The following is a 144,179-nucleotide window of genomic DNA, read 5'->3' on the forward strand; positions in this document are numbered from 1 at the left end:
GACATACGATGCTTCCCAAATACTGAGACATACCAATGAACATGTGTGTGTGCAAAACAAGAACCCGCAGGACCAAGTGGTCCCAAAGTTTAACCATTCCTGTACCCCTATCCACCCCCCTCCCTGCCCCCCTGCTACACGGACTCCAAATTGCCCGCCCCCCAACTGAGCAGAGTGCATACCCCATCCCCAAAACAGTGTACTTGCGCGTTGGGGTGAGGGACTCTCCGCTGACGGCGGTCTCTCATTCACACCCCCGGAGGTCCATCACCCAGTGTCCAATGGCGGGAAGTGCGTGTACAGCACTATAAGTTTAATGAAACATAGAAGTCTGGGGATTACTGTTCCTCATTGTCTTCTTGGCCGCCATCTGCTCCCAAGGACGCACTGCTATCTGGGCCCTCTCCCAAAGCCTGGGAGTACGGATGTTTTCGGCCCTTTGGGGGTCGGTTGGTTTGTCGCGGGTGGTGTCCCGGTCTCCACCCCTCAAGCCAGTCCTGCACCGCCTCTGGGTTGTCAAAGAACCAAGTTTTGTTTTCTGCTACTACCCTAAGCCTCGCAGGGAAGAGCATGGAGTATGGCAGTTCTCGTGTCCTCAGTTCCTTTTTTACCTCAAAGAAGGTTCTTCGCCTGCGTGCGACGTCCGCCGTATAGTCGGGAAAGAAGGCAATGGTGGAGTTCTGAAGCGTAATAGGAGGGGATGTCCTGGCCGCCTGTAAGATGGCGTCCCGGTCGCGGAAATTGAACAGGCGGGCTACTATGGGCCACGGAGCCGCCCCTGGCTTTGGCTGGCCTCCCGGCACGCGGTGGGCCCTTTCCACGGAGAAAAAAGTGGACAAGCCCTTCGGTTTAAGTTCGTCCGTGATTAAGCTCTCTACAAACAAGTCCATTGCTCTTATGCCTTCCGACTCCGGCACCCCAATAATACGGATGTTGTTCCGCCTAGAACGCCCTTCCTGCTCATCAAGCTTCTCACGCAGCAGTTTATTGTCCTGTGCCATCTTCCCCATTGCCTGTTGAAGTTCGGAGACATCCTCCACTAGGGATTTTGTAACCACCTCCATGTCTTTAACCTTCTCCGACATTTTGTGGAGGTCGGCTCTAAGCAAAGTGACATCCGTGGAGATCGAACCCACCGTCGTCTGTAACTGAGCCAAAGCATGCATCACATCTTCCAACGTCGCCTTCTTGCCTCCCGGGGTATCTGCAGTTTTGCCCACCGCATCTTTCCCCGTCACTGGGGAGGCCGCCGGTTTGTCGGACGTGTATCGTTCAATGCGGGTCTGTGTGGCGCCGCCCTTGGGACCTTTCCCCACCATGGTTTTTGGTTTCGTGCTTTTCGAACCTCTCCGCTCCAGGTTGTCCGGAGTGGCGCACCAACTTCAGCCACAGAATGTTAGTGGTTTCGTCCACGCGTGAGCCTGACCAGGGCGCCTCTCAAGTGCCCGCCGATAGCAACTGGCTGTCTCTCCCCGGGCTTCCGGGGGGTCGTTTTAGGCTCCGGAACTGGGTATAGTCGTTTGTTGTGCTCAGGCCCAGCAATCGGGCACTGGTAGGGCGTTCCGCAGGGCGAGGAGTGCCAACAGTAATAAGTGCGCAGTGACTTCCTCGGCCTAGAAAATGGCGGCTGCCCTCCGCCTTCCTAGGCTTCCTCGCGCTTGTGGCCGCCAATCCGACTTCAAGCAGGGCTGGGGGTACCAGTTATAGCGTTATATTGCAGTCACACTTCTTTGGACCATATGCGGCGCCCAGTCTGACTCAGTGACTTTCGAGTTGTTGGCCGCCCTATGCGGCTCGCGAGCACTTCCGGTCCTTGTCCCCCGGATCAACTGCACTTCCTGCCGGGCCACTCGATCAGGGAAGATCCCGGTTTAGGCGAGTGAAGTAGGCCAAACCGCAGCCGCGATGTAACTCGGTCCCCAGACGTCAGATTTGAACGCCGCTTCCGCTACTTGCTCCGCCCGGTCCTGGGCTCCGGTACCTTCCTGTAGGGCTTGAAAATTGTGGTGGATTATGAGTCGGATAGTCGAAGAGGCCGCTTCAGCTGCGGAGCTCGTCCCTTATGCTGCCGCCATGATCGGCTGCTAGCCACGCCCCCCAATTTCGCCGCAATTAAAACATGGGAGCTTCTGTTTTAGCTCTTCAACATTTACATTAAATTTTGGTTTGTTATTAAAATTATTCTTAAATTTGCCTTGATTCTGTTGCACATTTTTATTATCAAAAGTCATTTGCTGTTGTTCAGCTACTTTCACCTGTGCCCACATTGCTTTCTCTTTAAGATTTTTCTGCTTGGCATCTATCTCATCACTGCAATATTTTGCCTTTCTCAGGATGTCATCAACCGAAAGTGATTGCCAGCACACAATTCCATTTTTAATCATCTCCCCAATTTCAGGTCTCAGGCCGTAGACAAATCTGTAAATAAAGTGACTCATGTCCTTTTCACTTAATTTTTCATAGCCACTGTACTGTTTAAATACTAACAGCAATCTTTCATAAAAAGATTGTACTGATTCTTTTGGCTCTTGATTTGTCCTGTCAATTTTAACCCAGTCTACCTCTTTCGGGGGAATTTTTCCTTTCAGCCAATAAATTATTTTATTATACATATCCATAACATCTTTGGATGGAGCACCTGTAATTGTGTCTCGAGCAGGTTCTTCTTTTGGCCAACTCACAGAAATCTTGCATTCTGTCCAAAGATCTGATAGGACAACAATGTCAAAAAATCCATCCAGATCGATCCACAGAACTTTTGACACTTTAATAAATCTGTCTACCTGTCGATACCATTCAACAGGCTTTTCTCTCAGCCGAGGAAAATCATTGGTAAATAACAGAATATCCTGTCTGGACCAAGGGACATGCACATATCCTCCACCTGCTATTTCCATCATTAGAAATTCTGAAACAGTTTCACTTCTGGCTCTTTTGTCTTGTTCTTTATTCTTTGACCATTTCATTCTCCATTTTCCTAATTCACCTAATCTTTTGAGAAAAGCTATAAATTCTCTAATATGGGTCATTCTTCCAGCAGTATTGAGATTATCAATATCCTTTTCAGAAAAATCCACTCTGTAGTGTTTCTGCAAATGTTTCTGTTTGCTCAAATCAATTTCTAATTCAGCAGCCATTTCTTCCAATTGCTCATACCTGTTTTTCGTTTTCCACTGAATACTTTTACAAATAAAAAGAAGTTCATCATCTTGATACAATCTTAAATTGTCAGTACCAATTGTGCCAATTATTAATTCCTCCAAATCAGCTTTTAATTTAGCAACATCAAGCTTTTTAAATTCAGGAGCTTCTGGAGACAATGCATTTCGTGTTAAATCTATTCTATTTAGGCCTCTTTCTGAAGGACCTGGATCTGATTCTGCAACAGATGGTGTCTGAGAACCTGTTAAACTTCGATTTAAAGTTAAATTTGGCATCATAGATTTTTCTCTTTGAATTTCTGAAAGTTCCGAATAAAATTTCTCAGCCACTTTTTGAATTTCTGCGTTTAACGGAACTGTCAAAGCAGAATGTCTATTTTCTCCTTGATCAAAAACTGGTACAACAGGACTAATTGTTACTGGTACTGTCACTGCTTCCATGCTTTTTGTTAATTGCTGAATTAAATCTTCCTTTGCTTTATTATAACTTGAAATGTCTGGCATATCAGCAAGAGTTTTTTCCTGATTATTTTGAAAAATATTTCTCTGCTCTGGAAATCTGTTTTCTCTAGGTGTACTAGAAATATTTATTGACTCTACTCTTTCAGGTAATTTTAAAAATCTGGGTGAACCTTCATTAGCTTCCCTAGGAGGAGGTGCACTTGGAGAAGTTCCTGTAGAAACTCTCGGGGTGGATTGAGAAGCTATTTGATAAGGTGGTGTTTTGTTTTTGCGTTTAGTAGAATAAATGTCTTCTAAAATTGCATCATCTAATTCCTCATCCAGTCTACTCTTCTGTTGTGCTTCCTTTTGGCCTGGATCTTTAGTAATCATTATTCTCACCGGGTACAGACCATCATACATGTCTGCTTTTCTCCAGCGTCTCACCTTGTCTTCATGTGTTTCTCTATTCAGAATCTGTTTTGAATTTCTAGGTATTGAACATTTGCTTTCATGTTCAAGTTCCATCATCTCAACCTCCCATTCAACTAAAGCCTCACAAATTGTGTAGGTCTAGGCTTCGGCACAAGATCCATCATTTTTTCTCTCAGTGTCCTTAAAACCTTCATATTAAATGACCCATCTTCCGGCCATGCTAATACACCATCCTTTTGTGTATAATGCATCCAATTTTCAAACCAAATTACAGTATGATAGAAATATTCACCTTCCATATAGGCTGCGGGTGTTTTGTACTTATGAAGTAATTTACCACCACGCGTTTCAATTTTCTTGTCAGGTTTAAATACATTTTTCATTTTCTGAAACCATGAAGGCTTCTTTTTCTCATTATCATACCAATAACTCATGTTTTAAATCAAAATCACTTATTCCAAAACGATCGAAATGTTTTCTTGGTGTTCCGCTATTTCAGCCAATCCCTGCGCGAATGACACCAACAAGCCAATCAGGTTAAGCTACCTCACCACCTTGGTCAACCAATAGAAATACAGTATTCAGAACTGACCAATCTGGTATCAGCTCGTCACTGTCACGTGAACCAATCAGTGCGCTTGCTGTGACGTATGTTAGCCAATCACAGCATGGACCAAAATGACGTACACTGCCGCTGCAGCCTCACTGTGTGTTACTCCGTAAACTCACCCCTCCTTCACAAAAAAATTTTCACAGCGCCATTTTAAACAATACTTTCCAATGAATTTCAATTAGAAACTACAAATAAACAAACCACTTGTCTGTTTCGCTAAATAAAGTGATAGTTTTACAAACATTCAGAATTCTCTTCGCAAAAAATAGACAACGCTATTTCTATACGATCATTCACGCATTCAAACAGAAAACCCTGATCATACACACAGGATATCGTTGGCAGGACTTGAACCAACCACAGAAATCATCAAACGTTAATAAGAATAGACAACGCCATCTTACCCTTCACTCAAGCTTGGATAAATCCTATTACTCTTTTCACAAAAAGTTTTAAAACGGACTCACCAGGTCCCTATGCTTAATGCTACAATTTCATAGACAATCCTCACTATTACATTCAACCAGTCACATCTAAGGTCCCTAAACTTGTGCTGTACGTCCACAACACTTTGCGATATATTCTATACCACAATTTTGAAACAGAACAAATGCACTGTGTAACTCTTCTAATCACACTACTCTTTTGCTGGCAAACAACCAGGACATTTTCACACTGCAGGAAAAATCCTTTTGACTACATTCAACGACTGAACAAACTTAACAACATGTTTTAGACATATATCCTATGTAATGAACATGTAACATGTCAGTTACCATAGCAACCGAACTCTGCTACCAGAGATTTGATCCAGCGTCACTATAGAAATTCTGTCTCTCTATAAACATCCATCTCTACCTAATACTCACCATACCAATCAAAACCAAGGCCCATGCAACTGAGACAGAAAAGTGTGCAGCTGAATCATATGGCCTAATTAATCACTCTATCTTAACAAACTATATACATAATTTACAACTGCAGTATAACATTTTATTCATTGACTCTAGTTAAACATTTTAATTAGACCATTTTGGCCAATGGACATAGCTAATGGTAACGACTAAAATAATCAAGACCAGCTCGACGTTTAAGTCTTTTATTTTTAAAGTTTCAAAGTTTTAGTTTCAAAATCTTTATTAGCTCCTTATTTATTATTTTCAAACATTTTTTATTAAATCAGAATTATTCATTAGTCAATTGGCACAAAAGGTCTGGCACTTCAAATTTGCACAAAATTAATGAATTAAAATAAACATGAACCCTAATTCCCTATGTTAAGCTTTCTGACCTGAAAAAGAAAACATTTAATATGCAATCAGTATTCTTACGTGTCCTAAGAAAATCGGACAGCACTTCCCCCTCAGGAACAGTCAGCCCCGCTCCCCTCAATGGGCCAAGTTCTTATATTTTTTCTAACTCACTAATCTAACTAAACGATATATTTTTAATAATTTCCAGCACCCTGGTTGGTTGCTGCCTGTCAGACCACCAAGAGGCCACCGCTTCCAAATATCAAAACGTCACTCGTCATTGTCCATTGACATGAAGCGACACCGGCTTCCGAAGGATTGATACAGTATCCAAAGTTATTTCACTGTTTCCTCCATAGCTCGGCCAAACCATCTCTTGTCACTTCCTTGGCCTTGTAGAAATAACATCCAGAGCACATTACGCACAAGTCTCTTTGTTTAGGCTTCAGTTTATTTCAAAGAATAGTTTTTGTGGAAAAGCTTCAACATGGCTGTGCTTGGCTCTGCTCACATTCAGGCTAACCATCATTTTCCAGAACTAGGCCTCAAGCCTTTCTCTCGGGCTAGTATTCAAACAAACACAAAAGGAATAATTAATACAAGAAAAGAAAGTCGTTCTGTTACCCAACCTCTATCACTAATGTTATCCCATTAGTACAAGACACCTAGCAGAAGCACATAAAAAGCAGCACATTTATAATCTACCTTTCTTCATAAAATCCAGCAGGTTTCTTCATAAATCTGAAATGATAAAAAGAAATACAAACACAACATAGATAACAACATAACGTAGACAATAGCACATATAAATTAAGCACATGCCATCAATAAATCAGCTGCATTAATGTTGACAAAGACAATGGGACAAACAAAACAACATTAGTTATATATTATTAAACGCACTAGCAAATGCAACAAGAGCACATTTATCATTAAACCCGCGTGTAATGCAATGATGATCTTTTAATCTAAATTGATTTAATACAACAAACATGTAATAACACATTAATACTGTGGTTCCCAAACTGTGCGCCGCGGCTCCCTGGTGCGCCGTTATGAGTTGCCAGGGGCGCCGCGGCACGTAGTGGGCAACATGCAGAGTGGAGCTGCAGGGCACTCTTAGAAGGGGTGAAACAACAGCGAGGCCTCATTAACATGCAAAAGGTCTTTTAAAGTCCTTTTAAGTGCTCGGGTGAGGCTGTGTGTGCACCCGGGATGCTGTCTCATCCTGGGCTGCCACACACGATGGGGAGGTGGGGGAGGGGGGGCGGGAGTCGGGGTCGGTGTCTGAAGCCCTTTGCGTCCAATGGGTGTTGCGCGTCCGAGTCTGAGGGCACAAAGAGAAGACATGGAATGCTTTATTTTTTGCGTGAAGTTGTCCCCCGCAAAATTTGTAGAAATTATAATTGTTAATGCCTTATCCCCTACTTTCTTTATCTTTATTTACAAGGACCATAGCCCTTGGAACTCTCACTTGTCACTTATCCTTGTGGAAAAATTTAGCGGAACGTCTGCTCTGGCATGTGACAGCCCTGCTCAACAATATGCACATCCTAACTTTGCGAGTATGGAATGTATTTTCCTTGTGGGGAACTCCACTTTCCCACAATTTAAGCATGGGAAAGGTTTTTGCTAATCGGGCCCTAGGATTGTGAGGCTAGTCCTGGAGTCCGAACAAGACTCTGTGGGCTCCTGGCCTTCCTTATATCGTTTATTGCTAGCTCCATCCTTTAGCAAGCAATACTTTTCTGCTGACTCTCGAGTCACCGACTTCTGCTGAAAACTGACCCCCTGCTTCATCAGCAATAAGAAAGCAATTTGTAGCATCTAATCAACTGCAGCCTTCCGTCGTGACGTCATAATCCTACCGCTGCTATTTAAGGGTATTTTAATAGTTGAATGGATGATAAACTCTTAAACCCTACTCCGAGCTAAAGTGCTATTTTAACGCAGGTGGCTGTTTATATCAATTGGTAAGATTAGAGAGGGAGTATTGTTTGACCCAGTACAAAGATCGGATGGGTTTATTTACACATGTTATGTTTGGGGTGAGTAGTATTGCTAGTCATGTGAAATAAATACTTCTTGATGATGCCAGAGTTCCACAGTAGATGTGAGGGCAGGCCTGGGTCTCTGCTGAAGCAATTACTTTATCATACATCAGGGGTAACAAGGGGCAGTCTCAGGGCACGAAGGGAGCAGGCATGGAGGAAAGGGGCAGTCTTCGGGCACGAAGGGAGCAGGCATGGAGGAAAGGGGCAGTCTCAGGGTGCGAAGGGAGAAGGCATGGAGGAAAGGCATGGACAGACGAGGTAGTCTGAGAGCACGAAGGGGGCTGGGATGGACAGAAGGGGAAGTCTGAAAGCACAGTGGGAGCAGGCATTGCCAGATGGGTCAATCAGGGGGCACAAATGGAGCAGTCATGGACACAAGGAGCAGACCGAGTGCACGGAGAAAGGAGGCATGCACAGAAGGGGCAGTATGAGGGTGCGGGGCAGGCATGGACAGAGGGGGCAGTCAGAGTGCACAGGGGCAGGCATGGACAGAGGGGGCAGTCAAAGTGCACAGGGGCAGGTATGGACAGAAGGGATAGTCAGGGGTATGGGGGCAGGCACGGGCAGCAGGGTAGTCTAAGGGCACAACGGAAGCAGGCATGGACACTAGGATCAGACTAAGTGTGTGAAGGGAGCAGGCATGGAGAAGGGTAGTCTGAGGACACAAAGGGAGCAGCATGGATAGAAGACACAGTCAGAGGACACGAAGGGAGCAGGCATGCAAAGAAGTGACAGTCTCAAGACACAAAGGGGACAGACATGGGTAGAGGGGGCAGGAGAAGTCACAAAGGGAGCAAGCATGGGCAGAACGGGCACTCTTAGCGCAGGGCCAGCCACAAGGCATAAAACAGAAAAGGGGGAGACATCCGGGACAGGGGAAGAGGGTTGGCAGGGGTGAGAGGGTTGGCAGGGTTCTGGCAGACAGGGGGAGGGGTGTATTAAATGAATTTCGGCATGCGTGTTTACCTGTTGGGTGCATTTTTCCTCCAGTATGCAATGATAACACCGTCTTAACTTGGTGGAATTTAACTCCAGATTAACCGAGAGTTCTACTGGGTTTGGTCTAGAAAAGATACGAAAGATGCTGATGGCCCTGTCTGTAAACGCACATTTGAAGATGTTTTTGTAAACAAAATACACTTTTTTTAAATTTCATTGTAAATGCATATTCCATATATTCAATAAGGAATATGCATTTACAATTACATAAAAAGAAAGTGTATTTTGTTTAAAAAACATCTTCAAATTGGCGATAACAGACAGGCACATTGTCATTTTTCTAAACTATATTAGACCAAACCCAGTAGAACTCTCGAATGGTCCTTGAAAGGGGAAGGCATTTAAATATTACTGAAACATCAGTATGGTCACTGACTTCAATACATCCTCCCACGCCTGAGTTCACAACGCATTTACATTCTCGATTAGAGAAAACGTATCAGCACATAAAGCAAAAGTTTGTTTTTCCCCTTTTACAACTGTTATCTTTTTTATTTTGTTACAAATAAGATAAAATACCTTCATTGCATCCCAATTAATTTAGGGAAAACAACAGGAAGTACTCCCGAGGTCGGGCTTACATCCCCACCCACCCGTCCACCGGTAAAAAAACATGGGGGGAGCCACGGCCTACTGCCAATTAGATCAAGGGAGCCACGGGTCAAAACTGTTTGGGAACCACTGCATTATTATATTAGTTCATGTTACAAGGAATTAATTTCACGAGTCAGAATAAAATTATTTCTGAAACTCGCTCCATCAACTTCCAATCTAGTTCCCCATCACAAATCAGAACAGCCTGTGTAGGGGTTATGACTAGGCCAGAATCTCCCTCAGTTCCTAAGGTGATACCCACTACCCCCTTAGTTTGTGGACCAACACTGCTAAGTGTACTAGTGGGTGCAGGTGCCTTAGGGGCTGCAGTGTTGGGGGCTCCACCCTTTTTACACTCACTGGTCCAGTGAGAGGTGTTTTTACATGTACTACACCAGGGTTTTCTTTGACCTTCTTTCTTCTTCTTCTTGGAAGTTTGGGACCCACCCTCAATATTAGTTTGGGGCCCGGTTGAAGACTTCTGGTTTTTAGCTTTCTGCTCCCCACCCTTCTGGTCTGTTTTCTTTTGGTCACCACCCTGGTTCTGGTTCTGGTTCTGGTTCTGGTTCTTTTGCTTAACTCTGGTTCTAACCCATTTGTCTGCCCTCTTTCCCAATTCTTGGGGAGAGGTCAGATCTGAGTCAACCAAATGTTGATGCAACTGCTGGTTCTGACAATTATTTAAAATGTGTTCTCTCATAAGCAAATTGTACAATCCTTCATAGTCTGTAACCTTACTTCCCAGCAACCATCCCTCCAGAGCCTTAGTGGCACATTCAACAAATTCAGACCAGTCCTGAGTCTGTGTCTTCTGGGTATCTCTGAACATTAACCTGTACTGTTCAGTGGTTAAGCCTAACCCATCAATCAGAGCACTCTTCAGGACCAGATAGTTTCTAGAATCCCCATCACTAACTGTGAGGAGTCTGTCTCGGCCTCTACCTTTAAAGGAGAGCCACAAGATTGCTGCCCACTGCTCCTGAGGGATCTGCTGTACCTTGCAGGCTCTCTCAAGTGCAGTCATCCATTTGTGGATATCATCCCCAGCTTTGTAGGGGGGCACAATCTTACTTAGGTTTCTGTTATCAAAAGACCTGTCTTTATCCTTAGGGATAATGCTGCCACCAGTGGGTACTAACCCACTCTCTCTAGACTGCCTTGCTCTAGCAAGTTTCTCTTGGGCCAGGGCAACCTCTAATTCTTGCTTCTGGATCCTAAGTTCAGCCTCTCTCATCTTGGCCTCATGTTCCCTTCTCTGAGGGCTAGTCATCCCCCTTCTGGAGTGACCATGAGACCTCTAGAAGCCTGGGAGGTATTGGATTCACCAGAGTGATTCCTCCTCCTCCTAGGCTCCTGGTTAAGTCCACTTGGGTGTCTGGGTAAGGTCATCCTTACTTCAGTCCCAAATACACTTAAGTTAGCCTGGGTAAGCCCGCTGGCTGGCACCTGACTATTTCTACCATCATCAGAGTCACTGCTCCCCCCTTTTGTCTCCTCTTCATCTTCCTCCTCATTAGGCTGAATATCTCCAGTGACTTGGTCATCCTCATCTACCTGGACTATAGGGACAGGGGTATCAGTATTGTCATCTTCAGTGGAAGAACCTCCTTCAGCATTTCCTGTGGGGTCTGCTTTAGAGGTCTTTAGAGCTTCAGACTGGTCTAAAAGCTCTCGAGGGTGGTCTGTAGTAGGGGTTGGCCATGTCTTGAGACCTCTTGAGGCACAAAGCTGCCTCAATTCCTTAAAATTAAGCATAGCAAATTTGGATTGTGCCCTTGGAGGGTCACTCTCAACAGAGACATTCCCAGTGGATCCCTCTGCTCCAGACATTGCTCTAGTGTGGGTGGATATGTTGCAATCAACCTACACTGGTTTTTACCTACTAAACCTATCTAGTAGTTGTAGTCAGGGTGTGCTACTCCCTATCCTCTACAACAACTAAGTTCAGTAGAACTTAAGTTTACTAGTCTTGTTTTATATGTACCTAGCAGGTACCTGTATGATCTTTCAAATTATACTCTCAAAGATTGTAATGGTAAAACAACAGCAAGCTCAGATCCCAACCGCTACAAAATCCCCGATACTCTTTATGAGCACAGAAGCAAATGCGTTAAAACAAAACACAGTTTAATTATACAAAAGTTGCACAATATGGATGAGCCCTAGGGGCCACCTAAACCATATATTAAAATAGTGGTATAACAACCACCTAGCTGAAAGGAAGTAGGCCTAGGGCCTGGGGAATCGCTGGAGCTGTTCGGGACAAAAAGTGAAGAAGTCGGGAAAGGCCTGCGGAAAGTGCACCCATATACCAATGTAAAGTCAATGGTGCGTAAAAGTTACAAAGTTAGTTATTAAGAAACCTTCTGGATGACCTAGAAGGACAAAACTTTAGAGCTAGGCACTAGAGGTGTGTACCAGTGTAGGAACACCGGCGTTGCTGAGTTACCTCACCCACAGGAAGCGGGTGCACATGTGCGAAGTAGTGTCGGGTTTCGTCATGCAGGTCGATGGTGCTTGGAGCTGAAGATGCTGCAGGCGTCGAGACGAGAAGAGTTCCGGTGGATCTGAAGTGGTGAAGACCTGAAAGCAGAGAGGATAATGTTCAAAGTCACTAGCCAGTGACTACCGTGGAACCAGGATGGAACCAGGCGATGTCGGGTGCAAACAGGCGATGAAGTGCAGCTTGTCTCCTCAGCCATGTGAGCACGAAGAGGTCGAGGACGTCCAGGAGTCAATCAGGAGCTGTCCTACAACGGCTCTAGCTGATGGCGGTGTCGGCATCTTGATTGGAGCAAACAGGCCTTGGCTAATGCAAGCCACGCATTAAGTGGAAAAAGCTTATCACTCGGACCAGCAAGGTTAGAGCGGGTGCTCCTTTTTACAGGAGTGAGGGCAAGTCTAGAGCAACCAGACCCGCAGTGTAAATTGTAGGTTTTGTCGCCAAGATGGCCGCTGACCACGTGGCAAGTGGCCAGGATGGCGCGTCGAGTCGACATCACCCCTTCACAAACGACATCACCCCTTCGCAAGACCTCTGCAATTCGCTCGCCTCCTACTTCCACAACAAGATCGCGGACATACACAACAGCTTCAGCACTCAACCGACGCACGCCACGACCGAACCACCGCCCCCCACCACCACCCTCCACGCCTGGACCCCGATCAGCACCGAAGACACCGTCTGCACGATGAACTCCATCCACTCCGGATCTGCGACCGACCCCTGCCCTCACCACGTCTTCAACAAGGCTGACGCTGTCATCGCACCCCACCTGCGGGACATCATCAACACCTCCTTCGACACCGCTACCTTTCCGGAGAGCTGGAAGCACGCCAAACTCAGCGCTCTACTAAAGAAGCCATCAGCCGACCTCAAGAACTACCGCCCCATCTCGCTGCTCCCGTTCCCTGCAAAAGTCATCGAGAAGACCGTCAACAAACAGCTGGCCGCCTTCCTCGAGACGAACGGATCCCTCGACCTCTCGCAGTCTGGCTTCCGGGCCAACCACAGCACCGAGACCGCCATGATCGCAGCAACCGATGACATCCGAGCCCTGCTCGACAACGGAGAAACAGCGGCCCTCATCCACCTGGAGGTCTCCGCGGCCTTCGACACTGTCTGCCACCGTACCCTAGTGCAGCGCCTCAGCGACGTCGAAATCCAGGAGAAGGCACTGGAGTGGATCATCTCCTTCCTCGCCGGAAGGACACAGAGAGTCCGCCTCCCCCCGTTCAGATCAGAAGCCACCGAAGTCATCTGCGGCGTTCCTCAAGGCTCCTCGCTCAGCCCAACCCTCTTCAACGTCTACATGAGCCCCCTCGCAGCCATCGCACGCCAGCACAACCTCAACATCATGTCCTACGCCGACGACACCCAGCTGATCCTCTCCCTCACCAACGACCCCGCCACCGCCAGAGCCAACCTACACGAAGGGATGAAAGAGGTAGCCGAATGGATGAAGAACAGCCGCCTGAAACTGAACTCGGACAAGACGGAAGTCCTCATCCTGGGATCTTCACCATCCGCCTGGGACGACTCCTGGTGGCCCCCCGCCTTAGGCAGCGCACCCAAACCATCAGACAATGCACGCAACCTGGGCTTCATCTTGGACTCCTCCCTCTCCATGACCAGACAAGTCAACGCAGTCTCCTCGTCGTGCTTCAACATCCTGCGCATGCTACGGAAGATCTTCCGGTGGATCCCCACCGAGACCAGGAAGACGGTCACCCAGGCCCTCGTCACCAGCCGTCTGGACTACGGCAACTCCCTCTACGCCGGAACCCCCGCCAAACTCCAGAAGAGACTCCAGCGGATCCAGAATGCCTCAGCATGACTCATCCTGTACATCCCCCGCCGCAACCACATCTCCGGACACCTGAGAGACCTGCACTGGCTCCCGGTCAACAAGAGAATCACCTTCCGTCTCCTCACCCACGCACACAAAGCCCTACACAACCAAGGCCCAGGATACCTCAATTGCCGCCTCAACTTCTACGCTCCCAAACGCCAGCTTAAATCGACCGGGCATGCCCTCGCCGCCATCCCCCGCATCCGAAGAGCCACCTCAGGGGGAAGGTCCTTCTCCTACCTCGCCTGCCAAGACTTGGAACTCCCTCCCGACCCACCTCCGCCTGACCCAGGACCACCTCGTCTTCAGGAAGCAGCTCAAGACCTGGCTGTTCGAGCAGTTGAGGACCCCCCTCCCCTAGCGCCTTGAGACCCTCCAGGTGAGTAGCGCGCTATATAAATGCTCTGATTGATTGATTGATTGATTGAGTGGCACGATGCAAAAGGGCCCCACGCAAATCGTGGAGATGCTGGGGGGCTGATCTTCGGTGCAAGGGCTGCTCGGTTGTGGGGCTTCTCAAACCCCAAAGCACAGTGTCAAGGGTGCCTCGGGTGCTGCGCAGTCAGCTTCTCGGGGGTCTGTCGAGATGTCCGGTCCCACGTCTCTCGGTGCCTCCACGGGTCCCTTATTTGCATTGACTGTGGATCGGGCTGTGAGAAGTCTGGGAGTCTGGGTCTCGTCAGGCTCTGGGCTCGGGCTCTGGCAGGAGGCGGCAGCAAAGCAGATGTCGAGTTGCTGGATGGTGCCTGTGTTCACAGGGTGGCCACTCCTAGGCCACAAGGGAGATGCTCTTCAGTCTTCTGTGCAGCAGAATGTCGAAGTCCAGTCGTCTTCTTAGTTTCAAGTTGATTCAGGATGATCTGAGGTGCAATGGCACTGCTCCCACTCTTATTCCCAATCTGAGGGGTGGATCCCCTGCTAGGTCCCTCCTCTAGGTGGGACCAGGAAGGGGGGCGGTTACACCCCCTTTCCTCTGTCCAGCTCCTTGCCAGGCCTGGGTCTGGAAAGTCCCAGGACCGGTTTGGACTGGCTTATGCACGAGGACACCTTGTGTGCCCCGGGCATGTCTGATTCTATTCAGCCCTGTCCTACCCAATACAAAAAATCCTGTCTGGGGTGGTGCTCACACCTCCCAAGGCAGGAAACCCTTTGTCCAAGCCTCCCTCGCTGGAAGGACTCCCAGCAGCAGGAGGTCAGACTTGTGTCTGTGGTGGCAGCATCCATTTTGTGATGCTGAGGCTCTAGTTAACTTTAACCAGGGTTAAGGCTATGCGCATGTCGTGTCCCTCTAGAAAGGTGGAATGCTATCCCCGTCGACAGAACTGTCAAGGGGATAGTATTCCAAATCGTATGACACCTTACTCGACATGTTTTGATAAAGCCAAACCAAAGTTAGCATATAACCGCGAGGATTATAATGCACTTAAGAGTATATGGTATGGCAATATCCCGGAACAGCTAAGGGAGTTGTTCCCGACAGCTGCAGACAGGCTCAGCTCATGTAAGAGCACCATCTCACATGAAACCACGCACTCTGCCCCCAGGATTGCAGGGGCCTTCCATAGGAATGGCTTAAAGGTTACCATGTGCCCAGTTAAGGTTAGATATAGGGATACTATATCTAAGCAAGAGGTGATTACACCAACTTACCCCAGCTGAGTGATCAACCAGTTATGTCAAAATGTGGAGGCCAGGCCAGGGGTGGCACAATACATGCTGCAGCCCCTGGTAGGCCTTGGCTACACCTATGCCCTGGGTACCTATGGTACACTGTTACAGGGGCCTATAAGGTGAACCAGTTCCAATTCGTAATGCACTTAGAGTGCATTGGCAGTAATTTAGAGAGAGAATAGCAGGCTGTGGGTCTGATTAGCAGGTCCACAGCCACATTAAGTCATAAACCAGTGAAGCAAAAAGCAAAAATTTGGGGTGACCATAGGATAGCAGACCCTACTCTCCTAAACCTCCCACAAACCTATGGTGACACAAGGTATACATACTAGACCTTCGAAGCCACTGGTCAGTGAGCTCCTGGACCTGTGGATATTACAAAAGAAGAACTGTTCTGCCACCAGAGGACCGCCTTACTGCCACAAGAGGACCTCCATGCTTCTTGAGGACTCCCTTGCTCTCTGAGAAGGAAGACTGGACTGGCTCTCTTCATCCCAGGCTAACCTGAGTGACTCCAAGGGCCATTTGGCTGACCTCCAAACTGAACTACAGAGACACAAAGAGCTCCGGAGGCCACCCTGCAACTGCCCAGCTAGCCACCAGCACTGAACCTGCCTGGACTTGCCAGAGACCTGCTGGCTTCTGTTGGAGTGAATCCATGATCCAAGAGGTGCTTCCCCAGGTTCTACACCCTTGGCTAGCATTGAAGAGCACTCTTACTTACATCAAATTCATCATGAAGCAACACAAAGTCTCACAAAGCCTAGCTGAACAGAAGAAAGCTTCATCAGAACTGACATCAAGCGAGGCAAAGCCTCTCAGCACAGCTGAAATCCACATCGGATCCGACGCTGTTCGATGCAAAGCCTCTCAAATCCTTGCTGCACAGCTGCAAGCTTCATCAGAACCAATGCCTAGCAACACAAAGCCCCACAAAGACTCAACGCACAGCTAAAAGTTTCATTAGAACTGAAGCTTAGCAAAGCCTCCCTGCAGAATTGAAAGTATTATCGGAACCAATGCAGAGTGACAGCATAGCAAATCAAAGCAATGCAGCCCTTGCACCAAGGATATACAGCACGACACTCAGCGGGCTAAACTTGGTCCTCTTCCCGGTCTGTGCTCCATCGTGGTCAGCCTCAACTTGTGACTTTTTCTTGAGAGAGCATGGCCAGATACCCATAATTAGCACTTCATGTTTTTCAGCACTATTTTTACTTAATTATTATTGTTTACATTTTTGTTATTCTAGTAACATTTCATTTATATTTTTGTTTCTATTTCTCTAAATTGGTTTGGGATTTTTCTTATGTTATGTTTTCAATTAATTATTGTCTGTATTCTGCATAAATGATATACACAGTACCTCTATGTTAACCTTGATTGGTGTGTGTCAAGCCATCAGAGAGTTGAGCACAAATTATTTTGGTGACTTTTGAGGTTCACCCTGACAAGGTATGTGGTTGTTGCCTGGGTAGGGCTTGCAGCCTCCTAAACCAATAGCCCAATTTCTTACATGGTGGAAGTTGCACACCCCAGTCTTGGCCTTTTTTCACATTATAGATGGGAGTGGTTCCATACCCAGTGGCAGTGGCTAGTGCGTACTCACAGTAGGGGGTTTATTGTAGAGACACCTGGACCACCTGATTATATTATCACAGAACTCCATTTTTTTCCAACACTTTGAAAGGTAAGGGCACAAAAGTGTGACAAATGCCTTTCTAATGAAAAGGAAGCCACTGTGGCCGAGCCACATATGCTATGTCACTCATGACTTGAAAAAGGCATCTAATATTAAAACGCGTGTTATGACTAGGTAAAAATCCACATAGATCATGGTGCACATGTTCTTTAATCAATGGTCTCGGTCTATTAACCAATATTTTTCACAGCATCCTATCGAATTGAGGAGATACTGTGGTGTAGGAAAGTAGGATCTGCTTTCATGGTCACCCCCACTTTTTGCTGGTGTCATTATGTTTTGTTGACTAGTCTGACTGAGATCCAGCTAATCAGGACCCCAGTCTCTGCGCTTTTTCCCTAAATGCGACATGGTGAGTACTTAGGTACACTCCAGTTTGGCTACTGGTGTACCCTTGTCAGTCCCTAGTATATGGTAGTAAGGTAACCAGGGCATAGGTACACCAGGAATCTCCCATGGGCTGAAGCATGTATTATGCCATCCATGAAAGACCACTACAATTGTGACTACAGGCATCCCATTGCAGCCTGTGTAAGCTGGTGCTAGCACTACTTACAACAGATATTAGTTTCCTTATATCTGAGGTCACTGCACTTAACACCTACAGGTCACCCCTAAGGCAGGCCTTTCAATCCTGAAGGCAGGGTGCTCAGCTCTAAGTGTGAGGGTGCCCCTGCATGAGCAGGACACCCATACGACCCTTGGAATTCATTCTTCCCGGTTGTAAGTGCATCAGCCATTACGATATATAGAACAGCCATGAGTCATTACACAATGGCTATCTCTAAACTGGCTGTAACAAACCCTATAGTTTTTGGTATCAAACATGTTGGAATCATAAAACGGTGCTGGGGTATGATTCAACACACTGTAAAGCTCCTCCGGGAGGGCCTCAGTGCTCCCGGTACCAGTCTTCTAGACCCAGACAGCAAACTTTGGCTGCTGCCAACCAGAGACACGATTCTGCCCTCCTGCTGCTGAGCCAAGCTTGAGCAGGAGAAGGCAGGATGATAGGTTTCTTGTCACATGGAGATGTGACCACCTCCCAGACATGACTTTGTGTATTGGGACAGGGTGTGGGCACTTGTCAGAGCCACTGGACTGCTTTGAAGGGCACATTTGGTGCCCTTCTTGCATACTCCAGTTGAAACCAATTCAGGGATCCATTGGCTCCCGCTCTGGTGCGAAACTGGACAAAGGACATGGGTTTATCCTCCCCACTTCCCAGCCCCGCCTGTGGAAATGCCCCCTGAATCATCCCTACCCTTTCCTTACGGTACTTAAGGTCTTACCTGTGGTGGGGGTAGGGTCCCTACATTCGGTGTGGGACAAGATTCAGATCTGTAACCACTTCAACCTCAACCTTCTGGGCACTCTGGAATTTGCTGCCATCGCTTTGGGATCAAAGAGTGCAACTGGGAAGACTCCTGCTGCACCAGGTCTCGTCGTCTTGCCAGTCTTCTGCAACGTCTGTGTCTGTGCTCCATACAGGTTCTTCACACAGTGAGTGGACATCCAAGACACCAAAGGAATCTCCCTTGGAGTGAATGAGTCACTCTCTGCATCTGCAGGCACCGCAACAAAGCTGATTGGTCTGCTGCTCGTGAGCACCTACGTCCATGGTCAGAATAGATAACGCTTCCTGATCGATCCCTTTGAGCGGGACTGCAGAGCAGATGTCTAGCTTCAAAAGATCGAATTCTGTTTGCTCCGCTTCCCACCACTTGAATGTGTTCTTCTTTTTCAGAAGCTGTCGCAGGTGGTGTGTCTTTGACGCAAAGTTAGGTACAACTTTACTGTAAAATTCTGCCATCCCTAAGAAGGAACGGACGTCTTCTTTCAGCTTTGGCGTGGGCGCTTCTTTGATGGCCCCTACGTTAGCTCGTTTTGGTTCTATACCCTTTTCGCTAATCTAGTGGCCCAAGTATGTCTCCAAATTTAAATTTCTCCCACTCTGCCGTGAGTCCATTTTGTGTTAATATGCTAAGGACTGCCTTTAGTTTTGCATCATGATCGGGTTTGGATTTCCCCATGATGAGGATTTCGTCCTGAAAGTTTTGTACTCCTTCTATATTCTGGAGCAACCGGTGCATGAGTTTCTGAAATACTGCTGCGGCAGACGCCAAACCGAATGGCATTCTCAGGAATTTGTAGCACCCGAACGGTGTGATGAAGGATGTTAGGTGGTTGCACGAAGGGTGTAGAGCAATTTGGTGGTATGCCGAAGTAAGGTCCACCGTGGAGAACCACTTAACCCCTTTTGTTCTCGCTAACATTTTGTTTATCCTGGGTAGTGAGAACTTATCCACCACTATATTTTTGTTGAGCTCCCTTAGGTCCACACACAGGCGCACCTTGCCATTTGGTTTCTGTGCTACTACCAATGGGGCCAGCCATTCCGCACTTTCGATTGCCTCGATTACTCTGTTTCTTCCCAGGCGATGTAGCTCTTCTTGTACCTCCGCCCTGCTCCTGAAAGGGATATTGCGCACTTTGTGACACACCGGTTTAGGTCCAGCCTTGAGGCAGATTTTGTGGGTGAATTTCGTCAGTCTGCCTATCGTCCCTTTGAAGACTTCCAGGAATTCTTCCTTCCATGCATTTGTCTCGTAAGCCTGTGCGGTGTCTGTCATGAGCACTTGGGTCGTGCCCCCTGGGTTGAGTTGGATGCCGAGGGCCCCTTGGTCCATCCACCCTAGTACTGAAGGTCCTTTTTCCATGACATACAATTTCCCTTCCGCTGTACGCCCCTTGAACTCTAACAGTAGTGGGCGATAACCTACCATGGGGATAGGTTCACCTGTGAATGTAACCAGATGTATCAATCAATCAATCAATCAATCAATCAATCAGAACACTTGTAAAGCGCGCTACTTACCTGTGAGGGTTTCAAGGCCCTGCTCGAAGAACCAGGTCTTGAGGAGTCTCCTGAAGGCGAGTAGGTCTTGGGTCTGACATAGGTGGGTAGGGAGGGTGTTCCATGTCTTGGCGGCGAGGTAGGAGAAGGATCTGCGGCCAGAGGTTGTTCGTTGGATGCAGGGGACATCGGCGAGGTTGGCAGAGCAGAGCTGTCAGTTTAGGGGTGTAGAAGTTGAGTCTGCTGTTCAGGTAGGTTGGTCCGGCGTTGTGGAGCGCTTTGTGTGCGTGGGTGATGAACTTGAAGGTGATCCTCTTGTCGATGGAGAGCCAGTGTAAGTCTCTCAGGTGGGGGGTGATGTGGCTGTGGCGGGGGATGCTGTTGATCAGTCGGGCGGAGCCGTTTTGGATGCGCTGTAGGCGTCGTAGGCATTTGGCTGGGATTCCTGCATAGAGTGCATTGCCGTAGTCCAGTCTGCAGCTGACGAGGGCCTGTGTCACCGTTCTTTTTGTTTCGGTCGGGATCCACTTGTAGATCCTGCGGAGCATGCAGAGGGTATTGTAGCAGGAGGAGGAGACGGCGTTGACTTGTTTAGACATGGAGAGGGAGGAGTCGAGGACGAATCCTAGGTTGCGTGCATGGCCGGAGGGTGTCGGTGCTGTTCCCAGTGTGGTCGGCCACCAGGAGCCGTCCCAGGCTGAAGGGTGGGTCTGAGGATGAGTACCTCCGTCTTGTCCGAGTTTAGCTTCAGATGGCTGTTCTACATCCAGTCGGTGACAGCCTTCGCTCCCTCGTGGAGGTTGGTTTTGGCCGTGTGCAGGTCTTTGGTGAGGGAGAGGATGAGCTGGGTGTTGTCAGCGTAGGAGATGATGTTGAGGTCGTGTTGGCGGGTCACTTGTGCGAGGGGGGCCATGTAGACGTTGAACAGTGTCGGGCTGAGGGATGAGCCCTGGGGGACGCTGCAGATGATGTCAGTGGCTTCGGATCGGAAGGGCGGGAGGCGGGCGCTCTGGTTGCTGCCGGAGAAGGAAGGACGTATTCCAGTCAAGGGCCTTCTCTTGGATTCCGACTTCTAGGAGTCGTGTCTTTAGAGTGCGATGTAAGACCGTGTTGAAGGCGGCTGACAGGTACAGGATGTATGTCTGTGGGAAGCAGGTGAGCACCTAGTTTGGGTTCAAAGTCTTGCTCCCATATGTTGCACTGGATGATTGTATATGGGGAGCCGGAATCAGATACCATGGTCACCGGTACACCGCCAATCGACATTGTGCATGCGGGCCTCCTGTATCTTGTACAGTCAATTCCCAGTACCTGATCATCAATGCACAAAACTTCATCATCTCCTTCCTCTTTGGCGACTTCATTGTCCTTGTCCGATTCCTGTGTAACATACTTTCCCTCTGTCTTCCTGGGTTTACATCGACTTTTTCATAGTGTCCAATAATTCCACAGTATGAGCATTTGGCTCTGAAGGCTGGGCATCCTTTGATGTTGCCCACGTGTGTCTTGCTACCGCATCTGTGGCAGGTATTTTTATTGCCTACTTGCGGCCTTTGAGGTCTTGAGAACTTGGACGTGTATTTCTTTTGGCACCTCGCTCCCTGCTGTGTTTGTTGCTGCTTTGTCTCTTGTGCGTTCCTGTCTGAAATTTTACATACTGGGGTTCTGTTGATGCTTTCTTTTTTAGCAGGTTCTGCACACCGCTTAGACAGTTCCGCTTTCTTCACGAGTGCTACCACTTCTGTTAAGGGAGCATCTCCATTTACCCATAACTTTTCTTGGATCGTTGTGTTTACCATGTGCATTATGATCTGGTCCCTGATGAGTTTGTCGTGTAGTGCGCCGAACTTGCACGTCACTGCCAGTTTCTGTAGCGCAGCCACATACTCGTCTATAGATTCACTGCTGGTTTGCTTCCGTTGGAAGAAGTTGAACCTGTCGATTGCGAAGCACACTATTGGGCGGTAGTGGGAGTCTAGGTCCTCTAATGCGTGTCGGAACACATTGGTGTCTTCTGGAGGTCGAGCCTTCTTTACGCGGTTGAAGTGCACTCTGAGACCTTCTGGGCCTAGGTTGTGTAGGAGGATTTTCTTCCTTCTTGAGCTGGAGAAAGCTTCTTCTCCTTCTTCCAATGGCGATAAGTAATTTAGGAAATAGCGCTTCCAATCTTTCCATGGCATTGCTGGATCGCCCAATTTGGGTAAGAAGGGGACTGGATTGGTGAGGGAGGATGTCTGTGTGCACATGTTGGAGGCGTTGCGCAATGGTGGTGGTGGTTGTTCTGCAGTTCCTGGGGGGCTCCCCGGGGCTTGTCTCTCTCTGGGCACTAGTGCCTGTGTGGGGGTAGGGTTGTTATCCCCATATGGGCTGAGCTTTGGAGCGCCAGCGTTCTGCGCCCTCCATTGGGTGTGGCGTCCGTTGCTGGCTGGTCGGGATCCACGTGTCCAGGCTGGGATCAGTTTCCCCCACTGTGCTGTGTTTTGTGCATGCAAGCGTGCACTGCAGTGTTCAGTTTAGCACTCACGGTTGTGTAGGTGCTGCATTCTCAGCTTCCCCTTGCTCCACGCGGATCTGGTATGACCTACGGGCATGCCTGCCCCACCTCTGGTGGGGGCACTACTGACCGCTGGACAGTGCGTGTCCTGCACTACCCTCTCCGGTCAGGGATGCTGTGTGCCTCTCCCCAATGAGCCACTGGCCGCCGGAGTAGATAGGGGGGGCCTCTGTGCCAGTACGTGCAGTTTTCAGGCCACTCACCGTGCCTCAGAGGTTTTGCTGACTCCTCTGCCGAGCTCGTGTTTTGGATGCTGGAGCACAATGGGCCTTGAGGTGCGCGCCGCCATGCGTGGCTCTGCAGCGGCACACCACCGAGCCTCGTTACCAATTTGTAGGAAGGAGCGGCACCGTAAATAAGCCACGGAGCCGGTGTAGGGTTTAAAAATATCTTTGTTTAAACCGAGCGCCGGGGAGTGCAGCGTTCATATTTGCTATCATGTGCGGCATCTAAAAAGGCCGACCGTAAACTCCCGGCATACACTGGTGCGCGCCGCTCAGACACTAGAGCGCGACACCACACAGCAACGCGGTGATGTAATATAATGTAGTAAAGTGAAACACAAACGCTCAAGGAATAATAAGTGTTCGTCTGAAAGAGTCCTTACGATCTTATTACGTGTTGTTTGCTGCACCATTTTTATGTCGAATCTTGCCAGGCAGGGCCGGACAGGCCTTTTATTCCACTGGGGATTTCCCCGGTAGGTCGGAGCCCGTGCAGGCCGGCTTTAAAAGTCCAGTGCTGCTCCTGGTGCCACTGTTCTTTTGCCCAGCTCCCCGAGATTAAGAGAAGCAGGCAGGGGGGAGGCTCACTACAGAGAGAGAGGAAATGTAGAGAGAAAACGGTCATGGAGGGAAAGGAAGAGGCGAGAGATCGGATTGATGCAAAGAGAGATATTGTTTGAGGAGACCAATGAAGGCACACTGGTTAGAACACTTTACCAGGGATGCTTTTGGTTGCCAGTCAGGCCCTGTTTTAATGGCTCAGCTGCTGCTTCGGCTCTAAGAGCCAGATCCTCGTGGCGCAGGTCTAGCTTTCCTAGGGCCTCATTTATGAGGCTGTGTGTCACTTTTACGCCGCCCCTTGAATCACTTTTTGTGACGCACCAGTGGCGTAAAAAATGCGCCTTGTTGCGCCATATTTACAAAGTGACGCATCTAGGTAGATGCGTCACTTTGTAAACCCCTGCACCACATTATACCTGCGTCAGGTATAATTTAAGCAAGAGGGGGCGTATTGACGCAAGGAAGGGTCGTAGAAGTGACGCAGTGAAATCTATGAGATTTCACTGTGTCACTTTTAGGACGCCATTGCGTCAACATCTTGCGCCTGCCTCACAGCAGGCGTAAGACTGACGCAGGCCCTTTCACATGGGACTAACCCCATGTGAAAGGACGCATTGCTGGAGTTGCGTCACTTTTGTGACACACTCCAGCAATGCGTCCCTTTTGCGCTTACCGATACGTCAGAAATACTGGCGTATCTATAACTCCTTGCGACATGATGCGTCATACATTAAATATGACGCATCAGGAATGTCGCAAGGAGTGCTCACTGAGAAGTGACGCATTGCTGCTTTCACATAAATGAGGCCCTAGTTTACAGCGTTGTTGAACCGATGAGACACTTCACTCTATGACCACTAGAGGGCAGTATTGGATAGTACTTAACAGTACGCCAATCTGAGTAGTTGCAGCAGTTTTACAACTGCGGGGACAATAAAAATGTAAGTCACACTTAATTCACACCAGGATAGTCATGATTTATAACTGCTGGATAAAAGCAATCAAAGCAGTTGAAAAGTTATTGTTATGATAATGTGGACAACGGCACTGTGTATACCATCCCTACCGGGCCGTGCTTACTGTATGGATAAACTAGCCCCTGCGTTGATCTTTCACTCTCACTCCCAGGGCCCTCCTTACACAATGGAGACGGATAGAACATCCAACACAAACACAGGTGCCATTTTCATTTCTCTATAGACTCTTACCACGTCACTCTTCCTAAGGACAAGAGACTGGTCCACTACGCAGAACGTTTATTTTCCTCGCCTGCGTTCTTTACATTTGTACCCATGGTCAGGGACATATTAAGAATTATGGGGGCCCTGGGCAAGCGTATTTTGGGGGCCCCTATAAGGAACAGTTTTGAAATGATGATCTTATTTCAGCTCTTACATACCCTGTTATGCAATCAATCAATCAATCAAAACATTTGTAGAGTGCGCTACTCACCCGTGAGGGTCTCAAGACGCTGAGGGTGTGGGGGGGGATTTGGGTAGGCAGCTACTGGTCGAACAGCCAAGTCTTGAGGCATCTTCTGAAGGTCAGTAGGTCCTAGGTCTTACGTAGATGGCGGGGAGAGTATTCCATGTCCTTGCGGCGAGGTGGGAGAAGGCTCTGCCGCCGGTGGTCGTTCGGCGGATGCGTGTGACGGTGGTAAGGTCGGGGGAACGCAGCTGGCGGTTGGGGATGTAAAAGGACAGTCGTTTGTTGAGGTATGCTGGTACGGCGTTGTGGAGTGCTTTGTGTGCGTGGGTTAGGAGTTTTTACAGAGATCCTCTTGTTGACCGGGAGCCAATGTAGGTCTCGTAGGTGGGTGGTGATGTGGCGGGGGGGTCCGAGGATGAGGCGTGCGGAGGGTCACTGACCGTGCACAGACACACTTGTCAAAATTCCAAATGTGTTTACATGTAATATTCAGGGACAGTGATGTGTGTTTTCAATAGTGTAACAGCAGCTGCTCGGTAATATTATGGCAAATAATCTCTGTGACACTCTCCCATTTCTCACATGTGAGGTCCTGATCTGATCTAAAAGAAACTATTTGATGGATATTGCATGAAACATAAACACAACATTATAATAGACACACATATCACCACCAATGAAATAAAGTGAAGGAAAGTGGTCCCGCGCCAGGATACCCCGTGGTAATAGAGCGCGTTATAAAAGTTTTAAAAGTAAAGTAAGTAAAGTATTTTAAACAATGTTTAAGAATCATCCTATGCCATCAGGTCAAGACTTTGCAGAACAGAGCTGGTTCTATCAGGGGCCCCTGAAAGGCTGGGGTCCTGGGCCAGAGCCCACTTTGCCCCTGCTTTAAAACGTCTCTGCCCATGGTCTCTTATTACGTCACAAGCCCGTCTTCTTTACTCACCTGCCCTGCTACTGTCACTGACCCGTCTGTTTCATGCGCTTCCCGTATTTCATCTGCCCCTCACCTCTGCATGTCTCATCTCTGCTGCTTCTCCAGGTCCCTCTCTTATCTGTTCGTGTATACCGGCTCTATCCCTTTGTTTCAATATCTCTTTTTATCCGAAATGCCCTTGTCTCTCATCTTGACCACTCTAGCTTCTCTGTCTCTGTTACTTTCATTTCATCGCCTGTCCGTTTCTCTTCTCTGAGGGTCTCTCGACTGCCGTTTTGCCGTTTGCTCTATGTACCTCCCTTCCTCTCTTTCTTTTGACCCTCTCTCTGTCTTCCTCTTTACCCTCTCTCTTTCCTATTCCCGTCTTTCTCTCCTACCTTTCGGCTGTAATTTCTCTTTTGTATTTCTCTTGTTTGATCTCACTTTACCCTCCGCTCACCTCTTTAGATCTATGGAGTCCTATCTTTGACTTCTGATTCTCTTTACTGTGTTTTCTGTGCCCTCTCTTTCTCTATGGTGTGTGCTGCACACATTCCTTCACTTCTGTTGCCTTTCATTTGATCTTTTTATCTTTGTACAAATTACACTTGCGCCAAATTTGGCTTCGAAGCAAGAAGTCCGATTTTGGTTTGAGTTATCTTGGCCAAAGGGATCAACTGCTCATTAGAGACCTATGTGTATCAAAAACAAAAACAAAAATACTCTTTTGTGTTGTGATGTTTTCTGGGTCTGGTGGAAGTCCTATAACAACATTTTTTCAAAGTGGCTTAAACAGGTGGCAACATTGTATTGTAACAAAATAACCGGTTTTATATATTGCCCTTCGAATGTACCCTTGCCAGAATATCAACTACTACTTTACAATGAAGGTGAGTACCTATAGGTAAGTATAGATTTTCGATTACTAACGCTACATAGCTGTACCTTAACTTTGGTGATGTAGCTATTCTCAGGATTCACAAAGGTAAGTTACACTTTTAAATAATTTACACTTTTTAGTAAGTTTACATGTGTTCACCAAATCAAAGGTCACTGGGAATCAACGCTTTTGAGTAATTAGCAAATTTGAGAACATGTACTACTTTTTTTTATTAACAAACTTCAACTATAATTTTACTTAAAAAGTGCACCTCACGCTGAAATTTTATGAACTGCCAAAAAGATATATCCTTACAAAAAGCAGGGCCGGCCTTAGGCATGTGCAAGCTGTGCACCTGCACAGGGCCATCAAATCCCAGGGGCCACCACATCAATATATATCCTTAACCCCTTCGCTGCGGCGGCTATTCCGCCGCAGCGCTAAAGGGGCGGGGCGGCCGCGCGGCGGCCGCATGCTGGTGACAGAACCGCTCCGTCACCAGCCGCGGTTGAGCTATGCTGGTGACGGAGCGGTTCCGTCATGACCCGCCCCGCTCTTTAGAACGCCCGCGCAGGCGCGAAATCAGCGCCGCGCAGGCGCGGCGGCTGGGCCATGACGGAACCGCTCCGTCATCAGCACAGCGCACCCGCAGCTGATGACGGAGCGGTTCCGTCATCAGCATGCAAAGGGTTAATATAATAATCCTCTGAGGATGGATACATATTTGTCTGGGGGCCCCTGGCAGGGATTTGGTGGCCTCTGGCTCTATACAACTTCCAAACACCATGAACCCCCCTTTTCACTGCCTCCGCGCTCTGCCCCACCCGGACCCCCTCTTCCGGGGCCCCCTACCTATGCTCCCTGCCCAGGGCCACCATGAACCTAGAGCCGCCCCTGCAAAAAGTGTAAATTACTCAAAAGTGTAAGTTACCTTTGTGAATCTGGTCCTAAATTTTAAGATGTGCCGATGTGGAGGTCAGAATAGTAAATGTGTACTTACCTCTATGGGGCAGATTTATGAGTTCTGGCGCATCTCTGCAAATCAGCAGGGATGCGCCAGAACTGATGCGTCACGCAATTCCCTCCTTGCGGCACCACAGATGCGCCACATTTACAATGCGGCGCACCATGGTGCAAGGAAGGGCAGATGCGTGACGCATCTTGTGGTGTACGGGCGGCGCATTGCTGGAGTATCATCGCAAGTGCGACGCAACTCCTGCAATGTACAGAGGCCACCCATACATAACGTGGTGCGTCACAGCTTACGCTGCTTCAAGCAGGTATAAGGATTTGACGCAGCAGCCTCGTAAAACTGACTCAGTGAAATCTTGTAGATTTCACTGCGTCAGTTTTACGGGGCTTTCCTACGAGGGAACGCCCACCCTGCGACAGAACGCCCACATAAAACCTGACGCAGGTTTCATGTGGAGCAGGGCTTTACAACGTGACGCATCTGCCTAGATGCGTCACGTTGTAAATAGGTCGCAGGGATGCGCCACGTTTCCGTGCCGTTGCGTCACGCAACGGCGGCGTAAACGTGGCGCAAGTCCGTCATAAATCTGCCCCTATGTACTTACTTTCATGATACAATAGCTGTTAATAGCCTGGCTTCTATATTTTCATCAGGCATTATTTTTGCTCAATATTCTGACATAGAGCAGGTAACATTAGCCGCAGTTCATTTCACCACTCCTAGTAGGACCCCATCGGTGCTGCTGATGCCCACCACAGCTTTAGCACTTAGGACACAAAGTCATCTCCTCTGCCGCCCCAAATCTTATCCCTGGTACAGATATTAGACCTGTCCACAGTTCCCACCACATTGGGCTATCTGCAGGCTTGCTTCTGTTTGTTTATTTTTAGGCAACTTGTATAGCACGCAAATACCCTGAGGTGTCTCGCGCTTCTGGAGTAAATCAGAAAGATAATCCCTGAGAGTGGGGACTGCTGGTTGAAGAGCCAGGTTTTTAATTGTTTCCTGAATGTCTTGAGTGTAGGACTGGTTTTAATGAAGAGTGGGAGGGTGTTCCAATGTCTGGCTGTGGCAACTAGGAAACGTCGGTCTCCCCGGGAAGCTTTCTTAGTGCGTGGGACAGGAAGTAGATACACTGTGGAGGAGCGTAGTGGTCTGTTTGGTGCATATAGGCATAGTGATTGTTTTAGAAACTGTGGTCCGGTGTAGTTGATTGCCTTGCACGCGATGCATAATGATTTAAATTTGGCCCGGCTTTTAATAGGCAACCAGTGCAGTTGGCGAATGGTAGGTGAGATGGGTTTGAACTTGGGGATGCCGGTTAGAATTCTGTCTGCCGAATTTTTAACCAACTGTAGCTTGTTAAAGACTTTCTCTTGGGCATTCAACAGGAGTGCGTTACAATAGTCGTTTTAGAAAGGATTAGAGTGGTCATCAAGGTTTTGTCGGCAGAGGTGGGGAGATGTGGCAACAGAAGTAGCCTAGTTTTACTGATTGGGTGCGATTGGCAAGGAATGAGGCTAGAAGGGCCCTGACAGTGTGGTTGATGCCTAAGGAGGAGACACGGTCGATGGGGGTAGCGTGATCGACCGTGTCAAAGGAGGCGGACAGGTCCAATAGTATCAGGACTGCCGCCCCGCCTTGATCTAAGATCATCCTGATCTTGTCAATTGCCTTGATAAGGTTCGTTTCAGTGCCATGGCCCTTCCTGAACCCAAATTGAGTGTCATCCAGGAGGTGATTGTGATCGATGCAATCAGGGTACCCGGCTATATTACTGCAATATCAATAATGACTCTTCTGTATCTGCAGGAGCAGAGGGAGAGGGAAAGTTTTCTCCCACAGCTCGTCTCCACCCACTCAAAGAGTAAGATGGGAAGCTGGGGTTGGAATACATGGGATAGCCGAGACCCACTGGGAGCCGTCCAGGTTTGCAGCATCATCCTGTTTCTCATTGATGCTGAAATTCCCTTTTTGGTGAACCTGGGATAGATGGCTTTAACACCTTGGCTGCTCAGGATATTCCTCTGCTGTGCTGGGCCATAAAGATAATGGGTGTGGTCATGACGAGCTCAGCTCGTCATGAGCACACGAGCACCATGCCTCATGACGAGCTGAGCTCGTCATGAGCACCGAAGGGGTTAACCTGGCACAGATTGGGTTCACCTGTGCCTGTTATAGCAACACCTGGGTCTTTGAGACGGTCGTAGGACAGGTGACGTAATAAATGGTCTTATGAATCTGTACTGGGGCATATGATGGATGAGCACGGACATGTGTTGCTGTATGTGCTGAACAACAACTGCACCTGAGAGTAGGTTGAGTGTACGTGGAAATATGGTAACTGTCCCTTGGGCTTTAATTCAGCTCCAGCCCAGCCAAGCCCAGCTCAGCCCAGCTCAACCCAGCCTACCTCAGTCCAGCTCAGCCATGCCCACCCACGCCTTGTCTACAATTCATATTTATTTTGCATCAACGCTGTCCACTTCACTGGAGGCTACAGTGACAGCGAGGGACCGGATATAGTAGAAGTAGAATGTCTTTAGCCTTTTCCTTGTCTCTAAGGGGTATTTAACCCATGATCCGAGCCCCACAATCTGGAGCAGATTCCGACCAAATAGGTTTTCTATGAAATGTTACTATATTTGTTATTAGTGGCATTAAGAAATCAAATAAGTAACACAAATGGGCAGCAGGATGCTGCACATAGCAACAAGAAGCATAGCTAACTTGGGGATAAAGAGACAGGCAGGTATGTTTACAATGAGAACTCAATATAGGGAATATGAAAAAGACATCACAAAATCTAAGCAAGTCAGTGGGGGAAAATCAGGAAGAGGAAAAATCAGCAATTCTATAGGAAGACGTTAAGAGAGAAGGGATACTGCCTAGGCGGGTACAACGATTGTGAAGAAATAAGTTATGAGACATTACCTGAAGTGAACCGGTGACACAGAGATACAAGGGGGTCATTTCAGAGTCACGGATGATAAGGTGAACAAGGCCGTTGGTATGTGCTCAAATACTAAATGATTGGAGGTAATTTAGACCACTGAAGAAATAGCTGATTTGATTGTAACAATGAAGACCCTGGTAGCCCAGTGCGTAGAGATTAGCCTCCATTTTTGTGTGATAGCCGAGGACCTGGAAAATAGGTGGGAAGTTTGGAGCAGGGCAGGGGTGATTTACTGTACACTGTAATGAAAGCTAAATCGAGCTGTTGTGTCCTTTTCCTCAGTATGGGCCTAGAAGGACAAAGACGGGTCGATGAGAACAACTGAGGGATTTAGCCGCGGTTCACAGGAATGATTGCTCCTAAGTCTATATTGAGGAGCCGTTCGTAGACAAGGGGCCCGCAGAAACTTTCGTTCATGAGGATATACTTAGTCTTGTGTTGTTTTTCATACATACTAGGGTGTAACTCACAGAATTCTGTGTAGCGTAATATGAGGAGTTACGCAACAATTCTGATACATTACATGGACTTATGCAAGAAGAGTAATTCTGCATTTAGCTCTGTTTTCTTAATGAAAAATGCTCCTTCACTTCCAAAATGCCAGCACAGAAGCATTGTGTGCTAAAAATATTGCTACATGCAACAGGACATGGACAGCAGTGTGAGCATCCTCTTGCACTCGCTAAATTTGCTGCTGGGGTGGGATTTTCTCCCCACTTACTCCTTCAATTTAGCACTAGTTTCTTAGTGCAAGCTGCACCCTCATGTCCAGAATGGCCGCAAGGATGCATTTTGTGCTAATAAAATATTGCTAAATTCAAAATAGCACGACCGGCAGCACAAGTTGCCACTCACACATGCTAAATTTGTTGTTTCTGTGCTAATGTCTCCCACCAAATTACTCTTAATTATGCAAGTAGGCGTAATCAAGTTATGTTTGGTAATTCTGAATGAAAGAATAGCGCAAAAATCACTCCAGTGTAATTAGAATTGCCTCCAGGCCTAATCTACAGTGCAGTCATCCAAAGGACAAAGAGAAGGCATCTAGCTTTGGACCTCTGACCTGTTTAGAGAGTAGTCCTTGAAGCCTAGACTTCGATACGCTAGGCACGCTTCCTTGAAGCCAAGACTTAGGTGCGCTGGGCATGCTTCTTTGTAACCAAGACTTTGGTGTGCTGGGCACGTTTCCTTGAAGCCAAGACTTTGGTGATCTGGACTCGCGTCCCTGAAGCCAAGACTCCGGTGGGCTGGGCATGCTTCCTTGAAGCCAAGACTTTGGTGTGCTGGGCAAGCTTCCTTGAAACCAAGACTTCGGTGTGCTGGGCAAGCTTCCTTGAAACCAAGACTTCGGAGCGCTGGGCCCTGACCTCAGGAGACAGGCTGATACACTGAGCCTAAATGGAAAGTGCTGACAATCCCAGACCTAGTCAGTGGTGCATACTCGAGCTAACATCATGAACTCAATGTCATCCGCTCTTACAATAAACCAACGACCTCACTCCCACCGCCGAGAGGTAGAGGTTTACTCTGGTCAGTGAAGATGTGCACACCCTCCCCTTCTGCTTATGGAGAGGTTCGAAGTATACATTAAATAAAGCAGGGGACAAAGGTGAGACATGTGGGAGGCCAGATCCAGCCCCCACCTGGAGGACTGTGTCCTGAGTTTGCACCTCGGAGTAGCATTGTTCACAGTTTTTAGTCTGCATTAGGGGAGGGGATGCACGGGACACCTCTGTTAATGCTGCATGAACTGCATCCATCCAGGGACGAGCTGCAAGTGGGAATACCCAGAGTCCTCCTGGAAAAGGGGTCCACTATATAATGTACACCTGATTCTGCACACTGTTGAAGCAGCGCATCGTGTTTAAAGTATGGCAAACACGGTGGATCTGAATCCTTAGCTCTCAACCCCCACACACCGTCCAGATCATAGAAAGTCGGACTTGCAGAGTTGTTTCTGTGAGAAGGTGTTACTTGCTCCTGACTTAAGGATCCTTACTATAGAGGAGTATGTTGCAGAGAGCAAACAGGAAGTGACGTATTATGAATATCGCTCGACCAGTGGCAGGTCAGGGGTTGGTGCTCCTTTGCATGCCCCGATGCTCTCTGCTCGTGCTTGTGATATTTAAAGTCAGCTGCCTGGATAAAGGCGAGTGCAGAGGCTGTAAGAGGGCGTTCACTGCACACGAGGTCTTCTGCATCCTCCTGCACCCAACAGCTGTACGATGACCCCCACCGTGCTGACCTTTGGACTCCTGGTCCTCGTGGCAGGTAACTCAACAGAGGCGACCACCCAATAACCACCGAAGGCTCAACCACTCTTCGTGGCGAGAGCTGTAGACTGTCCACAACTTTCTATGCTTGTGGGTGTAGGTGTGGTGTTTGTATAGATGTATATGTGTGTGTGCGTAGGTGTGGTGTTTGTATAGACTTGAATGTGTGTGTATGTGTGGTGCTTGTATGGACTTGTATGTGTGTGTGTGTGTGTGGTGTTTGTATTGACTTGTATGCATGTGTGTGTACGTGTGGTGTTTGTAAAGACTCATACATATGTGTGTGCACTTGTATGTTTGTAAAGACTTGTGCGTATGTGTGTTTACGTGTGGAATGTGTATAGAACAACCCTAGCCAAGGGGAGAGGAGTGCACTTTGACCTCCAACCCCCCAATCTTACTTTACCATTTGTTATGCTAGACACAGACACCTCTTTCTTTACTCACAATTAAAAATCTCAACAAAAACATATTTACATGTTGCATCCTCTGCTCCATTGCCATTCCAAAGGGCTGTGGGGTGAACCAATGACAGAGACAATGATATTGAAGTAATTCTCTCTTTATTCATCCAGGTTCCCGGGCCCAGCATTCGGTCACTCAGGAGCCCTCAGTGACTGTGACCCCGGGACAGACAGCAACAATCCCCTGCACCCTGGGAGGGGGACTCACTGTCAGTGGCAATCGGGTTGTTTTTTTCCAGCAGAAACTGGGGAAGGTTCCCCGGTACCTGCTCTATTACTTCACGGAGTCCAAAAAAGGCAAAGGTGAAGGGGTCGAGGACCGCTTTGTGGGTTCTGGTTCCGGCTCCGTGGGGTATTTGACCATCAGTGGGGTCCAAGAAAAGGACGACGCTCATTATTACTGCCTGACATGGACCGGCAGCCAGTGCACAGTGACCCAAGGCATGGGGAAGTGAGACTGAAACCTCCCAGGCTGCCGGGGCGGGGGAGGGGGTTGGGGGGAGGGGGCGGGGCGGTCACAGGCTCCGGGGCTCAGGTCCAGTCGTGCACAGCCAGAGAGATCTGGCCCAGACTGGCTGGCTGCCGCCTTATTAGTGAATCGGTGAAGTTAATAGTGACACTTCAGAAGTGCATAATTAAGATGCAAACCCAGGTATCAGGTGGGACAGCAAAAGTATCCGCAGGTTTTGGGGCTCGATATTGCAGCAACGGACCCCAAATGTGCGTCATGGGAGAAAAGAGAGGTTGTGAAATCAGTGAAAGGCAATTCTTAGTTAAAACAAATATCTATTCTTGATTGCATTTCATTTTCAACAATATAAATGCAAAATCCAATGTCCATGTGAGTTACACTGGTTTCACCAACATATTGGTGAGTAATCAGTTCCATGTCAAGTATATCTACATGGATTATAAGGGGACAGCGTCATTATCGTCTCCACCCTACTTTGGTGCACATTAGCAGAATAAGAACAATCAAGCATTGTCTACATTTCAAGCTGGTGACACACTACACCAATGTGAGTAAAGGTTCTAGTACAGATGCATCACGTCTCACCTGTAGTATGGTGCTAGGAGAGTGCTTGTTGATTGTGACTGTGTGGGGGAAGGGTCAGATTGTAGTGCACTTGTGGACACACATAAAAAGGAGGACCACTGGTGGGGGTGGGGCGTCTACACAAGAGGTGGGCTCCAAGCCAAGGCCTCCAAGTGTAGGTTGGGAATTCTTCGTGGCCCTAGGAAGTTGATGGTCTGCTCACGATATGGGGTATCTTTAATTTTAATTTGAACTTCCGAGCCATAGCCATAGCCAGTCTCCGTTTGGCTTTGCATAACGCTAAGTCCAAACATTTGTTGAGAGTTTGTGTCGTGCAGCGCACTTTGTGACCCTCAGTAGGAAATGTGGACCATGTGCTGGTATTCCAATGCTTGTGGCCTCAGTGAGCTTGGTGGCCACTGAATCCCAATATGATGACAGTAGGGGGCAGTCCCAACCCATATGTATGAATGTGCATTGGGGTTGCGGCAACGTGGGCAGATTACAAGAGAGTTTGGGTACATTCGCGCGAGCCTGCATGGGGTAAGAGATGTATGATGAAGGTCGTTGAATTGTGTGTATTTTAGCCGAACATTTGATGAGATGATCTTCGGGACCCCAGGCTCTGTTCCCATTGTGTGTCCATCAGCGACATTGAGGGAGCTTCATCCCAATATCGTCTCATTGCTAATAAGCCATATAGCGTTGTATATCATAGTGATGGCCCGTTTGCCCCGTGCCGTGTGTAAGGAAGGTTTGAAGTGTTCTGGATACTGCAGGTTCTTTGTGTCTTGTGCCCCATAGTTTAAAGAAAAAATGAGTGAGAGAGGCATACAACAGAGAAGAACCTGGTGGTATCCCATAATCATCCATCAGGGCATCAAATGTGGATAGGGTTGAATCAACAAATAGGTCTCCACATGTAGTTATGCCCACACCAGACCTCTCCATCAACTCTGGATAGGGGCCAGTGAAGAGCCGTCAGGTAGCACCCCAAGATGTCATTCAGGGGCATAAGGTGGAAGGGGGGGCGTCTTCCGTAGACATTGGTGCCAGCAGGCATGGGCAACGGACATCAGAACATTAAACATTATCCAGCCTTTTCGAGAACACCATCTCTGAGCCCAGCAGCTAGTTCAATACCAAGTGCTGACGTCTTTCCGAAACCCGGCTCCCTAATTCGGTCATAATATGACCAACCAGCCAACGCATCGGCCATTGCAGCTGTGCAGCTGCGTAATATAATTCATAATTAAGGGCTGCTAAGCCTCCTTCAGAGAGTGGGGCATAAAGTTTGGAGAGGGGTACTCTTGCTCTGTGTTTGCCCCAAATGAGATCTCTGCAGTGAGTTGAGCTCGCTGTACATTTTGCATGGCAGCTGTCCTGTCCAGGACAAGGGCACTAGGACCCTGGGACAGCGCAGGGGCGAGGGGACACCGGACACCACATCCGGTTAAGGGGCGGGGAGAGGAAACATTCTGAAGCTGGACCTCGAGTAAGGAGGTCGTGATACAGGCATAATGTAAGCCAACTAATAAAGAGAATACCTATAATATCCACATCGTGTCCCGTGTGAGTTCCTGGGCGGTAGGACATGACATCTGGCGACGAAGGTGGGATGGACTGCATGCTGTGCCCATCGGAACATCGCGATTGAAACCAGGAGCCCACCCTGGATTGCGTCATGGTCAAAAGGAAGAGGGAAGAGTGAAGCGCCATCCAGAAGAAAGCAGCGACGTGGGAGCCCACCCCGACCGCCGCGAACGAAGAAGAAACGAATCCAGTAAGCGCCAGCCAAAGAGCGCGAGTTTCAAGGAATAAAAGAAAAGCCAGCGCGAGCTCTCGCGAGAGTCTCGGCGGCCATATTGGGGCCAGGCGCGAGGGCCAATATGGACGAAGAACAAGCGCGGCGGCCATTTTGAGGTCAGGCTGCATCGCGATTGGCCGCGAAGTCCCGCGAGAAGACGGCGGCCATCTTAGAATCAGGCTGTACAAGCCAATAGAAACAGAGAACCAGCGCGGCGGCCATCTTAAAGTCAGGCAAAGGGCGAAAAACATCAGAAAGTGCCGATCAAAGAGGAGAAAAGGCACAAAGGACAAATAACGACAACAAGTGGGCATAAATACATAAATACATGTACATAAGAGAAAGACCAGAAGAAAAAGGGCAAATAAAAGGACAAAAGAAAGAAAAGAAAGGAAATTAAGAAAAAAGCACAAACAAGCACAAGCAAAGGCAAAAAGAGGAAAAAAATAAGAAAATAAGGGTCGAACAAAAAGCAAAAGAGCAAAGAACAGAAAAGAAGGTGACAGCACAACGAACAGGTGCAAATAAAGAAGATACAAGAGAACAAAGCACAGACAAAGAAGAAAATAAAGAAAGAACAAAGGGTGACAAGGACGAATAAGAGAATAGAACTAAGGGAATTGAGCGCTAATAAAGAACAAGCAAAGACAAAAACAGTAAATAAGAGAAAGACAACAAATCAAAAGAAAGAAAGGAAAATAAAGACACATAAGAGAAAATAAAGAAGAGTGCCGAGTTGAGCACCAGGAAAAGAAACAAGCACAGGAGATAAAGAAAAGAGGACAAAAGAAAGAAGATAACAGAAGAAATAACAAAAGAGTGCCAGGAAGAGCACAGAGAATAGAAGAGTGCCGGAAGAGCACGGAGAATAGAAGAGTAGAAAAGAGGACAAAAGAAAAAGATAACAGAAGAAATAACAAAAGAGTGCCAGGAAGAGCACAGAGAATAAAAGAGTGCCGGAAGAGCACGGAGAATAGAAGAGTGCCAAGAAGAACACAGAAAACAGAAGAGTGCCAGAAAGAGCACCTAGAAAAGAGAAATAAAGAAAAGGAGAAGACAAAGAAATAAAACAAAGAGACAAAGAAATAATACAAGTGCATACCAAAAAAAAAAAAGGAGAATATAAGGAAAAAGGACTAAGAAACCCCAGAAGAGGCCAAATAAAGTAAAACAAAGGAAGAAAAAGGGACAAAAGATCACAAAGAGAAAAGAAGAATATAATAAAAAAGGACTAAGAAAGCCCAGAAGAGGCGAAATAAAGTAAAACAAAGGAAGAAATAAGTGCCAAAAAGAGCAAAAGGACAAAATAAATGACAGAAAGCACGAAGAGTCAGTGAACAAGTGCTAGAAATAGAAAAGAAGAACAGGTGGGGCCCCACAAAGCGAGGCTCGTGCTCGACAGCGGCGCCACGAACATCTCAATAGAATATCAGAAACAAATAAGAGGACTAGGAAAGCTGAAAGGGAGAAAATCACTAATGAGTCAAGAAATCATCGAGCCGACAGCTTCGCAGTGGTGCATTAACATGGATAGGGCAATGGTTACCGAAAGGGCGGTATACTTGAACCGAGCTTGTCCGGGCAAGTGGAACAAGGTGTGGTCCCCGTGGAACACCTACCGGGGTGACATCTGCGACCCACTGCCAGAAGATGACCCTCTAGACTCGGATGAGGATGACGGGTTGGAATGAGGGGGGTTGATCAGGGGGTGGGGTCTTTCAGGAGGGGATGGGGGGGGAGATGTTTCATTTACACCCTAACTTAATTTGTGGTCGCGCATGAGGTTGGTTCAATTCAGGTATACTCTCAGGTCTGTCTGGCAATATGCATAGTTAATGATCGTACTGTGACTTCCCGAAGTTCGATTGTTCTTTTCTTTAGGTTTAAAAAACAGAAAATGAAAACCTCATTCACCAAGCATGGAACATTTGCATTTCACCTTCGCCACTCTCTTTGACGATCTTTACTTCAATGACTTTAGTAATAACCTGCATTGTGTGTATTTTTACAGATCGTTCTCATATGACACTTCAATTAGCGGCCGGCCCATTCGGGTTGTAGGCGACAAGCTGTGTAAAACTGTGAAGGTACAATAAAGGTTTAAAAAAAAAAAAAAAAAAAAGAAATCATCGAGCCGGCAGACGGACCGACAGCCTGGGTAACACCAATGGTAGATCACCTGGAGTACAAAGCAGAAAAAGAATCACCAAGATCACCAGTAGTGACGGACCACCAATCGCTAAGAAAGATTTATGGCAACCGAAAAGCAAATATACCACCAAGGACAGAAAGGTGGGGAAGAAGGTTGATGGACTACGAAGTGAAAATAATTAACAAGCATGAAAGAGAACAAAATATAGCAGACTACATGTCCAGACATCCACGGCCATACAAAAAAAGACGCAAGAATAAGGGCAGAAGATCACCTAAACTACATCCTAGAGAACAACGCACCGATATCAGCAACAACGTCAGAGCTAGAACAAGAGACAAAGAAAGACACCACCATGGAAGAGGCATGGATAGTAACACCGGACAGCTGAACAAGACGAGACGGCCACCAGTGGAAGACAAAATAAGTGCAGACCGAAGAGACTAACCAATAAAAGAAAGGAGAAATCGCGATGGTCAAAGAAGGACAAGCGAGGAAATGTGGCAACGAGATCCCGGAGGCAAATTGAAGATGACAAAAGCAAAAGAACGGATGGCAAAGGCGGCAGCTTGGCCAGTGTCACGTAACAGGGCACCTGTCGTATGTCAGCAAGGCAGAAGCAAGAGAAGCGGAAAGATCAAAGCAAGAACTGTAGAAAGACACACAAAATGAAGAAGCTCAAGCGGACATCAGAAAACAGCGATCAAGAAGGAAATAAATGGAACAAAAGAGACTAATTGAGGAGGTGTAAATGAAGAGGCCTATGGGCCATCGAGCAACATCTCTCTCTCTCTCTCTCTCTCTCTCTCTCTCTCTCTCTCTCTTTCTTCTTTCAAAAAGAAAAATGTTTGTTTTGCAACAAGGGGGGAGATGTCCTATCCAGGACAAGGGCACTAGGACCCTGGGACAGCGCAGGGGCGAGGGGACACCGGACACCACATCCGGTCAAGGGGCGGGGAGAGGAAACATTCTGAAGCTGGACCTCGAGTAAGGAGGTCGTGATACAGGCATGATGTAAGCCAACCAATAAAGAGAATACCTATAATATCCACATCGTGTCCCGTGTGAGTTCCTGGGCGGTAGGACATGACAGCAGCAGAAAAGGAAGGGCGGCAAAAAAGTGACTACAAAAATGGGAGTCTAGAGGGAAAGACAAACAGAACTAGGACGCCCTCCACTCTGAAAGCTAATCAACAACACCAGTCCTAGTTCCTATGGCAATATTCATTTACTAGACTGTAAACATCCATGGTCGAAATTCGTTATCCAAGGGATCTCTTTAGTCTCAAGATAATCCTAAGATGTTTCAATCTATTGCCTCTTTAAAACAACAACCTCTCTGATCTATACAGACAGGACAGCACAAACAAAAAATGTGTGAAAAGCGAGATGGCACCTCACGGGCGCACCACCAATGGGACCCCTGGTTGGTACTCACCAGGATGGCCCTGTTCTCATCATCGGTGCCATCAAGCTAAAACCAAAAACGTGTCTCGAACCTCAAAAATAAAAAGACAGTGGATGGTGCAGTGGACACAACTTATATGTGACACAACTAACAACATGTAACATTTAACATATAAGTCACTGCGCAACTGGGACAATAAACTTTACTTTCATTCCCTTCTTTGTTGCAAAACAGTGAACACACATATACTAAAAAAGGAGAGAGTAAATACTACCTATCGATTCACTCTCTACTTACAGCCGACATGTTTCATTGCCTTGGTTTCTATCAGGCAATTTCTTCAGGGCAATACACTTTAAATGCCACTGCAAGAGACACTGAAGCTTTGGGTGCCTGCATGCAGTTTTGCCTCTCATACCAGTCATGAAGTTATGATAAAATCGGATTCCAGCTCCCTTAGGTGAGCATGGTCCTTACTCCCCGTTCGAGAAAGTTACGGTGTCAGAGTAGCGGTCGGCGTCCTCTCAACCCTCGGCAAAAAAGTGAAGCAGTCTGGGCAACAACAGCATCTTAAAGATTGCTATATGTCCCATTGGAGAGAGTGGCAGTTCCATCCAAAATGGCAGGGAGGATCTGGCATTGGTTGTCACCCTGCTCAGGTTTTTATGTATGGTATCCAGTTCTGAGTGATAGATCTGAACTCTTAAATACTTAAAGGTATCACAGGACCAAGGGAGTGGTGTTGATGGTAGAGAGCCTCTCTGTTCCAAAGTCAGCAGTTCCATGGGGAATAAGAGGGATTATTACCAATTCACCTGCAGCCCAAAAAGGCACCCAAAACGATCCAATAATTCTATCAGCCCGGACAGTACTGACATGTCACCACATAGATAAATCAGTACATCATCTGCATAAAGGGAGATCACGTGCCACTGGTTATGCACCAGTACACCCCAGTCCACAGCTCTTTGCTATAGTGCAGAAGCTAGGGGCTCCATAGCCAGAAAAAAATGATGGGTGACGTTGGCAACCCTGCCTGGTGCTCCGTTCAATGGTAAACTAATCTGATATTGTGTGGGCAGTCCTGACACGCGCCATTGGTGTATTATATTGCAGAGTAATCCACTGTAAAAACCTCGGACCTATCCTGCATCTCTCTAGCGCCGCATGTAGGTATCCCACCTCAAGGTGTTAAACGCTTTTCAATGTATAAAGAGGTTATCCAGGTGGGATTGCCCGTAGTGCGTGCCCATTCTAGTAGCAGGAAAAGCCTACGCAGGTTGAGGCAAGTATTTCTACCGGGTATGAACCCGTTTTGATCTGGGTGTACTAAAAGTTGGGTTAGTTCTATCAGTCTGTTGTCCAGTACCCTGCCTAGGATTTTGTAATCTGAATTTAGAAGCCACAGCGGATGGTATGACTATAGTCGTAACCTGTCTCTGTCTGGCTTGGGAAGCACCACAAGGACAGCCTCTCACAGCGTTTGGGGCAGTATGCTTCTGTCATAGGCATCTGTGTATACGCGATGACCGCTTGATACCAACTGTGTACAGAATGTTGCATTGAATGATATTGGCCAGCCATCCACTACTGTTGTCTTTCCTCTTGCCATTTACTGGATGGCTACATTTATCTCAGCTATTGTAATGGGGGATTTGAGTGCTTCAAAGTGAGATCGCGGAAGTCGAGGAAGATGTACTTGCACTAAAAATAGCAGCATTGGTGTTGGGTCCTTGGCCGGGGGGCATTATACACAGAGGTGTAATATGAGAAAAAAGCAGTGTTAATATCATCTTGTGTATGGACTAGATGCCCCTCTGTTGTATAAATAGATGTAATGGATGTTTGGGGTGATTCAGATACAAGGAGCCAATAACCTACCCGCCTTGTCTCCCTCTACATGTTTTTGCGTGAGATATTCCCTGCTGTCAGTGGCACTCAATTTGTCTTGTGTAGTTTTGTATTGGAGCCTGGATTGAGCCAGTGCGAGAGCAAGACTCGGCGTGGGGGGGATTAGTCGTTCGAGTTGTATGATCTCAGACTCCAAGGCACTTTGGGGCATATTATCAAGAACAGGCGATTAAATTATCGCCGCTTTATTGGCAGGAAACTGCCGCTAAAGCGGCGATAATGGGCTTCATAATATGCCCTTGTGAATTCCCATAGCAGCCCAGGTTCTGATGTTAACCTGGGCTGCTATGGGAATTCCTATTATCAAGCCCATTATCGCCGCTTTAGCTGCAGTTTCCTGTCGGTAAAGCAGCGATAATATTATCGCCTGTTCTTGATAATATGCCCCTTAGTTTCTTGGTGAGGGTCATACGGGTACCATAAACTTCTTTTATCACATGTTTGAGTGCATCCCCTTCTATTCTAGTATTGGACGCAGTACCATCATTGTCTTGGAAATACGAAGAGCTGTATTACTTGAGTGAGGATTGTAATGGAGCCCCCCCGAAGCGCTTCTAAAGGTAGACGCTACATGGGAATTTCGGCTCCCCCCCCAAGACCGTTGGATCTGCAGGGGGCAGTGATCGGACAGTGTACATCTGAGGTACTCCACCCTCGTCACTTTAGTAATGGCATCGCTGGAGCAGTATAGTAAATTATTCCTGGTGTGTAGGTCATGTTATCCAAATAGTATGAATATTCCCTATCAGTGGGGTATATACTCCGCCAGGCCTCTTAGAGGTTAAGGTTGTTAGCATAGGTTTGCAAATGGTGTGTAAGTGAATTTGCATGAGCACCAGACAGCAGGGGGTGTGAACGATTCATGGTCAGGTCAGGAATGCACACTTCGAAGGATAGGTAGTGAGGTATTGTCAGCGCATAGCCTATGCAGCAATAAATCTACAGCTTACTATCTCAAAATGGGGCATCAAGGGAACCACAGACAGCTACCACCCACTGCTGTCAAGAGACAGTAAATTACAAACGTAATTATTGTCACAATAACAAATTTTGCAGAGTTCCCCGTGGTGCAACACGCCGTCCAAATGATAAAGATCGTATACGGGAACCCGAGACATACTTGATGGTTTCAAGATTTACAGGCTTATCTTGCCTATCGTTTCCATAATGAGATTGTTATACTGTTGAAGACACTAGTGAGGAATAAAATTACGATACCATTTAAAGGTGGATTGCTCTATAGAATTTCCTGATACTCAGCCGCTCTTACATCTACAAGTGATATCATTCTTATGCCCTGAGGAAGTCATTGGGTGATGCCCCTTGACGAAACACGTGTTGGCGTTTGGCTGTTGTAAATTATATCAGGACTGTACTGCTGTATCTACAAGTCTTCGTGATCATCTGGATGAGAAATAAAATAAGGACTTTTTTCAAACTTGGATACATGGATATGGACTTTCATTGTTTGAATTGATATTATCTGTAAATCATACAGATACACTTACATATTTTTGTGCTCAGGGAACTCTGCAAAACAGGTCAGGAATGCAATTGAAATGCCCACCCCAGTAAATTGGCATCGATAAATTTTGCATCAGCGCCGGAATAAATGATTGGATGAAGGAAGATTGTCCTGCATTAGGTGCGTACAGTGAGATCAATGAGATCGGAAGGCCATCCAGCAACCCCTGCAATGTCACATAGCGACCCTCTGTTTCAATGAGAGTGTTGAGTACTTCCAACGGAGTCCTGGGAGCCACCCATATTGGAGCCCCCTGGCGTACCCTGATTATGTGGTTCTCACCAGTGTACCCTTCCAGCACTTGTCTATTGAATGAAGTGTTTGAGTAGTCAAGTGTGTCTGTGGAAGGTGTGCTATTGTAACCTTACGCCTCCGTAAGTATTGATAGTGTCTATAGCGTTTAGTGTAGCTTTCTACGTCATTATCAGTATGGTCTCACCCTGTGAACATGATATCATTGGCATGTCAGTAGACATAATAACTGCTCCCAGTCTGGTATCATCTCCTCTGCAACTTGGATTGACCCTCCCGCTTATAGTGTGATCGATTCCTCCCTGCATACCTGCAGTGCATTTTCATGAGGTGTAGACAGAAAACTATAAACAATACCATATCCCATCTCCGAATCCCTAGCCAGTTCACCAATGGGCTGCCAGCCAGCAACACCTATTTGACAGTCAAACCAAATAAATCTAGACAGTGTCTAGAAAAGAGTTACAGTGTAAACTTGAGTAAAGCTGCATTTGCGGAGCGGAGTATTAGGGACAGACCCAGTAGTCCCGCTCAGTATAACCCATGTCCCATAGCCTATTGTGGATGTGAGATGGCAAGACCGTGACAATCTATCAATGTAGGCCCAACACATTACCTGGCATGCAAGTGCTGGTCAAACCTGCAAGTCAAGTTCACATCAGGTCTTCAGAAAATTGCAGGATGATGGGGGACCCCCACACGACACCACCGCCAACTGGGAGACCTTCAGAGAGAGGGTGTCCTCTTTAGAGTTCTCTCCTTCCGACCCCGATGCAGAAGGGGATTAGGATTCAGCATATGATTCTGTTTGTTTCAGCACTAGGGCACTCTCCCTTGCTGCCTGCTCTTTAGTAGGACCATGTGGTTGCTGGTTGGTGCACGGCCTGAGATGTCTCTGAGGTTGTCCTAGGGTGTGGATATTAGTTGATGCATCACCACAGGGAAAGATACCGTTTTGCTCCATCCAAGACCAGGCCTCATCAGGAGTGGTACAGAAGGTGGTAATTCCGGCGAGTTGTATTCTCAGGGTATCTGGGAATTGAAGGGCACAACATTTTCCCTTAGACACCTTTTCATGTTGAGGAAGGAGAATCTACGCTTCTGGACCTCCAAGGTGTAATCTAGATAGATGTGGACTTGTGCATTGTCAACTTGCCAGAGACCCGAGCCCTTGTTACTTGCAGGATATAGTCTCTGTTGCGATACTTCAGTAGGTGCACCACCACAGTTCTTGGGGGGTGCCCGGGAGGGGGGGGAGGGACTCTGTGCCCTTTCCACAGCGAAAAATGTAGACTGCTTGCCCTGAAGAACTTAGTTAATTAAACCAACTCTCAAGGTATAGCTCCATGCTCTGCCCCTCCATTTTCTCAGGGAGACCCACTATTCTAATATTATTTGTACGTGACCTCCATTCTTGATCTTCAAGCTTGTCCTGGAGATATTTGACCTCTTTGTGCAGGGTCTTGACATCCGGTCCGGAAAACGGAAGAACATGTCAAGATCCGGATTTGGAATTGTCTACCAGATCTTTGAGTTTTGTATGGCCATCACGCAGAAGCCCCACCTCTAACCTTAGGGAGTCTAGCATGGGGCCCAGGGTGGTTTCATATCCAGTATCACCATGAGCAGATCATCAAAGCGATGGGAATGTTCAGCTGAGGTATCCATCAGTGATTTGTCAGATCGGGTTTGGTGTGCTGTGGGAGTCGTGTGGCCAGGCGCACAGCCTTCTTGGCCCTCAGATCTGTCTGGACTGCTTTTAGCCATCCCAAGAAGAATCAGGCCAGTGGGGTGGCAACGTTCAAGCAGTCTCCATGTGGCAAAAGAGGGTGGACTTTGGCAGAAGGCTTATCTTCAACAATGACCACTTCTAATTCGCGGGACACCACAGGGTAGAGAAAGCAGTACATGCAGGACACCAGAAGATGGCTGTGGGGTAACTTAAGAGTGTGTACTCACCACGCTGTTATCCTTCACAGCAGGGTCCACAAGTGGTTTTTGGCAGTTGTACACTTAGTCCACGTCGTGACCCTCTAGGGGGTGTAGATTCAATCCGAGACCAAGACTGGCTCAGGTATAGGGCCCCCAGTTGTCACCGGTGACAATTGCACCTGCTGGCTCCGGTCTCTTGACCTCGCAGGACCACTGCAGCAGGGCTAACCCAGCAGCCAGTCCAGCACAAGGACTCGCTCCTGCACACACTCCAGAACCTGCTCCCCGCACAGCACTCTCCCGGGAGTAGCCACTAACACACTGGATCTTGATGAAGGGGTGCGGTCATGGCTACAGGGTACGCAGAGGCCGCCAATGGTGGTCTACTTAATTTCAGGCAGGGCCCCCCTACATACTGTTCTCCCCTGCATCCAACCCTTTGGTGGATGAAAGGCTGCGTCGTCACGCGGCCCAGACCTCCAGGTCCGCACAAAACTTTGATTCCGCAAACATTCCCATCAATAATGGCCGACAACATCCAGCGATACGCATGTGAATGTCACTTGTCTTCTTTGAATTGGGTCCCAAGGCCAGTGGGGAGCACACATGTGCAATCCCTGCCGCCGCGCACAGCCCCGGCTCGGTGCAATTGAAATGTTTAATCTTAGTGCCAAAGCCCCTGCAAGTGCGGTCTGGGAGTGCGGTAAAACAGATCCCTCTCTGCTCCTCTGGGGCCACGGGATCCAGGCACCATGTGTAGTGCTTTTCCACCCTCCACCTCCCTGTGTACACAAAGCCAGAACCTTGGGCACGTCGATCAGTCCGTTGTAGTGTGGCAAGGTGGCCTGAGTAGTCTCACTCGGCTCCACGGGCAAAGGACAGGGCGCAGCAGCTATACAGGCCCCATGCACGGCCTCCTTGGTGTGTTCAAATCAAGCCTCACTATCACTCCCACTGGCAATGGCATCGGCCAGGGTCAAGATGGTGCTACAGGAGGATTTGGGTCACCTCCAAACTACTTGGTTCAGCAGGATCAACATGATATTTTGTGGGCCACTGCGGGGCATCTTAGCTCGCCTCTGCCTTGGCCATCATTTTGACCATCCCCCCTCAAAGACAATTCTTAGTTAATGATGTGTTTTGCATTCTGTGAACCCCACTCCTTCCTAACTGAATCAGATGTAGACTAAAAATGGATGTTTAACAGAAAACAGAAATGAGTATTGAATCTTATAAGGAGATGGGGTGCATTATATGGTGTGGTTGAGTGACTTCACTGTGTAAAGAACTTACCAACCTCTTCAAGACCAGTAGGTTCAGTTTGTTAAACCTTAAGCTTAACCCTGGGTAGCTGTGGCTCTGACCAGTAAGGCTTAAACCGAGGAGCACTTGTTAAGCATTTAAATAGCACCAAAACAATTGAAGAAAAAATACATTAGAAACTCAAGAAATCCAACACCAATTTATACAAATAGACTATATTTTAATGTATTTTTTGGACACCACAATGATGACAATTCGCTGGAGTGCTCGGGATATACAGCAATTGCAAGGTTTAGAAAATATACCACGATTAAGTATTGGCAAAATCAACAAATCTGACCCTTAGAAACATTTTCAGAAATAATGTAGCTAAGTATCAACGCTGTTACTTTTACCTACTTTAAGTGACCAACTCCGAGAGGGAGCCAGTCAGGAGGACCTGCAAGGCCCTCAGAAACAGTTATCTCAGAGGAACAAGCAGTTTTTAGTAAGTTCCAGGCACTTTTATCCTATTGATTTAGGTTCCTATGGAAGTGGTCTTGATGCAAGGGACACAGGTTGCTGAAGATGCTCAATGATGCTGTTGATGTGATATGGTCAACCGGTGTCTTCCTATGGCTATTTCTAAGTCTGCGGAGTTGGTGAGGCTGTCCTGGCCACAGGGGTCGAAGTTCCTTGAATTCCACGAGGTCCTGATAGAAGTCCAGTCACCACTGGGCTACCATTCACATGGTATTGTGGTTATACCTAAATCCTTTCCTGGGTGATAATTTGTCTTCTGGGTGACCAAGCTACACTCTGAACACCCTCCCGGGCCCAGCAGAATCATGTGCAACTTTGAGAGTTGGCCCTGGTCTCTAGAGCTGCACAGCTATTAGTAGTGGCGATGTGAAGATCAGAGGTGGGCCGTAAACTCCATTACCCAAGCAGAATTTGGCCCCTGCGGAGGTTGGCAACAACAATGCAACGTGGCGGTGTTTTTCCCACCTACGGCTCACCAATGTTTAGAGAAAGTTGCCACTCATGTTGCGAAAGCTGATGTATGACTACTCGAGCTGCAGAAAGAAGCAGGGCCTGCTGGCATCCCATGTGATGGATCTTACTGATTTTACAGTGCTGGATAATCTCCTGGCACGAAATATCAATGCCAGCAGCACCACAGACTAGAATTCCGCCGCTCTGCCAGTTCCACCCAAATGCGGGCTATCACCTTGCCCCAGTAGGCTTCTTAATCTGTTGTGACCCTGTGCCAGGAACAGGGGGTCAGCCAACTGACCCTGAAGTGTCTTACTTCAGCTTGGATCCAGGGATGATTTATGCATGAGCAGAACACTGAACACACAGTCCTTTCTGTGAGAAGTTGGCCTGATATATAATGTTCACTATTCTAGTGAGCACTTTGTATCAGTCCAAACGACCCTTATGGTGATTGGTTGTAAGTCAACCTTAGACCAGCTATCCTAATAGTGTGGATACGAGCAGTCTTCGGGCTAAACTCTAGAGGGCGTGTTAAGCCAGCTGTTATACCATCACATATACCCCTTGAACACCAAGTGAAAGGACACCACACAAGTGTTATGAAAATAAACAGTGTATTTATTAGAATCACAACAGCCCTGTACTCTTTATGAGGACAGGGTACTAAGCACACAACAAAACTCTTATGAAAATACTTCAAGTTGCACAATTTACACAAATGCCCGAGGGGCACGAAAAACCATATACTATGGAAGTGGAATGCGAAATTACTAGCAGGTAAGTACTGTACTAATAGGCTTTGGAATCGCTAGGACTACGTTACTGAACCTTCAGATTACTAGTAGGAGGCCTAGGGGACTCGGGTGCAGAGTGTGCAGTCTCACGCGGGATGCGGGACAAAGTCTATGGGAGCTAGTAAAGACAAAGTTAGTGTTCTCGGGCAAACCCGATAAGGTAGATCGAAAACGGTAGTGGATCCTGACCCTTGGATAGTGAGGCAATGCTGGGGCACCGAAATGCCGAAGTTACCTAGCCCAGGGGCTGCAGCTGCATATGTCTCAAAAGACGCCGGGAATCCTCGTTGACGAACCAGGAGCCTGAAGAAAAGAAGTTGCTGGCAGGCGACCAGTGAAGATTGTTCGAGGGATCCAAGCCTGGATCGAAGATGGATGACACCTGAAAGCAGAGGGGACCAAGTTCGTGACTACTAGCCAGTAGTCAGGTGGCACCAGGAGGGCACCGGATGGTAGTCACCTCGACTAGGTGAGTGGGCGACGCTGTGCTCTGCAGATCTCACGGACCAGGAGGCGTTGTCGGCGTCCAGGATGGAGGTGCGAGCTGTCCGACGATGGATAAAGCTGTCGACGTCGCTGGACCCAGGATTGGGGCAACAAGTCTTGGCAAATTCAAGCCCACGCGGTGGACCTAAAATGGCGTCTGGTGTGGACCAGGAGGGTCCGGGGTGCTCCTCTTTTGGAAGGGAGCAAGGGCCAGTCTGGAGCAACCAGACCAGCAGCGGTGATGTCATCGGGCGTCGTTAGGAAGGCCACAAGCCAGCGGGCTAGTAGCCAAACAACGCGGTGAGCAGCAAAAAGCAGAAGGGCCCCAAGCAGATCTCGTGGATGCTGGGAGGCTGGACTTCGGTGCTGGAGCTGCTCAGGGTCGGGGCTTCTCGGACCCCAAAGCACTCACCAGAGGATCCCTCAGCCGTCGTACTAGATAGAAGTCGTGCAGTTCTGATGATGGCCGGTCCCTCGAGGTCTCGTCGCACCTACGGTTCCCAGCTTAGCTGTAGTGGTAGGTAGAGGTCAGGGGTGCCAGGGAAGCCGGGTCTCGTCGTGCTGGTCGGTCGGATTCCTGAGGAAGGACGTGCAGCAAACCGCAGAGTTCTTAGATGGTGCCTGCGGATGCAGGGTGACTACTCCTTAGCCACAAGGGAGAAATCTTGAGAAGAAGTCGAGAGTTCCTTTCGTAGAAAGTAGCTTCTTGATTCAAAGATGATCTAATTTGGAAGGGTCCCCGCTCCTGCCTTTATCCTAAAGAAAGGGGTGGGTACGCGACTAGGTCCTGCCCTAGGGGTGGGACCAGGAAGGGGGGTGGTAACACCCCTCTCACATGCTGGACTTTCCCCAGGCCAGGGGCTGGTGTGCCCCTGGAACTGGTTCTAGCCGGCAGATGCGTAGTGAGCACCGGGGTGCCACTCAGCAGTCACCTTCCTGTAAAGCCCTGCCTACCCAGGATACACAAAACCCTGTCTGGGATGGTGCTGGCACCGCCCCTGACAGGAAACCCTTTGTCCAAGCTCTCCTCGCTGGAAGGACTCCCAGCAGCAGGAGGTCAGACTCGTGTCTGTGGTGGCAGCATCCATTTTGTGGAGCTGAGGCTTCGTTTAACTTTAACCGGGGTTCACAGTTACATACATGTCGTGTCCCTCTAGAAGGGTGGAATGCTAACCCCGTCGCCAGAATTGGCGAGGGGTTAGTATTCCAATTCGTATGACACCTTACTCAACATGTTTTGATAAAGCAATACCAGAGATAGCATTTAACCGCGAGGATTATAATGCACTTAAGAGTATATGGTATGCGTTATCATGGAACAGCTATTAGGACTTGGTTCCGCAAGCTGCAAACGAGCTCAGCTCATGCCAGAGCACCATTTCACACGATTCCAAGCACTCTGCCTTCAGGATTGTCAAGGCCTGCCATAGGAGTGACTGATAGGAATCTGTGTGTCCATTTTTAGGGTTAGATATAGGTATACTATATCTAAAGCAAAGGGTGATTACACCACCTTGCCCCAGCTGTCGTGTAGCCAGTTGTGTCAGATTTAGATGGCCATCCAGGGGTGGCATAATACATGCTTCAGCCCCTGGTAGGCCCTGAGTACACCTATGCCCTGAGTTACAGGGTCTGATATGGTGGCCCAGTCCCAATTGGATAATGCACCTAAGGTACACATGTCAATTTAGTGAGAGAACAGCTAGGCTGTGGTCTGATTGGCAGGTCCACAGCCAGGGAAAGTCATAAACCAGTGAAACAAAAGCAAAAAATCTGGGTGATCATAGGATTGCAGACCCTACTCTCCTACATGACCCCCCCCCCCAAACTTTGGGACAATAAACTAACTGTGACCAGGTGAGTCTTCTTGCTCTAAGTGGAAATACCTGGAGAGCCCATCTGCATTGCCATGATCAGTGCCAGGTCTATGCTCCACTGTAAAATCCATCCCCTGTAGGGAAATGGACCACCTAAGCAGTTTGGGGTTTTCACCCTTCATCTGATTTAGCCACAAGAGGGGCTTGTGGTCGGTCTGAATCTTGAAATGAGTGCCAAACAAGTACGGCCTCAGTTTCTTCAGGGCCCAAACCACAGCAAAGGCCTCCCTCTCAATAGCTGACCAATTTTTCTCTCTGGGGGTCAGCCTTCTGCTTATAAAAGCAATGGGCTGGTCTTGACCATTAAAATTCAGTTGAGATAGAACAGCTCCCACACCCAACTCAGAAGCATCTGTTTGGACAATGAATGGTTTGGAGTAGTCTGGACTCTTGAGGATAGGTGCTGTGCACATGGCCTGCTTTAGGTCATCGAATGCCTTTTGACAGCCTGCTGTCCACTGAACCTTTTTTGGCATTTTCTTACTTGTCAGTTCATTAAGTGGAGTCACGATTGACAAACTTTCTGTAGTAACCAGTCAGGCCCAAGAAAGCTCGAACCTGAGTCTGGGTGGTTGGAGGAGCCCAGTCCCTGATTGACTGTATTTTGCTCTCCAGTGGCTGAACTTGGCCTCCACCTTCAAGGTGGCCCAAGTATACAACCTGTGTCTGCCCTATCTGGCACTTGGTGGCCTTGATAGTGAGACCTGCTGCTTGCAGTGCCTCTAACACTTTCCTCAGGTGGACCAGGTGATCCTCCCAGGTGGAGCTAAAGACAGCAATATCATCTAGATATGCTGCACAGAAGTCATCCAGCCCAGTGAGAACATGATTCACCAATCTTTGGAAGGTGGCAGGTGCATTTTTCAAACCAAAGGGCATTACCACAAATTTATAATGCCCACCAGAGGTAGAAAATGCTGTCTTGGGCTTGGCATCCTCAGCTAACCTGATTTGCCAATACCCAGCTGTCCGGTCAAATGTACTTAAGTAGTTGGCAGAAGCCAATCTATCTATAAGTTCATCTGCCCTTGGTATTGGGTGGGCATCAGTCTTAGTGACTGCATTGAGACCTCTGTAGTCTACGCAAAACCTCATCTCTTTCTTACCACCCTGGGTGTGAGGCTTTGGCACTAGAACTACTGGACTAGCCCAAGGGCTATCTGAGGGTTCAATGACTCCCAACTCCAACATTTTCTGCACTTCTGTTTTGATGCAGCCTCTAACATGATCAGGCTGCCTGTAGATTTTACTCTTGACTGGCAAGCTGTCACCATTGTCAACCTCATGGGTACACCAATTGGTCTGACTGGGTGTTAGAGAGAACATATGTCTGAAGGATTGAAGAACTTGTTTGCAATCCTTCTGTTGATGTTCAGAGAGGCTGCCACAAAAGACAACACCATCTACTGACCCATCATCAGGATTCTGAGTGAGCAGGTCTGGGAGAGGGTCACTCTCTTCCTCCTGTCCCTCATCTATGGCCATGAGTAAGCTCATGTCCTTCCTGTCGACATATGCTTTGAGCCTGTTAACATGGAGCACCCTGTGGGGGCTCCTGGGAGTTCCAAGGTCCACCAGGTAGGTGACCTCTCCCTTTTGCTCAAGAATTGTGTGGGGCCCAGACCATTTCTCTTTGAGTGCTGCTGGGGCCACTGGCTCCAACACCCACACCTTCTGTGCAGGCTGATACACAGTCAGGACAGCCTTTTGGTCATGCCAAGCTTTTTGTAGTTCTTGGCTGGCCTTAAGGTTTTCAGATGCCTTCTCCATATACTCAGCCATCCTGGAGCGGAGACCAAGTACATAGTCCACTATGCTGGTTGCAGGCTTTTTGAGAGGTCTCTCCCATCCTTCCTTCACCAAACACAGGGGGCCTCCTACAGGATGCCCATACAAAAGTTCAAAAGGGCTGTAGCCAACCCCCTTTTGTGGGACCTCTCTGTAAGCAAACAGAAGGCAGGGTATCAGGACATCCCATCTACGCCTGAGCTTTTCAGGTAGTCCATGAATCATCCCTTTTAGGGTCCTGTTGAACCTTTCAACAAGCCCATTGCATTGTGGATGATAGGGTGTAGTGAACTTGTAGTTGACACCACATTCCTTCCACATAGCAGTTAAGTAGCTTGACATGAAGTTTGCACCTCTGTCAGAGACAAGCTCCTTAGGGAAGCCCACTCTGGAGAACACTCCAACTAGGGCTCTTGCCACTACAGGTGCTGTAGTGGTCCTAAGTGGAATAGCTTCAGGATACCTGGTGGCATGATCCACTACCACCAGTATAAACTTGTGCCCTGATGCTGTCTGGGGTTCCATTGGACCAACAATGTCAATCCCCACTCTTTCAAAGGGCACCCCCACCACAGGCATTGGTATAAGGGGGGCCTTTGTTGTGCCACCTGGCTTACCACTGGCATGGCAAGTGACACAGGAGCGACAAAACTCCTTGGTATCCTCATTCATGTGAGGCCAGTGAAAGTGTGAGACAAGTCTGTCCCAAGTAAGCATGGGCGGAAAATCCGTTACGCTCGCGGATTTTGCGGATTTTTGGGAAATTCGCAATCCGCGAGATTTGCGAATTTCCCGCAAAATCCGCAAATTCGCACGCAGCGGATTTTTTTTGCGGCTCGCGTCGTTGGTGATACAATTTTTGCGGCGCGCGGCGTTTATCATCGTTTGCCGAGTTGTTTTTCTCGATATTTTGCGAGTGCTGCGCCATTTTGGATCTTGCTGTGTGATCCCGCGGGAATTTGGCGAGCGCGATTACGTCATCACGGCTTGCCAACTTGCACAGCGAGAGTTTGTCAACGCGAGTACGGCGAGATCACTTCTCGCGGTACTTCGCAATTGCGAGATTTGAGATGCGGCGAGCAGCAATAATCTCGCACACGCGAAAATATAAAATTTGCAATTCTGCACAAGAAATCCACCATTGTGGTTATACCTAAATCCTTTCCTGGGTGATAATTTGTCTTCTGGGTGACCAAGCTACACTCTGAACACCCTCCCGGGCCCAGCAGAATCATGTGCAACTTTGAGAGTTGGCCCTGGTCTCTAGAGCTGCACAGCTATTAGTAGTGGCGATGTGAAGATCAGAGGTGGGCCATAAACTCCATTACCCAAGCAGAATTTGGCCCCTGCGGAGGTTGGCAACAACAATGCAACGTGGCGGTGTTTTTCCCACCTACGGCTCACCAATGTTTAGAGAAAGTTGCCACTCATGTTGCGAAAGCTGATGTATGACCCCTCGAGCTGCAGAAAGAAGCAGGGCCTGCTGGCATCCCATGTGATGGATCGTACTGATTTTACAGTGCTGGATAATCTCCTGGCACGAAATATCAATGCCAGCAGCACCACAGACTAGAATTCCGCCGCTCTGCCAGTTCCACCCAAATGCGGGCTATCACCTTGCCCCAGTAGGCTTCTTAATCTGTTGTGACCCTGTGCCAGGAACAGGGGGTCCGCCAACTGACCCTGAAGTGTCTTACTTCAGCTTGGATCCAGGGATGATTTATGCATGAGCAGAACACTGAACACACAGTCCTTTCTGTGAGAAGTTGGCCTGATATATAATGTTCACTATTCTAGTGAGCACTTTGTATCAGTCCAAACGACCCTTATGGTGATTGGTTGTAAGTCAACCTTAGACCAGCTATCCTAATAGTGTGGATACGAGCAGTCTTCGGGCTAAACTCTAGAGGGCGTGTTAAGCCAGCTGTTATACCATCACATATACCCCTTGAACACCAAGTGAAAGGACACCACACAAGTGTTATGAAAATAAACAGTGTATTTATTAGAATCACAACAGCCCTGTACTCTTTATGAGGACAGGGTACTAAGCACACAACAAAACTCTTATGAAAATACTTCAAGTTGCACAATTTACACAAATGCCCGAGGGGCACGAAAAACCATATACTATGGAAGTGGAATGCGAAATTACTAGCAGGTAAGTACTGTACTAATAGGCTTTGGAATCGCTAGGACTACGTTACTGAACCTTCAGATTACTAGTAGGAGGCCTAGGGGACTCGGGTGCAGAGTGTGCAGTCTCACGCGGGATGCGGGACAAAGTCTATGGGAGCTAGTAAAGACAAAGTTAGTGTTCTCGGGCAAACCCGATAAGGTAGATCGAAAACGGTAGTGGATCCTGACCCTTGGATAGTGAGGCAATGCTGGGGCACCGAAATGCCGAAGTTACCTAGCCCAGGGGCTGCAGCTGCATATGTCTCAAAAGACGTCGGGAATCCTCGTTGACGAACCAGGAGCCTGAAGAAAAGAAGTTGCTGGCAGGCGACCAGTGAAGATTGTTCGAGGGATCCAAGCCTGGATCGAAGATGGATGACACCTGAAAGCAGAGGGGACCAAGTTCGTGACTACTAGCCAGTAGTCAGGTGGCACCAGGAGGGCACCGGATGGCAGTCACCTCGACTAGGTGAGTGGGCGACGCTGTGCTCTGCAGATCTCACGGACCAGGAGGCGTTGTCGGCGTCCAGGATGGAGGTGCGAGCTGTCCCACGATGGATGAAGCTGTCGACGTCGCTGGACCCAGGATTGGGGCAACAAGTCTTGGCAAATTCAAGCCCACGCGGTGGACCTAAAATGGCGTCTGGTGTGGACCAGGAGGGTCCGGGGTGCTCCTCTTTTGGAAGGGAGCAAGGGCCAGTCTGGAGCAACCAGACCAGCAGCGGTGATGTCATCGGGCGTCGTTAGGAAGGCCACAAGCCAGCGGGCTAGTAGCCAAACAACGCGGTGAGCAGCAAAAAGCAGAAGGGCCCCAAGCAGATCTCGTGGATGCTGGGAGGCTGGACTTCGGTGCTGGAGCTGCTCAGGGTCGGGGCTTCTCGGACCCCAAAGCACTCACCAGAGGATCCCTCGGCCGTCGTACTAGATAGAAGTCGTGCAGTTCTGATGATGGCCGGTCCCTCGAGGTCTCGTCGCACCTACGGTTCCCAGCTTAGCTGTAGTGGTAGGTAGAGGTCAGGGGTGCCAGGGAAGCCGGGTCTCGTCGTGCTGGTCGGTCGGATTCCTGAGGAAGGACGTGCAGCAAACCGCAGAGTTCTTAGATGGTGCCTGCGGATGCAGGGTGACTACTCCTTAGCCACAAGGGAGAAATCTTGAGAAGAAGTCGAGAGTTCCTTTCGTAGAAAGTAGCTTCTTGATTCAAAGATGATCTAATTTGGAAGGGTCCCCGCTCCTGCCTTTATCCTAAAGAAAGGGGTGGGTACGCGACTAGGTCCTGCCCTAGGGGTGGGACCAGGAAGGGGGGTGGTAACACCCCTCTCACATGCTGGACTTTCCCCAGGCCAGGGGCTGGTGTGCCCCTGGAACTGGTTCTAGCCGGCAGATGCGTAGTGAGCACCGGGGTGCCACTCAGCAGTCACCTTCCTGTAAAGCCCTGCCTACCCAGGATACACAAAACCCTGTCTGGGATGGTGCTGGCACCGCCCCTGACAGGAAACCCTTTGTCCAAGCTCTCCTCGCTGGAAGGACTCCCAGCAGCAGGAGGTCAGACTCGTGTCTGTGGTGGCAGCATCCATTTTGTGGAGCTGAGGCTTCGTTTAACTTTAACCGGGGTTCACAGTTACATACATGTCGTGTCCCTCTAGAAGGGTGGAATGCTAACCCCGTCGCCAGAATTGGCGAGGGGTTAGTATTCCAATTCGTATGACACCTTACTCAACATGTTTTGATAAAGCAATACCAGAGATAGCATTTAACCGCGAGGATTATAATGCACTTAAGAGTATATGGTATGCGTTATCATGGAACAGCTATTAGGACTTGGTTCCGCAAGCTGCAAACGAGCTCAGCTCATGCCAGAGCACCATTTCACACGATTCCAAGCACTCTGCCTTCAGGATTGTCAAGGCCTGCCATAGGAGTGACTGATAGGAATCTGTGTGTCCATTTTTAGGGTTAGATATAGGTATACTATATCTAAAGCAAAGGGTGATTACACCACCTTGCCCCAGCTGTCGTGTAGCCAGTTGTGTCAGATTTAGATGGCCATCCAGGGGTGGCATAATACATGCTTCAGCCCCTGGTAGGCCCTGAGTACACCTATGCCCTGAGTTACAGGGTCTGATATGGTGGCCCAGTCCCAATTGGATAATGCACCTAAGGTACACATGTCAATTTAGTGAGAGAACAGCTAGGCTGTGGTCTGATTGGCAGGTCCACAGCCAGGGAAAGTCATAAACCAGTGAAACAAAAGCAAAAAATCTGGGTGATCATAGGATTGCAGACCCTACTCTCCTACATGACCCCCCCCCAAACTTTGGGACAATAAACTAACTGTGACCAGGTGAGTCTTCTTGCTCTAAGTGGAAATACCTGGAGAGCCCATCTGCATTGCCATGATCAGTGCCAGGTCTATGCTCCACTGTAAAATCCATCCCCTGTAGGGAAATGGACCACCTAAGCAGTTTGGGGTTTTCACCCTTCATCTGATTTAGCCACAAGAGGGGCTTATGGTCGGTCTGAATCTTGAAATGAGTGCCAAACAAGTACGGCCTCAGTTTCTTCAGGGCCCAAACCACAGCAAAGGCCTCCCTCTCAATAGCTGACCAATTTTTCTCTCTGGGGGTCAGCCTTCTGCTTATAAAAGCAATGGGCTGGTCTTGACCATTAAAATTCAGTTGAGATAGAACAGCTCCCACACCCAACTCAGAAGCATCTGTTTGGACAATGAATGGTTTGGAGTAGTCTGGACTCTTGAGGATAGGTGCTGTGCACATGGCCTGCTTTAGGTCATCGAATGCCTTTTGACAGCCTGCTGTCCACTGAACCTTTTTTGGCATTTTCTTACTTGTCAGTTCATTAAGTGGAGTCACGATTGACAAACTTTCTGTAGTAACCAGTCAGGCCCAAGAAAGCTCGAACCTGAGTCTGGGTGGTTGGAGGAGCCCAGTCCCTGATTGACTGTATTTTGCTCTCCAGTGGCTGAACTTGGCCTCCACCTTCAAGGTGGCCCAAGTATACAACCTGTGTCTGCCCTATCTGGCACTTGGTGGCCTTGATAGTGAGACCTGCTGCTTGCAGTGCCTCTAACACTTTCCTCAGGTGGACCAGGTGATCCTCCCAGGTGGAGCTAAAGACAGCAATATCATCTAGATATGCTGCACATAAGTCATCCAGCCCAGTGAGAACATGATTCACCAATCTTTGGAATGTGGCAGGTGCATTTTTCAAACCAAAGGGCATTACCACAAATTGATAATGCCCACCAGAGGTAGAAAATGCTGTCTTGGGCTTGGCATCCTCAGCTAACCTGATTTGCCAATACCCAGCTGTCCGGTCAAATGTACTTAAGTAGTTGGCAGAAGCCAATCTATCTATAAGTTCATCTGCCCTTGGTATTGGGTGGGCATCAGTCTTAGTGACTGCATTGAGACCTCTGTAGTCTACGCAAAACCTCATCTCTTTCTTACCACCCTGGGTGTGAGGCTTTGGCACTAGAACTACTGGACTAGCCCAAGGGCTATCTGAGGGTTCAATGACTCCCAACTCCAACATTTTCTGCACTTCTGTTTTGATGCAGCCTCTAACATGATCAGGCTGCCTGTAGATTTTACTCTTGACTGGCAAGCTGTCACCATTGTCAACCTCATGGGTACACCAATTGGTCTGACTGGGTGTTAGAGAGAACATATGTCTGAAGGATTGAAGAACTTGTTTGCAATCCTTCTGTTGATGTTCAGAGAGGCTGCCACAAAAGACAACACCATCTACTGACCCATCATCAGGATTCTGAGTGAGCAGGTCTGGGAGAGGGTCACTCTCTTCCTCCTGTCCCTCATCTATGGCCATGAGTAAGCTCATGTCCTTCCTGTCGACATATGCTTTGAGCCTGTTAACATGGAGCACCCTGTGGGGGCTCCTGGGAGTTCCAAGGTCCACCAGGTAGGTGACCTCTCCCTTTTGCTCAAGAATTGTGTGGGGCCCAGACCATTTCTCTTTGAGTGCTGCTGGGGCCACTGGCTCCAACACCCACACCTTCTGTGCAGGCTGATACACAGTCAGGACAGCCTTTTGGTCATGCCAAGCTTTTTGTAGTTCTTGGCTGGCCTTAAGGTTTTCAGATGCCTTCTCCATATACTCAGCCATCCTGGAGCGGAGACCAAGTACATAGTCCACTATGCTGGTTGCAGGCTTTTTGAGAGGTCTCTCCCATCCTTCCTTCACCAAACACAGGGGGCCTCCTACAGGATGCCCATACAAAAGTTCAAAAGGGCTGTAGCCAACCCCCTTTTGTGGGACCTCTCTGTAAGCAAACAGAAGGCAGGGTATCAGGACATACCATCTACGCCTGAGCTTTTCAGGTAGTCCATGAATCATCCCTTTTAGGGTCCTGTTGAACCTTTCAACAAGCCCATTGCATTGTGGATGATAGGGTGTAGTGAACTTGTAGTTGACACCACATTCCTTCCACATAGCAGTTAAGTAGCTTGACATGAAGTTTGCACCTCTGTCAGAGACAAGCTCCTTAGGGAAGCCCACTCTGGAGAACACTCCAACTAGGGCTCTTGCCACTACAGGTGCTGTAGTGGTCCTAAGTGGAATAGCTTCAGGATACCTGGTGGCATGATCCACTACCACCAGTATAAACTTGTGCCCTGATGCTGTCTGGGGTTCCATTGGACCAACAATGTCAATCCCCACTCTTTCAAAGGGCACCCCCACCACAGGCATTGGTATAAGGGGGGCCTTTGTTGTGCCACCTGACTTACCACTGGCATGGCAAGTGACACAGGAGCGACAAAACTCCTTGGTATCCTCATTCATGTGAGGCCAGTGAAAGTGTGAGACAAGTCTGTCCCAAGTAAGCATGGGCGGAAAATCCGTTACGCTCGCGGATTTTGCGGATTTTTGGGAAATTCGCAATCCGCGAGATTTGCGAATTTCCCGCAAAATCCGCAAATTCGCACGCAGCGGATTTTTTTTGCGGCTCGCGTCGTTGGTGATACAATTTTTGCGGCGCGCGGCGTTTATCATCGTTTGCCAAGTTGTTTTTCTCGATATTTTGCGAGTGCTGCGCCATTTTGGATCTTGCTGTGTGATCCCGCGGGAATTTGGCGAGCGCGATTACGTCATCACGGCTTGCCAACTTGCACAGCGAGAGTTTGTCAACGCGAGTACGGCGAGATCCCTTCTCGATGTACTTCGCAATTGCGAGATTTGAGATGCGGCGAGCAGCAATAATCTCGCACACGCGAAAATATAAAATTTGCAATTCTGCACAAGAAATCCACCAGCAAGCAGCATAAACCTTCTTGAAATGATAATTTTTATCTGAATAACTCCTTAGGTTGACATTTGCCTGCACTTTTTTAGCGAGGAGTCTATTTTGGGGAGGGGGGTGGGAGGAAGGAAGTGCCCCACTGTCTTCAACTTCCTGTTCCTGTCCAGCAGGCTCCTCCCAGTGCTTTGTCCATCTCCTGGTCACTTTTCATTTGGATCTGGAGCTGGAAGGATTACTTTTTGTGGATGCTGCTGGATATTTGGATTTGAGGCCTTTTTGACTTTCTTTGGATCACTGTTGGATTAGAAATTTTACAAGTAAGTTTGTTTGGGGCATTACAGTTGCTGCAACTAAAATTTTGGCATTTTCGATTTTTGGGCTGTTTTGGGGCCTTTTGCCCAGGGGTACTCAGTGGTGGGTGGACTGAGTCTTTCTGTGTGTTGTCTTGAACTTAAACATCATGGAGGGCATGGATGGATTGGGATTGTGCTGATTTTTCAGTGATTTTCGTTTTTTGGGGCTGTACTTGTGGCCTTTTCACCAGGGGTATTTGAGTCTAGCATGGGCCTAGTCTTTCTGTGGGCTGTCTTGAACTTAAACATCATGGAGGGCATGGATGGAATGGGATTGTGCTGATTTTTCAGTGATTTTCGTTTTTTGGGGCTGTACTTGTGGCCTTTTCACCAGGGGTATTTGAGTCTAGCATGGGCCTAGTCTTTCTGTGGGCTGTCTTGAACTTAAACATCATGGAGGGCATGGATGGAATGGGATCGTGCTGATTTTTCAGTGATTTTCGTTTTTTGGGGCTGTACTTGTGGCCTTTTCACCAGGGGTATTTGAGTCTAGCATGGGCCTAGTCTTTCTGTGGGCTGTCTTGAACTTAAACATCATGGAGGGCATGGATGGAATGGGATTGTGCTGATTTTGCAGTGTTTTTCGATTTTTGGGGGTGTTCATGGGGAGGGACAGGCCATGTGGCTGGTGGCCATTTTGAGTGCTGCTACAGGCACTGGCCATGTGCTGGGAGGCAAGTGGCCATTTTGAATGCAGGCTTTGTTGTTAGGGCTGCAACCATTTTGCCTACTTTTCAACCTTTATGCCCAGGGGTAGTGAGTCTTGCATGGGCCTAGTCTTTATGTGGGTTGTCTTGAATTTAAACATCATGGAGGGCATGGATGGATTGGGATTGTGCTGATTTTTCAGTGATTTTCGTTTTTTGGGGCTGTACTTGTGGCCTTTTCACCAGGGGTATTTGAGTCTAGCATGGGCCTAGTCTTTCTGTGGGGTGTCTTGAACTTAAACATCATGGAGGGCATGGATGGAATGGGATTGTGCTGATTTTGCAGTGTTTTTCGATTTTTGGGGGTGTTCATGGGGAGGGACAGGCCATGTGGCTGGTGGCCATTTTGAGTGCTGCTACAGGCACTGGCCATGTGCTGGGAGGCAAGTGGCCATTTTGAATGCAGGCTTTGTTGTTAGGCCTGCAACCATTTTGCCTACTTTTCAACCTTTATGCCCAGGGGTAGTGAGTCTTGCATGGGCCTAGTCTTTCTGTGGGTTGTCTTGAATTTAAACATCATGGAGGGCATGGATGGATTGGGATTGTGTTGATTTTTCAGTGATTTTCGTTTTTTGGGGCTGTACTTGTGGCCTTTTCACCAGGGGTATTTGAGTCTAGCATGGGCCTAGTCTTTCTGTGGGCTGTCTTGAACTTAAACATCATGGAGGGCATGGATGGAATGGGATTGTGCTGATTTTTCTGGGTTTTTTTTTCGATTTTTTTGAGGTGTATAACTGAACTGATGTTCCTCTGTCTTCCATTGTTTTTAGGTGCACAAGACTCAAGAGAACCACCAGTGCCAGGAAGAAGTCCTGCAGCGGTGTGTGTGTGCAGCATAACGTCACGCGATGTCACGTCTGGCCTCAGACAACACTACAATTCGTGCAACTGCGGCCTGCTGTCTGACCTGCTCTGAAGAAGATGGCCCCAAAAAAAGTTCTCTGTAGCTCCTCTAGCAAGAAAGTTGCTAGTAAGGAGCAGAAGAAGCAAGTTACCAAGGAGGCTGGTGTGCCAACCGCCACGTTTTTTGGGAGCAAAAAAAAAAGTACGCCTGCAGCAGCAGGATCTGCTGGGGACCAAGCTGGGAGCAGCACCCCCGCTCCATTGGGTTCAGTGCCTCCACCACCACGCCAACTTAAGTCAAAGCCCTTGAGTGCTTCAGAGGCAGTCAGTGTACTTCTCCAATCACCATCGACCAGTGATGTTGGCTCATCGCAAGAAAGTAGCAGCAATGTCCCTGAATCAACACAGGTTGTTGTAACTCATCTGACAAGTGTTGAACAACCACAGCCGCAACAACAACACCATGTGCAAGTACAAGCCCAAGTACATGTGGAAGGAGAGGCAGCGCAAGGAGATGCGCAAGCAGAGGTGCATGGAGGGTCACAAGTGCCCACAATAGTTGTTCCTCCCGAAGTAGGGGCACATCAGGAAATCGACAATCAAGCCGAGGTATCATTGGAAGCCACTCCTCCTGATGATCATTCATTGTCTTCCACATCCCTAGCAAGGAAAAGATCAAGGTTGGTGTCTACATCTTCTTCAAGCCCACCTCCTTCTGATGAAATGGATCCCAATTGGGAACCAGCACCACTGCCGTCTGAGAGTGGGGCACACCATGATCTGACAAAGGTACCTAAGCGTAAAAGGAAGGTCGTCGACAAACTCATACCTATGGAGTGTGATGAGGCTCAACAAGAAGTGACGCATACTGCTGCTGATGAAGCCCTTCACGACAACGATCCAGTCATCATAAAGGTCACTGCAGGCCCAGCGGGCATGCAGCAAAGAGACATTTTGACCCTATCCCGAGAAGCTGCTGAGCGTGATGATGATGTCGACGAGGAGGCAATGGAAATGGAAACACAACAATCATTACATTTGGAGTTAACTAGTACACCAACACCTACCGCTTCCATATTTCTTCCTCGCAAGAAGGGACCCACCTCGACCTCAATTCGTGGTGGTGAAAGTGCAAAACGTACTGAAGTTCGGCAATCCACATCCTCCACTTCATCTGGCATTAGCAGCAGGACCACCACCACCAGTATCGCCGCCTCCTCCGGCCCCCAAAGACATTTCAAGTCTCCAGTTTGGGACTTCTTTAGTGTTTGCCCAAGAATGGAAAACGTAGCCATTTGTAGCATTTGTAAGCTTCGAGTTGGTCGTGGTAAGTTTGGTAGCAACTATGGTACCGGAGGCCAGAGAGGTCATCTTAAGAGAGCGCACCCTGTCCAATGGTTTCTGCACCTAGAGGCGTTAAAGCAAGCCGGAATTGCACGTAATGAAAACGTTGATTTTTCATCTGATGATGACGAGGAGGAAGAAGACGATTCAAACACTTCACTTACACCCAGTACCCCTGTCAGCAGCACACCCCATGTGAGGCACACTAAGAGTGTGGGAGAGAGTGAGACATCAATGCGGAAAAGTTCATCAGCGAGCGTAACTGGGTCGAAGATATCATCATCATCCCGTAAATCCTTGGTCCAGGGCAACATTAAAATATGATGTTTACAGAAGCGCAATATGAACGCAACCACCCACTGACGCGTCTGTATAACACTAAGCTGGCTAAAATGCTAGCTCTGGACCTTCTCCCTTTTTCTTTTGTAGAAGGGGTTGGTTTTCTAGAATTAGTGGCAGAGCTCTGCCCAAAATGGAAGGTTCCTAGCCGGTTCTATTTAGCCCGAGTTGCGGTTCCAGCACTACATGAAGATGTTCTGAAGGTGATTGGGGCAGCTTTGCAGAAGAGTGCTGTTCACACTATACATCTGACAACAGGCATGTGGACCAGTGGCGCAGGCGCTGATTACATGTGCATCACTGCACACTGGGTCTCTTTTTCAGGGGCTAAAGCAAAGCTAAACACAGGTGTTGACACGGACATTGTTTTTAAAGCTGCTCGGAAACATGCAACACTAGCCATGTTTGGTTTGGAGAAACGTCACACAGCAGAAAACATTTTGGATGTCTTTAACACAAAGGTCCTTAACTGGCTGTCCCCACTAAAACGCCAGGTTGGTTATGTTTCCACGGACAATGGCGCCAATATAGTTAAGGCCATGAAGAAGGGTGACTATTTCAGAGTGCCGTGTTTGGCGCACTGTATAAACCTGGTTGTCCAAAAATTCTTGGGTGATAAAGGCAGTGCAGCGTACAGAGTATTGGACACCTGCCGAAAAATGTGCAAGCATTTCAGCCATTCTTTTAAGGGCCGGAGGCAGCTGAGGAGCCTGCTATATCAACGTCAAATGCCAGTGAAAGCACTCATCCAGGAGGTGGTAACACGTTGGAACTCAACCTTCTACATGCTTGAGCGTCTGTATGAGCAGTATACGGTACTCGATCAATATTTCTTGACAGAGGGTACAGAGGACCTGAGGATGGGTGCGGCGCAATGGAACATAGTTCAAAGCCTGACACGCATGCTTCGTCCTTTTGAGTTCTTCACGCGTGCAGTCAGCAAGGAGGACTGTAATTTGGGAAAAGCTATCCCATTGTTGTACATGCTGGAGGACCAACTGAAGGAGGTGTGTTCTGTGTTTGAAAAAGATGTAAAAAACCAAGACTCTTTTCTTCTGGCTGAGAAATTTTTAGAGCTCCTACAAGGTGATGAACGTCTTAAAACGATCCACTCAGAAGAGCTTTACATTTGTGCTACTATTCTGGATCCACGCTACAAAAAGGCGCTGGCAGGCCAAGCATTCTTTCCTTTTGATGATGAACATGTTCCAAAGTACAAACGTTGGCTAGCCTTGTCAGCCAAGAGGTTTGAAAGAGAACGGCTGAAAATTGAAGGAAATGGCAGTACATCAGCAGGCCATCCCCAGTCAAAACAATCCACTTCTGCACCTGTGGCTGTGGCACAAGTGACCTCTCAGCCGTTAAAGACACCGGCAACCGGATCATCTGCACCAGACACAACAGAAACATTGGAGGCTGAAGAGGATTGGCTAGCTCTGCGTGGGGTTGGTTCTCAAAAGGTCAGAGGCACAGCAAGAGCTAAGCAAAGTGGAGGAACCTTGGATGAGGACCTTGAGTCGATGGTGAAGGACTATCTGAATGACTCAACAGAGGTCTATGTTAATTCTGACCCATTGGCGTATTGGCATGGGAAAAAAGAATTGTGGCCACAGCTCACCAACCTGGCTTTAAACTACTTGTCTTGCCCACTCGCAAGCGTGTCTTCTGAACGTGTTTTCAGTGGTGCTGGTGGCATTGTAACTCCCAAACGGAGCCGCCTCTCGCCCAAAAATGTGGAGAGGTTAACAATGATCAAGATGAATCAGCACCTCATACCACCAGATTTCAGAGTACGAGAAATCGAGCCGGGTGAAGACGAGGTGGCCAGCAACATAGATGAGGGAATTTCTACTCTGTCAGGTGACACTGAGCTCACCCTGCCTGAATTCGCAGAGTATGATGACGAAGCCTTATTCTCATTCCTGGACCGTGATACTGAGCCCTGAAAATGAGACAACGAATCAATAACTTTCTTTTTCGTCCTTATTCACTTTTATTCCTGTGTGTCTGTCTTTCTTTGTTGTGCACAGTTAATATATTTCAAACTTTAATCAGATAATCACAAAAACAAGCCCATCAGCAGAACTGTCTTTACTGGTTTGCTAATTGATTTGAAGTTGCCGCAGTCTGCATTCCTCAGGTTCACAAGTTCAGAAGAACATGCTCCTCTATCCTCCTCCTTCAGACTCCTATTTCCATCAAACCAGAGGGCTGGTTTACGCCCAATGAAGAAAGACTCAGCACTTGTGGAGGTGTTGTTCTACCTCTTTGCAGGTGAGTTGACGGCTCTGGGACCATTGTTGGGAGGCTCTAATACCGGATAAAAGTGTTTTGGACCAAATCCGAGGCGCAAATTTTTTAGTGTTTTTGCTGACTTGCTTGCCTTTGAGGTGCTCTTAGGGGGGCTTACTGGTGTTTGTGGGTGAGTTTCGGGGTCTGGGAGCACTGCTGGGACACTCTAATCTTGATTGCATTTGCTTTTCAGGAAATCCGTGGTGGCAACACCGACTTATGGCCTAGCTACCCAGCGCGTTTGGACCGAAGGCCGAGAAATATTGCAAGTATGAGATTTTGCTTTTGGCCTGTTTGGGGGTGTTATGCTTCTTGGCGGGTGGGTTGGCGGGTCTTGGGGCATTCCTGGGAAGGTCTAATACCGGGTAGAAGTGGTTGGGACAAAATCCAGGCCGATTTTTTTTGGCTATTTCTGACATTTTACTCAATGTAGCGTTTTCAGGGGCCTGTTTGGGGGGCTTCCTGGTGTTTGTGGGTGGGTTTCGGGGTCTGGGCGCACTGCTGGCTATATATACTTTACTTTGCAAGAGGTTTGAAGCAAATCCATGGTGGCAGAGGGGAGTTAGGGCCTAGCTGCAGAGCGCAAACGGAGTGATTTGGGAAATTTGGGAAAAACTGACATTTTTGTACTTTTGCTCTTTGGCTGTTTGGGGGTCTTCTACTCGTTTTCTCCTGGGTTGACGGCGCTGGGGCCATTGCTGGGAAGCTCTAATACCGGATAAAAGTGGTTTGGACCAAATCCCAGGCGGAACTTTTTATGTGTTTTTGATGACTTGCTTGCCTTTGAGGTGCTCTTGGGGGGGGTTCCGTCTGTTTGTGGGTGAGTTTCGGGGTCTGGGAGCACTGCTGGGACACTCTAATCTTGATTGCATTTGCTTTTCAGGAAATCCGTGGTGGCAACCCCGACTTATGGCCAAGCTACGCAGCGCGTTTGGACCGAAGGCCGAGAAATATTGCAAGTATGAGATTTTGCTTTTGGCCTGTTTGGGGGTGTTATGCTTCTTGGCGGGTGGGTTGGCGGGTCTTGGGGCATTCCTGGGAAGGTCTAATACCGGGTAGAAGTGGTTGGGACAAAATCCTCGCGGAAAAGCCTTTTGGCACTTTTTGTAACTTAGGGTTCGTTAGGGTTAGCCCTAGCAGCAGGATTGCATGTGTTTCGGGGTGTTCTAGATTTTTGCAACTGAGTTCTGGGGTCTTAGAGCACTCGTGAGAATGTGTAATTTTGGTTGCAAGTCATTTGAAGAAAATCCATGGTGGGAAAGGGGGGATTTGGCATAGTTAAAGAAAGCCTTTGCCACTATTCTTAACTTAGGGTTCGTTAGGGTTAGCAGTATTTCTATTGCATGTGTTTGGGTGGGGGGTTTTTCGAGTCTTGGAGCGATGCTGGCTATGGATACTTTTGCTTGGTTGCTTGTAAGTGGTTTGAATGCAATCCACGGTGGGTAAGGGGTAATTAGTAAGGGGGTACTTCGGCCTACTTTTACTTTCAAAGTAAGTTTTGTCACCAGTTTTCTGCTAGGCCTCGTTTTTTGAGATTTGATTGGGGGTCTTCTACATTTTTGCGACTGGCTTTAGTAAGGGTCTGGGTGGGAGCACTGCTGGGAAGATCTAATTTTGTTCTAAAACACAGTTTACAGTACACCTAGCTTGAGGGGCAAGATCCGCTACATTAATTTGCCCCTACTTATTTATCCTTCAAAAGGTGACTCAGACAGAGTACGCACTTTCAAAAATATTGTACTGTCTACTAGGAAAATCAAAGTGTGACTTTTTGCACTCCACAGCCTACATACCTTATATTTATTTATCAGTGGTGTTGTAATATTATATCACTTCCTGTTTTTCGTTGAATAATTACAGGCCGGGTTTCAGTCTCTGCAATGGGGAAAAAAGGATGGAGTCAGGCTTCACATTAGCGAGCCACAATTCAGCATCAGGCAGGCAGTGGACAGGGTGTCTTCTGGTGACCAACATCGATGGACGAAGCGTCGGCTGCAATGGAGGAGTGCCGCTAATAAGAGGATTTTTTTTCTGCAGGCAACTTACTTACCACTTCCAACAGGACAACTACAACAACATAAATACAGTATCCCTTGCCTTTTTCTCTGACTGTGACTGCATTTCTTGGATCTCTCTCTGCTTCTAAATTGATCCCTTAACACATCACTTAGTCCACTCCACTATCACATCTGCACCACACATAGTCATTTGTAAGTGCTCCTACGTAATTCGCAAGTCGCAGCACGCCCCAGCCCGTAGAGAACTGGGATGGCCCCAATGATGAAGCATGTCACCAAGGGGCAACCCTGGTGAGTGAGGGGACACCTAGAAAAAAAGCAATTTCTCCTTTTCTATCTACTATACCTTCCAGACCAACCCCATTGAGTGTTGTTGTGAATGGATTTATAGTCACCAGCAAGGCTCTCAGGTATCTGGCTACAGAGACCTTATGTTGAATATAGTTATCAATAATTCCACACACGCCCTGTACTGTCGCATTCTTTCTTCCACAGTTGTCGAAAGTACTACTTACTTTTCACTGACATGCATGCAGTAGTGCATGCACTTTCAAAGATTGATGGATAGGTTTGTACCCAAAGAATTGTTTATGTTCAATTGTTTGTCTATGCTGTGCTTTTTTTACAGGGTGTCTTCTGGTGACCAACAAAGATGGACGAAGCGTCGGCTGCAATGGAGGAGTGCCGCTAATAAGAGGATTTTTTTTCTGCAGGCAACTTACTTACCACTTCCAACAGGACAACTACAACAACATAGATACAGTATCCCTTGCCTTTTTCTCTGACTGTGACTGCATTTCTTGGATCTCTCTCTGCTTCTAAATTGATCCCTTAACACATCACTTAGTCCACTCCACTGTCACATCTGCACCACACATAGTCATTTGTAAGTGCTCCTACGTAATTCGCAAGTCTCAGCACGCCCCAGCCCGTAGAGGACTGGGATGGCCCCAATGATGAAGCATGTCACCAAGGGGCAACCCTGGTGAGTGAGGGGACACCTAGAAAAAAAGCTATTTCTCCTTTTCTATCTACTATACCTTCCAGACCAACCCCATTGAGTGTTGTTGTGAATGGATTTATAGTGACCAGCAAGGCTCTCAGGTATCTGGCTACAGAGACCTTATGTTGAATATAGTTATCAATAATTCCACACACGCCCTGTACTGTCGCATTCTTTCTTCCACAGTTGTCGAAAGTACTACTTACTTTTCACTGACATGCATGCAGTAGTGCATGCACTTTCAAAGATTGATGGATAGGTTTGTACCCAAAGATTTGTTTATGTTCACAATTGTTTGTCCATGCTGTGCTATTTTTTCTTGTCTCCCAAAACCTTTCCCAAAAACCCCCGTACCCATCCATTTTTCGTACCCTAACCCTCTTCCCCCGGGCTGTGTGGTTTTGATTGATGTGTGACTAAATTACAGCAATAAATCCACACACTTGCTGGGGAGGATAAGGTGATAGCAACAGGCTGGTGAAGAAATCCAAGGATATATTCTTACTCTGCTTGACAAAGACCCATGGCTAATGTCAAAGAACTTCAACCGAATTAGTAGTTATACTTTACCATTTGTTAGGCTACAATGTGGCACTGTTCTAGTGTACTTCTGTCACCTGCTATATTCTCTATTGTACCGTTGAATTGCTCAGGAGGACAAACCAGATTTAATTTTCTTTTTTTTCATAGGCATGCAACTGCCACTGTGTCACACCACTAGTACCACCGCTATGAGGAAATTTTATCCGACCAAGATTGCCAACCTTATTCGCTGTTTCCCGTGGAGCCAGCCCTGGGTCAAGCCCTACTTTCAAACACAAATTACAGGTAAGATAAGCGTTTGGTGGTTTGGGGGTATAATGGAGTATTAGTAGGAGAGACGAGAGACTGACGGTAGTACTACTAAAGTCCTAGGACTCTTGGATTCACTTCACTTACTCTGTGAGAGGCACTTAGTGTTGAAAACATTTGGGCATTTACACTTAAAGGAAGAAAATGGAACTAAACTTTCAGGAAAACAAAGTCACTGTTAAACCCCCACCCACCAGGCAAGCAGTAAAAAACGGGTATGCTCAGATAAAGTTTGAAAAAGTATATTTATATCCCTAACAAAATAATCTCCCGCAAGACCCTCCCTAACCCCAACAATTGTTCTTCAAAAGTCCCCAAAAACCCAACTCCCAATTCCCACCCCCCAAAAGTCTCTAAAAAAGGGGCAAGGGACACTATGGGTGGATGCTGTCTACTTTTTGGGCCAGGGCATCATGCTCCTGGCGGAGCAAGGCGTGCTCTACGCGGAGCCCCTCCAACACGTTTGAAAAGTGGTGGAGCTCCTGCTGGAGGCGGGACACCATCAGGGTACTGCGGCGCAGGCGTGCCTTCACTGCCTTGCAGGTGCAACGGCTGTGAGAGGAAGCTGTTGTCCTTGCTACTCGGCGGTGGCGTTTGGCTTTGGCAGCCCGGCTCAGTCTGGGTGGACCACTGTGCTGGGTGGCAGCCCGTGGGGGCACGGAGGCCGATGCAGACGACGTTGTTGTTGTGGTCGACTGCACACTTTCTTCGTCCTCCAGGGCCACCAGCCGCCGATATTCGGCCACAGTGGCATCGATCCTCCGTTGCCGGGCCGCTCTAGCCAGCTCCTTCCTCCTTGTTCGTTTGGAAGGAGCATCTATATGAAGAAAGAAAGACATAGTCTGTAACCAATGCTCTTTAAGATTAACTCAATCATTCAGCAGAAATTTGTGTTGCAGTACAACTAGCAACTTGCAAGCGCATTACATAACTATTGAGGCCAGTATCTATCTAACCTCACACTTCTTCATCCTTGCTCTAACATTAGTGGGAGTTTAAGGAACAAATTCTACGAGCACTATGGACTTCCATTGGAGTCGACTATGAAAGTACACCAGTCTTATTCTTCTTCTTGTCTCTTGTTTAGGAAAATTGGTACGTTATCTTCTGCAAGCCGGCATAATGCCAGCGCAGTAAACTTGCACCCGAGAAAAAGAGACGCACGCCATGATGAGTGACCTAGACTTGCGTTGCGTTACTGTACCCGTCCAGTACATGCAGGTGGTGAAGCTCTTACTTTTCTATTACGGGTGGCACTGAGAATACTCTGTTACAATTCAAGGGCTACTGCTTAATTAATTTAACTTTCACCCTACAGTGCAAATGAGTACTAGAAATGGAAAATTGAAGAAGATAAATAATCTGATTATCTATCACTTCACATGGGATGTTTTTGCTTATATATGGGATGACTTTAGGTGCTTTGCTTTTTATTGAGTGACCAGTGATACATCCACACATGAATGACTGAGTACTACTAAACTTATTAAGAGAGGTAGGGAGTGGCCACCGTAATAACCGGATCTATGCTGTGCTTGCAATACAAACTACTGCTACTATTGATGGTAGTATTTGGACAAAATTAAAACTTCTTTTCCTTGCCTTTCCTACACTGGAACGGACGTGCGGGTGCAGTGTTACATGCTCTTCAAAGTTACACTTAGTTCATCCACTGACCGTCTACTCTCTCTAGATCATGGGTACTCACAAACTTTCTCTCAGGGGCTAAATTTACAGTGTAGTTTGTGGCCGAGGGCTGCACTGGTGGGGGCGGAGTCAGAGGGGCGGGGCTAAAGCAAAACGAAAACTTGTGACCATGAGGTTGCACACAGGTCCCTGCAGCAGATGCCTTCATCCACTGAGCCACCAGACCCAGCATTTACATACATCTCTCTCACTCATACTCTCCCTCCTGCCCTCCCTCTCCATCTCTCTCTCCCTCCTGCCCTCCCTCTCCCTCCCCCTCTGTCATCTCACTGTGTGTGTGTCTGTCTGTGTCAGCCTTCAGCCCGGGCTGAGACAGCTTCCTCAACGCGCACACACAGACAGCCACACCAAAGTACTTCACAGGTCTTTAAAAGACCATTAACATATTATTGAGGCTTTGTTTGTTGTAGCGCCCCTGCATCTCCACCCTGACAATCACTGCTTGCCCGGCCCCACAGAGCAGAGGCTTTGTTCTATTTCACCTCTTTGTGGCCCTGCATCTCCACTCTGCTCTGTGGGGGTCGGGGGAGCAGTGATTGTCTGCAAGGTCTGCACACCGCCAAGGAAGGCTTGCCGGGCCGCCACCGGCCCGCGGGCCGTACTATGAGTACCCCTGCTCTAGATACACATATGCTATCTAAGAGTCAGATAGTAGCATGATCCAGGTATATGGACACATACAGTTTCTGTGTCACCCACCCAGGCTGTTGTCCTTCCACCAATCATTGCTTCATCATTCACCCAGCCATGCATCTCATATTCTTTCCTTCCCAGCCACGTCTTCAATCTCAATAAGTAAGGAATATATAAGAGCTTACCTCTGCCCGCCACCACCACCGTCTGAACTCTCACAGCCGGCACTGGACCCGCCACATCCTCCCCTGAGGAATTGCCCTCCGCCTCCGTGTCGAGCACCACCACCTCCGCGTTGGCCCCGCCACCAGATGTTCCACCTACAAAGTACATTTAAGAATGTTAGAATAAACCACTCACTAGTATTTGGTCTAGGAATGAAGACATGTGAAAACAATGTAATGCAGCACTTTTTGGCACAACTGATGAAGGCTGGCTTTTTAACACGCACCATTTTTTTCCACACAGACAGAAGATGGACTTCTAACAACAAGATCAAGTTGAAACAAGGTGAGAGCTCGGCTCGACCACAAAAAATGTCTTCAATTAATCGTCAGCACTAACCACTTTTACATTCTCAGTTAAACTTTTCGTTTTTTTATTATGACTTCATTTTAATAAATGTGTTTACTTTTAATAAAGCTTTTAAACTTAGAGAGACTCTGTGTTTTTTGGTCCAGAGTGCCTAGAGTGACTGAGCAAAAGGTTTTGCAATTTTTGCAAGCATGAGTCCGTGCCTCTGACACTTCTTGACTCTGACTCCGTACTCTTCAGCTACGTTGGATAATAATCATCATTGGGGATCAATGATCGATGAATTCGGGAGGTAAATGACTGTGCCACACTATGTAGTCAGTCAGTAAGGACATTGGGGGTTCAAAGTCTGTTATCACAGAGGTATGTGGAAACTCTAACAGCGCCTATTATAATTGATAAGCAATGCACTATTTATTGTCCATAGTTCTGTTTCTGCAGAAGAATTGTCCGCGCCACTGTAGTGGTATGGATTGTTCTCCTATCCAAACCAAAAGGTAGTATCTTATTCTTTCTTGGTGGTCATTCACATTTTATAGTTGGGAATTTTCAAAGCAGATAGAAAACTTCAAAAGACATTATGGACAATCCCAGAGGACTGCACTAAGTTGATAGAGCTATTGCTGACTAGAATGGGAGTTTCGCCAACCGTGCAATCTTAATTAGCTACACAGACAGACTAATAAGAATAATCTAGTAATACCACAGGGAGTCATAGTAGAGGCAGGATAAGAATTTAGATACAGTCTACAAGAAGATCAAAGACGATTTTGAAAAAATCAAATGAGGAACGCTAGGAAAAATAGGTACTAGTCTAAAATGAAAACTTACTGGGGCCAGCAAAGGAGCCCTCGCCTGCCCGATCCTGGCCCTGTTCAACAGCATCCGCCGCCTGCTGCTCCTGTGTCCTCCCCTCGCCCCTGGGGGGAGCTGACGTACAACATGAAAGAAAGAACAGAAAACATGGATGATTGTTGCTTGTCAATGTCAACCAAATCAAACATTTCAAAAGAACAATAACAAAATATTTCCGCGAAATTATATTGATTAGGGTTAGTTTTCATTTATTTGCGGACCTGTGACTTCGAAAGTCACGTAACTCACTAAACAAAGTACTGAAAGGTTCACCTAGGACTGGCAGGCAGCAGTCCACAGGCAAGGCGCAAAGTGACAGACAAACTCCCTTGTGATTTCAGTCAGATCAGTGACAACACTAACAGTTGCCTGCTACATTACCAGTCATTTAAAGAGTCAAACTATCAATCCACCGCCACTATTTTTCTTATTGTCAGGGGTACAAAGGAAGGGGCAGATTTAAGCCCCTTGCGGCTCTTTTGCTCCGTTCTTGCGTGACTTTTGTGACGCAGCAGCTAAACAAAAAAGGGCGCCATGGTGCGGCATATAATATTATAACAACGTGACGCATTTGGGAGATGCATCCCGTTATAAAGCCCTGCGCCATCAGGGGGCGTTCCGGCGCAAGGGAGGGCATTCCTGCGCTGGAACACATCCTAAAAGTGGCTGAGGGAAATCTACAAAATTTCAATCAGTCACCTTTAGGACAATGATGCGTCACACAAACCCTGCACCTGCTTGAAGCAGACGTACGGCTTGACCCAGCATTGGGGAGATAGGGTACCCCAAAGCATTGCTGGAGCTGTGCCATCGTTGCGACGCAACTCCAGCAGTAAAGCTTCGGTGACGTTTTGGGCCCATGGTGCGCCGCATTGCAAATACGGCGCACCATGTTTGGTGGTGGTAGCGGGCCGCACAATTAATGGCGCATCCCTGCTACTTTGCAGGGATGCGACGGTAATTGCAATTCTGCCCCTTAGGGGCATACTTACTTACGCGTTCTGGCGCATCTCCAGATATGCGCCAGATCAAATGCGTCACTCACAACTACGCTTGCGACACGGCAGATGCGCCTCATTTACAATGCGGCGCGCCCTGGCGCAAGGGTAGGCACTTGCGTGACGCATCTCGTCACGTAAGAGCGGCGCATCGCCGGAGTCACGTCGCCAACGCAATGCAACTCCAGTAATGCTCAGGGCCACCCAATACTTAATATGCTGTGTCAGTCCTTACGCCTGCTTCAAGCAGGCATAAGGAATTGAATTGACGTAGCAGCGTCGCAGAAGTGCCTGCGTAAATCTTGTAGATTTCTCGCAGGCAATTTTGCGAGGCGCACAGCCGCCGGACCGCCCACCCTGCGTACTAGGAATGCACCCATTGTGGTGCAGGCCCATGGCTTTATAACGTGACGCATCTCCCTAGATGCGTCATGCTGTAAATGACTCGCAGGGATGCGCCACGTTTACGCCGCTGTTGCGTCACGCAAGGCAACGTAAACGTGGCGCAAGGGGCTTGTAAATGTAATCTGCCCCCTAGTGTCTAGCATTACGCAGTTCTGTAAAGTACACTCATACATAATAGTTACTCAGGCCAATGAGACCACAAAATAGAAAACAAATAAGCATAGTAGCAACGCCACTGAGAAGGAGAGCAGTGCACCTGAAATGCACAGAAGATTTTGAAATATAATTTAACTACAATGTAATCGTCATCAGCGGCATTATTGGCTTGCTCCATATAAAAAACAAATATTTGCAATACAACAACACAGAGCAGGAGAAAACATCATAGTAGTGAGTGATGAAATGGCTACTACTACTCACCAAGCCCGGGGATCTCCAAGCCGAGCTGGTCCAGCAGGTCGCGCTCCCGGTCCAGGAGGTCCGTCCAGCGATGGGTGACCTGGCTGTAGGTGCGCTGGACCCCATGGAGGTGGGATATGGCCCAGCACACCTTCTCCCACCGCTTCCGGCGCTCTCGGATGTTGTAGCCGCCGGCCGCCATCCTGCCGCCTCCCGCGATGGTCCTGGGCAGGCGGCACTGGACGAAGTAGACCAGCGCGCCCACTTCCTCCGGGCTGAAAATCTCCCGTCACCTGCTCCCCCCTCAATCGACCGCATGGTGTCCTGGCACGGGGTCCAGGACTCCTCCTCTCCGCCGCCGCTGCCGCCCTCAAGTGCCTGGGCAGCTTCACGGCGCCTGGCTTCACCATGGTCTGGGCAGGTAAGGTAGGAAGTAGAAAATTAAGAAGGAATAGGTTAAGGAAGAAGAAAAGAAAAGAGTTTAAAAAAGTAGTTTAAAAGTAAAGAAAAATAGCAGAAAAGACAAAAATATACAGCTAGGAAAAGAGAGGGATAGATAAGCAGCAAAATCGTTAAAAAAAAACTGAAAACAAGCAAAGGATGGCAAAGATAGCAAGAGGATTAAACACCATGCCCAGACACAGGAAATGAATGAAAAACAAGATGGCCGGCGCCCGTTCACGAGCGCGAAAGTAAGTTCGCGCGAGATTTTCCTCGCGATCTCGTGCGAACTTGTACTCGCAATGCGCTTACTGCGCGAGATTATACATAGCGGGCGGAAACGGAAATACGTCACGCAAACAAAATGGCCGCACCCGTACTCGACCTTGGGGTAAATTCGCGTGTTGCGCTGCAAGCGGCTCGCGAATACTGCAAAAAAACTCGCGAAACAACAAGCCGCAAAAAATATAAAGCTCATTCGCACGAATTGGCGGCTTCCGCGGTCGGTTTCGCACGACGCCGCGCTCCGCGAATAGCGCAAAAAAAACGAAAAACGATTTTTGCAAAAGCAATGAGCAGGTGCAAAAGGTCAACCTCATGATTTGTAACGATTCCCTGTAGTGCTTCTTGAGGGGGCCATCCAGAATTCGGTTGCCTGCTTGCAACTATTGTGTGACCCTGCTCTGACCTTAACTGTATGCCACAAAGGTCCTGATTTACAGCTAAGGGAGCAGACAAGCAGGTGCCAGGCTGGAACTTCAAATTCAGTGACACATTAATTAGCCCCTAATTCACTATTGTCAGTTGGGGCTGGGCAGGTGTTGCTAATAAACTAACACCAAATTAATTCATGTCAGTTCAAGCAGGGCAGGTGGGCTTGCTTTTCCCCCCCATCTTCTACAGTGATGATGAACCAGAGGGTGGCATTGATGTAACAGAGGGTGGCATGGGTCAAAGAGAGGGTGGCAGTGGTGAAACAGAGGGTGCTGGGAGGCTGTGATGATGAACCAGACGTAGAAACAACATAGTCGCGACCGTTGCGAGCCGACAAGTAAGTTCGCAATTGCGAACTAGTACCAAATCCTCGCGAACTGGCGGAAACACTTGCGAACACAAAAAAAAAATCCGCAAATTCGCGAGAATTCGCGGATTTTGCGGATTGCGAGTTCGCAAATTCGCAAAATTCGCGAACGCCAGATTCGCAAAATTCGCCCATGCTTAGTCCCAAGTCTTTGTTTGGCCTAAGTGACCTGCTAAGGGAATCTCATGGGCCAAGGTAAGAAGGAAACCTCTCTGAGACAAGGGGATAACCAGCCTCCTGGTCATGCCAGGCTTGGGGTCTCTTGCCTCAGTGTACAGGAGTCCATCATCCCAGTACACCTTGTGGGTACCTGTGGCGTTCCCAGCAGCCTCAGCAGCAGCCTGCTGTCTGAGGGGTTCAAGGGAAGGGCAGTCTAATTGGTCCTTCCCCAGGTCTTCTCTTGAGGGTCCCCCTGAGCCCAGAAATTCAACTTGATCAAGTTCAAATTCTTTAGGCTCAGTTTCCCTCAATTCCTGTAGGTCAGCCTCCTCTGAGACTTGATCCTCAACCTGGGGCAAGGGGGAAGGCAATGCCTTAACCCTACTGCTCTTCTTCTTGGAAGGAGTCTGGTCCATTGTTCCAGGATCCAGCACCTGTTCAGTGGGGCATCTTCTGGCCTGTGGCCTAGTCACAGCAAGCACATGTGCTGGCAAGCCTAACATCTCCATGTGAGTCCTCTGCTCCACTTCTGACCATTGTGATGACTCCAAATCATTGCCCAACAAACAATCCACTGGGAGGTCTGAACTAACTACAACCTTCTTTTGGCCATTTACCCCTCCCCAGGAGAAAGCTACAATTGCCATACTATGACTGGTAGTGACATTGCTTGCATTGGTCACCAGGAAATCTGTACCTGGCATGATCTGTCCAGGGTCCACAAAGTTAGGTGTCACCATTGTGACACTGGCACAAGTGTCCCTATAGGCCTGAGCCATTCTTCCATTTATTAAAGGTGTCTGCCTGTATTTGCCCAAAGTATTGGAACTGACATCAGGGGATATATCCATATCCCCTGTACAGACAAGGACAGCCTGAGTGAGTGTGCCAACTAAGTTGTCATACCCCTCAGAACCCAAGGTTAACCCAACTAGTCCCTTGGGAGGTGCACTGCTACTGCTGGCTGTACTAGGGGGCACAGGTGCCTTAGGGGCTGCAGTAGCAGGAGTCTGTCCTCCTTTCTTGGTGCACTCACTAAACCAGTGAGTTTTACTTTTACAGTATTGGCACGACCTTTTTGATTGGCCTTCTTGATTCTTCTTTTTCTGGGAAGCCTGACCCCCCCCTTCTTTGAGTTGTTGGGGACCTGTCGAAGACTTCTGGTCATTTTGTTCACCATTAGAATCTTTACCCTTCTGGTCTGCTTTCTTCTGACCACCCTGGTTCTGGCCCTGGTTTTGCTTAACTCTTGTTCTGACCCATCTGTCTGCCTTCTTTCCCAATTCTTGGGGAGAGGTCAGATCTGAGTCAACAAGATGCTGATGCAACAACTGGTTCTGACAATTGTTTAAAATTTGTTCTCTCATGATCAAATTATACAATCCTGTGTAATCAGTAACCTTACTGCCCAGCAACCAGCCCTCCAAAGCCTTAGTGGCACAATCTACAAAATCAGACCAATCTTGAGACTGAGTTTTCTGGGTATCCCTGAACAACAACCTGTACTGCTCAGTGGTTAGGCCAAACCCATCAATCAGTGTATTCTTCGAGACTTGGTAATTGTTAGCATCCTCGGCTCTAGTAGTGAGGAGCTTATCTCTACCTTTACCTTCAAAGGAGAGCCACAAGATAGCTGCCCACTGACTCTGGGGGACACACTGTACAGTGCAAGCCCTCTCCAAAGCAGTAATCCATTTGTGGATGTCATCCCCTTGTTTAAAGGGGGGCACTATCTTACTCAGGTGCCTAGTGTCTAAACTCCTGTTTTCCCTTGGGGGAATGCTGCCACCAGTGGAATCTTGTCCACTTAACTTTTGCTCTCTAGCAAAGGCAAGTCTCTCTTTGGCCAGGGCAAGTTCTTCCCTTTCAATCCTCAGATTGACTTCCCTCACTTTAGCTTCATACACTCTCCTCTGAGGGGATGTCATCCCTCTTTGAGAAGAGCCCTGAGAGCCATTGGTTCGAATGGATCTGTTAGAGCCTCTGGATAGAGACCTAACTCGTCCATTCCCAATGTTAAGCTGACCTGAGAGGGGCCCCAGGGGTCTCCTAGTACCACTCTCATGTCTGCTTAAGTTGTCCCTAGTTAGCTGACTAACTACTTCTGGACCTTTGTCTGTCTCATCCTCAGATGGCTCTAGATCCTCATCCTCCTCTTCACCTTCTGCAGAGAGATGGATAAGGTCAGGGTCGCCTAAGGTTCCCTCTAGGGGAGGCATGTTCCCATCTGGATGAGAAGGCTCTGTGTTACCAGCCTTCCTAGCATCATAAGTCTCTAAGAGACCAATCAGAAATGGGATTGTGGGGTTAGACCCCTGTTTTAGTTTCCTGGAGGTACAAACTTGTCTCATCTCCTGGAAGCTAAGAGCAGCATATCTGGAAGCGACCTGTGGAGGGTCCACTGACACAAGGGGAGACTCAGAGTTTCCTCCTTTGTCTGACATGCTGATTCTAGTGTGGTGTAAGTGATGCACCTACCTACACTATTTGTTTGCCTACTGATCCCTTGCTAAGAGTTGCAGCCAAGGTGTGCTAAGCCTTGAGGAGCTACAACAGCTGGTTCAGTAGAACTCAGAGTATTCTAAGCTAAGTTATATGTACATGGAGTACTTATGTGATCTTTCACAAGATATTCTTAGGATACGTGTGGTAAAACAACAGCAAGCTCAAATCCCAACCGCTGCTCACCAATGTGAGAAGTTGGCCTGATATATAATTTTCACTATTCTAGTGAGCACTTTGTATCAGTCCAAACGACCCTTATGGTGATTGGTTGTAAGTCAACCTTAGACCAGCTATCCTAGTAGCATGGATACGAGCAGTCTTCGGGCTAAACTCTAGAGGGCGTGTTAAGCCAGCTGTTATACCATCACATATACCCCTTGAACACCAAGTGAAAGGACACCACACAAGTGTGATGAAAATAAACAGTGTATTTATTAGAATCACAACAGGCCTGTACTCTTTATGACGACAGGGTACTAAGCACACAACAAAACTCTTATGAAAATACTTCAAGTTGCACAATTTACACAAATGCCCGAGGGGCACGAAAAACCATATACTATGGAAGTGGAATGCGAAATTACTAGCAGGTAAGTACTGTACTAATAGGCTTTGGAATCGCTAGGACTACGTTACTGAACCTTCAGATTACTAGTAGGAGGCCTAGGGGACTCGGGTGCAGAGTGTGCACTCTCACGCGGGATGCGGGACAAAGTCTATGGGAGCTAGTAAAGACAAAGTTAGTGTTCTCGGGCAAACCCGATAAGGTAGATCGAAAACAGCAGTGGATCCTAACCCTTGGATAGTGAGGCAATGCTGGGGCACCGAAATGCCGAAGTTACCTAGCCCAGGGGCTGCAGCTGCATATGTCTCAAAAGACGTCGGGAATCCTCGTTGACGAACCAGGAGCCTGAAGAAAAGAAGTTGCTGGCAGGCGACCAGTGAAGATTGTTCGAGTGATCCAAGCCTGGATCGAAGATGGATGACACCTGAAAGCAGAGGGGACTGTAGTGTAGTTCCTAGTTTCCCACTAGGCCCTGCGCATTGGAATAACATAAACAGTAGTATCGACGTGGAACTGCGGGTATTCCAGGCCTCCACTGACTATGCTAAACTTAATTGGGTTGTGTTACCAACTAGCTCAGAGGTCACTGGAAACTTTCTTCTCTGCATAGGAAGTGATCAGCTTCCTTGGCACAGACAAGAAGGGATTCAGCTTTCCAACAACCGTGCAACATGACAACTTTGCTCCTCAGATCAAGAGTCGATCTCTAGGGTCGTGTGAAACAATAGACATAGATTTCACTCAGTCAGTCTAGTGCAGTTTACTTTCACAGTATGTAGAGAATAGAGAGACGGGTGTTAGTCAATAAAGGGTTAACATTTATTGAACAGTCTTTCTTCTCATACAAGAGAAATGTATTGCCACAATTGCAATAACTGTTATTATAAAAAGTACGTACAGTAAGATAAGTATCGCGAAATAGAACTGTAAAAGCATTGATATGGTTTCTTAGCCATACAATGGTTTAAAAGTAATAAAACATATATACAGTCATATATACATTAGGCTAACATACTCAACTGGTGCTTCTAACTAAGCCTACCCCAGTGTGCCTGACCTAAGCCTAACACGTGAGAAGGGGGAGTAAGTAAGTAGCTTAAGTTAAGTTGGTTTTGCCAAGGTTTGTTTCAAGCATTCTCGTCTAAGGGTTTAGTCAACACCATACCTCTGAATAGAATGATGGAGGATTGGTATCTCCTTCAGGGGTCTCTCTCGATATCCCAGTCACCCGCGAGGGTAAACCGGAAGCGCCGGGACTGGATTTCTCTGCACGAGAAATGCAGCGGCTTCTCTCTTCAGCGCGTCGAGGAAGGAGGGGTGACAGCGTCCGCGGGCAGCTGGGCTGGATGTCTTCGCAGAGGACGGCTGCACGGCTCCTCAAGCGTACTGCACCATAGGTCGCGCTTTAGCGGCGATAATGGTAATCAGCAGCTTCACCACCACAGGATAGCAGGCTGCAGCGACAGAGTGCTAGTTTTTACCAACACGGGGTCATGCAGGCAGCTGGCATCAGCAACATGTTCGCTCATTGCTTAAGGCAACGTTGGTAATATTTATACCTGACAGGTGCCGGGTTTGACGCAAGTTTGCTGGACATAAGACGTCAATTAAAGATGTCACTAGGAAGTGACAGTTATCAGTTGCTCATTAGAGTTCCATTACTAATCAAAACATAGCAAGCGGGGATTTCCAGGTTTGCTAAGTTTTTATCTTGTTGAAGAACTCGGAGTGTTATCTAGGAATATCAGATAGTGGCTGCTGCTCTGTCATTGCACTAATTGGTCGCAAAGGAAGTAGTAGAGAGTCATGCTGGAATGTGGCTCTGTTCGTGTGAGGCCAGAGATGACTTTACAGAAAATCGTACTTGAACGGTTATGCCAATATAGGGAATAAAGGGCTTTATAGCCGAATAGGGGCATAAGGTCACAGTATCGATCAGGAACCTAGATAAGCACGCAACACCCACTCCACGTTTTCATGTCCATCAAAATTACTAAAACTAAAGCAATTAGATGTATGTATAACATTGCCCACCCCAAAATACATAAATGCATTCGAAATAGGCGTACTTGTAATACATGGAATTTAGGTACTGTACGTTTTTTTAAGCATAGTAATCATTCAAAAGGTATTGCATATGAAATCAATGAACGATTATGCAAAAGGAATTACACATGAAGTATCTCTGACAGAAGAAATGCGAGATAAATCATCACATAAAAATGCATTGTAATAACATGTGTGCTAGAGGCTGGTGTTATGTTGTTATGTCTCTAGATGTGTTTAGAAATAGAAGTGTGAAGCTTCTGTTCTCTAAGAATAGTTTTTACGTTAAGCAAAGAATTGTTCGTGCCAAAAAGGTCAATATTAGAAAAAATTGTCCAATTTAAAAAAAAAAACTTAATGCTTGAACGGGGAACCATAGAGTTCCAAAGCTCATTGCAGTCTTTGTTGATCAAAACTGAAGGCCGAATTCAGAGTTCATGGGAACACTGTGTGTCGGAAAGCTTCTTAAAAAGTTATTGTTTCTCTGTGAGTGAGAACATCGTATCAGACAGGCTCGCAAAGAATTGGTCTACAAAATCAGGTGATAGTTCAACCAAATTAGATAGCGCTGTAACTTGGCAGGTGTGAGAATGATTGCTGTCATCGAAGGCAGGACCAGCAATGCTCTCAGAACGTTGTACCTGGATGATGTTGCTTTTGTCACTCGCTCCACTGTTACCACTTGGCTGTAGTACAGGAGTCTCCACGAATGCCGTCATCAGGATTGGTAGCCGCTGGGGACAACACAATGCGTGAGCCGTTATTGGACTGAGCAAAGTATCGACGTCCATTGGTACTGCTGATGGAAGTGAAAGACAGATGTCCAACACGCATTCATCGCCGCAAAGCATACACCGTAGCACAGGTAAAATGCAATTTTGCCATATCGGTCTGAATGAAAGGAACCAGGTCATGTTTAGATCTCTCAGCCTGGCCAATCCGAGGACGTTAGTTATCCTGTCCCTGTAGCGCATTGCTAGGATTGTCTCTTCCATTCCCATGGGAGCTATGTCTGAGGCGAGGCTTGCCATAACGAAGCAGGATGGTCAAAAATAGAATCCCTGCGATGAGTCCCAAAAATAGTGGTATACCACCAAAGATGGAGTGCACAAAATTAGGAAAGATTCCCAAAATTGCCTGGAAGGGTGTTAGCAGTCCCGTAAAGACTGTCTTAAATATGCCTGGGATGCTTGTTGCACTAGACATGTTAAGGAGTTGGCTGAACATTTCTATGAAATGCACGGGGCAATTTGTTGATAAAAGGTCATGGACTTCAGTAGCCGTCCTTGCGACTAGAAGATCATACGTCTCTTTAGATGACGTTATAGGCACTGTTGTCTGTAAAAGCACAGATTTCATTTTGCTTAATGTATCAATTCGTATAGAATAGAGATTCAGACGAGGCCAGAGGGGAGTCACTATGTCTGGAGGCCCGCTTGGAAACAATGCTTGCATACAACATTTGACCATGGACGTTACTTGTACTAGATAACTTTTCCCTGGCGCGAGGCCACAGCACCTGTGATCCGTTCTAAGAATGTAACTCCCGTTTGCGAGTTGCATAAAGAAGGGCTCTATCTGAGTTGCAGGTGTGACTAGCTGGTGGCATGAAAGGTTGTTTGAATTTCCATCACATGCTCCGTGTAAATTAATACCCTGACACAAAAGTATACCGCTTAGTGAGTGTTTACAGTTGTCACCACTAAGAAATACATTTTTGTCGCTGTCACTATAGCAAGAATGAGTGTATGGTAATTTCCATTCGGATTTAACATATCCCTTACCCAATTGTTCATATTGGCCAGCAGGTATGTACTCAAGGCATTTATGAAATCGGAAAGTTGTTATCGGAATTGTGATAATTCCGTGTATTATCCATTCAATGACAGGACTCTCGACATTGTCAATGGTAATCTCTCGAGTTTTTCGATGCTCAGGATTGTATAGTCTGCTCCTTTCTGTGCCAAACTGATCTGTTTATCAGTAAGGTTAAAAATGGAAAATAATGACGTTGTGTTGATTAAACGCCAAGGCACATAGCCTGAACGAAGATTTTGCAGCGTCCAGCCTAGTTCTATAATAGAGCGTAATTGAGACTGGCCATGTTGTAACATTAGCAAATCTCTGTCTATCACATCAAAGGCAGAGGATACAATATTGTCCAAAGAATATATTCTGGAAGACAGAGTCATTAACCCATTGTCTACTACAGAAAGTGATTTCTCCAAATTAATATGATCAATTTCCCGTATTTTTTCAGCAGTTTCAATTTGCTTTACTTTCCAAGCCTCGTTGTAAGCAGCATAGATACTGGTCGCTATGAAACGCTTTTGACGCTGTTTGCGTGGTCCAAGAATGAAGTCGCGCAAATCAGCACCATCTTTTAATAAAGACAAGTGTTGCTTAATTTCAGCCAGTGTGGATGTAGTTAGCCATTCTAGGCAGAGTTTCCCTACACTGTATGTTGTTATAATCCCTGGATGTTGTCTCTGGGAATATCTAGGGTCTAATCTGGTCATTTTTAAACCCTGTGTTTTATTCAGGAACCTATCTTGACAGCTATTTGTGTCTGTAGGCCAGATTAACCACTTTTTCCAATCAGGATGTGTTCTGTTGAAACTTAAAATGTGTGACACGTCTAACTCAATATCAGCTGTTGCATTTTCAGGTATTGGCTTTGGAATAGACGGTGTTTTAAGGTCCTTGTTCTTAGCTAGGCCAAGACAAGATGTTTGGTGTACAGTGTCATTTAGAAATAACATTTGTTCTGGTATCATGCAGGTTCTAAACAGTGCTTCAATGCCTTGCACCTGCCAATCTTTTGTACCCCAAATCGTTTTCGTTTCAATATTATTTTTCCAATAATCAAAACCAAATGTCATCATTTTGTCATAAAATGCTTCTGAATATATCAATTTAGAATTTGTCAGCATTGTTTTCATTCCTGTTTTATCTAACAGTTTGTAATAAAACGTTTCTGCATCACTGGTGTTAAACCCTGAGAAGTATTTGAATTTCTCAAAAAATGCTTTAGAACTGCTTTTAGGTGGTGTAGCACAATGTTCCCATTGATTATACATAAAAACATTTCTAGGCTGTGCAGATTTATGCAAGTAATGATCCCCATAGTGGGTGTAACAGAATAACTGCTCATAACTAGATGAACCTTGTAAATAATCATGATCTGTGAATCTAGCTGACATTACTAAATCAGACCTCATGTCATTAATACTGTTAAAGTCCCAATCATCAGAGAATGTACTTGGTGTCACAAAGTCACTTAAGGAAACCTTTAGTTGATGAGGATACTTCAGGATTTCGACCGGACCATAGATCTCATAGTCTGTTTTCTCCCATACTACCCCACCAGGTATTGGAATTGCTGTGACATTTACTGTTGACAGTTCTCTTTTCTTCACGTGGGATGATCTGTGTGGTTTCAGGACTAGGTTGATGTTCTGACTTGCTGTGTCCATTCAATTGTAATGAACTTCCCTAAAATTAAAACTAAAATTAGGCATAGTAGGAGTATGAATACCCCTGTGATAATCCAATGCTCAATCAACGGTGAATCCAGATATAGTTCTTTGATTTGTTGAAGGAGTCCTGTTGTATTTTCTTTAGAATACTTTTTTGTTTCTGGCATCACTTCGGGCTCATTTTGATCTTCAGAGAAGTTGTCGAAGTTGATGAAATAACCAGAGGCAGTTCTGTCAATCTGTCTCTCGGTAGCACTTTCTGATGCCACATCATTGTAGACTGGTGTTGTTTCTTGACGAACTGTTTCAATCTGTGTTTCAAGAGGCACGAGTTCCATGGCTGTATTGCATAGTCCTTCATTGTGCACTGCAGGCTGATCGAATGTGATTAGTCTTTCAGTTTGAACCTCTTGGATTGTTGCAAGTTTGGGTATTCTGTTGTTTCTTGGGAGTCCACTGGGCCTACTGTTGATTATAGGCCACATGCTTGTGGTTTTACCAGATCGATGGACACGACTCTGTTCTCCTTTTTACCAGCAAGGGGCGGTAGCACAACTGATCTTGTTCCGGTGACTGCTAAGACAGGTACTGCTTTTCTGTAAGAAGGCCCAAATTCCTTCTTCACCGCGATCTTTTCTCTGACTAGATCCCCAATCTTTGGAATCCAGACAGGCCTTGCTGGGGCTGTTGCGGGTGGTGCCTCGTCAGTGGTACTTGGCTGTTGCTTTAACTTTATGTTGCTTAATGATTTTCTTGTTTCATTCAGTTCCTGTAAAACAGCCAAACGGTCTTTTACATCAAACTGCTTTGTTTCTTCTTGTACCTCTGACATCTGACTATCGAGGTCCTGAACGTTCATTCTAATTCCGAACAATAGTTCGTATGGGCTGAAACCTTTTAGAGAATTTCTTGGCATGTTGTTAAGACTAGTCTGGACACTTATTAAATGTTTGACCCACCCAGCGCCTGAACCTAATACCTTCGCTGTTATAGATTGCTTTATGTCCCGGTTTTTTCTTTCTACCACACTATTCCCTTCGGGGTGCGACGGACAAGAATACAGCAACCCAATTCCCATGCTGGCCATGGCCTCCTTATAGGCTCGAGAGCTGAAAGCAGGACCCTGGTCAGAATGGAACGTGGTAATTGCGTATGTGCCGATAAAGACTCGCAAATCTTTTATAACCGTTCTAGCGTCAGCCGAGCGCTGGGGCCACATCCATATGAACCTCGTACAGGAATCCACTGCTACCATGATATATCTATAGTTACCGTCCCTTTGTAGGGGACCACAGTGGTCCAGGTAAACGCATGCAAATGGTTTATCCGAGATGAGAAGGGGTGTCTGCGCTGGTCGTTTCACTGTTGATATTTTTATCCTTTGGCATATGTTGCATTCTAATACATACTTTTTAGTTTGTATTCTCAAGCGAGGCCACCAATATCTCTGTTTTAATAGTGATATTGTTGCGGAAATGCCAGCGTGTGCAGAAGCAAGCCCTTCGTGTGCCGCTTTGATTAGTCCTAGTCTGTGTTCCCTGTTTGGAATTACTCTATCCCCCACTCCAGGGATTCGAGCAAAAGGAACATTATTTGTATCCGTTAAGTACAAGTACTTTTCAGGAAAGCCTTTTGGGAGTGTTTTCTTATCATTTTTTACTGACCCACTGACAGCTTGTAGAACATCGCTGTCTATTTTTGTTTGTGACCGAGTTATCGCAGCTACGGAAGCCGTTTGCACAGCTGCCTTCGCGGCTTCATCAGCCAATGAATTCCCTGCAACGTGAACGCCATCACGTTGATGACTCAGTGTATGTATCACGTGAGTCTTTTGTAGTTCTTTTTGTAAAAGAACTACCTGTTCCCAAAGCATTTTATGCTTTATTGTGCCACCTTTTGCATCTTTGAAACCATTTTCCACCCAATTCTGCAAGTTTTCATTATAAGATTGTACGCAATAAAAAGAATCGCACACTATTAGTGTGGGGAATTCGCGATCGGTATTTTCTAGCGCCATCTTAAATGCTACTAATTCAGCTCGTTGAGCCGAGCAATCTCCTAGAGATTGTGTTTTAGTGACCAATGGTCTAAATTTTCCTTTGTGCCAGCGACCTTTAACAATCGCGCACGCAGCACTGTAAGCTTGCTTACCCCCAATTGCGGGTTGTGCAGATCCGTCAGTATATATAATACTTCCGTATTCTTCGAGAGGCAGGATTTCAATTGGCAGAGGACATTCATATTCATATTGTAAAAATTCCTGTGTTTTTAAGTTAGGATCAAATTCGTAAACTACGTCTGTTGCAGCAAGAGAATTAACCCACTGAATCCATCTCGGATGCAAAGCTTTAGCATTAGGAATGCTTGCTTTAGTTACCGCTTCTAAAGCCGGTATAGGAGTTACGATTATTATTCGTTTACCTTGTGCTAGGGGCCTTTCTTTCGCTACAGCAGTCTGAACCGCAGTTAGAATTTTCTCAGTTGAACTGAATTTTATTTCAGCCCTTGTGTACAAATGTGATTTGTAAGCTATTGGTACCTTTTCTCCCTCATTAGAGGTTAGGTATGTGAATCCGCATCTTCCTGGGATGACTCGGATTACAAGATCACGTGTGTTGTCACGTGTATCTAATTTTGTTTTTGCTAACATGTCTGTTTGCAGTGATCTCAAAATTTCTGTGTGTTTTTGAGTCCAATTGATTTGTTTTAAATCAGGTTTTATTAGTTCGTAGAGAGGTTTAACCCTCTCTGCGTAATTTAGAATGTAAGTTCTTCCGAAATTCAGAAAACCTAGTATTGATTGTAAATTCTTCAGCGTTTTTGGAGCTTGGAGTACAGCGCACTTCTCTAAGAAGTTGTCCGCTAGGCTTTTCCCTTCACTTGATAATTCGTACCCTAAAAATAGTACTGTCAGATGGGCAATTCGGGACTTTTTAAAGTTGAATTTGTAACCCTCTGCTGCGAACCCAAGTATAATGGTGTTCACTCTTTTCAAGTGAGTATCCAAGTCGTCGTCTGTGAGATAAATATCATCTACGTAAGATAATGCTTCATCATCATAGATTTGCAGTAACTCTGTTACCCTAGCTGAGAATAGTCCTGGGCTGTTCTTGAACCCCTGTGGGAGTCGACAGAATTTTTTCTGTGACCCAAATGCGGAGAAAGCGGTCAAGTATCTGCTTTCTGGTGCAATGTTTTGACAAAAGAAACCATTAGAAATGTCTAATGTCGTTTTATATTTTTTCCTAACTATGTTGTTCATTAGGGCTGCACTATGCGAGTTTTGTACTGCAAAGTTTTTGCAACATGTATTAAGGTGTCTGTAGTCCAAAACTAGACGATATGAATTGTCTGGCTTGGAGACAGGAAACAAAGGATTGTTCATTTGAGAGGTGCATGTTTCAATCACCCCCTGGTACTCAAGTTGATCTAAGATCTCCCTGACTTGTTTTTTAGCTTCTTGCTTTATGGGATACTGCCGTTGGGCAGTTGGTTCATTTTTTAGTTGGATTTTGTGAGGCGTAGAATCCTCATCCCATCCTACATGATTTTTATACAATGCAGGTGCCTGGGCTACTGCCCATTTCCTTGCATATGTGTATTTTTTGTGAATCGGAATGTGATTCGAGAAGGCAGGCATAATTACCTCTTCGCCACGAGGGCACTCCCTGACAAACTCCGGGGGCCAATCTTTTTCAGCTAACAGAATATTATAGCCTTTTGAGAGCTTATCCCAAAACAGACCCTTAATTTTCCTAGTCTTATCACCCTCCATACGCAATGTTATTTCGTATATTTTATGGGGCTCGCTAAGTCTGGCGTCGGCAGTTTCAACCTGAATGTATTCATTCGTGTCCACTGTCTCCAGATGACTCATCAAGATCTTGCGCGCTATACTGATTTCTGCTGCACTGTCCAACATTGTCAATGCCCACTCCCCGTTTTTCAACTGTGTCCTCAGTATTCTCGGCATTGTTGATTACTCTAATACTGGCTACCTTCTTTTTCTGAAATTGAGATTTTTTACTCTGAGCAGGTTCCTTGTCTTTGGACTTGGTGTGCTCTCCTGGGTCTGACCGTCCTCTTCTTTCCGAATTCTGTGGAAAAGATCGAGAGGGACGTGTATCAATACTTTGATATCTATCAGGTTTTTTTTATATTATCCCTATTTCTAAGGTTATATCTTTTCTCAGAGGGCTCCCGTTGGGGAGACTGGCGTTCTCGAGTCGGAGTTCTTTCCCTCCGTCGAGGAGACCTTCCTCTGGACTGGAAAACTTTTTCCTTGGGAGTGGATTGTTTATTTCCATCCCAGCTCTTTTTAGGAGTGTTTAAATTATTTTTAATAAATAATTTTTCAGGATTTTCGAGCAGTTGGGGCTTAACTGGTTTCCCACCCAAGCTGTCTCTACCTAATTCTTCATAGCACTTTTCTATGATTTTTGCAAGCTCAACAGGATCTTTTATATCTGTTTCCCTCAACTTCTGGCGGATCGCCACAGATGCTGCTTCTCCTTTTATATTGGCTAATAATATAGCCGTGACCTGCTTGAAGTCTTTCAGTAATTTCATACCTAGATTTAAAGCGGGCTCTGGACCGAATTCATTTTGAATTTGTTTTAGCACTTCTGGTATTACCGCCATAGACGGAACACCGTGTGTTTTTGTGTAAATGGAAGCAAAGACTGTACCCCAAGTGTCACAGTCCTCCACGTGTGGTGCGATTCCCATAGGAAGGCAGATGGTCAAGATTCTGTGTTTCTCAATAGGGGTAGTAACAGGAAATACTGCCTCTATTTGAGTGATTTTCTGGGCTAACCAGAAAGGAATTTGTTCCCGTTTTACGGGTGTTTTACCAAGACATGACTGTATGTTCTGTGGTGTAATTTTATTTGTGTTCCCCTGATGAGGGGTCAGCTGTGGTGTATTAACAGCTGGCTGGACTGTTGCAGTCCATATTACATATAGGACTAATTGCCTATGTATTTTTATTAATGTGTTTAGCTGTGCTAACAGCTCTTCTCTAGACATTCTTATAATGTCAGGATGTGGTGTGTAGCTGGCTAGAACCGGCCACGTGGCTCCTGGTCTACCTAGTGGACCGAGCCTGGTTATGTGATCATTGTGTTTTAGGGCGCCATTAAACCAGAGCAGGTGCTCTTGAAATTTAAGTGGAATTTCAACCTCCTCGAAAGGGGCGTACTCATCCGGAGGTTCCTCTATTTTGTAATAGTGAAACTCTTGTGTTATAGCGTTTACCGCTGGAAAGTTTATCCATGAATAGAATACCTCTGTCTGCCGATACTCGTGAGCCTCTATCACGAAAATTACTGTACCACCTTGAGGTGGCAGTCCGTTTTCTATAAGTTTTAAAGTTATAGATCTTCTTAACTGGACCGGGATGATAATAGCACCCGGGTCTGTGTATTCGGGACCTTGCTGAGTCGCATCTGCTGCGGCCCCAGAGGTTCCGTTTTCTGGCATTGTAAAAATGCGAGGTTTGCAGAGTAGGTCTCCAAGGAGACAAAGATTAGATGCACAATATTTTGGAACACTGTATCCTTCAACGTTGAATAAACCAGAGCTTTACATAGGAATCTCTTCCTACTAAGGTCGGGCGGATTTTAACCTTTCACCCACTCCAGACGTCTATTGGAGTATTTACGGGAGAAAGGGGTGTGAAATATGCACGACTGAGTTACTCTACAAGTCTTGCGTTAGTTTATCGCCTTACCAAACGTTAGGGCGCCATGTAGTGTAGTTCCTAGTTTCCCACTAGGCCCTGCGCATTGGAATAACATAAACAGTAGTATCGACGTGGAACTGCGGGTATTCCAGGCCTCCACTGACTATGCTAAACTTAATTGGGTTGTGTTACCAACTAGCTCAGAGGTCACTGGAAACTTTCTTCTCTGCATAGGAAGTGATCAGCTTCCTTGGCACAGACAAGAAGGGATTCAGCTTTCCAACAACCGTGCAACATGACAACTTTGCTCCTCAGATCAAGAGTCGATCTCTAGGGTCGTGTGAAACAATAGACATAGATTTCACTCAGTCAGTCTAGTGCAGTTTACTTTCACAGTATGTAGAGAATAGAGAGACGGGCGTTAGTCAATAAAGGGTTAACATTTATTGAACAGTCTTTCTTCTCATACAAGAGAAATGTATTGCCACAATTGCAATAACTGTTATTATAAAAAGTACGTACAGTAAGATAAGTATCGCGAAATAGAACTGTAAAAGCATTGATATGGTTTCTTAGCCATACAATGGTTTAAAAGTAATAAAACATATATACAGTCATATATACATTAGGCTAACATACTCAACTGGTGCTTCTAACTAAGCCTACCCCAGTGTGCCTGACCTAAGCCTAACACGTGAGAAGGGGGAGTAAGTAAGTAGCTTAAGTTAAGTTGGTTTTACCAAGGTTTGTTTCAAGAATTCTCGTCTAAGGGTTTAGTCAACACCATACCTCTGAATAGAATGATGGAGGATTGGTATCTCCTTCAGGGGTCTCTCTCGATATCCCAGTCACCCGCGAGGGTAAACCGGAAGCGCCGGGACTGGATTTCTCTGCACGAGAAATGCAGCGGCTTCTCTCTTCAGCGCGTCGAGGAAGGAGGGGTGACAGCGTCCGCGGGCAGCTGGGCTGGATGTCTTCGCAGAGGACGGCTTCACGGCTCCTCAAGCGTACTGCACCATAGGTCGCGCTTTAGCGGCGATAATGGTAATCAGCAGCTTCACCACCACAGGATAGCAGGCTGCAGCGACAGAGTGCTAGTTTTTACCAACACGGGGTCATGCAGGCAGCTGGCATCAGCAACATGTTCGCTCATTGCTTAAGGCAACGTTGGTAATATTTATACCTGACAGGTGCCGGGTCTGACGCAAGTTTGCTGGACATAAGACGTCAATTAAAGATGTCACTAGGAAGTGACAGTTATCAGTTGCTCATTAGAGTTCCATTACTAATCAAAACATAGCAAGCGGGGATTTCCAGGTTTGCTAAGTTTTTATCTTGTTGAAGAACTCGGAGTGTTATCTAGGAATATCAGATAGTGGCTGCTGCTCTGTCATTGCACTAATTGGTCGCAAAGGAAGTAGCAGAGAGTCATGCTGGAATGTGGCTCTGTTCGTGTGAGGCCAGAGATGACTTTACAGAAAATCGTACTTGAACGGTTATGCCAATATAGGGAATAAAGGGCTTTATAGCCGAATAGGGGCATAAGGTCACAGTATCGATCAGGAACCTAGATAAGCACGCAACAGGACCAAGTTCGTGACTACTAGCCAGTAGTCAGGTGGCACCAGGAGGGCACCGGATGGTAGTCACCTCGACTAGGTGAGTGGGCGACGCTGTGCTCTGCAGATCCCACGGACCAGGAGGCGTTGTCGGCAGATGGAGGTGCGAGCTGTCCCACGATGGATGAAGCTGGATGAAGCTGTCGACGTCGCTGGACCCAGGATTGGGGCAACAAGTCTTGGCAAATTCAAGCCCACGCGGTGGACCTAAAATGGCGTCTGGTGTGGACCAGGAGGGTCCGGGGTGCTCCTCTTTTGGAAGGGAGCAAGGGCCAGTCTGGAGCAACCAGACCAGCAGTGGTGATGTCGTCGGGCGTCGTTAGGAAGGCCACAAGCCAGCGGGCTAGTAGCCAAACAACGCGGTGAGCAGCAAAAAGCAGAAGGGCCCCACGCAGATCTCGTGGATGCTGGGAGGCTGGACTTCGGTGCTGGAGCTGCTCAGGGTCGGGGCTTCTCGGACCCCAAAGCACTCACCAGAGGATCCCTCGGCGGTCGTGCTAGATAGAAGTCGTGCAGTTCTGATGATGGCCAGTCCCTCGAGGTCTCGTCGCACCTACGGTTCTCAGCTTAGCTGTAGAGGTAGGTAGAGGTCAGAGGTGCCAGGGAAGCCGGGTCTCGTCGTGCTGGTCGGTCGGATTCCTGAGGAAGGACGTGCAGCAAACCGCAGAATTCTTAGATGGTGCCTGCGGATGCAGGGTGACTACTCCTTAGCCACAAGGGAGAAATCTTGAGAAGAAGTCGAGAGTTCCTTTCGTAGAAAGTAGTTTCTTGATTCAAAGATGATCTAATTTGGAAGGGTCCCCGCTCCTGCCTTTATCCTAAAGAAAGGGGTGGGTACGCGACTAGGTCCTGCCCTAGGGGTGGGACCAGGAAGGGGGGTGGTTACACCCCTCTCCCATGCCGGACTTTCCCCTGGCCAGGGGCTGGTGTGCCCCTGGAACTGGTTCTAGCCGGCAGATGCGTAGTGAGCACCGGGGTGCCACTCAGCAGTCACCTTCCTGTAAAGTCCTGCCTACCCAGGATACACAAAACCCTGTCTGGGATGGTGCTAGCACCGCCCCTGACAGGAAACCCTTTGTCCAAGCTCTCCTCGCTGGAAGGACTCCCAGCAGCAGGAGGTCAGACTCGTGTCTGTGGTGGCAGCATCCATTTTGTGGAGCTGAGGCTTCGTTTAACTTTAACCGGGGTTCACAGTTACATACATGTCGTGTCCCTCTAGAAGGGTGGAATGCTAACCCCGACGCCAGAATTGGCGAGTGGTTAGTATTCCAATTCGTATGACACCTTATTCTACATGTTTTGATAAAGCAATACCAGAGATAGCATTTAACCGCGAGGATTATAATGCACTTAAGAGTATATGGTATGCGTTATCATGGAACAGCTATTAGGACTTGGTTCCGCAAGCTGCAAACGGGCTCAGCTCATGCCAGAGCACCATTTCACACGATTCCAAGCACTCTGCCTTCAGGATTGTCAAGGCCTGCCATAGGAGTGACTGATAGGAATCTGTGTGTCCATTTTTAGGGTTAGATATAGGTATACTATATCTAAAGCAAAGGGTGATTACACCACCTTGCCCCAGCTGTCGTGCAGCCAGTTGTGTCAGATTTAGATGGCCATCCAGGGGTGGCATAATACATGCTTCAGCCCCTGGTAAGCCCTGAGTACACCTATGCCCTGAGTTACAGGGTCTGATAAGGTGGCCCAGTCCCAATTGGATAATGCACCTAAGGTACACATGTCAATTTAGTGAGAGAACAGCTAGGCTGTGGGTCTGATTGGCAGGCCCACAGCCAGGGAAAGTCGTAAACCAGTGAAACAAAAGCAAAAAATCTGGGTGATCATAGGATTGCAGACCCTACTCTCCTACACTTTCTCCTTTGCTAGACATCAGGTTCAACAAGTACAGTCCATGCTGGTGAAGCCTCTCTTTGCCAGTTCCTCAGTTCAACAGGGCAGTCCTTCTTCAGTCCTCTTCTTCAGTCTGTCGAAATCTGAGTTCTGAGTGCCAGGGTACCCTCAGGTTAAGATGCAGTTGGTGGAAAATCAGCTACCAGGTTCCCTTACTTCTGATGACCACTTCCTGGGCAGTTTGCCATCTAGCTATCCCAGGATGCACCCTTCTGCCCACTCCCAACACGGCAGAATCCCTCTTTTTACATCCAGAGGTCCCTAGCCCAACCCAAATGTGTGGCTACCAAGAGGCTACATGCCCCTTGAAAACTAGTTAGGTAATTGGTTTCCCCTCTCTTTCCTGAATACCAGCCTGTCTACATAAACAATAGGGCAGCCCCTCTTCTAAATGTTTCCAATTTGCTCTTCAAATATGGATTCAGCTTTAAAGCTTTCCTTTTGGGAGAACACCTGCATGTTTCCTGCCAGGGAATTATAACACCTGTTTTGATGCAGGCTGCTTTTGTCTTCTCCTTCCTGGAAGTCGTTTGCATGCTTCCAGAGGAGGAAAGAAAGCTGTCTTAGGAACAGACACCATTTACAACGATGGACTGGTAGAGGGGATTTAGGGTAGGGGTGGGTGGAACTCACAGAATTTAACTCAGTGGAATTCTGCAGAGCTACAAAAAAGCTCTGTGAGATTCTTCGGAGTTCTGTCAAAGGGCCTAAATAGGCATAACGTGCTGCTTCCGCTGTGATTTTGCACCTGGAGCGCATTCCAGGCTGAAAAATAATTTTGAACCGATCCATACACCACGTCAGAGTGTGCAGCTACTCGAGTCGATTTTGCTGCCTCTCGAGCAGATTTTCTACTTGAGTGGCAGCCTTCTGACTGTGAATGGTCGCAACTCCCTATGGCCAACTGATGGTTTTTACTGCTGCAACATGTAAAACAGATGTTCCACTTTATAATATACAGCACCCTGCCTTTTGGCTCATTAGGCCAGACATAGGGGTGACTTAGGTAAATTAAAAAGGGAGAACTCAGCTTTGCCCTTACTTTAAAAGGCAAATCCGAGTTAGCAGTTTAAAACTGTCCTTCCAGTCTGTAGTGGGAGAGAAGGAGCCTTATTTTACCTTGGGCACACTCAGGGTGACATGGTGGGTGCTGCAGTTTCTGGGGTAACTCTCTAACTTACGGGTCCTGTGTACCTGAGTACCATATACTAGGAACTTTCAAGTAAGTTAGATGATGCTAGTTTGTAGAGAAATGCCTCTTTTTGTTTGATCACCCCCAAGTTTATGACTGATGCTGCTGATTTTTCGACACTGAGAGTGCATTGAGGCCGGCTAACCAGACCTTAGTGCCAGTGCCCTGATCTAAAATATGTACGTTACATTGGCTATACCCAAATGGTCTAGGCTAATGTAGCTTTAAGTTCCTAGGAAATGGCACCCAGAACATGCAAGTTAGAGAGGAATATATGACGTTACAACGCATGCAATTACAACATGTGCTTTTCCAACGCAGGCTTTGCATTGCAACTACCATTACATCACATGATTTTACAACGCATGCCATTACAACACATTTTTAAAAACTACTATTACAATGCATTCCATTACAACGCATACCATTACAACGTATAATACTTTAAGGGCAACAGTAGGGTAAGTTTTGGATAGTGTAGGGGTAAAAACTACTATTCCCACACCAGTGAGTGCAACAGTAAGTGTTGAATAGTGTAGGGGTAAACATTCCTAAGTGTTGGATAGTGTAGGTGTAAAAAATACTATTCCCACTCCAGTGAGTGCAACAGTAGGGAAAGTGTTGAATAGTGTAGGGGTAAAAATTACTATTCCCATGTACCCCAAAACCCATACCCACCCTAATACTTACAAAATCTCCATTACTTACCTTATAATGCGTTGTATTGGCATGCGTTGTAATGGTATGCGTTTTAGTGACCTGCATTGTAATGGAATGCATTGTAATGGCATGCAATGTAAAGGCAGTTGCGTTGTATAGGTAGGTCAATGTAATGACTGTGTTGTAATGGATGTTTCCTGTTAGAGAGTAACCCCAGGGATTTCAGCACAGGTGTGCCACCCTGGGTGTGAAACTGGTAAAATGAGTTTCATAGTCCACCATTGCAGACTGGAAAGCAGTTTGAAATTGTTGGCCAGTCTTTTTCATTTAAAGTATTGGCAAAGCCAAACCTCTGCAATATGTATAAGTCACCCCTATGGCACGCCTACTGATCCTTAAGACAGGATGCAGCACATTTCACAGGCAGAACATGTATTGTACATGTTCTGGCAGTGTAATTGCAAAACTGTCTTTTTTACTGTGGCGAGTTTAGGTTACACGCTGACATCTCAGCTGTGCTAACTCCTGAACTGTCGACTACAGTTGGTACTCCAAGCTATCAAACAACTTGTTACATGAAGCCCAACTTGAATCTCAAGTTGAACTGAATGTAACATGTTGTAGTGTGCAACTTTTGCAAAGTTGCCACTTTTTTGCCTTTAATCTCCTGTGCTCTGAATGGTTGCCTGAGGGTCCAGTTCCTGTGACAGCTCTCTGCCCTCCAGACAAGACGAGCTAACAACTCAAGGAAAAGACAATAGAAGCTGCACTAGAGAGAGGTGTTACCTCCCTCCTGCAGGGGCCACCTGAGTGTTGCCTCAAAAATTGATCTTCAAATAAGGGTTGTCTGGATTAGTGCCGTGTGTTACACTTACATGAGTGTTGGTCTCTTATGGGGGAGTGATTCAGTTTAGGGCACAAGAGGTTGGAATCATAAATACATTGCAACATAGGGATACCTCTCAAACCATATATCATAGATTTTTTTGTCAGTGGAGTACTACAAAAATGTTCTCCCTTCAACAGACGAAAGAGAAGGATTGACACAGCGACTAGACATACTACTCTGAGATCCATTCCTCTTTGTCTTGAATAAAAAGGACAAAATGTACCTTGAGGACTCATAAGGGAAGCCTCCAGATTCCTGATTCCTTCCACGGACTTACCTTCGCCTACGATGTGGCCCCAAAACATATGATCAGGAACCCAAAGTGTCCTCCACAAGTCCCCAGCCCAGAGAAAGACCTTTTTTGAAACTCTGCCCCTGGTCCAACAATGAAGGTCGAAAGCGTTGGCACATATTTTGTGAGGCCAAGAGTCACCATGTTGAAAGTCACTGCGCAATAGCACTGAACATACAAGCTCAATTCACATGGCTGGGACAAGAATATGTATAAATGTCCTCTGACCTCACCTAGGACCCCCTAGTAGCACAAAATTGAGAACATCAATAATTGGGTTCGGTGCCTAATGTGTGGGAGCTCACTGATCTAAACCATGCCGCACAGGATTGGGCTGCACTCAGCATCACCGTAGCTAAATGAAACATTGCAAAAGCACTGGGGAGTTCAAACAACACCCTCCCACCAGCAGTGGTGTCGCGGTCTAGGTAGCGCCATGGTGGCAGAAAAGGCAGATTTTGTCAATAGAGGCTGCCCCCAAACATGGACACGAGTGTGGGGAAAGGGGAACAATTTTCGGGGAAACATATGTACCCCTCCACCCGAGGACTCAGATTCAGGCATGAGTGACTGATACTTAGAGCATGGACATGCCATGATAAAAGCACAAGATGAGACATACGATTTTGGTGACTGTATGTAGGTGAGGTGGGCACACCTGTATGTATATCTTTCTTTATTGTGAATGGATCTACTGCGTGTTACAGTGTATTGGTTCCTATCTGAATACGGTCATGTCTGTGAACTACATTTACTCATTGTGTATTACAATTACAATGCTAATAAAATGTTTAATAAAAATCTCTCTGAACAATGAATTCCTTACCGAGCATGGATCTTGCTTGCAAATTTCAAAAGCCTTTTGACACTCCTCAGTCCAGATGACTTTTCTGGGTTGTTTCTTGGAGGTAAGTTTAGTTAGTGATGCTACTACATTACCATTAGGGTTGGGTGGAGTTCGCAGAGTTGCACTATGTGGTTTCCGTAGAGTTGGATAAAAAATCTGTGGAATTCTGCAGAGTTACGCTCTGCCCAACTTCAAGCTCCCACCACTACCACAAGCTTTGCGGCAGAATGGTGGACGGACGGATTACTGAGGTCAAACTCCCCCTCGTTGTGTGGGGGAGTGTCCTATCAAGGGGCATCCGGTCTGGGCACTGCCATTGCAAACATGGTCCCCCTCCCAGCACAATCCTCCTCAGCTCCAAAGTTCACTCTGCAGCTGCCCGGAAAAGAAGAGGTCAATATGTGCACCCGGCCCTTCGATCTTGCTTCAGAGGAGAAATTACTATTGATGCCCACCAGGCGGGTGAGACCCAAGCTCAGTGACGCCACATGTCCTCAGCAAATCAGGTCAAGCAACCTCGGCCAAAGGTCCGTGCACACATTGAGCCCAATTCCTCAACTCCACACTGCTCTCCCAAACAAAGACTTTGGGAGGTACTCTGCCCACTTTACTTGTTTTGAATATGTACGATGATGTGGGTGAGACCGGGAAGGTTTTTTAAATATGTAGCACACAATCACCAATATTGTTTACCGCGTCAACTCTGCGGAGATTAGTCAGTCGACTGAAAAAGGACAAATTTGTTCCAACTGCAGAATAAATATAAATTGTTAATGAGACGCTGGGTGGTGAAGTTACGGACCCTGTCACTGTGTTTCCCATCATCAGAATAGATAAACAAAATTAATTTGACCGGTTTCAGAGATGTTCCAATAATCACATTTTGATTATGCAGGAAGAGTCATGTAACTCACTCTGGGCCCGATTCCCAAAAGTAATCTGAGACACAATACTAACTTTACGACTTTCGGTATTCACAGAAGGCACTTAGGAGTACTAAAGTTAGGATTGTCTCAGTTAAACTTAAGTTTTAATCTTAAATTAAACTTAAGATAAACTTAAGTTTAATGGAGACAAAATCCCAGTCATAAAGTTTTAAATGAAATGCCACCTTTGGAGGGCAAATGGGTAACACCCGGGAGAGGGCTGCTCTGTTATTTAGGCAGACAGACTGGCACTCGGGACAGGAGAAGAGAGGCCAGTTCTCAAACTGTTTTGGTTACTGCACCTCTGGAGGTGGACTCTGAGTCTCGAGAGAGGGGTCTTGCCATGCTGGGAGAGGGCAGAAAGGTACATTCTGGGATAGCAGGAACCCCCACTTCCTAAGGATGGAGGGGACCTGGTAGCCATTGGCTACCAACCCCATCCTGCCCTGAGGGTATTTTATAAAGATAAATAGGGAACCCTTTGGTGCAGAAAACTCAGATCTTGACTGACGTGGAAGAAGAACCAAAGAAGGACTGCCCTGCTGCAAAGAGAGGGGCCTGCAAAAAGAGGCTGAACCATCAAAGACTGCACCTGCTGCACCTGGTAGCTAGCTAAGAGCGAGACCATGCCGGCCATCTCTTGTTCAAGGAAGAAGTTGTCTGCAGAGCCCATTCAAGATAAGAGACTCTAAAGGCCAGCCGGTTGGCCTCCTGTTTGCAACACAAGGACACAACAGCTGAAGAAACCTGCTGGGGCAAGTTGGTAGCCCAAATACTCCCACCTATTATCACCACTACCATGCAGTAACAAAGACTACAACCCAAAACACAGGGTTGCAGCTGAGTTGGCTGAGCCTGGGAGTGCTGTCAGAGAATTGCCGGGACCCTCAGAAGGTCAGTTATAAACCTGGAAGGATGGCCTGTGACCATGACAATGGGCGACTGGTCATTCAGGGGCAACTGGACTTTGGACGGACCAGAAAGGACTTTTTGGTACATCGACCCTGCAGCCGGGAGCCCTTAGTCATCTTCATAGACCAAGGAATCCCTGCAGGAAAACCCAGTCGACTGCATTGAATCCACAGCACCTCAGAGCATCTTCATCATCCTTCATACCTTGAAGGTAACTGTAAAGGTAACTTGTCTTGAGGACGTTGATGGTCCTCCTGACTAGCTCCCTGCTGGTGTTGGTTGCTCGAAGAACTTTTAATCAACCGCATGGACACTTAAAACGTTTCTAAGTGTCTGATTCATTGACTTTACAAGGACTGTTCGTGGTTGAGTAAAATAGCCTTGATTTATTATTGCTTGTAAAATCTATGTCTCCAGAACCCTCCAGGGCATCTTTTCCATTCTAGTGTCTAAATTCCTATTAAAATACAGTCAATTTTTATAAATTGTTGTCAATTTCTTCAATTATTTTGGTGCTGTTTAAATGGTTTACACTCGTTCCTCTGTGTAAGCCTTGCTGCAATTGAAGAAGAAATACACAAGACACGCAAGGCACTAATTTATAAAAATAGACTTCCACAATGAAAAGATCCACAGGAGTGTTCCTGAAATACAGCAATTACAAGGTATAGTAAAAACTAATTTGACACATAAAAGGTGTTTAATTCTAATTACTTTATGTGACCAACTGTGCCATGGAGCCAGTCATGGGGACCAGCAAGGTCCTCAGGAATAGTTACCCCAGAGGTAAAAGCAGTGTCTTCAGTAAGTACCAGGAACATGTATACATTTGCTATAGATTCCTTTAAAAGTGGTCCTAATACTAGGGATACTGGATGCCAAAAATGCTCAAGAATGCTGTGGATTAAATTAATTTTGATGGGGTTTTCGGGTGGCTACTCCTCGATCCACAAACTTTGTGAGGCATTCCTAGTCACAGGGTCAACGTTCCTGGAAGGTCACTCATTCCTGGTATAAGTCCAGTTGCTACTGGGCTGCCAGTTGCCCCATATCGCTATTACAGCAAAATTCTTTACCGGGCAATAACTCGTCTTCTGGGCGACCAAGCTGAACTTCTCTGCTTCTTCCGGGTCCCACAGATCAGGTGCAACTTTGAGCATCGGTTTCCCTCTCCTTCCGAAGTGCCAGCCTGGCTACCTAAACAATAAGGCAGTCTCTCTCCCAAGTGTTCCTTATTCATTCTACTAAAGCAGCTTCACCTTTACAGCTCTCCTTTTGGGCCAGCAACCGAGTGGCTTCCTGCCTGGGAGGGGTAACACCTCTCTTCCACGCAGGCTGCTATTGTCTTCTTTCTTGGGAGTCGTTTGTATGTCATCCTGGGAAGGAATAAAGCTGTGTCAGGGACAGACCCCATGTGGTATCATCGACAGGCACAGGGGATTTAGGGCAAAAAAGTGGTAACTTTGAAAACGTTGCACACTGCAACAAGTTACATAAATGTTGCCTTAACTATCACATTGGGCTTAATGTAGAGTTGCTTAATACCTTACAGTATCAACTTAGAAGGCCCACTTAGAAGTTAGCATGGTTGCTGTGGCAACCTGCCAAACTGCTCTTGCCAAATCGGCTACTAGACCCTTTCACAGCAAAAACGGTGTGTTTGTACTGCTGCAACATGTAAAAAACGTATTCCACTTTATAATATACAGGACCCTGCCCTGTGGCTTGCTAGGCCTGTCTTAGTGGTGATTTATGTACATAAAAAATAGATGAGTTTGTTTTGCCATTACTTTAAAAGGGAAAGTGGATTTGGCAGTTTAAACCTGCCCTTATGGTCTGTAGTGCCAATCTAGGAGCTATGTTTTACCTTGAGCACACTCTGAGTAAGGGACTTACAAGTAAGTTCGGGCGAGGCAAGATGGGGCCCGCGACCGCGGACATGTAAGACGGCGTCCCTTGCTGCTCCCGTATAGCAATTCCTGTTGCATCGTGGATACATTGTTGCAGCACTGAAATCTGAAAAGCTGAGTAGTGTAAAATAGCAGTGTGTTGTCTGTTTATTGCAGTGAAAAGCCCCGGCGTCTTGCTTTTTCTTCCGAGGCCCCGCTTTGATACTGGGAGCTGTGGCGTTTTGGCGGCGTATCTTCTCTCTGTAGAACTTTGTCGAGCTCTGTCGAGATTCAGCTCTGAGATCGAGATTCTCAGCATCTTTCCTCGGCTCCTGGTGGCGGCGGTGTGAACGGCGCTGGGAGGAAGGCTGGTACTCGAGGAAGTGGATACGAGATATAAGAAGGGTTTTTTGCTGAAAGTGAAAGCGGTTGTAACGGCGGAGTACGGAGTGGAGCAACGAGCAATATGCCACCAAAGGGTGGACGTGGGAGAGCCCGTGCTCCGGAGAACTCGGCTCCTCCTCAAGAACCAGGAGCTGCAGCCGGTGTAATGATCGGGGAGGAGAACAGGGGTGTTGGAGCAGGCAGGGGTGCTGGCAGTTCAGAGGTGAGCAAAGCGGACTGTAAAAAACTTCCTGTAAATGTAGAACAGGGTAAAGTTGTTGAGGATACCGAAGAGGGGAAAGCCGCACAAGAGACAAAGAAAATACCTGCTATTTTCTCTATTAGTAAAGAGAGTCAACTTGGAAAACAGCAACAGCCAGAGCCCCTCCTGTCCTTTCCCCCACCACCTTTAGATGAAGGGCCAGTTATACATGTGCAAGGGGTCCCGCTCCTGCTACCCGCTGGTAATAACACAATTGCAATTCAAAATGTTCAGGCAGCTGCATAGATCCCAATCCAAGTAGTAAATGAGGCAAATACACTGCTGGAGGAGATAGTAGTCTCAGCTTCTTCGGAGCAAGCGACGAGTAGTCAAGATGGTAGTGCAACGTCCCTGCTCAATATAGAGGGGGCAGGAGGCAGTTTAATAAATATGACCGGGACTCAATTGCATGATGCTGACTCCGGGGATTATTATTCACTATCTGAGCAGTCTATGTCATCATGTGAGGATTTAGTACATCAGTATGCTGCCCAAATGAGTATGAATGAAGGAAGTGATCATAGCAGTATGCTATTGGAAGTTCTAGCTTATGAGGCCGACCAAATCGATCAAACTAACACTGTCCGTAAGAAACTGGATTTGACGCTGATGAAGGGCGGATCAAATGTAGAAGGTTAGGGTCAGATACTAACATCTTCGATCCCTGAAGAAGATATTTCTCTCTCCCTAATCTATCAGTCCATTATGTCCTTTCGCACTGAATCGAGGGAGGAGAATCAAAGAACACAGAATATCTGTAGAAAACTACAGAATGCAGTGCGCAGAATGTCGAAATCCCACGCAGACTTTGTTGCTCAATTCAATGAGGCTGAAACCCCTCTTTAGAGGATGATCTACTTCAACAAAAAACAGTGACTGCCTCTTTGCAGGCTGTTAGGGATGACACAGCTTGGAAGTTGGCGGATATCGAGAATCGGGGAAGAAGGAACAATCTGCGCATTCTTCAGATTCCAGAGGGGAAAGAAGGACAAGATCCTCGTCGTTTCATTGGTGAACTATTTAATAAGGCTTTTCCTGAACTTTTAAAATGGGATTGGAACTGTGAGGTTGAAAGGGCACACCCCTTTCCCTTCACTAGACGTATTCCCCCTAATGCAGATCCTTCAAAAGAAAAACCCAAGGCTTTTCTTATATCATTTAATAGCTTCTTGGCAAAGGAAGAGGTTTTTCAGCTGGCTCGCCCCTATAAGAAAAGGTCTGGGGGTGATTTTGAATGTTTTGTTCAACCTGATTTCTGTAGATTGACTGTGGAATTTAGATGGCAGTTACGCAAATTAATCGCTCAATTTCAAGGCAAGGGTGCGCAGTCTTTTTTGCTGAACCCGGCAAAATTGAAAGTAATCTACAAAGAACGTACACATTTTTTTACTACTGAAGGGTCAGCTAAAAAAATTCTACAATCCATTTAGAGAAGGGTAATAGGTGTGTTCTGTGGCTGCAACAGAGTACGGTGTATTATAATATAGGTATAGGTGTGCATTGGTATATAGCTTATTTCCTGGGTTATTTTCTATTTTGGTCTTTTTGGTCTTGTATGTCAATGTACACCTGTATATAGTTAGAGTCGTGGGAGTCAGCAAGGGGGTACACGCTAGTCTCCATCTACAGGACTATAAGTCCTAAAGCCTTGTTTGAGGGGGGGGTGAGGGGAGGGTTTGGCCAGAAGGGGCGGGCAGGATTGGGTGGTGGGTCACTAGGGTGGGGGAAAAAGGGGGACAAATCCACAGTTAATCAAGAAATGAATAAAATAAATAGTTGGCAATATATTATTTTGGTGTTGGCCTCCTTCAATATTTGGAGATGGCTTCCACAGAAATATTGTTTAATCCATTAATATGGCAGTTATTGGGGTAAAAATTTGTACTTGGAATGTTTCTGGTCTAAACAGCTGGAGTAAAAGGAATTGTGTGACAGCTGAGCTTCGTAACATTCAGCCTGATGTGGTTTGTCTCCAGGAGACACACGTACCCTGGACACAAAGGGCACTCTTAGAAACCTTGGGCTACTCATTAATAGTCGCTTCACATCAATCATCTATGATTAGAGGAGTAGCAATTTTAGCTAAAGAGAATAGGGTTACAACAACACGATGTCTAGCTGACAAATGTGGAAGGCGAGCTATTGCGGAATGCTGTTTTGGGCGGGCTAGGTTTACAATCTGTGATGTATATGGATCCAATTTGGACGAAGCTTCTATTTTGGAAGAGTTAAATTTGGAATTAGCATCATGGGGTGCTTATATTTTGTGGTGATATAAATATTAATTTAACAAATTTAGATTTGCAAGGAGGTCCACGAAGGTATCAAGGGCAGAAACCTCGCGTCTTTAAATCTCTTTATGATCTCATTAATGATCATGCTTTAATTGATCTTTGGAGTCATTTAAACCCGGTAATCCCTGGGTTCACTTATTATTCGTATCCCCACAAGAAATGTGCTTGTTTGGATTCTTTTTTTTTGTCTTCTTCTTTGAAAGATGAGGCTATTATCCAAATCTTACAGAGGATCACTTCTGACCAATCACCGATTTTAATGACATTACAGGTTGAAATTCAATGCCCACCTATAAAGCCGTTCTCAATTGATCGCAAACTATGTGCAAATGAGTGCTTTAAGGAACAGCTATCCCGGTGGATTAGTGAATTTTTTATTAATAATAGAAACTCAACTCACTGTTCCATTTTTTGGGATTCATTTAAAGCAAGTTTTAGGGGGAAGCGTTAAGTTTTCTTTATGTGCAAAATCGAATGAAAAAGGCTGAAATATGTGAGTTATATGCTAAGCTTAAGGAGGCTGAGGAAAAATTAATTCAACGTGTCAGATTAGGGGCAAACAATATTGAGGAGTGTGAAGAATTTACCGAACAGGCGAGGGCTAAAATTCAAGGGATGTGGAATACCGAAAATGCACGTAAATATTTAGTTAATAAAAAACAAATGCATGAGTTTGGGGAATCGGTGGGCTACTGTCTGGCATGGAAGCTACGTAGGAAAGAAGCGATGGGCAGGATTAAATCCTTGAAAGATAGAGATGGGGTATTGTGTCAAGAACCTAAAGGGATTTTATCAATTTTTCATAGATTTTATTCTGATTTATATACTGGACAAGCGAAAGATCATAGTGATTTTTTTAATTTTACTGAAGGGATTCTGAAACATCTAGATCCCAATGATATATCACTACTAGAAGAGCCTATCTCTATGGAAGAGCTAGAGATAGCGGTTAAAGGTCTAGCTTCAGGAAAAGCTGCTGGGCCAGATAGATTGCCCGGGGAGATTTAAAAGCTCTTTTTGTCGTGATTAAAATTGATATGCTAGATACTTTTAGGGCTGCACAAGTGGGACGGGCACCGAAGTCATGGGCCGAAGCTGCCATAGTAGTATTTTAAAAAAAAGGTAAAGATCCAGAGTTAGTAGGCTCATATAGGCCAATATCATTATTGAATTGTGACAGTAAAATCTATTCAAAAATATTGGCCACTCGTCTTTCTAGAGTTATTACTTCATTAGTCTCGCGAACGCAACATGGCTTTATATCAGGTCGTAGCACCACCTCGCACATCAATAAGGTAGTGACATTATTTGACATTGCACAAGTCGAGAAACGTGATCTGGGTTTAATTTTATTGGACTTATAACAAAACAAGATTCCTTTCTGTGTTATTTAGGCTTTGTGACCTGCTGGTCTACTGTTAGTATTTGTACTACTAACTAAACAGAAAAGTTGTATAGGTACTTATTATTACACCACACTAGAGTGACTTTCTTTCTCTCAACATTTTATTTTCATTTGTTAAAAACATTCATATAAAATTCATCACAGGACATTTCATATCCAACATATATATTTGAGCATTCCCTAATCTAATGTTCCTGCAATGTGAACATGTTCCACAGGGCAAATTCCCCCTTATTGGAGTGTTGTTTGTGATGTTTCTCAAACCAGAAGATTTTCCTTCACGAAATGTCTGTACTAGCTGGTTACGGATTGTTCTATTCCTTCTGAAGGCATAAATGGGTTTTGTTAAGGGCACTGAGTCTTGTTTATTGAGTAAAGACCAGTTTCTATTTATCAGATTTTTGACCTTGTTACTGTAACCATTGTAGTCTGACACCATTACTATTCCATTCCTTTTTTCTTTTTGTTTATCTTTTGGTTCAAACAAGCTTTCTCGGTTATAGTATTTAGCTCGTTTGTAACCCTCTCTAATTAAACGTTTGGGTTATCCTCTTTGTGCAAGTTTATCTTGCAGAATATCTGCATGTTTCTCAAACGAATGTTTGTTACTGCAATTCCGCCTGATGCGTAAGAATTGGCTAAATGGGATGCCGTCTTTCTGACAATTGGGGTGATATCTGGTATGGTGGAGCAAAGTATTTCTGTCTGTGGGTTTTACATAAAGTTCTACACTAATCAACCCATCTTGTTCTTTAATTTTAGAAAGTCTACTTCTTGTTGACTTCTGGTAGATGTAAATCTTAAATTGGGGTCTCCACAGTTCAGCCATTCTAGAAATGTTATTAAATCCTCTTCCACACCGTCCCAAATGAAAAAAATATTGTCAATAAACCTTGACCAGCATCGCACATTTTCATAAAAGGAACTCATCTCGTTATGTATATGTAATTTTTCAAAATTGCCAACGTATAGGCATGCCAGGCTGGGAGCACATGTGGCTCCCATACTGGCACCCTTTGTTTGACAAAAATAGTCTTTCTTAAATAGGAAGATGTTTTTTAGAATAATTTCTATACATTCTACTATGAATCTATTTTCCACTGTCAATTCTTCTTCATCATTTTTTAAGATTTTTTCCATCATATTTATGGTGTCCTGCTGCGGAATGTTTGTATAGATTGACTCTATATCGAGACACACTAACCATTGTGTTGTTTTGTTAAACTCGATGCCCTCTATTTTTGAAATCATGTGGGTCGTGTCTTTAATGTACGAGGGTAAAAGGGTTACAAGAGGCTGAATGTAATGGTCCACATATTTACTAAGTGGTTCCATTAATGACTCTATCCCTGACAAAATGGGGCGCATTGGTGGGTCCTCCATGCTTTTGTGGACTTTTGGAAGTCCGTATAGAGCTGGTATTTTAGGATAATCATTTGTCAAGAAGCGATATTCTTCTTCACTAATGACACCGTCTTCTTTGGCATAATTTTATTGGACGCAGAGAAAGCGCTTGACCGTGTGGAATGCGCATACCTTTGGGAATTAAAGCGACTTTCAGGTTTCGGTCAATGCATACAGGTGTTATACACTTCACAAGTGGCAAACATTTTCATGATGGGACTAATATCTGAAACAGTCAACATTACCAGGGCACCAGACAAGGGTGCCTCTGTTCACTATTATTATTTGCACTTTATTTTAATCCGTTTATTGAGTTACTGGCTAATAATGCTCTGGTCAAATCATTTTTAGTGCATAACATCCCTTAATCAGTATTCGCTTATGCGGATGATGTTGCGATAGCTTCTTCAGATCCCCATTTGGCACTGCAAGAGATAGAACGACTGGCTATAGTCTTTGGTCAAGCTTCAGGATATAAATTAAATGCCACTAAAACACAAGTATTATTTTCAGAGACCGTCATAATGAATGATATCCGAGTGGAAAAGGAAGTGACATATTTGGGTTTAAAAATTCGATCATCTACACAGGAAATATTGGATGCTAATTGGAGCTCATTGGTGGGTAATATTCGAAATTCATTAGACAAATGGTCACGATTACACCTCACACTCATTGGTAGGGTGAATGCATTCAAGATGAATGTTTTAGCTAAGGTGTTGTATTTATTTAGAGCAGTTCCTTTAGTATTTACTACATTCCGGCTCCAACAATTACAGCCTATCTGTTCTAAATTTATCTGGGCCAAGGGGAAACCAAGGAGGGCCATGCGATTGTTAACTTTACCGATTGATCGAGGGGATTAGCTATGCCTGATTTTGTTCTTAATTTTTACTAAGCATGGGCGAATTTTGCGAATCTGGCGTTCGCGAATTTGCGTATTTGCGAACTCGCAATCCGCAAAATCTCGCGAATTTGCAGATTTTTTTGTTTTTATTGTGTTCGCAAGGGTTACTGCCAGTTCGCGAGGGTTTTGTACCAGTTCGCAATTGCGAACTTACTTGTCGGCGCGCAACGGTCGCGACTATGTTGTTTCTACGTCTGGTTCATCATCACAGGTTCACAGCACCCTCTGTTTCAACACTGCCACCCTCTGTTTCACCCATGCCACCCTCTGGTACATCAATGCCACCCTCTGGTTCATCATCATCACTGTAGATTATGGGGGGAAAAAGCAAGCACACCTGCCCTGCTTCAACTGACATGAATTAATTTGGGGTTGATTTATTAATGTGTGACTGTTTTAAAATTCCAGTCTCGCACCTGCTTCCTTATCTGTAATTTGCTTTCTGTTGCAGTGCAATTTTTTTTTCCAGGACCTTTGTGGCCTACGTGTAGCTATTCTATGATCCTGCTGCGAGGGTCAGAGCAGGGTCATACAATTGTTGCAACTAGCAACTGAACTCTGGAGGGGCCCCAGTCAGGAAGCACTACAGGGAATGGTTACTAATGATGAGTTTGAACTTTTGCACCTGCTGAGTGCTTTCAGTTTTGCAAAACTCGTTTTTCTGCAATTTCGCGGGATTCGCGGGGCACGAATGTGCGTGAGATCGAATTCGGAAGCCGCGAATTTATGCGAATATGCGATTTGTTTTTTGCGGCGTGTTAGTTCACATGGTTTTGTGCGTTGTAGCGAGCCGCTTGTAGCGCAACGGCGCAAAGTTACCCTCACGGTCGTTCACGGGCGCAGCCATCTTGTTTGCATGACATATTTCCGTTTCCGGGCGCGATGTGTAATCTCGCAAAGTGTGCGGCTCGCTAGTACAATTTCGCGTGTGATCGCGAGGAAAATCTTGCGCGAACTTACCCACGCAGTCGTGAACGGGCACGGCCATCTTGTTTCTCATTCATTGCTATGGTTCTGGGCATGCTTTCTGTATCCTCTCTGAATCTCTGCCATCCTTTGCTTGTTTGAAGTTTTTTTTTATCTATCTTACTTATTATCTATCCCTCTATTTTTCTAGCTCTATATTTTTGTGTTTTCTGCTACTTTTGGTTAATTTTAAACGACTTTTTAAACTCTTTTCTTTTCTTCTTCCCTATTCTATTTTCTTTATTATTTAGCTTCCTTTCTGCCCAGACCATGGTAAAGGGAGCCGGGAAGCATCCCGAGAAGGGTAAGGGTCCCGCACCGCGTGCCCGGCTCCCGTGCGGGCGTTTGAGGGGGGAGCAGGTCGCACCCCGGGAGATCTTCAGCCCGGAGGAGGTGGCCGCACTAATTTTTTATGTTCAGCGCCGCCTCCCCAGGACCATCATGGCAGGCGTCAAGATTGCTCGCGGGTACGTGATCCAGGAGCGCCGGAAGCGGTGGGAGAAGGTGTGCCGGGCCATGTACCAACACTCTCGGGTCCGGCAGACCTACAACCAGGCCACCCACCGTTGGACGGATCTCCTGGACCGGGAACACGATCTGCTCGACCTGCTCGGCCTTGAGATCACCGGGCTTGGTGAGTAGTAGTAGCTATTTCTTTACTACTCTGTTTTTTCCTGCTCTGTGTGTTATTATATTTCAAATTTTTGTTTTTTACCAAGAGCATTAATGCTGCTGATTACATTGTAGGTAAATTATATTTCAAAATCTTCTGTGCATTTCAGGTGCACTGCTCTCCTTCTCAGTAGTGTTGCTACTATGCTTATTTGTTTCCGATTTTGTGTTAAGTTCATTGGCCTGTGAAATTATGTATGAGTGTAGTTTAGAGAACTGCGTAATGCTAGACACTAAGGGTCAGGTTTTTAATTACCGGCGCATCCCTGCAAAGTAGCAGGGATGCGCCAGTAATTGTGCGCCGCGCCACCACCACCCATGGTGCGTCGCATTTACAATGTGGCGCAGCATGGGCCCAAAACTTCACCAAAGCATTACGCATCTGTGCCGTAAAGGCGGCGCATTGCTGGAGTTGCGTCGCAACGATGGCGCAGCTCCAGCAATGCTCTGGCGTGCCCTATCTCCCCAATGCTGCGTCAAGCCGTACGTCTGCTTCAAGCAGGCGCAGGGTTTGAGTCACGCATCATTGTCCTCAAAGTGACTGATTGAAATATTGTAGATTTCCCTCAGCCACTTTTAGGATGCGTTCCTGTGCAGGAACGCCCTCCCTTGCGCCGGAACGCCCCCTGATGGCGCAGGGCTTTATAACGTGATGCATCTCCCATATGCGTCACATTGTTAATATACGCCGCACCATGGCGCCTCTTTTGTTCTGCCGCTGCGTCACAAAAGTCACGCAACAATGGAGCAAAAGAGCCGCAAGGGGCTTCTAAATCAGCCCCTACAGACTCAAGTCCAGTCCTTCCTTTGTACACATGGCGATAAGAAGAAATAGTGGTGGTGGATTGATAGTTTGAGTATATTAATGACTGGTTAATGTAGTAGGAAACTTTTTAGTGTTGTCGCTGATCTGCAATCACGATGGACTTTGTCTGTCACTTCGCGTGCAAATTAAGCAATACCAATAACGTAGTAGACCACATGAGATTGGTCAATATATCCCGTGGAATAGCTGTCTATTTGCTATTTCGCCAAAATATTTTGTTATTGTTCTTTTGAAATGTTTGATTTGGTTGACAAATATCCATGTTTTCTGGTCTTTCTTTCTTTCATGTTGTACATCAGCTCCCCCCAGGGACAAGAGGACACAGGAGGAGGAGGTTGCTGTTCAACAGGATGCAGGCCAGGATCGGGCAGGCGAGGGCTCCTTTGCTGGCCCAGGTAAGTTTTAATTTTAATATAGAGTACCTATTTTTTCCTAGCGTTCCTCATTCGATTTTTTCTAAATCGTCTTTGATCTTCTTGTAGACTGTATCTAAATTCTTATCCCGCCTCGACTATGGCTCCCTGTGGTATTACTAGATTATTCTTATTAGTCTGTCTGTGTAGCTAACTAAGATTGCTCATTTGGCAATTCCATTGGACTCCCATTCTACGCAGGACAAGAGTACGGAGTTAGAGTCAAGAAGTTTCAGAGGCACGGACTCATGCTTGCAAAAATTGCAAAACCGTTAGCTCAGCCACTCTAGTCTGGAGGACCAAAAACCACAGAGTCTATTTAAGTTTAAAAGCTTTATTAAAAGTAAACACATTTATTAAAATCAAGTTTGTCATAAAACTAAATGTTTAACTGAAAATGGAAAAGTGCTTAGTGCTGACGATTAATTGAACACATTTCTTGTGGTCGAGCCGAGCTCTCACCTGGTTTGAACTTGATCTTGCTCGTGTTCTTAGAAGTCAAGCTTCTGTCTGTTAGGAGAAAAAGTGGTGCGTGTTAAAAATAAAAAGCAAGCATTCATCAGTTGTGCCAAAAAGTGCAGCAAGACAACAGCCTTCCCTGGAAAAAGGGACATTTTTACTTTAGAGTAGACAGTCACAAATTATTACATTGTTTTCTGTTTTTTTCACATTTCTTTATTCCTAGACCAAATATTATATAGTAGTGAGTGGTGTATTCTAACATTCTTAAATGTACTTTGTAGGTGGAACATCTGGTGGCGGGGCCAGCGCGGAGATGGTGGTGCTGGATGAGGAGAACACTTCTGGGGAGGAGGCGGAGATGCAAGTGCCGGACGACACCAATGTGCCTGTGAGGGTTCACACGGTGGTGGCGGGCAGAGGTAAGCTATATATTTTTTACTTATTGAGATTGAAGACTGCAGAGTGTGCTTTCTGCACGGGTGTATTATAAATCAACTAGGTAGTAGCCTCCTCTAAATGTACTTCGACTTAGCTGTGAAGTTTTTGGCGAGAAGAATCCCAATCAGATCTGAGATGAACTTGATGGATGGGATGAACGAAAAGCGAAAGAAGGGTGTAAGTAAGGGTGGGCGTAAAATCCATTTTTCGGGCGAATTTGCGGATTTTCCGCGATTTCGCGATCCGCGAATCTCGCGAAATCGCGGTAAAATCCGCGAATCAGCGGGGACGAATTTTCAGCCAAGCAAGGGTTACAGCAGCAGGTGCAAAAGTTGAACCTAATTTCTTTGTAACCTTTTACAAAAGGGTTACAAACAAATTAACTTCAACTTGGACACCTGCTGCTAATTGCTTCCTGGCGCCTCGTTATCTACTTGCAACTATTCTCTGACCCTGCTCTGACCCTTGAAGCAGGGTCAGAGAATAGTTACAAGTAGGCAACGAGGCACCTGTCCAAGGAATTAAACCTCATCAGGAAGCACTTACAGATAAAAAAACAGGATGAAGGGAGAGGACGGCAAATACACCCATTTTGAGTTGTCAGGAGGGGTTAAACTAAAAGAAACCTTTACAGCACAATTTTCATATGCATTTTGCTAAAAATAAAAAGCTGTATGTTCTGTAGGGGCAACTCAGGAATCTGGCCCTTCAGAGATCCGGCCTTTCTTTCTTTCTCTCGTTCTCTCTCTCCCTCTCTCTTTCCCTCTCTTTCTCTCTCTTTCTATCTTTCTATCTATCTATCTATCTATCTATCTATCTATCTGTCTCTCCCTCTCCCATAAACGACTGCATGGGTAACTTCGCTATGCAAGCGGCTCGCGAAGACCCAAAAAGCCCCGCTAACACGCAAAAAACCCAGCGAACATGCAAAAAACCCCACGAACTCGCAAAAAAACAAAAATCCGCAAATTCGCACAAATTCGCGAATTTTGCGGATCGCGAATTCGCAAATCCGCAAATTCGCGGTTTGCGAATTCGCAAAATTCGCCCATGCTTAGGTGTAAGTAAGTGTGGAAGGACGAGAAATTTAATGATGACTGGCAAAGAAGAATGATATGTGTTTGCTTGGTCCTCGAGGTGGCTGGAAAGGAAAGAATATGGTATGGTGCATGTCTGGGTGAATGATGAAGCAAGGATGGGTGGAAGGAGAACAGCCTGGGTGGGTGAAACAGAAACTGTATGTGTGCATATACTTTGAATGGATGGATGCCTGGATCATGGTACTGTCTGACTCTTAGATAGCATATGTGTATCTAGAGAGAGTAGACGGTCACTGGATGAACTAAGTGTTACTTTGAAGAGCATTTAACACCGCACCCGCACGTCCGTTCCAGTGTAGGAAAGGCAAGGAAAAAAGTTGTAATTTTGTCCAAATACTACCATGAATAGTAGCAGTAGTTTGTATTGCAACTGCAAGCACAGCATATATCCGGTTATTACGGTGGACACTCCCTACCTCTCTTAATAAGTTTAGTTTAGTAGTAGTACGTCATTCATGTGTGGGTGTATCACTGTTCACTCAATAAAATGCAAAGCACCTAAAGTCATCCCAGATGTAATCAAATACATCCCATGTGAAGTGATAGATAATCAGATTATTTAGCTTCTTCATTTTCCTTTTCTTGTACTCATTTGCACTGTAGGGTGAAAGTTAAATTAATTAAGCAGTAGCCCTTTTAACAGAGTATTCTCAGTGGCACCCTTAATAGAAAAGTAAGAGCTTCACCACCTGCATGTACTGGACCGGTACAGTAACGCAAGTCTGTCTCACTCATCATGGTGTGCGTCTGTTTTTCTCGGGTGCAAGTTCACTGCGCTGGCATTATGCCGGCTTGCATAAGATAACGTACCAATTTTCCTAAACAAGAGAGAAGAAGAAGAATAAGACTGGTGTACTGTCATAGTCGACTGTAATGGAAGTCCATAGTGCTCGTAGAATTTGTTCCTTAAACTCCCACTAATGTTAGAGCAAGGATGAATAAGTGGGAGGTTACATAGATACTGGCTGTCCTCAATAGTTATGTACTGTGCTTTCAAGTTGCTAGTTGTACTGTGACACAACTTTCTGCTCAATCATTTTGTGTTAATCTTAAGGAGCATTGGTTACAGACTATGTCTTTCTTTCTTCATATAGTTGCTCCTTCCAAATAAACAAAACCAACAAGAAAGGAGCGGGCTCGAATGGCCCGGCAACGGAGGCTGGATGCCACTGTCGCCGAATATCGGCGGCTGGTGGCCCTGGAGGAGGAGGACACGCAGTCTACTGGTACAACATCCACTGGTACAGCTGCATCCTCCTCCGTACCCCCACGGGCTGCCAGCTAGCTCAGTGCTCCAGCGGTACGGAGCCGGGCTACCAAAGCCAACCGCCACCGCCGAGCAGCAAAGACAGCAGCTGCCCCCCACAGGAGTTGCAAGGCACGCCAGCACCGCTTATGCCTCAGAGTGTCCTACCTGGAGCAGGCGGTCCTAACATATAAGACCTTGGTGGAGGGCCTCCGCTCCGACCATGCCACCCTCCGCTAGGAGTATGATGCCCTGGCCGCTAAAGCACAGCATCCTGGTGTAGTGTCCCTTGCCCCTTTTTTAGACACTTTTAGGGGGTGGGAATTGGGAGTTGGGTTGTTTTTGGGACTTTTGAAGGACAATCGTTGGGGTTAGGGAGGGTCTTGTGGGAGATTATTTTGTTAGGGCTACACAAATATACTTTTTGAAACTTTATCTGAGCATACCTGTTTTTTACTGCTTTTGAGTCTGGTGGGTGGGGGTTTAACAGTAAGTTTGTTTTCCTGAAACTTAAGTCTGTGTCATTTTCTTCCTTTAAGTGTAAACGGCTAAATGTTTTCAACACTAAGTGCCTCTCACAGAGTAAGTGAATTCAAGAGTCCTAGGACTTTAGTAGTACTACCGTCAATCTCTCGTCTCTCCTAATACTCCATTATACTACCTCCCACCAAACGCTTATCTTACCTGTAATTTGTGTTTGAAAGTAGGGCTAGGCCCAGGGCTGGCTCCACGGGAAATGGCGATTAAGGTTGGCAATCCTGGGCGGATGAAATGTCCTCATTGCTATGGTACTAGTGGTGTGACACAGTGGCAGTTGCATGCCTATGGAAAAAAAGAAAATGAAACCTGGTTTGTCCTTACTGGAGCATTACAACGGTACGATAGAGAATATAGCAGGAGACAGTACACTAGAACAGTGCCACAATGTAGCCTAACAAATGGTAAAGTATTGAAAGTATAACTAGTACTTGCGTTGAATTTCTTTGACATTGGCTACTACTACAAGAAATAGTACTGAAGCTGAGTAAGTCTAGAATATATCCTCGGATTCCTTCACCAGCCTGTTGCTATGACCTTATCCTCCCCAGCAAGTGTGTGGAATTATTGATGTCATTTAGTCACACATCAATCAAAACCACACAGCCCGGGGGAAGAGGGTTAGGGTTTGGAAAATGGATGGGAATGGGGGTTTCTTTTTGGGTAGGGTTTGTTGAGAGAAGAAATAATTGAAGATAAAGAAATCTTTGGGTACAAAGCTAACCATAAATCTTTTAAGTGACATAAAGGAAGTGCATGCACTACTGCATGCATTGTTACTGAAAAGTAAGTAGTACTTTCGACAACCGTGAATGACAGAATGGGACAGTACAGGGCTGCAGCCTTTTCACTTGCCTATCTCTGCACTCAGAGAAACACTTCTTACATTAAATTAGGTTTAAAAAATAGCCGAAGTAAAACCTATAGAATGGCTGTAGGGATCAATTTAGAAGCAGAGAGAGATCCAAGAAATGCAGAGTCACACTCATAGAAGTTCACAGCAATAACATTACTTAAAAAAACATTACAAAAGAATGGATACTGTATCTGTATGTTGTTGTTGTTGTAGTTGTCCTGTTGAATTTGGTAAGTAAGTTGCACGCATCAAACCATTCCTCTTATTAGCGGTACTCCTCCATTCCAGCTGACGCTCCATCCATCAATGTTGGTGACCAGAAGACACCCTGTCCACTGCCTGCCTGGCGGATGCTGAATTGCGGCTCGCTGATGTGAAGCCTGACTTCATCCTTTTTTTCCCATTGCACAGACTGAAACCCGGCCTGTAATTATTGATGGAAAAACAGGAAGTGATATTAGAACACCACTGACAAATAAATATAAGGTATGTACGCTGTGTAGTGCAAAAAGTCACACTTTGAGTTTCCTAATAGACTGTACAATATTTTTGAAAGTGCGTACTCTGTCTGAGTCTCCTTTTGAAGGATAAATAAGTATGGGCAAATTAATTTAGCGGATCTTTCCCCTCAAGCTAGGTGTACTGTAAACTGTGTTTTAGAACAAAATTAGACCTTCCCAGCAGTGCTCCCACACAGACCCTTACTAAAGCCAGTCGTGAAAATGTAGAAGACCCCCAATCAGATCTCAATAAATGAGGCCTAGTAGAAAACTGGTGACAAAACGTACTTTGAAAGTAAAAGTAGGCACAAATACCCCCTTACCCACCGTGGATTGTATTCAAACCACTTGCAAGCAAGCAAAAGTATCCATACCCAGCATCCCTCCAAGACTCGCAAACCCCCCCACAAACAGCCCCCCACCCAAACACATGCAATACAAATACTGCTAACCCTAACGAGCCCTAAGTTAAGAATAGTGGCAAACGCTTTCTTTAACTATGCCAAATCCCCCCTTTCCCACCATGGATTTTCTTCAAATTACTTGCAACCAAAATTACACATTCCCACGAGTGCTCTAAGAAGACCCCAGAACTCAGTTGCAAAAATCTAGAACACCCCGAAACACATGCAATCCTGCTGCTAGGGCTAATCCTAACGAACCCTAAGTTACAAACAGTGCCAAAAGGCTTTTCCGCATGGATTTTGTCCAAACCACTTCTATTCGGTATTAGACCTTCCCAGCGATGCCCCAAGACCCGCCAACCCACCCGCAAAAAGCACAACACCCCCAAACAGCCAAAAAGGAAAATCTCATACTTACAATATTTATCGACCTTCGGTCCAAACGCGCTGTGCAGCTAGGTCATAACTCCCGTTTTCCACCACGGATTTCCTGAAAAGCAAATGCAATCAAAACTAGACTGTCCTAGCAGTGCTCCCAGACCCCAAAACCCACCCACAAACACCAGGAACCCCCCCAAAGAGCACCTCAAAGGCAAGCAAGCCAGCAAAAACGCAAAAATAATTTCACTTCCGATTTGGCCCAAACCACTTTTATCCGGTATTAGAGCTTCCCAGCAATGGCCTCAGAGCCGTCAACCCAGGCGAAAACTAGTAGAAGACCCCCAAACAGCCAAAAAGCAAAAGTACAAAAATGGGGACTTAGTCATTTTCATGGCAATTTCCAAAATCACTCCGCGCGCGCTCTGCAGCTAGGCCCTAACTCCCCTCTGCCACCATGGATTTGCGTCAAAACTCGTGCAATCAAAAGTATCCATACCCAGCAGTGCTCCCAGACCCCGACACCCACCCACAAACACCAGGAAGCCCCCCCAAACAGGCCGCCGAAAACGCTACATTGAGCGAAATGTCAGAAATAGCAAAAAAAATTCTACATGAATTTTGTCCAAACCACTTGTATCCGGTATTAGACCTTCCCAGCAATGCCCCAAGACCCGCCAACCCACCCGCAAAAAAGCACAACACCCCCAAACAGCCAAAAAGGAAAATCTCATACTTACAATATTTATCGGCCTTCGGTCCAAACGCGCTGTGCAGCTAGGTCATAACTCCCGTTTTCCACCACAGATTTCCTGAAAAGCAAATGCAATCAAAATTAGACTGTTCCAGCAGTGCTCCCAGACCCCCAAACCCACCCACAAACACCAGGAACCCCCCCAAAGAGCACCTCAAAGGCAAGCATGTCAGCAAAAACGCAAAATAAATTTCTCCTCCGATTTGGTCCAAACCACTTTTATCCGGTATTAGAGCTTCCCAGCAATGGCCCCAGAGCCGTCAACCCAGGCGAAAACTAGTAGAAGACCCCTAAACAGCCAAAAAGCAAAAGTACAAAAATGGGGACTTAGTCATTTTCATGGCAATTTCCAAAATCACTCCGCGCGCTCTCTGCAGCTAGGCCCTATCTCCCCTCTGCCACCATGGATTTGCTTAAAACCTCTTGCAATCAAAAGTATCCATAGCCAGCAGTGCTCCCAGACCCCGAAACCCACCCACAAACAGCAGGAATCCCCCCAAACAGGCCTCCGAAAACGCTACATTGAGCGAAATGTCAGAAATAGCAAAAGAAAATTCCGCATGGATTTTGTCCAAACCACTTCTATCTGGTATTAGACCTTCCCAGCAATGCCCCAAGACCCGCCAACAAACCCGCAAAAAAGCACAACACCCCCAAACAGCCAAAAAGGAAAATCTCATACTTACAATATTTATCTGCCTTGGGTCCAAACGCGCTGTGCAGCTAAGTCATAACTCCCGTTTTCCACCACGGATTTCCTGAAAAGCAAATGCAATCAAAACTAGACTGTCCTAGCAGTGCTCCCAGACCCCAAAACCCACCCACAAACACCAGGAACCCCCCCAAAGAGTACCTCAAAGGCAAGAAAGTCAGCAAAAACGCAAAAATAATTTCGCTTCCGATTTGGTCCAAACCACTTTTATCCGGTATTAGAGCTTCCCAGCAATGGCCCCAGAGCCGTCAACCCAGGCGAAAACTAGTAGAAGACCCCCAAACAGCCAAAAAGGAAAAGTACAAAAATGGGGACTTAGTCATTTTCATGGCAATTTCCAAAATCACTCCGCGCGCGCTCTGCAGCTAGGCCCTAACTCCCCTCTGCCACCATGGATTTGCTTCAAACCTCGTGCAATCAAAAGTATCCATACCCAGCAGTGCTCCCAGACCCCGACACCCACCCACAAACACCAGGAAGCCCCCCAAACAGGCCCCCGAAAACGCTACATTGAGCGAAATGTCAGAAATAGCAAAAAAAAATTCTACATGGATTTTGTCCAAACCAATTCTATCCGGTATTAGACCTTCCCAGCAATGCCCCAAGACCCGCCAACAAACCCGCAAAAAAGCACAACACCCCCAAACAGCCAAAAAGGAAAATCTCATACTTACAATATTTATCGGCCTTCGGTCCAAACGCGCTGTGCAGCTAGGTCATAACTCCCGTTTTCCACCACAGATTTCCTGAAAAGCAAATGCAATCAAAATTAGACTGTTCCAGCAGTGCTCCCAGACCCCCAAACCCACCCACAAACACCAGGAACCCCCCCAAAGAGCACCTCAAAGGCAAGCATGTCAGCAAAAACGCAAAAAAAAATTCTCCTCCGATTTGGTCCAAACCAATTTTTTTTTCGGTATTAGAGCTTCCCAGCAATGGCCCCAGAGCCGTCAACCCAGGCAAAAACTAGTAGAAGACCCCCAAACAGCCAAAAAGCAAAAGTACAAAAATGGGGACTTAGTCATTTTCATGGCAATTTCCAAAATCACTCCGCGCGCTCTCTGCAGCTAGGCCCTAACTCCCCTCTGCCACCATGGATTTGCTTAAAACCTCTTGCAATCAAAAGTATCCATAGCCAGCAGTGCTCCCAGACCCCGAAACCCACCCACAAACAGCAGGAATCCCCCCAAACAGGCCTCAGAAAACGCTACATTGAGCGAAATTTCAGAAATAGCAAAAAAAAAATTCCGCATGGATTTTGTCCAAACCACTTCTATCTGGTATTAGACCTTCCCAGCAATGCCCCAAGACCCGCCAACCCACCCGCAAAAAAGCACAACACCCCCAAACAGCCAAAAAGGAAAATCTCATACTTACAATATTTATCGGCCTTCGGTCCAAACGCACTGTGCAGCTTGGTCATAACTCCTGTTTTCCACCACGGATTTCCTGAAAAGCAAATGCAATCAAAATTAGACTGTCCCAGCAGTGCTCCCATACCCCAAAACTCACCCACAAACACCCGGAACTCCCCCAAAGAGCACCTCAAAGGCAAGCAAGTCAGCATAAACGCAAAAAAAGTTCGCCTCCGATTTGGTCCAACCACTTTTATCCGGTATTAGAGCTTCCCAACAATGCCCCAAGACCCGCCAACTCACCCGCAAAGAAGTAGAACACCCCCACAAGTGCAGAGTCTTTCTTCATTGGGCGTAATCCAGCCCTCTTCTTTGAGGGAAATAGGAGTCTGGAGGAGGAGGCTAGAGGAGCATGTTCTTGTGAACTTGTGAACCTGAGGAATGCAGACTGCGGCACCTTCCAATCAATAAGCAAACAAGTGAAGACAGTTCTGCTGATGGGCTTGTTTTTGTGATTAGGTGATTAAAGTTTTAATTATATTAACTGTGCAAAACAAAGAAAGACAGACACACAGGAATAAAAGTGAATAAGGACGAAAAAGAAATTTATTGATTCATTGTCTCATTTTCAGGGCTCGGTGTCAGGGAATAAGAATAAGAGTTCGTCCTCATACTCTGCAAATTCAGGCAGGAGTAGGTCAGTGTCACCTAACAGAGAAGAAATTCCCTCATCTACGTTGCTGTCCTCCTAGTCTTCATCCGGCATGGGTTCTCGTACTTTGTAATCTGGTGGTAAGAGGTGCTGATTCATCTTGATCATTGTTAACCTCTCCACATTTTTGGGCGAGAGGCGGCTCTGTTTGGAAGTTACAATGCCACCAGCAGCACTGAAAACACGTTCAGAAGACACGCTTGCGAGTGGGCAAGATAAGTAGTTTATAGCTAGGTTGCAGTGCTGTGCCCACAATTCTTTTTTCCCATGCCAATACGCCAATGGGTCAGCATTAACATAGACCTCTGTTGAGTCATTCAGATAGTCCTGCATCATCGACTCAAGGTTCTCCAAAGTTCCTTCACTTTGCTTACTTTTTGCTGGGACCTTTTGAGAACCAAACCCAAGCCAAGCTAGCCAATCCTCTTCTTCACCCAATGTTACTGTTGTGTCTGGTGCAGATGATCCGGTTGCCGGTGTCTTTAACGGCTGAGAGGTCACTTGTGCCACAGCCACAGGTGCAGAAGTGGATTCTTTTGACTGGGAATGGTCTGCTGATGCTGATGTACTGCCTTTTCCTTCAATTTGCTGCCGTTCTCTTTCAAACCTCATGGCTGACAAGGCTAGCCAATGTTTGTACTTTGTAACATCTTCATCATCAAAAGGAAAGAATGCTCGGCCTGCCAGCGCCTTTTTGTAGCGTGGATCCAGAATAGTAGCACAAATGTAATGCTGTTCTGAGTGAATCATTTTAAGACGTTCATCGCCAAGTAGGCGCTCTAATAATTTCTCCGCCAAAACAAAAGCGTCTTTATTTTCTTCATCTTTTTGAAACATAGAAGACACCGCCTTCAGTTGGTGCTCCAGCATGCGCAACAATGGGATAGCTTTTCCCAAATGACAGTCCTCCCTGCTGACTGCACGCATGAAGACCTCAAAAGGACGAAGCATGTCTGTCAGGCTTTTAACTAGCTTCCATTGCACGGCATCTAGCCTCAGGTCCTTCTGAGCTGTACCCAGTGTTAAGAAATAGTGATTGAGTACCGTATACTCCTCATACAGACGCTCAAGCATGTAGAAGGTTGAGTTCCAACGTGTTGGCACCTCCGGGATGAGTGCTTTCACTGGCATTTGACGTTCATGTAGCAGGCTCCTCAGATGCTTCCGGGCCTTAAAAGAATGGCTGAAATGGTTGCAAATTCTTCGGCGGGTTGCCACTAACTCGCACGCTGGACTGTCTTCACTCAAGAATTTTTTAACAACCAGGTTTATACAGTGCGCTAAACACGGCAATCTGAAATAGTGACCCAGATCCATGGCCCTAACTGCATTGGCGCCATTATCCGTGGAAACATAATCAATCTGGCGTTTTTTTGGGGACAGCCAGTGAAAGACCTTTGTGTTAAACTCATTCAAAATGTTTTGTGCTGTATGATGTTTCTCCAAGCCAAACATGGCTAGTGTTGCATGTTTCCGAGCAGCTTTAAAAACCTGGTCCGGGTCAACACCTGCGTTTAGCTTTGCTTTAACCCCTGAAAAACAGACCCAGTGTGCAGTAATGCACATGTAATCAGCGCCTGCGCCACTGGTCCACATGTCTGTTGTCAGATGTATAGTGTGAACAGTACTCTTCTGCAAAGCTGCCCCAATCACCTCCAGCACATCTTCATGTAGTGCAGGAACCGCAACTCTGGCAAAATAGAACTGGCTAGGAACCTTCCATTTAGGGCTGAGCGCTGCCACTAATTCTAGAAAACCAACCCCTTCTAGAAAAGAAAAAGGGAGAAGGTCCAGAGCTAGCATTTTAGCCAGCTTAGTGTTATACAGACGTGTCAGTGGGTGGTTGCGATCATATGGCGCTTCTGAAAACAACATGGTTCTAATGTTGCCCTGGACCATGCTTTTACGGTATGATGATGATGATGAATATGACTTCTTCGACCCAGTTACGCTCGCTGATGAACTTTTTCGCATTGGTGTCTCACTCTCTCCCACACTCTTAGTGTGGCTCACAGGTGGTTTGCTGCTGACAGGGGTACTGGGTGTAAGTGAAGTGTTTGACACTTCTTCCTCCTCATCATCATCAGATGAAACATCAACGTTTTCTTGACTTGCAATTCGGGCTTCCTTGATCTCCTTTAGGTGCGCAAACCATTGGACAGCGTGCTGTCTCTAAAGATGACCTCTCTGGCCTCCAGTACCATTGTTGGTATCAAACTTACCACGACTAACTGCATGCTTACAAATGCTACAAATGGCGAAGTTTTCCTTTTTTGGGCAAACACTAAAGAAGTTTCAAACTGCGGACTTGAAATGTCTGTGGGGGCCGGAGGAGGCGGCGATACTGGTGGTGGTGGTCATGCTGCTAATGCCAGATGAAGTGGAGGATGTGGATTGCCGAACTTTACTACGTTGTGCACTTTCACCACCACTAATTTAGGTCGAGGTGGATGGAGGTCCCTTCTGGCAAGGAAGAAATATGGAAGCGGTACGTGTTGGTGTACTAGTGAACTCCAATGATTGTGGTGTTTCCACTGCCTCCTCATCGACAACATCATCACGCTCAGCAGCTTCTTGGGCTAGGGTCAAAATGTCTGTTGGCTGCATGCCCGCGGGGGCTGCAGTGACCTTTATGATGACTGGGTCGTCGTCGTGAGAGTCTTCATCAGCAGTAGTATCCGCCACTTCTTGTTGAGCCTCATCACACTCCATAACTATGAGACTTTCGACGACCGTCCTTTAAAGCCTAACTACCTTTGTCAGATCATGGTGTGCCTCACTCTCAGACCGCAGTGGTGGTTCCCAAGTTTGATCCATATCATCAGGAGGAGGTGGGCTTGAAGAAGATGTAGACACCACCCTTGATCTTTTCCTTGCTAGGGATGAGGAAGACAATGAATGATCATCAGGAGGAGTGGCTTCCTCAAATGATACCTCGGCTTGATTGTCGATTTCCTGATGTGCCCCTACTTTGGGAGGAACAACAATTGTGGGCACTTGTGACCCTCCATGCACCTCTGCTTGCGCATCTCCTTGCGCTGCCTCTCCTTCCACAAGTACTTGGGCTTGTATTTGCACATGTGGTTGTTGTTGCGGCTGTGGTTGTTCAACACTCGTCAGATGAGTTACAACAACCTGTGTTGATTGAGGGACATTGCTGCTACTTTCTTGCGATGAGCCAACATCACTGGTCGATGGTGATTGAACAACTAGACTAAGTGCCTCTGCAGCACTCAAGGGCTTGGACTTCAGTTGGCGTGGTGGTGATGGCACTGAGCCCAATGGTGCGGGGGTGCTGCTCCCAGCTTGGTCCCCAGCAGATCCCGCTGCTGCTGCAGGCGTACTTTTTTTTTTACTCCCAAAAAATGTGGTGGGCGACAGACCAGTCTCCTTGGTAACTTGCTTCTTCTGCTCCTTACTGGCAACATTCTTGCTAGAGGAGCTACGGGGAACTATTTTTGGGGCCATCTTCTTCAGAGGTCAGAACAGCAGGCCGCAGTTGCACGAGTTGCAGAGTTGTCTGTGGCCAGACGTGACGTCGCGTGACGTTCTGCTGCACACACACACCGCTGCAGGACTTCTTCCTGGCACTGGTGGTTCTCTTGAGTCGTGTGCACCTAAAAGCAATGGAAGACAGAGGAACATCAGTTCAGTTATACACCCCAAAAACTTAAAAACCACAGAAAAATCAGCACAATCCCATGCCATCCAAGCCCTCCATGATGTTTAAATTCAAGACACCCCACATAAATACTAGGCCCATGCACCACTCACTACCCCTGGGCATAATGGTTGAAAACTAGGCAAAATGGTTGCAGGCCTAAGAACACTGCCTGCATTCAAAATGGCCACTTGCCTCCCAGCACATGGCCTGCCTGTACCAGCACTCAAAATGGCCCCCACCCACATGGCCTGTCCCCATGAACAACACAAAAAATCGAAAAACACAGAAAAATCAGCACAATCCCATGCCATCCATGCCCTCCATGATGTTTAAATTCAAGACACCCCACAGAAAGACTAGGCCCATGCACCACTCACTACCCCTGGGCATAATGGTTGAAAACTAGGCAAAATGGTTGCAGGCCTAAGAACACTGCCTGCATTCAAAATGGCCACTTGCCTCCCAGCACATGGCCTGCCTGTGCCAGCACTCAAAATGGCCCCCACACACATGGCCTGTCCCCATGAACACCCCAAAAAATCAAAAAACACAGAAAAATCAGCACAAATCCATGCCCTCCATGATGTTTCAATTCAAGACACCCCACAGAAAGACTAGGCCCATGCACCACTCACTACCCCTGGTCAAAAGGTCACAACAACAGCCCAAAAATCGAAAAACACAGAAAAATCAGCACCATCCCATGCCATCCATGCCCTCCATGATGTTGAACTAACACGCGTGCGCTACACGTCAGCGTCCCGATAGATGCACTTGTGCTCTAAACGCATGCGCGAAGGAAGGACAGATATCTATGCGAATACACAACAGACGAACACTCGTCTGTACAGACGCTGATCCCGTGTAAGCCCGCGCTAGACATACGAGGGCTATGTATGGCTAAGGAGCGGATGCTCCATACATGGGCACATACTTAACGGCGGAACACCCCTACAAGGACATGTGGATGCTTCCGCCCAATTGCCTCACAGGGTATAAATAGCATAAACCATTCTACCGCCTCACACCAGCGGAGCAGCGCGAGGGGTAAGACGGTGATCATAGCGTCCTGTTAATATTGCAAATCAAGCAACACCCCTGACGTCCAATTTCTGCTCATGAAGCCCAAGCAAGCTTCAAAAGTATGACAACAACTAACAGTAACTCCTAGTACCTTTTGTGTTTTATGTTGTTTGTGTTGTAAGTACCTTTCCTTTTAACAGGCTTATTATAAGCATATGGTGAGGTTCCAGGTGACTGCACCTGTTTGAACTACCCGCTACATGGGTAACCATCAGTTGTTCTTTTTTGTCTTTCTGCAGGTCATTGTACTTGTAGCAGACAGCTGTAGGCACACTTAGCCTATAATTCTTCACTTTTTTGTAAATACACATTTTTTATTAAAAAGACGTGAGTAAGGTGGGGAGGTTGTGCCCCCGTCCTGAAGAAGGAGCTTGTCTCCGAAACATGTCGACAACGCACACCAGAGGTCCTGTTGCTTAATACAACAGATTCGACCTCACACTGCACTTCTTTTAACAGTACCAGCCAGAGTTCAGAATAATTTTTTTTTCTTTTATACTCATGTGCCAGGTACTTTTTAATTTTTCACCACATCCCACCACTCACTTATAACAACATACCCCACACACCTCACACCACACATAGTCGTTACTAAGTGCTCCCGCGTAGTCGTAGGTCGCAGCACGCCGCATCCCGATAGAGGGGTGCGAAGACCCCGATGATGAAGCATGACACCAAGGGGCCTTTTGGTGTGTGAGGGGGGTATTTTACAGAACACTGAGTGCTTCAACAATTGTTGATCACTCTTCCCCCTTCCCTCCCTCTGTGTTGGATTTTTTGTGTTTATTTAAATTCAAGACACCCCACAGAAAGACTAGGCCCATGCACCACTCACTACCCCTGGTCAAAAGGCCACAACAACAGCCCAAAAATCGAAAAACACAGAAAAATCAGCACAATCCCATGCCATCCATGCCCTCCATGATGTTTAAATTCAAGACACCCCACAGAAAGACTAGGCCCATGCACCACTCACTACCCCTGGGCATAATGGTTGAAAACTAGGCAAAATGGTTGCAGGCCTAAGAACACTGCCTGCATTCAAAATGGCCACTTGCCTCCCAGCACATGGCCTGCCTGTACCAGCACTCAAAATGGCCCCCACCCACATGGCCTGTCCCCACGAATACCCCAAAAAATCGAAAAACACAGGAAAATCAGCACAATCCCATGCCATCCATGCCCTCCATGATGTTTAAATTCAAGACACCCCACAGAAAGACTAGGCCCATGCACCACTCACTACCCCTGGTCAAAAGACCACAACAACAGCCCAAAAATCGAAAAACACAGAAAAATCAGCACAATCCCATGCCATCCATGCCCTCCATGATGTTTAAATTCAAGACACCCCACAGAAAGACTAGGCCCATGCACCACTCACTACCCCTGGTCATAAGGCCACAACAACAGCCCAAAAATCGAAAAACACAGAAAAATCAGCACAATCCCATGCCATCCATGCCCTCCATGATGTTTAAATTCAAGACACCCCACAGAAAGACTAGGCCCATGCACCACTCACTACCACTGGTCAAAAGGCCACAACAACAGCCCAAAAATCGAAAAACACAAAAAAATCAGCACAATCCCATGCCATCCATGCCCTCCATGATGTTTAAATTCAAGACACCCCACAGAAAGACTAGGCCCATGCACCACTCACTACCCCTGCTCAAAAGGCCCCAACAACAGCCCAAAAATCGAAATTCCAAAATTGTAGTTGCATCAACTGTAATGCCCCAAACAAACTTACTTGTGAAATTTCCAATCCAAAAGTGATTCAAAGACAGTCAAAAAGGCCTCAAATCAAAATATCCAGCAGCATCCACAAAAAGTAATCCTTCCAGGTGAAGATCCGAATGAAAGTGACAAGCACATGAAGAAAGCACTGGGAGGAGCCTGCTGGACAGGAACAGGAAGTTGGAGACTGTGGGGCACTTCCTTCCTCCCCCCCCCAAAATGGACTCCTTGCAAAAGAAAGTGCAGGCAAATGTCAACCTGAGGAGTTATTCTGATAAAAATCATCATTTTCAGAAGGTTTATGCTGCTTGCTGGTGGATTTCTTGTGCAGAATTGCTAATTTTGTACTTTCGCGAGTGCGAGATTGTTGCTGCCCGCCGCATCTACGTGTTCGCAATTGCAACCTCCCGCGATACGTGATCACGGCGTACTCGCGTTGACAAACTCTCGCTGTGCAAGGTGGCAAGCCGCGATGACGTAATCGCGGTCGCCAAACTCCAGCGGGATCCCGCAGCAAGATCCAAAATGGCGCAGCACTCGCAAAATATCGAGAAAAACAACTTGGCAAACGCTGAATGACGGTAAGTGAACGCTGCACGCCACAATATTGTATCACCAAGAAAAAAAATCCGTTGCGTGCGAATTTGCGGATTTTCGGTAAATTCGTGAGAGTTCGCGGATTGCGAATTTACCGAAAATCCGCAAAATCCGCGAGCGGAACGGATTTTCTGCCCATGCTTAATTTTTACACATGTTTTTTGCTTAGGATGCGGATAATGTTGACCGGAGAAGATATACTTAATGAGGCAGAGGCTCCTTCAATTTATCAAATGCTGTTAGGATCAGAAGCGAGACAATCTTTATTTAAAGAAATAGATGGAAGTTACTTTAAATGGACTAGGTTTAAGGTTCTAATATCAGCATTTAATGTGTGGAAAAAGGTCAAAAAATTATGTCAAGTGGGGAAAATATCTTGGTATACCCCAACTAATGCTACTAAACTCTTTCCCTCTTATTTTTTGGGATGTGGTGGCTGTAAGGTGGTGTACACCAGGGATTGTGCAATTGGGGGATTTTATAGGAACAGATGGTGTATTAATGTCTTATGTTCATTTGTCCCGATTGTTTAATTTGCCGAAACAAGAATTCTTTAAATATTTGTAAATTCGCGATTTAATGATGCAACAAAGGATCATATTTACCCCTAACTTAGCTATAAACGCCACACAACGACAGGCAAACATTGGAGACATGTGCTAGCTATTGCTGGCTTATAGAAAAGATGATTTATAGAAAAAATCTGATAAATGGTCTGAAGTTCTGGGGGTTGAGAATGTATCGTTAGATTATGTTATCACATTATCAAAGGAATACCTACTATCTGCCAATCTGCCTGTGCAATGTTATAAAACTTTTTTTAATTTATATTATACCCCGGCATATATGGCCAAGTGGAAAACTGGACATGATGGTAAATGTTTCTGATGTAGTGCTGATGAGGCGGATATGCTACATATTTTCTGCAGCTGTGGGCATTTGAGAATTTTCATAGTTAATCTTGAAAAATTCCTAAGTAATTTTATTGGTAAACCGATTGTTATAACTTCTGCAATTATGTTGTTGGGGTCGGATGCGCAATTTAGGAGGGGTGGCCCTTGCTTTAAAAATCGATATTTAATATTTATTGCTATGACCGTAGCAAGGTTATGTGTTGCGGCTGGTTGGTTACAATCGGAACCTCCTTCTTTTTTTTAATGGAGGAATAGAATGTATAGTTTATTTAATCTTGAGTTTAGCCTATATGCGGTTAAAGGGGTGAGGAAACGCAAGATTGGCATGGATATATGGGGGCCTTTTGCTGATTATATGGATGCACATGTTTGAAGTAAGAATTTATTGGATATATGTATTTCTGTTCTGATTATACTGTGGAACAAAAAAAAACCAAGAATGTTCGATTATACCAATTGGGTATAGGCTATTTAATCATACACAGATTATGGTCTGGGCTCAGGCAATGAAGGCTGGTTTGCAGGTCTCAGTGTACTCTCATCGTCAAAAAACCAGCAGCATCAGTCCAAAACTTTGGAGGCCACCATACAAAAACAGACAATTCGTAAATCGGGGCTCTTCTGCAGTCAGAACATAAGGATATAAAGAAACCATTTCACAAGGTGGATCACATTTTCTCATTATATTCACTAATACAGAGTAGGCAGCGAATCCATGTGTGTTAAATGATGGGCTTAAAAACTTTAGGATTACTGGCTGATTTTTGGCTACTGAGAAAGTAGGACAAATATAGTCACATTTTTCATACCATGTTATGTGACAATGTAGCAAAAATGTTCTGCGGTTGCAAACAAGCAACTGAGTTTACTACGAAACAAACTCTAAGGCTATTAAAAAGAGACAAGCAAATCTAATGAGACATAAAGAACAGCCACTTCAGTTTAGGCTCATCCTCACCACTATGCTTGATCCACATCCAGGGTCTGATGCATTGCCATTGATTGTTCCCATCAGTGTCCTAGTAGAGTGGGCTGGGACGCTGCAGCAATGCCAGCACACATTCTGGCAGATTTACTAAGCCTTTGCATTGTGTTTGTGTAGCAAGCTGGCTCTTTCTATTGTATACCAAAAGAGGCATACTGTGAAGAGTCCAGGTATCCCTTATAAGTAGACAGGGGCTTGCTTCAGCAATCCCAAGGTGCTTTTCTGGGGGTTAGTGTGGTCGAGCAGCCTTAGGCTTATTGGAGAGGCGTGTTAGACATCTGCTGCACACACACAGTCAATAAATGATGCACAAGACTCAAAGAGAAGTGACTAAAAAACTCCACTGCTGATGTTTGTTCCACGCTGTAAAATCATCATGTACAATAACAGGCAAGCACAAGAGGGCACTGCTTACTTCTGACACTCGAATCGATGCAGATGTTCTACTGGAGTGGAAGCTTCCTCTTCGCGAGGGGAAGTTTTCTCAACAGCAGCGGTAGCAACCAGCAGCGAATGCTCGCATTGAGAAATCTCGTTGGGAGGTGGCCTGGAGTATGATTGTGCAAGCTTGCACTTGCCAACTTATACGTGATGACTCTGGGGAGAGGAAAAACTCATGTACTTGAATTTTTTCAGACCTCGGCCCTCTAGGCAGAGTGGGGAAAACTCTGCAAACTCCGTGAGTGGAGCAGAATTTCATGCCCAGGCCTAGACTCAATAAGGAGATCATATTTACAACAAGCATTTGCTAGAGTTTAAGCTATTGGCATTGTAAATGACAATGCCTTTTATTTATCTGTGTTGATAATTAACACATAAACAAAAGGCATTGTCATATCCAATGCCAATAGTTCAAACTCTTGTAAATGCGAGACCTATTGCATTTCAAAGAAGCAGCCGCCATTGTCCCGGGCTGTTTGGAAAGTGAAGGTGCATTGCAGGAAAGCATTTGGCGTCTGCAGTAGGATAAACTCATTAAAGTAGGTGAAATTCATTAGAGAAAATAATGCTTACAGACTCAACACCCTAAACTGGCTTCCAGCGGAAAAAGGGATCAATTTTAAGGCACTTTCCATTGTCTTTAGGTCACTTCACAACCAGGGTCCTGCATATCTGATTGAGCACTTTTGTTGGTACACACCAACCAGAATGCTGCGGTCCTCTTCACATATGTTGGTGGAGGTCCCCAAAGCACGACTTTCTAACTGGTGTGGTAGAAGTTTTCTAAATATCACTGCCAGATTGTGGAATCGGTTGCCACTCACACTTAAAAACTCACCTGACCTGATCTCTTTCAGGAAGGGCTTGACGACTTGGCTTTTTAAGGCATAACTTTGGTTATATTTTAATTTTTTTAATATTCAGCACTTTTTTACCTCATGGCTGGCAGGACATTGGACGACCAGCACCTAGACGCCTTAGGGTAGTAGTTGTGCTATATAAATAAATAAATAAGATATTACCATGTAACAACCGAAGTCAAAGGGCCAGTCCTTATTGGAGGTTACAAATGAAGACAAGGGGATACTAAGGAGGGACTAACAAGCCTATTAACGAACCAGAAGCCAGCATTTACGAAGGACAATGACACAAGCCAATGACAAATATGTGCGGAGAGTGGGCGGGGCTTCAAGTCCTTACTCTAATACAGCATGCCTCGCAGAGCAGCGCATGCACTGCCCAGGCTCGACCTAAAAATAACACATATCTTTATATAAGAACTTTAGGCACCATGATCATCAAAATCAGGTAAGTACGTTTCGAGTTATGTCTTTTAACAGGCTTGAAAAATCAACAGTTTAATTTCTGAAATGGTAATGTCATCCTATGGAGGAAAAGCATATAATGCCTATGGGTACTTTACAAACTGATGTAAGAACTCTACTGAGGTGCGGAAAATACGTTAAGGGACTCAGAGTTCAATTTCAACTCCGAACCATTGACCCCCAGCTTGTTACTGTTAGACCTGACATCATTGGCTTGAGTCTCTCCTCCATTTTTTCTGTTGGCCTCCTATGTTTACGATGTTTTTGCTGGTATATCGCTCTGGGCACTGTGCCACTGCTGATCAGTGCCGCGGTGCAAGTGCTCCCTATGTTAAATTACTGTATTGATTGAATTCCATGTTTGGCTTATTTGGTTTACTGTCAGTCCCTAGTCTAGTGCATGCAGAGTGCCGGGCTTTGTAAATACAAATGCCGCTAGTGGGCTTGCAGCACGTATTGTGCCACCCACACGAGCGGCCTAGTAAAAGTATGTCTCCGGGTCTGTCATTGCGAGACCTACATGCAGTCTCGTACTGTCACGCGGGCTGCGCAAGTACGCCTACTTGCCAGCCCTCCAAACCTTCCCTTAACTTCATATTAGTCACCCCTATGGTAGGTCCGAGGGCAGGGTGCATTGTAAGTATAAGGTAGGACAAGCCTGACGAGGTTGGCTTGTCCTGATAGTGAACTACCGCCATGTTCGTACTTCACTATCGTAAGGTTGCCTGCTCTCCTTTAGTTAGTATGGGCTGCCGGGATTATTAATGGTATGATCCTAGCTGGCTCGGGGAGCATGGTGCAATGTCGAGTTTGGTATCCCTGAGCTCGGGGTTTGATAACGCATCCGTTTGGGTGGATGGTTTTTGGACTCTGGGTTTGAAAATAGCCCTTTTAGAAAGTGACTATTTTCTTGTCTAACTATTTCTGGTTTCTGCTGGTTTGGTGTGTGTATGACAGGAGTTGGGTGGCTCCAGAGTTTTGAATGAGTCAGTGTGGGGTGAGTGGTGCATTTGCATTGAGAGTAGGGGGAGAGTAGTTCTTGATAGCCGGCCCTGCCCGATACAATGCTGGCTCCACCTCCTGCCGAGCGACGGATAGCTCTGCTCCTGCCAGTGACAATACCAGCCCTGCACCGTGAATCGTCCAGGTATCACCACCTGGCTACACCCACCACAGACCCGGAATGAGGGGGAGTTCCCCTGCATGGACAAAGGGATCAAAGCCGAAAAGGGGTATAGGAGAAGGACCCCTGAACCAAGACTTTAGATCAATTCTGACAAGGAACCCTGAACCAAGGACAAGAAGCCTGCTGCTCCAAGGACTTGCCTACCCCTTCTGCCAGTGTGCTGTTTGCTGGGGAGAATCCTGCAGTTGCTTCTTTATTTTTGCCAAGGAACCAGGAGAGAGGAACTGAGTGTGTACTCTCGAACTTTGCCAAGGAAATCTCCAAGGGCTGGAAGAGTGCCAGCCTCCTGTTGAAGTCACAGGGCTAAAGGACTTCACCGTTTGCTGAAAGTGCTTATCGCTGGAATCTGAGAATCCAGCACCTCTGAAAGAATCCAGCAATCTCGATGCCGACGGACGACGCCGAACCCAGCTCGACATCGTGAGTAACGGCTCCAGTGTCCCTCTACCTCGACGCCGGCCGCCGGGCCCGAACGACGCCAGTAGCGACGCCAGTGAGTAGTGAGTTCGGCTCCAGCTCCAAGTGACTTTGTGTCTGCACCGCCGCTGATCGCATCGACTTCGAGCCCTCTTGACGCCGTGAGAGCTGCTCACTCTTGCAACATCATCATCGACCTCGACGACTACTGAGGCCTGATCGACACCGAAGACGCGATGCCGGATTGCTCGACGCCGCTGATCATCGTGTGCTTCATTTTCCTAAGGTACTGTGTTGTTGGGGGTCCGTGTGACTCCGGGCTCGACGTAGCGCTCCTCCCGGTCGACGCCGAACCTTTGGATTAACTTTGCCTCGACGTCGTATGACTCCCGTGTGGGTTACATTGTTGCCAAGAACTGTGATCTAAAGAAGAAGAGTTGCTTTGTTGCTAAAGACTTTTGTGCTAAGAAGAAACTACGCTTTAACTATTATTTTTCCTTCCAAGAGTATTTATTAAGATTGTGGTATATTTTTGTCGTTATTTGGTCTTGTGCTAAGCCTTATATAAACATTCGTATTTCTATAATACTACTGTGTCGTGTCCATTTGTAGTGTCTTCACTTTATTACTGTATGTGGTCGTAAATGCTTAACGCACTGGCTCTGAGATAAGCCTATCTGCTTTGCCAAGCTACCGAGGGGGTGAGCAGGGGTTATCTAATTGTGTGATCCCCTTGCCCTGACTAGAGGAGGTGAGTCGCTATTTGTCAGAAGTGTATACCAGGGGCGGTGGGTGACATTTGAAAGTGGTGGGCGCAAAGTGATTTTCATACAGCACAGTAGCGAGCGAACGAAGCGAGCGAGCCGGAACCCCAAAAGGGGGGTTTGGGGATAAAACCCCTCTCAAGAAAATTTTGAAAAAAAGGAAGAAAAATCGTGCATTTTCAAGCAAATTTGAGACAGCAGGAAGGTTAATAAAGCAATTGTGAAAGTGCAGTTATTACATTAATAGATGGCATAACATAGGTACCTGCTTATTCAGTATAACCACAGAGCTTCATACATTCCGTCCTATTATGCTCAGGTGCTGAATTCAGACTATAAGACTTTCATGGAAATCTCAACTCTAAGAGTAGAAGAAGTTGCACAGCAGTTCTAGGGTAATCCAACAAAGACTGTGTGAAAACATCATAACGCTCCAATTCTTTTCTTGCAGTTTGCATGCAGCTCTTAGATGACTGTTAATAGCTCGCTGTTGTTGTATGTTAGGATTTTAACATACAAACTGCAAGTAACAAAACAGTGACTCACCACTGACCTATTTACATCATATGCATTTAGTGATCTGCATCAGGTAAATGTTCTTTGCAGCAGGCACATTAACCTCCTGCGCTGCCACCTGCTGCTATTTCACTACTTGGACCACAACTTGTGAAATGCAATAATAAAATTAAGTTCATGTTTTTTTAACTTGTAAGCAGTCAAAGGTTAAACAGCCCAGTAGGTGACAGGAAAAGATTTAGCCTGATTGCTCTATATAAAACTCTGAGGAAAAATAAAGCTAACAGCTAGGCCTCTTACTATGAAGAGTTTTGTAAAGGGTGGGAATAGGCCCAGATTTCAAACCTTAGCACTATGGGCTATCAAACCCTGGTATCCAGAATATTGTTACAAGTGGTGCCCTGCTCCGTCATTACACACGCAATGGGGCACCAGCCAGAGATGTCCCTTCTCCCCTCCTCCTTTGTGTCCTAATGATACACCTTAGAGATGACAGAGAGCTGAGAGGCCTCCACTTTGCGAGAGATCACAAAGTAATGCTGTTTGCTGAAGACGTACGGCTAACCCTTACCAACCCGGAGGTCTCACTTCCACAACTACAGCACCAACTAGGTAAATTCGAAAAGGTGGCAAGCTTTAACGTTAACAAAGCAAAATCCAAAACTTTTAACCTAACTCTCTCAACAGTGGAAGTAGCGAATGAAAATACAAATCCAAGATGGGCAACCAAACATATTGCCTGCATACTTGGTGACAATCCAACATCTACATTACCCCTCTACGCAAGTAACATACTCCCATTGCTAAGGGAAATACAAAGCAGCAGACTTAGGAGACGGGGTACACTCCCAGTGGCCTCGCTTGGATAACATCAATGCATTCAATTTGAATGTCTTATCTAGACTTTTATTTCTATTCTGAGAGCTTGAAACTGAATGAAGCGAGAAGTGCCCTGCTGAGAAGTTTTGCTGTGCAAAGATTTCTAAGCCCTGACCTCTGAAGACTGTACCAAGTGAACCTGCAGCCCTGTGGATTACCTTGCTGCCAAAGGACTAAGAGTGGACTCCCTGCAAGCTACAGGTTAACAGAGCTCACCTGGACAGTCCCACAAAGAATTCACCAGTGGATTTGTAAGGGTTTCGTTCAAGAACCCTCTTGGAGATTCCAGAACCTTGGATTGTGTGTGAGATACTTTGGGACCCGCAAGCAGACTTGGTCCTCCTAGCACTAAACATACATAAATCATGGGGAATTAAAAAACAGGATGAGATTTCCTTAAATAGGCATATGTTAACATATTTTTGTAGTATAACACTAATATGTACTTATGAGTCTAGTGTTTAGTTATACATGGCTGCTTACTTTGCTAAATTGTGACAGGCAAGCATGTATGCATGTTCAAGAGTTAAATAAACACAGAAATATACAATTTTACGGCTCCATTTATTCTCAAAGCACAAAATAAACATTGAAATATATATCAGTTATATAGGCAAAAAAAAAAATGGATAAATACAGACGGAAATGTTAATAAAATAAATACCATAAAACCAGGAGCCCTAATCATGATGGATGATCAGGGGGATACGTCCACACCACGGGGCTGTATTAAAGCCATTTACACACACAAATTAAAGTCGAAAATAGACAGCCTGAGCATTGCAGGGGGAGATGTGCGCCTTGCCGGAGTAGAAAAGGCACTTTTGAACGCGTTTCCATCTGTTTGCTGAATTAGATATAATTTACGGCAAGGCCTAAACTGAAATGTTCAGATTGGGGTGGACCACCCACCTCGGTAGGAAAAGAGCAGAGACACCCAGAAGAACTTATTGAATAAATAGCACAACTGGCAAAGACGGGAAACACCCATCGCATCGGGGTCAAAACGCTTTGACATCGCATCGTCGTTCACATCGCATGCTTTTAGTACGCATGCTACGACGGCGCGATGCATGCAATTACAACGCATGCTATCTTAATGGCATATTACAACGCTGTGTTAATGGCAAACTTCGGCAAAGCTTCGCTTTTCCCTGTACAAATGACAGGGCTGATTGTAATAAAAGAGTCTTACCAATAAAAAAATGTCAGTCGGTCACATAAAAGTTTGGCACAATTACAACGCATGCGATCTTAATGGCATATTACAACGCAGTGTTAATGGCAAACGTCTGCAAAGCTTCGCTTTTCCTTGTACAAATGACAGGGCTGATTATAATAAAAGAGGCTTGCCAATAAAAAAACGTCACAGTCGGTCACATGAAAGTTCGGCAAAGCTCAGCTGAAAAACATTAAAAAACGTCAGTCTGTCACATGTCACATGCCATTAAAAAATGCAGCGGCTATGTTATTATTATTTTATATAGATGGATGAATGCATGAAGGGTGCATGTTTGAGTGCTGGGTGTGTGGGTGTGTGTGTGGTGAGTGGGTGGGTGGATGGATGCATGAATGAATAATGGATGGATGCATGTATGGGGGCTGGGGGATGGATGGATGGATGGATGCATGTATGGGTGCTGGGGGATGGATGGATGGATGGGTGTATGGGTGGATGGATGCATGGGTGCGGGTGGATGGATGGATGCATGGATGGGTGCTGGGTGGGGGGTGGATTGATACATGTGCGAATGGATGGATATAAGTGTGGATGGGTGCTGGGGGATGGATGGATGGATGGATGGATGGATGGATGGATGGATGGATGGATGGATGGATGGATGGATGGGTGTATGGGTGGATGGATGCATGGATGGGTGCTGGGTGGGGGGTGGATAGATGCATGAATGGGTGCTGGGTAGGGGGTGGATGGATGTCCTAGACAAGTTACAATAGGTACCAGAAGGCTTTTAACTAGAGTCTCAATTTTCAGGTAAAAATTATCCCGAAGCACCTGCAGCTTAACCTGCCTGCTAGGATTACCCTCATGATCCATGTAAACGTTCTCTCAATCCTGCGAGAATGGGGGTTTAGAATGTTTCAGTCTTGGACCCACCCTTTCACTTTTTTCCTTTTAGCAGATAAAGGTGCTGGTTACAGGGGGAGATGTTCATGACTAGCCGATATATTAGCAGGGATTGGAGCACAAGTACCTGGGTCAGAGTAGTGCTTCCAACGCCGAGGGAGGAACAAGAACCAAACCCTTCTCCTGGATATCCACAGCCGCAGCAGGGGCAGCATAATCTGATGGGGAGGTTGAGGACCAAGAAGAGATCAGGCGGTTAACATTGGCCTGCATGGCTAATTCCTTTTCCACAGTAACAATTTCCTCAGTGAGTGCCCCCCACCACTGAAGAAAATTATGAGAGAATAGAGCACTTACCTGGGGCAGACTTCACTGGTGGGCCCTCATTTTCAGAAGACGATTCTGCCAGTGCAACATCTTTCTATTTGCCCATTACACAAGACCCCCAATGGGCTAGTGAAATGTGCCAACTGAAATAGGATAAGGTCTGTTCCAGTCATGTTCAGGTAGAGACGGGCCCACCCTTAGTGCCGCTGGATGACTCCGGGTCCTTTATGGTGCAGCAGCAATTGTGGAAATAGCAGCAGTAATTGGAATGCAGCAGAGCACCGGCCCCTCCTCTTGGGTCTGAGCAGTCTGGGACTTAGAGCCCCCTCACTAAAGCCGCGACAGCAGATGTGTAATCATTCAAGAATACATCAAATCGTATGTCTGACATCATAACGTTGACAAAAATTCTAGCATTCAAAATAAAAATAAATGTAATTCCTAGGCATACGCAAACGTTTAGGCTGGGAAAGACCACATTTGTAGATGTGTGATCTAACTATCGATTTATTTTTTTCTACGTTAGATTTATAATTAAAGAGGGGCAGGGCTCAAAGGCTTGGGAATAATCCCTAAACACCTGGCACAAACAACCGGCAAAGACATCCGAGAGCGCATAGGAAAAAAATGAAATAGCAAATAAATATCTGCTGCTCGTCCCACTTGGTTCAAATAAATCCGTTTAGGTTGTCACAACTGTGTCACAGGCATGTAAGCGTAAAGGATGGGAAATGTGTGTCACGTGAGCAGAACAGGGACGTTAAAGTACATATGACATGTGTGTCTCAAGAGGGACTCGTCAATAGAAGTTTTTTTCCTGGTTGTTGAAAATGATGCCAGGCTTTGCACGATTCTGAATCAGGGTTGGCTATGAAACTTGCACGAGGTTGGAAAAAGTGCAAAAGATGAAAATTAAGGAGGCGGGGAGATGCGTTTGACGGATGGACGGCTGCTGGAGACCCGGGTTCGAATCCCAGGGTCAGCACTTGTGTAGAAAAAAAAAAAGTTGTGAGTTGGGGGAAAGTACTTTCCCTGTTTATTCCCGATTTCCCGAAATTGTGTTAGGGGTAAAGAAATGCGGGGCTAAGACCGAGACAAGAGCAGGGCATCGCGCTTACACACTGGTAGCATTTCCGAAGTTTTGACAGGGCGCATTCATGTGTGAGTGTACTAACTACGGCCTCAACAAACCTAACAGGCGCAGGAGTAGCTGTTTGCACAAACATTTCAACATCGAGGTCATGAAGATTCGAAGTATATGGTGTTCTTAATTTCCCGAAAGGCAGGTAGCATCACAAATTGGATCCCAGCGCCCACTCAGTCAGTCAGTCTTAGATGCGCCAAACTAAGCATCAGTCTGAGTCTACTCTTCACGTACACCCCCCGCTGACATAAAACCAACACGCAACATCTTACTCTTCAGCTGCATCTGTTACCTCAGTAAAGACGGACTCAGTCTCACCGTCTTCGGCATCTTCGTGGAAACTCTCCACAACTTCTGCCAGCGGCTCCTGCTGCTCCTCTCGCAGCGGCTCCAGGGACGACTGGCACCATCCGGGAAGCTGTGGGGGGGGGTCACACACCGGGCCTGGGGGGCTCTCGATGGGGTCTGCTAGCTTCTCTATCCGGGGTCGCGCCACTCTGCCCTCGCCCACCCACGCGCGGCATCCAATAATGGATGTTGCGCGGTGGACCAGCCAATCCTGGCGCTGCATGCAGCACCAGGATTGGCTAGGGGGGCATGTGTGCACTCGCCCTGGGCAGCCTTTGAAAACCCGGCCGGCTGAAGCCGGCCCCTTCTCTATGCCCAAGTGTTTTACTGGCATCTACGCATGCGCGGGCAAGTTTCAGCCCGGGAGTCTCATGCGCGCAAGGCTGGCCTGCTGCAGACTGTCACTCAAGCAGCTGCAGCAGACCAGCAGCCCCGCCCCCCACCCCCTGCGCACTCCGACCGCACCATGATCAGTGTCACTCTTGCGCTGCCTGCGCTAAATTAATTATTAGTTTAAGCTTAGCTGCAGACAGTGCCACCACGGTGTGTCCAGGGCTTAGTGGGGCTACGCCCATACGCCCCAATGGACGCACCGCTGCTGGTGTATACCTCTGCCAACTAGAGACCGCTGAGTCTAACAGTTACCTTTACCCAAAAGCTACTAATTTATTACTGCTGCAGGAACTTTGAAATGGGAAATCGGGTGGCAAGAGGTTCTCGGTCCATGTATTGTACAAAGCTCTTTTTTTGTGGCTAGCGGTTCTCAGTCCATGTATTGTACAAAAAATGTTTGTCCACCAGCTTTACCCAAAAGTTAATAATGGACTACTCAATGCAGAAATCTAGACATGGAAACTCGGTGTAGCAAGGGGTTTCCAGTCCATGTATTGTATGAAGCACTTTTAACCCTATCAATGAGAGGGCAAACTGGGATACAACTGTTAGTTTTTATATTTCTGTTGATCTTAGTTACAGCTCTCAGGAGATAGCCCTTAGTGAAGCAACTGTATGTACCATGTGACACACTTTTCCCTTGCCCGACCCTATTTAAGCACTTTAGTTCAAGGGGCCCTTTTCGGTATGGGTGCGGGCGGTGAAGAGTTTACTCTGATTTAAATATTCTAGCACTGCCATAACCCAAGGGCACTCAGACCAGCCACGGCCCGTGCAGGTAAGAGAGGTGGGGCGGTGGGGCTGGATCGGGGGGATTTTGCCAGACGCCGACAAAGGAAAATTAATTATTTATTTAATTTTCCCTTGTGATCGTCTGTTAAAATCACCTCACACCCAGCCCCACGCCTCACCTCTCTTACTTGCAAGGGCTGCGGCAAACTCAGACCTAAAATGGTACCCTTCTTGGGTAAATTACATTAAAATCTTGCACCATGCACTTTAACCACCTAGCACTTGGTTTTAACCCCTTGTCTTGTTATAGAACTTCTAACATATGAGGCTGTACCAAAAGTAATTATATTCCCTTTTTTGTCACTTAGTGGATTTAGAGTTTTAGAAATATTTTTAATGGGAGAGTAAATAAGGATTTTCATGGTAATTTTTGTATCTGGATGGATTTTGCTACTTATGTAAATTATTATGGTTTTATTAACTAAAAAATAACATTGACATTGACATTGCACATCATTAGAATCAAATTCACAATTCATTATTAGAGGTGCAGTTTCCGCAGTGCAGTTCTTCCTGCTTAGAGTCTGCATGGTCTGTACAATGTTGGCCACACTATAAGCAATGATTTCACTTGGATTAGTTCTGCATAGTGGCTTGTCCCTTGTGTTCAACAAGTATATTTCATCAATTTCCTTGTTGGACAAACATATGCATTACAGAAAAACATCACATTTGCAAGCGACTCTCTCTCGCCTTTACACTTTCATGCTTTACACGCTGGGCACATATCATTGGTGCAAGGGTTCTTGACCAAAAGCTAATAATTGGTAAAATCTCATATCTAAATTTGGCATGCACATGTTTAGCAATAGGATGACCTAATAATCTAAAAAGCTTTCATAGCCTGGAGTGCATTCTTGGCCCAAAAATCTATCTGGGCGACTTCCATGATTGCACTTCTTGAACTTCCTTCCAAACATGGGCCCAATATTTCTCTTGTATTCATTCCACGGTGACCCAACAGGTCTCTCTCGGAAACAACCACAATGTTTCCAGCGCTAGTTAGTTATTGTGGTGTCGAGCCAATGAAAGAGTCAGAACTCTATTAGGAGGACGGGTGTTCTCTTACATTTCTCCTAAAGCGTGGAACGGCCCCCATACCACATCAGAGCCTCTTCCTCTCTTCTTGAATTTCACAAGAAAGTGAAGACCTGGCTTTTCAATTATCCTACCACAGACAAGTCTAGGCACCCGCACCTGCTCAGCGCTAGTATACCCTCGCAGTTGATGGTACACATAACATAACGGAACACATTTTGAATCTCTTTCCCAAAATTCATTTTATACCAGACCAAAACAATGTTTGAAATATGTGTCAATGGACCAATGAGGCATTCTGCTTCATGGCCACTAGAGGACAGTATTGGATAGCCTTGTCTGCTGAAGTTCTGTCAATCACACTTTGTTCACACAGGATTCAGAATGGCTGGATAATAGCAATGAAACCAGTTGTTGAAAAGTATTGTTACAAAACACAAACATAATTTAGGCGTGAGTTAATGGCCCCTCTTCTTCATACCCTCTATTGTTTGTTCTTCTTTCTTTTCCATTCGTGCTCCCTATCGTCTGTCCTGTCTCTCACTCTCCCTTTGTTTAACCTTTCTGTCGCCTTCTCCGACCCTCTCACTTGCCCACGTGTCTTCTACTCGTCCCTGTGTATCATCTGCTCCCCCCTCACCCCTGCATGCCTCACCTGTCTCCCACCTCTCTTCTTGTTCCTCTTTCAACTGTTACTTTTAGCCTCTTCTTCATTATTCCATCTGTGTCACTGTCTCTGTTACCCTGTCACCCTTGTCGTCCTCTTTGACCCTGTAGCTGCTCTGTCTCCTTCGCCACAATTTGATTTGTCTCTTTCATACCCTCACCTGTCCGCTGTCTCTCCTCTGAGTCCGCCTCATCTTCCCGACTCCTCCATGTTTTTACCAATTTTGCATTTGATTCTCTCGCTCTCCTTCCCATTTTCCTTTAATCTTCACCCCATTCCCCTCTATTTTCTGCTGTCTTCTCTCGTCTTTGACCTCACTTTATCTTCTGCTCGCCTCTTTAGTCTTCTTTTTTCGAGCACGTCCCGCTCTTTCACGTCTGTTCTCTCTACTGTGTTTTCTCTTCCCTTTTCTAATATCGGCGCTGCACCCATTCCGTCACTTCTCTTGCCTTTCATGCTATCTTTGTACACATTAGACTTGCTGAGGGTCATCATTTTATGCAATAAGAATTTTAGTTTCCTTTGTTTTGCTCAGGAGGGACAGCTGCTTCATTCGAGGCCAATTTAATTTCCTGAAAACATGATTTTCGTGCCTCAAGGAAAAAAAGCTTTGCTTGTGTGTGACTTAAACAAAAGGTGGCCACATTGTTATCAATTCATTTTTTTCTATCACTCATATAGGACTCTTTGGAAACTGGTAACTTGCCTGCCACACCATTGAAGGCTTAGAGGTCATCTGAATACAAGTGGGGTTATCTGCCATATCGATGGGTCATAATAATGTCGTATTGTTCAGTGGACAAGGCTACACCTGGTTTTGAGCCCCAATCAAAGCAATACCGGTTTTTTGTTGCTTGTTTTCAAGTTCAGGCAGGACTTGGCTTAGCAGTTTAGGCTGAACGGTTCCTACTGGAGCAGGGCCAAGACTGACCTTCAGACTAGTCTTCAACCTACCACGCCACTGCCATATCCCCCAACACCTACGGACCCTACATTGGCTCCCTGTTGAGAAGAGAATTACTTTCAAGCTTCTCACCTACGCTCACAAGCGCCTTGAGACACTCACGGGTGAGTAGCATGCTTACAATTCCCTGATTGATTGATCGATTGGGGCCCTCCACAACGCCGAACCCGCAAACCTGAACCCCCCCCTTTGTGTTCCGCTCGGCCCAGCTCTCCCTCGCAATTTTACTTCGGATCAAGAAAAGCAGAGCAGGGGGGGCGTGGCTATGCAGCGTAGCGTGATGGGCCCTGACTAAAGCAGCTCCGTCCAAACCAACTCTCCCTCAAATATATGCCACATGAATCCGGTAACCGAAAGGAGTTTCCGAGATCGGAAGGTGCACAGAACCCGATCCAGAAACAACGGAGTCGAACGACCGTTGGCAGCCAGAGCTATGGACCTAATAATCTGCGGCCTGCACCGGGCGCCTAAGCCGGGGCCTGTAGTAGGAGTGGAGGCCGAGAGCGTGC

This window comes from Lissotriton vulgaris, chromosome 11 (assembly GCF_964263255.1).
Source record: "Lissotriton vulgaris chromosome 11, aLisVul1.2, whole genome shotgun sequence".
Classification (NCBI taxonomy): Eukaryota; Metazoa; Chordata; class Amphibia; order Caudata; family Salamandridae; genus Lissotriton; species Lissotriton vulgaris.